Source organism: Anabrus simplex, chromosome 6 (genome assembly GCF_040414725.1).
Source record: "Anabrus simplex isolate iqAnaSimp1 chromosome 6, ASM4041472v1, whole genome shotgun sequence".
Lineage (NCBI taxonomy): Eukaryota > Metazoa > Arthropoda > Insecta > Orthoptera > Tettigoniidae > Anabrus > Anabrus simplex.
In genome coordinates this window covers 27,788,543-27,932,721 of record NC_090270.1, presented here as the reverse complement: position 1 = coordinate 27,932,721, position 144,179 = coordinate 27,788,543, and the positions used below count along the sequence as shown (strand labels likewise).

At 39.1% G+C, this 144,179-nt stretch overlaps 1 protein-coding gene across 1 annotated transcript; it reads left to right on the top strand.

Moving 5' to 3' along the window:
• The first annotated feature begins 42,657 nt into the window (after positions 1-42,657).
• Positions 42,658-108,526, top strand: LOC136875427 (cytokine receptor-like factor 3). The gene is made up of 8 exons (XM_067148982.2): positions 42,658-42,772; positions 42,963-43,098; positions 59,309-59,589; positions 71,776-71,956; positions 81,412-81,664; positions 82,219-82,349; positions 97,771-97,879; positions 106,055-108,526. Exons 2-8 carry the CDS (start codon positions 42,985-42,987, stop codon positions 106,279-106,281), a joined length of 1,296 nt encoding a protein of 431 aa, XP_067005083.1. The 5' UTR covers positions 42,658-42,772; positions 42,963-42,984; the 3' UTR covers positions 106,282-108,526.
• Positions 108,527-144,179: the final 35,653 nt, after the last annotated feature.

Here is a 144,179-nt window from a genome sequence, read left to right as displayed (position 1 = left end):
ACTTGAATCGATTGCGGGGTCCTAGCCAATAAAATAATTTTGGGCGGGTGTTTTCATTCCCCTAACGCCTAGAACCTTCCACGAGAGGTTATAAACTGCTGATTTTTGGGTCTCCGTGCCACTTCTGTTCCATCTTTCAGTGTATTAAGTACATCGCAGGAGGCGGGTAGCGCCTCTTTCTTCTGCAGCGGTCAACAATAAGGTAATGGCCGATTAATAAATTCTTTCTTTTCTTGCTCAGCAGTTTAACTCTCGGGGCGGGTGCGAAGCGTTCTACCATGTAACCTTTTCCTAAAATGTAACTACTCTTTTCTTCGATTCTCTTGTAAAGCTACATTCTGGGATAGAGAGTGCTAACCCTCTCGAGCTCCCACTCATATTGTTTTGAGGTGAACTTATTTTTCTCAACCTATTCTTCGATAATGTAAAACAAATTGTTCTTTTCTAAGTCACCTCTGTAGTATGGGATTAGCCCTTGCATCAGTGGCCTAAGAGCCAAAGTAGGTCTTAAAATCAAAGTGTATTAGGAGTGCAAGTTCGCCTCCTCTCAAATTGTTTTAGAGGTCATTTAATTAACCTGCTTTTCATTTAATAGACCTCAGTAGATTGGGTATTTTACCCCTGTGTTTATGTCCGTTGACGGACAACTTGAAGGTGGAGTTTGGTGTGGCCTGGGAAAGGCTTAAATGAAAGAGCGAGTGGCTCTTTTGGAAACGGAGTGTTGTGTGCCTCGAGGAGGCTTTACTGTGTAATTTGGAGCAAGTGCTCCAGGGTTTGATTGGGGTCTTCTGCCCCTTTGTTAAAATTTGTATATCGGAAAGTTGGGCTAGTTGCTCAAAAATTGTGAACTCAGGGCTCGAAGCCCAAACTCTGTAACCCCCTGCAATTGTACATTTCAAATTGTGTTTCGGCTACTAAGTACCTGTTCTTTGTTATTACTTAATATTGAAAAGAAAATATAACCTTGTTAAATTTTACGTTAACTTTGATTCCGTAGTTTGAGACCCATTCACGCCCGCACCTTCTTACACCTCTACCTACCATCAAAACGCGGTAACAAGTGGTAGCAGAGCGTGGTTGAATGGGTCTCAATTTAGCCCCTTTTGACGGCTAAACACTGTTTTGATCCGAACTCTAACCATTTTCTCAGTTGCTGGAAATTTTTTATTGAGGTTGTTCAAAATTTTTCCGTCATCATGCCCGGCCCTCGCGATGTTCTCCTCCTTAACTATTTGCGCAAAGAGGAGTTGATCTACGAATTAACTATTAGAAACGTGCAATCTGGAGGCACGGTTGCTATCGACACTAACAAACTTAGAGAGTCCCTTGATTTGCCCATTTCCATCCCCAATTTGGGAGAGAAAGAAATTGATGACTCTCTTTCCACGATCGTCGAGAATATTTCTGGGCTAGCATCTGTGGTTAGTTTTTTTGATGAAAATGATCCGTCTCCTAATCAAATTAAGCGTGTGCAAGGCAGACTATATCACTTTTCAAATAGAGTTAATGATCTGTTGTCTCTAAAGGTGAATGACGTTCAGAGGAAGGAAGCTAATACGCTCCTTGAAACTATTTCTGAATTGTCTAGTAAAGTCACTCAATTGTTAACTGGGGAAGTCCCTCCCAAATCTGATCAGCCCACCATAGTGAATGCAGGTAGCGAGGAAGCGCCTCCCAAGGGAGAAGTCAATAGGATAACCGTTGCTGCTCAAACTATCCCGGCCCCATTGGACACCGAATCTGAACGCCGTGCATCGTTGAGTAACATCCGTTCTGAATTAACTTCCTTACCATTGAAACCTTTACCTACTATGTCACCCGGGTTTAGCAGCTTGCCTCATCCATTGGCAATGTTGCTCAGAGGTATTTCTAAGTTTTCTGTTAACACCACCAGTGATGTAATTTCATTTTTAAGATTTCTAGTTGAATTTCAGGATCACGCCCTTGTGTTTTCTCTTTCCCCTTGTCAAATTTTGCAAATTATCTATCCTTATGCTATTGGTGTTCTCTCAGATAAAATAGTAAGAGCTATTGCTGAACAGTCATCTATTGAAGATTTTCACGCACACTTGCTTGCAAATTTCATTCCTGCCCGCGCGAGGTCATCTCTGATTCAGAAATACTATTATCGGGTACAGCGCTTGGATGAAAACTTGGCTGATTTCATACAGGACATTAAGTTTTATACTAGGGTGTTTGCTCTCCACTTCCCTGAGGATCAGATCGTGCAAGCTATTGTTGAAGGGATCTCCCCACCCTACAGGTTATATTTGTGTTTCGCGGCATGCCCGCAAACTTTCTCGGAACTTGAAGCATTGGCCGTCTCAGCGGAAGGAGTTAGATACGCCGATTCCTTGCGTGTTGCGAAAGAACCCCCGCCTTCCTTTAGTAACACTCGGCCTCCACCTCGCCGATCAGTCACCCCTCGTAAATGTTATGCTTGCGGGTCGCCTGACCATCTGCGCAGTAAGTGTCCTCTGATCAAGTCTAGTAGGGCAAATAATGGAGCTGGTTCATCACAGGGCTGTTTTAAATGTGGGGCTTTCTCACATATCGCCAAGAATTGTCCCAATTCGAATAGCACCCCCTCCTGCTCAACTTCTGGGGTAACTTCCAACAACAGTCAAAAGTGACTAGTGGCTTCGGCTGAGTCAACTAATCCATCTTCCCAAGGCTCAGCCCCTGGCAAAAAGGTCGAGAATTCAGGGAACGATAAGTCTTCGAATACATCTTTTGAATGCCCCAAAGAGTGTCTTAGGATTGCGGCGGATATCCCCGCACCTGTTCCTTTTCTTAAGATTGAGATAAATAACGAACCTATAACAGCTCTATTAGATTCAGGCAGTGTTTGTTCCATTATTTCGGCTGAATGGTATTCTAAATTGAAAGCTGTTTGTAAACTACCTGTCTATGACTCTTCTCCTGTTAAATATGTTTCGGCTAATACATCTCCATTAGAAATTCTAGGTTCTTTACTGGTCAAAATTCGTATTTTTAAGTTTACATGGAAAATCAAACTGTTTGTGGCTAAGCACTTGTCTTGCCCCATCATACTGGGAGCGGACTTTATTTCTCACACTGGTCTTGTGCTCGATCTCCAGTCTAGGTCGTGCACATTCAAATTCGCTTCTAGTTGTAAAATCCCACTATTAACGTGTAATTCTGTGTCATGTTTCTCTATTTCGCCTACCCAGGATGAGATGTTGTTAGACCTTAGACATCTACCTGAGGAGCAGGCTAATAGTATTCGTAAATTATGTCAGTCATTTCCAGAGGTATTCACTGATACTCTTGGTGTTACTGATCTTATTGAATACAAAATTGAGGTCACGGATTCGATTCCTGTCCGTTTTCCACCTTATAGGCTATCTCCACCTAAAATGAAGGCTCTGAAAGAAATCATCGATCAGATGTTGAAGGATGGTATTATTAGGCCCTCTAAGTCGGCGTATTCATCGCCTATTTTTCTAGTCCCGAAACCCCAAGGAGGCTTCAGGCCTGTCATTGATTACAGGGCTCTCAATCGGAAGGTGGTGTTGCAATCTGTGCCCCTTCCTGACCTTCATTCTTGTTTTTCATGGTTTCGTAAGGCCAAGTTCTTCACTATCTTGGACTTGAATCAGGCCTATAATCAAATTCCCCTTGCCGAAGAGTCTAAACACCTTACAGCGTTTGCCACGGACTGCAATTTATACGAATACAACCGCGTGCCTTTCGGGCTCCCCACGGGGGCAGCTGTGCTCACTAGGCTACTAGATAGGGTCTTCTCCGACATCAAATTTGAATACTTATATCACTACTTGGATGATGTCGTCGTGTTTTCGGAGACCTTCGAAGAACATCTAGATCATCTGCGAGAAGTTCTGAATCGCCTTCGTAAGGCTGGGTTAACTGTTAAGTTGTCCAAGGTTGCCTTTGCTAAGCCCTCTATGTCTTTCCTAGGGCATATTGTGTCACCTGATGGTGTAGCAGTCGATCATTCTAGAACACAGGCCATCCGTGATTTTAAACCTCCCAAGGACATTAAAGGCATCGCCAGGTTTATTGGTATGGTGAATTTCTTCAGAAAGTTCATTCCTAACTTTGCTAATAGAGCGGCGCCCTTAAACCTTCTTCGTAGGAAAGGCATCAAATTCGAGTGGGGACCTTCTCAACAAGCCGCTTTTGAAGATCTGAAATTAGCTCTCTGTAATGCCCCTGTCCTTGCTATGCCTGATTTCTCAAAGAAATTCATCGTCCAAACGGACGCGTCGTCGTCAGCTGTAGCTGCAGTCCTTCTTCAAGAGACTGAACTAGGGAGGCGACCCATCGCCTATGCATCTAGGACTTTGTCGGCTCAAGAAGCCAAGTATTCCATCTATGAGCTCGAAGGTTTGGCAGTCTTATTCGCCTTAGAGAAGTTCCGTCTCTATCTGGAACATGTCAAATTCGACCTGGAAACAGATAATCAAGCCTTAAGCTGGGTCTTAGGTAGGCCGCGTCGTACTGGTCGTATAGCCCGTTGGGCCATTCGTATTTCTGCCTTCCAATTCGATGTCAGGCATATCAGAGGTACTGAAAATGTTGTTGCTGATGGACTCAGCCGTATGTTTTCAAACGAGGTCGAGACCCACGAACCGGTCGACAGTTCATCACCTTCCGAGTCCATACTATCCGAGGTTAATGCCATCCTAACAGATGCTCCCGTGCTTTTTAGAGATATTGAGAAATACCAACGTGAAGATCCGACGCTGGCTCCGATAATGGAAACCCTTTCTTCTGGGGAACAGGTTGTCCCTTATGTTCTGAGGAATGGTGTTCTATGTTGCCCATCGAGGCATGATAAGATGATGAAAGTTGTCGTTCCAGCCGTTCTGGTACCTATGATCTTCAAGTATTATCATGAGACCCCATTAGGAGGGCATCTTGGAATCTTTAAAACCCGTGAAAAGATTCGTGAAATGTTCATCTGGAAAGGTATGGACGGTGAAATCCGTGAACTTGTAAAAGCTTGTAAATCATGTTTGCTGAGTAAACCCACCATGTCCACCAAGGTAGGCCTTTTGTCTTCGCATCAAGCGTCGCGCCCCATGGAACGCCTGTATATTGATTATGTAGGACCCTTCCCCCAGTCAAAGGGTAATGCCAACAAGTTCATCTTTGTATGTGTAGATGGTTTTACCAGATTTTCTTGGTTATTTCCGACTAAGCTGGCTACCGCTCAGTCCACCATTACCTGTCTAAATTCCATTTTTGCTTCTTTTGGTCCGTGCCAATATATTGTATCTGATAATGCTAAGGCGTTCACATCAAATCTTTTTCGTAAATTCTGTTTTGACTTGTCCATCTCTCATGTAACTACTTCTGCTTATTACCCTCAACCATCTCTGGCTGAACGGGTTAACCGTAATCTCAGGTCGGCACTTATTGCCTATCATCATGAAAATCATTCCAGGTGGGACACGTCCCTTCATTGGATAGCTTTTGCTTTGAATTCGGCGGTTCATGAATCTCACAAGTTTACTCCAGCTTCTTTGATGTTCAAGTTTGTTCCCAACTCGCCGCTCTCTAACCTCTGGTCTCTGAATGACATTCTACCCGAGACAATAGATCCGGATAACATTAAAGATCTTTGGAAGAAGGCTAAAGCCAATCTTAAAGTGTCTCATGAAAAGGTTAGGGAAAGGTACGATCGTGGACGGAGATCCACCCCTTTGAAGGTAGGTGACCAGGTTATGGTCAAAAATTTTGTTCCCGCGGGCAAGCTTGCCCCCAGATTCCATGGGCCATGCATCATTCTCGATTTTCTCACACCGGTTACATTGTTAGTAAGCAATCCAGCCACCGAGAGGATATTTAGGGTTCACCTGTCCCAGGTGAAACCGGTGTAAATTTTGTGTCAACTTGCTTCATATAATTTGATAGGAATATGATGGTTATATTTTTTTTTTGAGTTCCACTTTTAAGGCATTCTGCTCCTTCTATTTTATTTTATATGTAAGCATTTCTTGTAAACCTCCCCCGATTGTTAAACTGCCATCCTGTCCTTGTCACGGCCATTACCATGCTCCCGTCTCCTGCTCCACTAAATACAGTGGCTGGCTTAGATGAAATGCCATGGATATCGCCACGCCGCTGGCCCCTCAATCTACATGCCTGTGCCCTCAAAAAAAGATGATGGTCCAACACAATTTTGCCGCCGAGCTTTTATGTTTCAGTGCCCCCGCAGCCGCGCAGCGCCGTGCAGCAACTGGGGAGGGGGATGGGCCCCCTCCTCTCCAGCGAGGACGACATGTGTACGGCGAGCCGGAGCTCTCCTCCCGGCCAAGGCTGATGTGCGGCGCACGACCTGCTACTGGCCCGCGGCCTGTATATGTTCACCGCGGGCGCGGCGTATTTCAACACCTCTGCTCCCCTCATAGTGCGGGCGAGCGGTATCTCAGGGTACTTGAGGGGTCCGAGCGGTCTCCTTTGGACGCAAGCTGCAACGGCCGGTCTGGCCATCCAACTTAATCTACATCAACTACATGGACAGTCACCATAAGCAATAATTACACGTGGGAATTCAACATCAATATTTGGTGGACATTGCAAAATTTTCTTCACTTTTAAGTAGTAAAAGTTTATCTTCAGAAATTCAAATTCTACAAACATAAAGACTTTCATTCACCTGCAACAACAACATTTTGAAACTGAATTAAGAAATCTTGTAAATGCTCCTGCTATCTATCTTCATATCAACATCATTACTTGGACTTTGTTTCAAACTGATCTCATGCGTCACCCCTGGAGGAACTTTTGGGGGGGGGAGGTCTGTACCGGGCGGTACACCTCTACACCGTTTATTTAAAAGTTGCGCCAGTTGAAACTCCTCTTCTGGAGGAAGGTTGAACTTTATCTACTCTATTAATTCTCTACTTTCTCAGAAGATGTCACCACGTGGAAAATTTTGAGTTTTTGAACTGTGTCACTTTTGATGTGTTTTTGTTTAGCTTGAAGTAAGAAGTGTGAACTTTCTCTTCTAGAGGACACTACTGAAGATCAACAATAGTGCAACCTAGTGCGGAGTCAAAGAACTATTTTGTTGAAGAAATTTTTATTTCAAATGTTTGTTCTTTGCTAAATTTCTTTCTGTTATTGTTTAAGTTGGCTGTATACCCCTCTCTTTCCCCTTGTTTTGCATGTAGCCAATCCCGAATTTCTGAAATTAATTTCTATCCAATCAGATGTATCTTCCCCCAACTTGAATCGATTGCGGGGTCCTAGCCAATAAAATAATTGTGGGCGGGTGTTTTCATTCCCCTAACGCCTAGAACCTTCCACGAGAGGTTATAAACTGCTGATTTTTGGGTCTCCGTGCCACTTCTGTTCCATCTTTCAGTGTATTAAGTACATCGCAGGAGGCGGGTAGCGCCTCTTTCTTCTGCAGCGGTCAACAATAAGGTAATGGCCGATTAATAAATTCTTTCTTTTCTTGCTCAGCAGTTTAACTCTCGGGGCGGGTGCGAAGCGTTCTACCATGTAACCTTTTCCTAAAATGTAACTACTCTTTTCTTCGATTCTCTTGTAAAGCTACATTCTGGGATAGAGAGTGCTAACCCTCTCGAGCTCCCACTCATATTGTTTTGAGGTGAACTTATTTTTCTCAACCTATTCTTCGATAATGTAAAACAAATTGTTCTTTTCTAAGTCACCTCTGTAGTATGGGATTAGCCCTTGCATCAGTGGCCTAAGAGCCAAAGTAGGTCTTAAAATCAAAGTGTATTAGGAGTGCAAGTTCGCCTCCTCTCAAATTGTTTTAGAGGTCATTTAATTAACCTGCTTTTCATTTAATAGACCTCAGTAGATTGGGTATTTTACCCCTGTGTTTATGTCCGTTGACGGACAACTTGAAGGTGGAGTTTGGTGTGGCCTGGGAAAGGCTTAAATGAAAGAGCGAGTGGCTCTTTTGGAAACGGAGTGTTGTGTGCCTCGAGGAGGCTTTACTGTGTAATTTGGAGCAAGTGCTCCAGGGTTTGATTGGGGTCTTCTGCCCTTTTGTTAAAATTTGTATATCGGAAAGTTGGGCTAGTTGCTCAAAAATTGTGAACTCAGGGCTCGAAGCCCAAACTCTGTAACCCCCTGCAATTGTACATTTCAAATTGTGTTTCGGCTACTAAGTACCTGTTCTTTGTTATTACTTAATATTGAAAAGAAAATATAACCTTGTTAAATTTTACGTTAACTTTGATTCCGTAGTTTGAGACCCATTCACGCCCGCACCTTCTTACACCTCTACCTACCATCAAAACGCGGTAACAATTATTATTATTATTATTATTATTATTATTATTATTATTATTATTATTATTATTATTATTATTATTATTATTATTATTATTATTATTATTATTATTATTATTGAACCGTGAGTTTTATCACCCCCTTAACGAACTTGATATATGTGCGGCGCTCCTAATGAGCTCATTGAAATTTACTGTAATTAATTGTGCGTGTTTTCTGTCTATCTTGGCTATTGATATGTTGTAATAAATGTGTTCTCTCCCTGTTCCTCACTTATGGCTCCATGGGTAAGGAATTCGTTCCGTCCTGGGGCGTCTCTCCGGTTCTTGCATTTCTTTTGGTATCTCGATCTTCTGTCATGCCCCTCGCGTGCGCTTATCCCCTCCCGGCTTCTCCGAGAGAAGGGGCGTGCTGACGTTGGTCTTGAGCCCTTCCCCCTCCCAGCGAGCCTGTGCTCCTCGCCGGGCGGTGGACAGACTCACTCGCCTGCTGCTCTTGGTGCAGAGCACTTCTCTTACATTGAATCAAGGACCGTGAGGGGGGCATGGGAGGTAAGATCTTCAGGTTTTCTAAATGTTGGTAGGATGATGGGAGGAACTAGGATACGAATATGTAAAGCCATGTATCTGGCGAGTTTAGGTTGTAAACTAATAACTGAAGGCTTGGTGCCGAGGTATTATTGAGAAATTAACTTGAAGTGTTATAGGCCTTAAATTCTATGTTTCTTGTATCATAAGCTATTGGTGGCTACTGGAACCTACGTTATCGATGTTTTGGTTTGTGATCAAAGTGGGAGCTAGAGAATGAGCTCACGGAAATGAGATGAAGGTGCCAGAATGTTCTGGACGTTTAGTTCGAGAAGCGATGTCTTATGTTTGCAATAGTACCCGAATGGGATGTTAATTTTATGTTCACTTTTAGAGGATTTTTCTTAACACGAGGTAGCTGGTGAACTGTATATACATAGCAGCCTAGTAGTGATATATTCGAAATTTATATGGTACAAAGTCGGATAGTTTATGTTCATGTTAGACCTCTTGTAAGAGGAGAGGATTACTTTTCTGTTTTAAAGATGGATGATGGAAACGGGTCAAAACCCTCCTTTTAACCATGTTAGTTCCCAAGTGCTTCCGAATATGTTTGATCTTAATTGTGTGTAAAATAAATGTTCTAGTCAAGCTGTCCGAAACTTGTCTTGACATTATTCCTCTGGGTTGGTCCTTACGTTTATTAATCCAGATCCCTAGCCTGCTCTCCTTTGGGTCGTCCTGCCGGTAGAGTCACGACACAGTGCTGGCAGCCAGGAGCGTGGTTCGATCTGGACTTTTCTTCATTTACTTGCGAAATTTGAGCCCTGGGAGCTCTCTCGTCTCGGTATTTCGGAACTCTGCTTTGTGCCTTGTATCATTTACACGATGGCTGCTCGAGACATTGTTTATCCGGGAGCTTTGCGGAAGGAGGAATTGCTGTATGAGCTAGCAATACGTAATTTAGAATCAAAAGGGACAGTTAACGCCGATGAACTCTTGTTGAGGAACAATTTACATAAGAATGTTTCAGCGCCCTGTTATACTGAAAGCGAGGTCGAGGCTAATCTCTCTGATATCTCTCAGTGATGGATTTTCTGGAGAGCGACGTAGCTTCGCCCCATCAACTTAAGAGAGTACAGGGTCGTGTGATGCATTACATTCATCGTGTGGGAGATCTGCTGTCATTAGAATTAAAGGAGGAGGTGTTAAATCAAGTCCAGGATTTAAAGGTAAAATCTTCTAAACTTTTAGAGAAAGTTGAGACTTGGCTAGCTGACCCATCTATCAAAACTAACCCGGTGTTACCTTCCACTGCGACGGTAGTAGGCGAGTTAAATCAACCTACTCCTGACCTTGCGTCTGACGGACAGCGATCTTCCCTCGAGCCGCATTTATCATCTTTACAGTGCTCTTCCAAACATCAGACTTCGAATCAACAGCCACCCTTGTCTTCGCAAGTTTCACCCTTTTTGAGTATTCCTCATCCATTGAATAACATGCTGAAAGACAGCCCTCGCTATTCGGTGAATTCGACGAGTGATGTTGTTGCATTTCTTCGTTTTCTTGTCGAATTCATGGATTACGCTCAAGTATTCGGTTTGATGCATGCACAGATTTTACAGGTGGTTTACCCGCATATCGTTGGCGTTCTTTCTGATAAGATTGTTAATGCAATATCGGAATAATTGTCGTTGCATCAGTTTCATGCACATATACTAACGCACTTTATCCCCGCAAGGGCTCTTAATTCTTTTGTGCAACAATTCTATTTTAGAGTGCAACGTTTAAATGAGACTTTATCAGAATTTATTTCTGACATTAAATTTTATGCCAGGGTTTTAGCACTTGATTATACGGAGAAACAGGTAGTTTCTACTATCGTGGAAGGGATTGCTCCATCGTATCGTTCTTGCTTGTGTTTTGTGTCTTAGCCTCGTAACTTTGCCGAGTTGGAAGCTATGGTCGTCTCTGCGGAGGGCATTCGTCATGCCGATTCGCTTCGAGTTCCCGATCCTCCTTCTTCTGGCCGGGGTGTTACTGAGCGTGCGGTTAGTCGTAAACCCGCCCCGTTAAAGATGTTTTGGCTGCGGCGCTTCTGATCATCTCCGTAATAAGTGCCCTTCTCGATCTCTTCAGGCACAAGGCCCTAGCCGTGGTTCGAGTACCGAGGTACCGCCTAGGGTTTCGAATGTTGTATGTTTTCGCTGTGGGACCCCGGGTCATATGGCGAGGGATTGCACGCAAGGGCCGAAAGGTAACTGACTAGGCCGATAAAAGGCCAGGGACAGGCTCATTCATTCGCTGTCGCCTAGTCAAAAGCATTGTAAGACTCCAGGTGAACGTTTGTCATCCTGTCCTGCCGAATGTTTGCAGATAACGGCCGAGAATAAGGGGGTGGCCCCATTTGTCAAGGCCGAGATTAATAATGAGCCAGTGACGGCACTCTAAGATACTGGAAGTGTTGCTTCCTTTGTAAGCGAGAAGTGGTTTGGTCTGCATAAATCTGTGTGTAAATTTCCCGTCGTCCACCCGGATTCCTTTTCCTGTGTGGCTGCTAATTCTCCTAGAGTTGAAGTTTTGGGAGTTGTGAAGTGTAAGATATGTGTTGCTAATTTTTCGTGGAAATTCCCTTTGTATGTGGCCAAGGATTTGCCGTGTCCTGTAATCCTTGGGTCAGATTTTTTGGCTTACTCAGGCATGGTTTTAGATATGCAGGAAGGGTCCTGCTGGTTCAAATATTGTCGTGATGTTAGAATTCCTGTATTGCGGTCTAACTCGGTTTCTTCTTTTGCCGTGGTACCCTCTGAGGACGAAAAGGACTCCGATCTTAGCCATTTGCCCGAGGATCAGGCCAAGCGCATTAGGGAGTTGTGTGATGCCTTTCCCGAGGTTCTTACGGAGAAATTGGAGATGACTAACTTGTTGGAGTACAAGATAGAGGTCTCTGATTCTATTGCTGCTAGGAGTCCGCCCTACCGTCTTTCTCCCCCAAAAAATGCGAGCATTGAAGGAGATCATCGATAAGATGTTGCATGAGGGAATAATTCGACCTTCTACGTCAGCTTACTCCTCAACCATATTTCTCGTGCCAAAGCCTCAGGGAGGTTACCGTCCGGTTTTGGATTATAGGGCATTGAATAAGAAGGTGATATTGCAATCTGTTCCGCTCCCAGACTTGCATTTCTGTTTTTCGTGGTTCAGAAAGGTTAGGTATTTTACCGTCTTGGACTTAAACCAGGCATATTATCAAATCCCTTTGGCAGAGGAGTCCCGTCATTTGACAGCCTTCGCAACCGATTGGAACCTCTACGAATTTCGTCGTCTGCCCTTTGTCATCTCCACTGGCGCTGCTGTGCTTAGTAGGCGTTTAGATCAATTGTTTTCGGATATTAAATTCAGTTATCTTTATCATTATCTTGACGACGTCGTAATTTATTCGGAAACTTTTGAGGAGCACCTTGACCACCTTCGCGAAGTGTTGTCTAGACTGCGTAACGCTGGGCTGACGGTTAAATTGTCCAAGGTGTCCTTTGCAAAGCCGCAGATGTCCTTTTTAGGACATATAGTGTCATCTAATGGAGTTCCAGTCGACCAGTCTCGCACCCGAGCCATTGATGAGTTCAGACCCCCGCAGGACGTTAAAGGCGTCGCCCGCTTCATCGGGATGGTAAACTTCTTCCGTAAGTTTATTCCTAACTTTACTAAGCGTGCTGGGCCTCTTAACACCCTCCGGCGTAAAGGGGTTAAGTTTGAATGGGGTACTTCACAACAAGCGGCCTTCGAGGATCTGAAGTTGGCTATAGCTAATGCTCCGATACTTGCGATGCCCGATTTCTCAAAAACCTTCATTGTTCAAACCGATGCTTCAGCCTCGGCGGTTGCAGCTGTCTTATTGCAGGAATCCGACCTGGGCAGACGACCTGTTGCTTACGCTTCCAGGGCCATGACTCCTCTTGAAAGTAAATACTCAGTCTATGAGTTAGAGGGTTTGGCTGTATTGTTTGCCTTAGAGAGGTTTCGAATGTATTTAGAACATGTAAAATTTGAGCTTGAAACCGATAACCAAGCGTTGAGCTGGGTCCTGGGCAAGCCTAGGAAAACGGGCCGTCTAGCTCGGTGGGCAATAAGAATCTCGGCGTTTCAGTTCGATCCACGGCACATTCGAGGTTCGGACAATGTTGTGGCCGATTCTCTTAGCCGCATGTTCACTGGTCAGACTGTTCAGGATGATGACTCTTCTGACCCTGAGTGCCTAACTTCATTACCCTTGCTGGCGCGATCCTGACTGATGCCCCGTTGTTATACAATGATCTTTCTAAATTCCAAGTGGAAGATCCTATCTTAGGCCGATTGTTCAGCAGTTGAAAGAAGGCGAGATTGTTAACCCATATGTGTTAAGGAACGGTGTCCTTTGCTGTCCCTCCCGCTCTGATCACAAAATGAAAGTAGTTGTTCCGTCGGTATTACAGTAGTACCAGTGATATTTAAATATTTCCATGAAACTCCTTTGGCTGGTCATCTGGGAGTGTTTAAGACCAGGGAGAAAATTCGAGAAAACTTTATTTGGAAGGGGCTTGATGCTGAAGTCCGTGAATTGGTCAAAGCGTGTAAGATTTGTAGGGTAAGTAAGCCTTCCTCAAATACTCGGGTCGGCCTGTTGTCTTCTACCCAGGCTACGCGACCCATGCAACGTCTTTTTATAGATTATGTAGGACCCTTCCCCAAGTCAAGGACGGACGGCAATAGATTTATATTTGTTTGTGTCGACGGCTTCACTCGTTTTTCTTGGTTTTTTGCCGACGAGGTTAGCCACCGCAGAATCCACCATAAGGTGTTTAAAAATCATATTTTCGTCTTTTGGTCCGAGCCAGTACTTGGTGTCCGATAATGCGAGGGCGTTCACGTCGAATTTATTCAGGAAGTGTTGCTTTAGCCTGTCCATTACCCATGTGACAAGGTCTCCGTATTACCCCCAACCCTCTTATGCGGAGAGAGTCAACCGTAATTTGCGGTCCGCTCTCATCGCCTTCCATCATGACGATGTTTTGAGATGGGACACTTCGTTGCCATGGCTCGCCTTCGCATTTAATTCTGCTGTACATGAAGCGCATCAGTTTTCTCCTGTGTCTCTTATGTTCTCCTTCGTTCCCAACTCTCCACTCAGTAATCTTTGGAACACTGATGAGCTGTTACCAGAAAGAATTGACCCCCTTAACATCAGGGCAATTTGGGAAAAGGCTAAGGAAAACCTTAAGGTGTCCTATGAGAAGAAGAGAGAACGTTACAATGAGGGGCGCCGACCGACCGATCTCGCTGTAGGAGATAATGTTTCTGTTAAGAATTTCGTGCCTTCCGGGAAGCTCGCTCCTCGATTCCGAGGACCGAATGAAATTATTGATTTCTTAACGCTGGTCACCTTGATGGTAAAGGATCCGGAGACGGAGAGAGTCTTCCGAGTTCATCTTTCGCAGGTAAAGCCTGCTTAGCGTTTTTCTTCGGTACTGCTGCGTGGCAGTCTGTCTCGGCTACGGGTTCCCTTGTTTCATGTGGTATGAGGCTTTAACCTGGTTATCTGGGGAGTTTTGACTCAATTTCATTCTCGGGGATGTGGTCCCCTCCTTAGTTAGCTTAAGATTGTTCCTTCTTATTAAAAAAATTGGATGTATTATTTAATGTGAGTCCTCCCGGAGTCCTATCGTACCCGTACTGCTCCCATGCCCTCTGGTCCGGTTACCTGCACTGCCTTGGCCCCCTATACCCTGTACCGGTGGATGGTTATCTTTCGACACCTTTGCTGGCCTTCTGATTTATTTTACAGTGGACTGGAGTATCCACCTACGCCCACTGCTCCATGAGAATGGCCCCTCGTGTCTGCGATTCTTGGCGATCATAGACTCCAGCCGCCGTGTCTTACGGCTACCTAGTTCAGAAGGATTGTGTTTTCCAGCGTCTGATTTGCCTAAGGAGGCTCCGAGACGGTCTGCTACTGTGGCCGTTGTCCAGCGGCTGAGTGCCATGCATGCCGCTCAATGTCTGGTTGGGTTGTACCCCAGCTATGTGTGTTGCCGGCCCTGGTGGCCCACCTTTCCCCTGGCGATTGCTGGGGACATCTTCATTGAACTTAATCTACGTGATTTTCTTGCCATATCCCGGGATAATCTTGGCAAGGACTCGCTCCTTCATTTTTGACATACAGCAAGAATGTTAATTTCATATATAATCTTGGCAAGGACTCACGCCTTCATTTTTATGTGCAGCAAGAATGTTAATTCATAGATAATCTTGGCAAGGACTCGCTCCTTCATTTTTATGTGCAGCAGGAATGTTAATTTCATATATAAAGACTCGCTTCTTCATTTTTATTTGCAGCAAGATGTTACTTTTATATGTAACTATTTATTGTAAAGCGAGAATACTATTTTATATCCAGCAAGTATCCAAGATAATGAACTTTACGAGGCCGGATTTTGTGTGGCAAAACCGTTTTCCAACCCTGGGTTGGTGTTTTTTTTTGGGGGGGGGAGGGCTGAACCGTGAGTTTTATCTTCCCCCCGCCTTAACGAACTTGATATATGTGCGGCGCTCCTAATGAGCTCATTGAAATTTACTGTAATTAATTGTGCGTGTTTTCTGTCTATCTTGGCTATTGATATGTTGTAATAAATGTGTTCTCTCCCTGTTCCTCACTTATGGCTCCATGGGTAAGGAATTCGTTCCGTCCTGGGGCGTCTCTCCGGTTCTTGCATTTCTTTTGGTATCTCGATCTTCTGTCATGCCCCTCGCGTGCGCTTATCCCCTCCCGGCTTCTCCGAGAGAAGGGGCGTGCTGACGTTGGTCTTGAGTCCTTCCCCCTCCCAGCGAGCCTGTGCGCCTCGCCGGGCGGTGGACAGACTCACTCGCCTGCTGCTCTTGGTGCAGAGCACTTCTCTTACGTTGAATCAAGGACCGTGAGGGGGGCATGGGAGGTAAGATCTTCAGGTTTTCTAAATGTTGGTAGGATGATGGGAGGAACTAGGATACGAATATGTAAAGCCATGTATCTGGCGAGTTTAGGTTGTAAACTAATAACTGAAGGCTTGGTGCCGAGGTATTATTGAGAAATTAACTTGAAGTGTTATAGGCCTTAAATTCTATGTTTCTTGTATCATAAGCTATTGGTGGCTACTGGAACCTACGTTATCGATGTTTTGGTTTGTGATCAAAGTGGGAGCTAGAGAATGAGCTCACGGAAATGAGATGAAGGTGCCAGAATGTTCTGGACGTTTAGTTCGAGAAGCGATGTCTTATGTTTGCAATAGTACCCGAATGGGATGTTAATTTTATGTTCACTTTTAGAGGATTTTTCTTAACACGAGGTAGCTGGTGAACCTGTATATACATAGCAGCCTAGTAGTGATATATTCGAAATTTATATGGTACAAAGTCGGATAGTTTATGTTCATGTTAGACCTCTTGTAAGAGGAGAGGATTACTTTCTGTTTTACTTAAGATAGATGATGGAAACGGGTCAAAAACCTTCTTTTAACCATGTTAGTTCCCAAGTGCTTCCGAATATGTTTGATCTTAATTGTGTGTAAAATAAATGTTCTAGTCAAGCTGTCCGAAACTTGTCTTGACATTATTCCTCTGGGTTGGTCCTTACGTTTATTAATCCAGATCCCTGGCCCTCTCTCCTTTGGGTCGTCCTGCCGGTAGAGTCACGGTACAATTATTATTATTATTATTATTATTATTATTATTATTATTATTATTATTATTATTATTATTATTATTATTATTATTATACGCATTAAAACATGCCACCTACAAGAGCTGCTGATGTAGGCCGATTCACCCTGGAAATGCACGAATTTCGCTCATGGTGATACATTATTTTACAGGTATGCCACAGACATTTAAAGTCGGTGATATTTTATAGGAAGTAACTGGACTGATCCTCAGGAAAAACTTTTAACTACTCCTCTTCCAAGACCATGACTGTCAGAGACTGCAGTGCCTTATATCTTTCCCAATTGCCCATCATATATATCGTCACATTCTGGCAGGTGAAGAGAAGAACCAGGCAAAAAAAGGTGAGTAGAAAGAGGAGCAATAAACAGAGCCATTGAAGATAGTACATATCTCATACACAGAATTTCAATCCACAATCTTACACAGCTGAAAAGTACAATATACATGTTGTTACCTGATGGTTGTTGTACTGTGATTAAGTGAACGTAAATAATTTCTTTGTACGTCGATTCATCATAGGAAACCATACTGCATAGCATATGTAATCATATAATAGGACATGGCCTTTATTCTAAACGGGTTTTATTAAAGTATAAAATATTTCTAATGTATATGTGGACAAAATTACTAATACAAATGCGGTATATTCTTCAGTTACAAAACATCACAGCTGCATTGCAAGGAATGAGTGTAACAATGTGTAGAAAGATTCAAGAAATAAGTTAATTCTAGTCCTAGTTGGTAAATTGAACACCGAGGATGATGTCCCCACAGTTAAATTAATAGTCATAGTTAAAACATTTCTTAGTTCATAAAGGAGTATGTGTATGATTTTCTTGTTATTTGTTCAACCTTCTGTCTGATATTTCCTCATGTTCACAAATTTATGGCCGACTCCGTGGTGAAGGGATATAATGCCTGCCTCTTACCTGGAGGCCCGGGTTCGATTCCCGGCCAAGTCAGGGTTTTTTACCTAGATCGAGGTCCACTGAGCCTACGTGATTACACTTGCGAGCTATTTGACGGTGAGATAGTGGCCCCGGTCTAAAAAGCCAAGAATAACGGCCGAGAGGATTCGTCCTGCCGAACACAAGACACCTCGTAATCTGCAGGTCTTCGGGCTGAGCAGAGCCAAGGCTAAGACCTGCAGGGCTGTTGCGCCGTGCGATTTTTACAAATTTATGAGACAGTAGCAATATAACGTTGCCACATGTCAGTACTTGTAAAAGAGTAGGCTCCAGTCTGAATGGTAGTCCAATATTAGGACAGAAACTTACATACTTTCTGGAATACGTAAAGTTCAAGGTTTCGAACAGAATGACAAATTGGTAACATCGATGGTAGGTGAAATTCTCATTATACCATACATGAACTTCAAGGGAGGAAACATTGTAGGCTCATGTGCAAATACTGCCAGTGATGCTACATCAGCTTAGATGTTAGGCCTATGCTAATATTATACGTGCTAGTTTTCTTTCAAGATCATGTAATGCCTATTTAAACTGAAATATGTTTGTAACATCCTGTTGTGCTGTTAGCAATTCGGCCTAAGTAAGTTAACATTACAAAATGCTGTCGTGTTTTACAGCTGTTTGCTGTTTATCTTTAATGGCAGAGTCACTAAAATACGGTAATAACGACAGTATTATTCAATATCATTTAAAATTTAAACGCTATTTATTAGTAAATAAACTATTCCATTGGCAAAAGATATTAAAATCATGTCTGTGTTTAACCATGTTCCGCGTTTCTCTGCATTGTCATCGCCTCCTTAGCGTGACGTCACCACGCTGTTGTTAGGCCTTATTATCTAGGAGGTGTTGGTTAAGACCATTCGTAAGGAGAACTTCGAACAAAATTACACACCTAATATTGTGTGTATTAATCATTTTAAACCAAATTTATTGTTAGGGAAGATATTATATGCCCATAGGAGGTGGTAATCTAATTCGTGTTCCGCACAAAGTTCCGAAGTTAAAACTAATGATGCCTATCCAAGTCAGCCAACGTACCTTACTACAAACAATATTAAATCAGCCACGGAAAGATCCGGAAAATCATGACCAAGATTTATGATTTAGAGACCAAAATATTCTTAAACGATGGTGCAAGAATGATGTAATTCATTTTCAACATTTTACATTGAACGTGCGTATACTAAACCTAACCCCAATTCCCGTGAGTGAAAATGAGGATTATGTTCGTTTTTTATAAAATGATATTGTGCCATCAATTCTGGTGAGTTTTAAGGTGACGAGTGCTTTAGATGGTCAAGTGTATCATAAAAATATCACTTGTACCTGCTCAACAATCCAGGTGGATTTTGCGGTGGTGTTCATTTCATGTAGCCTATGGTTAATAATGTTTTTTGTTGACATCTATATATCTTACTTGTTGGCCGGAGTTTCAAATGTGAAATATTTTTATACTGTGTGTCTGATTCAACCTGACGTTGATAAAATAATTCTCTCTTCGTTATTTTCCCACTGAAATTAAATTACAATTAGACTTACCATATGCGATAACGCTACTTTTGGTGTATAATTATTCATATTTTGAGTTAGTGAGTTGCTTTTCATGACGTTTGACTAGTGATCTTTTCTTTAGATGACTATGAATAAACATGCATAACCTTCCCCTCAACCTCTCATATCGCCCACCGATGTCCACCATGTTTTGTTCTGGATTACGGTCTGATATAATTGTAGTTGGTCTTGGCCCAGGTATCAATAAAAGTTTCGCGTACTGTAATTCTGGAAAAACCATGACTGTAAATTGCCAACGTGCCAGATTAAAAGTAACTGTAAGATGTCGTATCCGCAAGTAGGGTCCCTAAACTGTATGTTTAGCAACACTGAAATCCAACCCAACAGTTAGAAATATAGATAGGTAACTATAAATCACTACCTTCAGCATTAAAAGGGGAGGAAGAGTAAGGTTGCACCCTTAGTGTATGGGCTTACGTGCTCAGGAGTATACATCCGGCAGCCGACCAAGTGACGGTGGTGGTGTTTATTGTTTTAAGAGGGAGTACAGCTAGGCAACCATCCATATAACACTAATCAGAGAGAAAAGAATGGAAGGGATCGGACACTTCCAAAAATTGAAGATATCGACCGAAGAAAGACAAGGGCCACAAAGGGCGTGAAAATGAAAGACTCCCTAGCTCTCAAATGCTCTAAGAGCGTCGGGGTCAGTAAAGAACAAGAGTTGACCGAGGGTGATCATATAGGATAGATGAAAGTGAGGAGCCTGGCACAAGCAAGTGGAAGCTAATGGTCCCGTGGTCCCAGGCTCCCATGTCAAGAGCCCTTGCGGCCCCTTTTAGTCACCTCTTACGACAGGCAGCGGTTACCATGGGTATTATTCAACAGCCTCACCCACAGGGTAAAACCGAACAGACCATACATGACGATATTCTGTCGGTTCTGGAGACCTATGGTTGGGCCCACGAGAGCTGAAGTCTGACATGTAGCGATATCGGCGAGGAAAAGTTGACTAACGCTGCTCGAAAATGGTCTGTTGCTATGGCAACGATAACAGAGATGCCTCATTTAAGGATCCTATTGTCACTTGGGTTGGCTTGCTCTAAGTCACTTTTGTGATATTTTTCGGAGTAGTACTGTGTCAGCTGTGTTAGTTTACAGTTCTATTCTCTATTTTACATGTCCATTTGTTGAGGTTATTGGCAGTTTAGTGAATATGAAATCTCATATCAGTCAGTCAATCAATCAATCACTACTGATCTGCATTTAGGGCAGTCGCCCAGGTGGCAGATTCCCTATTTGTTGTTTTCCTAGCCTTTTCTTAAATGATTGCAAAGAAATTGGAAATTTATGGAAAATCTCCCTTGGTAAGTTATTCCAATCCCTAACTCCCCTTCCTATAAACGAATATTTGCCCCAATTTGTCCTCTTGAATTCCAACTTTATCTTCATATTGTGATCTTTCCTATTTTAAAGACACCATCCAAACTTATTCGTCTACTGATGTCCTCCCATGCCATCTCTCCACTGACAGCTCGGAACATACCACTTAGTCGAGCAGCTCGTCTCCCTTCTCCCAAATTTTCCCAGCCCAAACTTTGCAACATTTTTGTAACGCTACTCTTTTGTCGGAAATCGCCCAGAACAAATCGAGCTGCTTTTCTTTGGATTTTTTCCAGTTCCTGAATCAAGTAATCCTGGTAAGGATCCCATACACTGGAACCATACTCTAGGTGGGGTCTCACCAGAGAGAAATATGCTCTCGCCTTTACATCCTTACTACAACCCCTAAATACTCTCATAACCATGTACAGAGATCTGTAACCTTTATTTACAATCATATTTATGTGATTACCGCAATGAAGATCTTTCCTTATATTAATACCTAGGTACTTACAATGATTCCCAAAGGGAACGTTCACCCCATCAACGCAGTAATTAAAACTGAGAGGACTTTTCCTGTTTGTGAAACTCACAACCTGACTTTTATCCCCGTTTATCATCATACCATTGCTTACTGTCCATCTCATGACATTATCAAGGTCATTTTGCAGTTGCTCACAATCTTGTAACTTATTTATTACCTACTCTGTACAGAATAACATCATCTGCGAAAAGCCTTATCTCTGATTCCACTTCTTTACACTTATCATTGATATGTATAAGAAAACATAAAGGTCCAATAATACTGCCTTGAGGAATTCCCCTCTTAATTTTTACAGGGACAGATAAAGCTTCACCTACTCTAATTCTCTGAGTTCTATTTTCTAGAAACAGAGCCACCCATTCAGTCACTCTTTTGTCTAGTCCAATTGCACTCATTTTTGCCAGTAGTCTACCATGATCTACCCTATCAAATGCCTTAGATAAGTCAATTGCAATACAGTCCAATTGACCTCCTGAATTCAGGATATCTGCTATATCTTGCTGGAATCCTACAAGTTGACAACAATGAAAATAGATATTCTAGGAGTAAGCGAAATGCGATGGCCAGGATCTGGAACCATCAACATAGACGAGCACCGAGTTTGCTACTCGGGTACAGACAATGGTATGCATGAACATGGGGTAGGAATCATACTGAATAAAAGAATAGCCAAGTGTGTTGACAACGTTATTCCAATCTCATCACGTGTTATGTTAGTTCAAATCAAAGCAAGGCCAGTTGACTTGAATATTATTCAAGTCTACGCTCCTACTGCAGACAAACCAGATGAGGAAGTCGAAAATTTCTATAATAGCATAAACCATATCCTGAACAAGCTAAAAAGAGAAGACCTCAACATAGTCATGGGCGACTTTATTGCAAAACTTGGGGTGGGAAGAACATCAAACGCCGTCTGACCCTTTGGTCTAGGAGACAGGAATGCTCGAGGAGAAGAGTTGGAAGTATTTGCAGAAACAAATCAGCTAGTGGTTATGAATACATGGTTTAAACTACCACCACGCAAGTTATACACATGGAAATCGCCCATGGACACACCAGGACACATTGTGAGGAATCAGATTGATTTCATGATGGTGAACAAAAGATACAGAAATGGTTGTACATCAGTCAGAACATATCCAGGAGCAGACATACAATCAGACCATGTCCCAGTGGTTGGAAATTTTTAGATCAGAATGAAATATGTTGTCCCCAAAACAGCACGGAAATACGACTTGAGAAAATTGAAAGATGCTACCATACAGCAGACAGTCAAGACAGCTCTAAACAATAAATTGATTGACAATTGTGACGATGTTAATGAAAAACTCACACACCTACAAGAAGTGATAAAAGGAGTAAAAGAAGAGCATTTGAGACCGGACTTTAGAAAGAAGAAAACGTGGATGACAAATGAGATTCTGGACCTAATGGAAGAACGAAGGAAGATAAGAGGTAATTTGATGGAATACAGAGCGGTTCAAAATACAATCAGGAGGAAAATTAGAGAAGCTAAAGAGAAAGAGAAAACTGAATTATGTGCAGAAGTAGAGTTTTATCAGAGTAGACATGACGATTTTAATGTTCACCGGAAGGTCAGAGAGACAACAAAAAAATATCGCAAATCAAACTGCGCAAAGCTTGTAGGTAGTAGTGGTAACCTCATAATCGACAAGGAAGAAAAAAAGAGAAAATGGGAGACCAGATATCCTAGTAAGTGAAATGGAAGCGCGAATACAACAAATGAAGGAAGGGAAAGCAGCTGGGCCAGATGGCATACAAGCAGAATTTCTCAAACTGCTCAGTGAGGAAAAAATAAAAATGATCACAAAAATATTCAACGACATTTATTCATCAGGTAAAATCCCTCCAGAATGGTTAAAATCAGAATTTATTGCTTTACCTAAGAAATCAAATGCCAAAGAATGTGGGGACTACCGTACCATCAGTTTAATGAGCCATCTGCTAAAATTATTTCTTAAAGTGATACACAAGCGGATATACAGTATTTGTGAAGAACAGATAGCGCCCAACCAGTTTGGGTTTTTGAAGGCAGTTGGCACTAGAGAAGCAATATTTAGTGTACAGGTACTGTTCCAAAAATGTAGGGATATTAACTGTAATATATTTGCATGCCTCATTGATTATCAAAAGGCGTTTGATCGCGTGATTCATGAACACCTGATAGACGTACTCAAACAAACAGGAATTGATGGGAAAGATCTAAGAATAATAGCAAATTTATACTGGAACCAATCTGCAGTCATGAAAATAGATCAAGACCAGTCTGAGCAAGTGAGAATACGCCGAGGGGTCAGGCAAGGATGTATAATATCACCGATACTCTTCAACCTGTATTCTGAGCACGTATTCAAAGAAGCCCTATTTGATGTGGAGGAAGGAATTTCAGTGAATGGTGTCAAACTCAACAATTTGCGCTACGCAGATGACACAATTGTCTTTGAAGATACGATGGAAGGGCTACAGAAGTTGATGAACAAAATTTCTGAAACAAGCAAGAGATATGGTCTGGACATCAACACTAATAAAACAAAATTGATGATCATCAGTAAGAAGAACATCCGAGGCGTGAATCTGTTCCTCGATGGAGCAAGTATAGAGAGAGTTTCACAGTATTCGTACCTGGGTACCATCATTAACGAAGCATGGGACAATTCGCAAGAGATAAAGTGTCGCATTGGAAAAGCGAGAAGTGTTTTCAATTCAATGAGCTCAACCTTCAAGAATCACGACCTTACCATGGATACCAAAATGCGGCTCCTTAGGTGCTATGCGTTTTCAGTTCTCTTTTACGGTGTGGAAACATGGACGCTTACAAAAGCCACCACTGCTAGACTGGAAGCATTTGAACTCTGGCTATACAGAAGAATTTTGAGAATATCATGGACTCAGAAGATTACAAACATTGAGGTTCTACGCCGAGCTAACAAGAGACCAGAGCTGATCAACACCATCAAGTGCCGTAAACTACAATATTTTGGACACATCATGAGGAATCAGAAAAGTTATGAGCTGCTTCAACTTATCCTGCAAGGGAAAATAGAAGGAAAAAGGTCTCCTGGGCGAAGAAGAATTTCCTGGCTCGACAACCTTAAAACCTGGTTCAACAAAACATCTGCAGAACTGTTCCGAATTTCAATGGATAAAGCCCGAATAGCCATGTTGATCGCCAACGTCCGAGGCGGACAGGCACGCTAAGAAGAAGAAACCCAAAGTGCCTTCTATCAAACCAGTTATTAATTTTGTAAACATGTCTTATATAATCAGAAAGAATGTTTTCCCAAAGCTTACATACAACGCATGTCAAATTGACTGGCCTGTAATTTTCAGCTTTATGTCTATCACCCTTTCCTTTATATGCAGGGGCTACTATAGCAACTCTCCATTCATTTCGTAAAGTTCCTTCATGCAAACAATAATAAAACAAGTGCTTCAGATATGGTCCCTGGAGAAGTAGTAGTTTTGATAAAAATATTTGAGAAATTACTGTAGACAACCTCGTATTTTTCAGTAGGCCTAATTAAGGACACTTTTATTATCCGTCCCGTGGAGTAGGGAAAATAATAGTAATCCACCAGCTGTAATAATCACATAACCACATTTCAGTAGAATTGTAGTGAAGATAAGGTATAATATATTAGATAGTATCTTGCCAGTTATATTCGTGTTTTTCTTCGTGTACGGCAATCCTTTCGATACTTACGCATTTAACCAAACGCAGTGTAGTGTAGTGTAGATACATTGGAGTATAGATACAGTACATTTAGATAGTGCCGTATCCTGCCTGCTATATTCGTGTGTTATTTTTCGTGTGTATCTATTAGACCGTAATACTAATAATAATTTGTCTAAGCATTTAGCTTCGTTGGTAATCTTTGAGTACAGTAGTTCTTGCAAATTTCATTTCTGTTGTGCTTAGTTTAGTGACATACGGTTCGGTACCGGTATCGTAATTAGGATACGTCTGAAAGTAGTTTAAAATTACTGTAGTGTACTGTACAGTAGTATACGAGTAATATCCTATTAGAATTTAGTGTGATTATTTTATTATTGTAAAATATTTGTGTAGTACTGGTGTAGTAGAGGTATCCGTAGAAACTCTCACTAAAATACTGTTGTTGTAATTAGAATAGGCTTAATTGCAGTTTGGAATTGTGTAGTTCTTGTGTAGGCTATTACTTAGGCTATTACTTTCGATATTCAGTAATTAACAGCAGTTTTTATCCTGTCAGGGGTTGTAGGATAAAAAAATAGAGCACGACTAAGTAATATTGTAGTGTAGTCGTATATTAATTACCTTATTGTTGTGTACTATCCCAGACAATATATCCCTCCGTTCATTTATTTTTTGCAAATAAGTTATTTTATTTTTAATTTCATTTTCCCCGTAAAGAATGGCTAAGGAGCGCGAATGTACTTACTGTGGGTGTAGCGAGGCATTGAGGGGTATGAGGGAGGAGTTGGAAAGTTTGAGGGAGATAATTAGGATTCTCACAGAAGACAGGAAGGAACATAGGACTCCCTCAAACAATGTACAGGTTACAGTAGGTGTACAAGAGGGAGGGGAAGGAAAGGAAGGAGTTGTAGAAGACAGGTTGTCTAATGTTCTAAGGGGAAGGAGATTGCAGGCTAAGGGCTCTATTCAGGATCAGAATTCAGGACAGGTGTCTGTGCGAAATCGGTACGAGTCACTCCAGGTAGAACAACAGAGGGAAGATGAGGGACAGGGAACTGTTGGTGAGATGTGTGGAAGTAGGAGGAAGGGAAAAGGTAGGAAAGGAAAACGTAGAGTAGAGGATGGGAAAAGACAGGTGGAACAGGGTCATGGGAAGGAGAAAAGGGAGGAGGAAGTAGCTTCTGCAGCTATCAGGAAAGATAGGGCTGACCAGGAGGGGAGGGGATCAAATGAGGTGGGTAGGGTTGAGGCTCTGGTCATGGGGGATTCCATCGTTAGACACGTGGGGAAAGTGTGTGGAGGAAAGGGTACCAGGGTAGAGTGTTATCCAGGAATTAGGTTGAGGCAGATGTTGAGGAAAGTAGAAGAGAGGGAGGAGGGGAAGGAGAAGGTGGTAGTGTTTCACGTTGGTACCAACAACGTAAGGCAAGCTGATATAAGTACCAACATAGTTGGAGATGTGTGGGATCTGGTAAATGCAGCACGGGTGAAGTTTAAGAAAGCAGAGATTGTTATTAGTGGAATACTGTGTAGAAGGGATACTGACTGGAGGGTGATTGGGGATTTAAATGAGACTATGGAGTGGGTATGTGGGAAACTGGGAGTAAAATTTCTAGATCCTAATGGGTGGGTAGGAGATAGCGATCTGCGCTCAGATGGCCTTCATTTAAACCGCAGTGGTACGTATAAGTTAGGAAATTTGTTTGGAAGGGTAATAGGGAGGTACATTCAGGGAAACGGGATGGCCTAGGGAGCGGTGATAAGGGAACAGGGAACTGGAAATCAAGTAGGGATGACATAAAATTGTTAGTGTTGAACTGTAGAAGTATTGTAAGGAAAGAAATAGAATTAAGTAATTTAATAGATATATATTTACCAGATATTGTAATACGAGTTGAATCATGGCTGAGAAATGATATAATGGATGCAGACATTTTCTCACGGCACTGGAGTGTGTATCGTAGATATAGGATAGGAAGGGTGGGAGGGGGAGTGTTCATTCTGGTGAAAAAAGAATTTGTAAGCTACGAAAAAGTTAAAGATGAGACACATGAAATTCTAGGTGTAAGGCTCATTTCTAAAGATAATAGGCAACTTGATATATTTGGAGTGTACAGATCGGGAAAGGGTAGCACTGATCTCAGAGAATTAGGGTAGGTGAAGCTTTATCTGACCCTGTAATAATTAAGAGGGGAATTCCTCAAGGCAGTATTATCGGACCTTTATGTTTTCATATATATATAAATGATATGAGTAAAGGAGTGGAATCGGAGGTAAGGCTTTTTGCGGATGATGTTATTCTCTATAGAGTGATAAATAAGTTACAAGATTGTGAGCAACTGCAGCGTGACCTCGAAAATGTTGTGAGATGGACAGCAGGCAATGGTATGATGATAAACAGGGTTAAAAGTCAGGTTGTGAGTTTCACAAATAGGAAACGTCCTCTCAGTTTTAATTACTGCGTTGATGGGGTGAAAGTTCCTTTTGGGGATCATTGTAAGTATATTCATTGGGGTAATCACATAAATGGGATTGTAAATAAAGGGTACAGATCTCTGCACATGGTTATGAGGGTGTTTAGGGGTTGTAGTAAGGATGTAAAGGGGAGGGCATATAAGTCTCTGGTAAGACCCCAACTAGAGTATGGTTCCAGTGTATGGGACCCTCACCAGAATTACCTGATTCAAGAACTGAAAAAAAAACAAAGAAAAGCAGCTCGATTTGTTCTGGGTGATTTCCGACAAAAGAGTAGCGTTACAGAAATGTTGCAATGTTTGGGTTGGGAAGAATTGAGAGAAAGAAGAAGAGCTGCTCGACCAAGTGGTATGTTCCGAGCTGTCAGCGGAGAGTTGGCGTGGAATGACATTAGTAGACGAATAAGTTTGAATGGCGTTTATAAAAGTAGGAAAGATCACAGTATGAAGATAAAGTTGGAATTCAAGAGGTCAAACTGGGGCAAATATTCATTTACAGGAAGGGGAGTTAGGGATTGGAATAACTTACCAAGGGAGACATTCAATAAATTTCCAATTTCTTTGAAATCATTTAGGAAAAGGCTAGGAAAGCAACAGATAGGGAATCTGCCATCTGGGCGACTGCCCTAAACGCAGATCAGTATTGATTGATTGATTGATTGATTGATTGATTGATTGATTGATTGATTGATTGATTGATTGATTGATTGATTGATTGATTGATTGATTGATTGATTGATTGATTGTACTATATCCCAACCCATTGTCTTTAGTATTTTCCCCGAAACCTTATCAATTCCAGCTGCTTTTCTAGTTTTCAAATTTTGTATCTATCTTTCATTGCTGTCATAGGTAAATTTTAATACTTCTTTAGTATTAGACACCTCCTCATTATCCTTGTAACCAACAATCTTTACACACTGCTTACTGAATACTTCTGCCTTTTGAAGATCCTCGCATACACACTCCCCTTGTTCATTAATTATTCCTGGAATGTCCTTCTTGGAACCAGTTTCTGCCTTAAAGTACCTATACTCTTCCATTTTTCACTAAAATTAGTGTGGCCACCAATTATGCTTGCCATCATGTTATCCTTAGCTGACTTCTTTGCTAGATTCAATTTCCTAGTAAGTTCCTTCAATTTCTCCTTACTTCGACAGCCATTTCTAACTCTATTTCTTTCCAACCTGCACCTCCTTCTTAATCTCTTTACTTCCCTGTTATAATATAGAGGATCTTTACCATTCCTTACCACCTTTAAAGGTACAAACCTATGTTCTCATTCCTCAACAATTGTTTTAAACCCATCCCAGAGTCAGTTTACATTTTTATTTACCGTTTTCCACCGATCATAGTTACTTATTAAAAACTCCCTCATGCCTGTTTTATCAGCCATATGGTACTGCCTAACATTCCTAATTTTAATCTCTTCCTTTCTTTCACATTTATATTTAATTACCACAAAACAGCTTCGTGATCACTAATACCATCTATTACTTCGGTTTCTCTATAGAGTTCATCCGGTTTTACCAGCACCACATCCAGAATATTCTTCCCTCTAGTTGGTTCCATCACTTTCTGAATCAGGTGCCCTTCTCATATTAACTTATTTGCCATTTGTTGGTCGTGCTTCCTGTCGTTCGCATTGCCTTCCCAATTGACATTTGGTAAATTGAGATCACCTGCTACGATCACGTTCCTTTCCTTACCGTTTCCCACATAGCTGATTATCTTACCAAGTAATCCTGAATCAGCATCTGCGCTACCCTTTCCTGGTCTGTACACTCCAAAGACATCAAGTTGCCTATTATCCTTAGAAATGAGCCTTACCCCTAGAATTTCGTGCTTGTCATCTTTAACTTTTTCGCAGCTTACAAATTCTTCTTTCACGAGAATAAATACTCCCCCTCCTACCATTCCTATCCTATCTCTACGATACACCCTCCAGTTCCGTGAGAAAATTTCTGCATCCATTATATCATTTCTCGGCCATGATTCAACTATTACAATATCCGGTAAGTATATATCTATTAAATTACTTAATTCTACTCCTTTCTTTACAATACTTGTACAGTTGAGCACTAACAGTTTTATGTCATACCTACTTGATTTCCAGTTCCCTGTTCCCTTAACACCGCTCCCTGTTTTCCTGAATGTACCTCCCTATAACCCTTCTAAAGAAATTTCCTAACTTATATGTACCACTGCGGTTTAAGTGAAGGCCATCTGAGCGCAGATCCCTATCTCCTACCCACCCATTAGGATCTAGAAATTTCCCTCCCATTTTCCCACATACCCAGCCCATAGTCTCATTTAAATCCCCAATCACCTTCCAGTCAGTATCCCTCCTACACAGTATTCCACTGATAACAATCTCCGCTTCCTTAAACTACACCCGTGCTGCATTTATCGGCAATATCATGTTCTGTCTTAAATGCCGGAATTATTTGCACGAGCTTAGCAACGGCTCAAAGTTTCTTGAATTGCGTGAGGCCAATATAGTTGATTAAATATTCAGTCTGTATGAAAGGGTGATATGCCGCACGTTGAGGTAAGTATTACAACGCAGCGTACTTCGTAGTTATTGCTTTCTCCGCTCAAATGTCATACTCCAACTCTCGTGGGTAGCGATGGGTGGAACCAATTTATTCCTATGAACTACTTCACTCATTCACACTCTTTACTGTGAACCGTTCAGATCAAGTAGTTCGTTCATGAAGTAGTTCATGAAGTAATCAAGCCTGACGAAGCTGCTGAGAATGTCGTTCAACAGCGACTTCGTTCACAGTATCTCACTCACTCAATAAAGCTTCATAATACTTAATAATATTACCAGCAGATGGCAGAGCTATGTTATTATGGACCAAATAGCTTGCTTGCTTACAGCATCTACTTAGATGATGGTTGATAGGAACAGGAAAAAGATAAAGATATAAAGGTATACCGGTAACGAAGGAAATACATTTAATCTAGGGTCATCTTATGCGCATGATGCACTCAACAGTGTCTTTATCTGCCACGTGATACCTGTTTTAGCTGTACTCTGGCAGAAAACACCAGGGTTACCGGTACCAACGTTATTCATCATATCATAATATTTTTTCCTCTTAAAATTCAATCCGAAATATAATGAATATGACTACCACTGCCGTAAATATCTATTTATCTACCTTGATGAACTTTCATATTAGTATCCTCCTGTGGGCAGGGGCGGTAGAATAACACCCACGGTATCCCCTTGCCTGTCATAAGAGGTGACTAGAAGGGGCCCCAGCTGCTCTGAAATTTGTAGCGTAGGTTGGTGACTACGGGGCCCTTAGCCGAGTCCTGGCATTGCTTCCGCTTACTTGTGCCGGGCTCCTCACTTTCACGTACCCTATCCGACCTCCCTTGGTCAACTCGTGTTTTTTTCCGACCCCAACGTTATTAGAGCACTCGAGGCCTAGGGAGTCCTTCATTTTCACGCCCTTCGTGGCCTTTGTCTTCTTTTGGCCGATACCTTCATTTTTCGAAGTGTCGGATCCTTCAGTTTTTCGGTATACCTTTATATCTTTATATTTTTCCTGTCCCTATCAACCATCATCTAAAACAACCTCTTAAAACAATAATCATCACCACCACCACCACCTTTCATATAGTGTGCTGTCACTAACAAGTAGCTCTCATTTTTAATTGAAGTCCACCCATCCTTTGTCAATACAACCGCTTCTGCAGACGACATTGCAAGCATAACACAAGCCTGCGAAGTGTTGAAAGTTTTCAAAGATTGTACTGAGAAAATGAGCAGTGAAAGACTGGTCACTGCATCAAAAGTTATACTCCTCATTCGGTCATTGAAAAGATGGTGTTGCAGATTTGCCAATAACTCTGAAATTCATTTATTGTTGGCTGCCATATTGAATATAGTCGGAAGAATAACAAGCTCCTCACATAAATACCAAAACTAAGTAATCACGCAAACTAATCTTGTGAAAATAACTTTCCAACATCCTTAACATCTAGACACGGTTGTGCTGTGCTCGCTGTGTCGCTTTGCTTTCTAGATCTCACTATCACCTCGTGCCCGTTGAACTGTGTTTACAGAACTGTACTTTCAGTGTGACTGTATTGAATAATAGTATTATATAGACACGTGCACATAAGGGATTAGTGTTACCTGTGAGTGGGGACGAGGGTCCCCGGGACTTAGTGAGGATTGAGGAATCATCAGACGGTGACCTAGGTACTCTATCTAACCATAATTCACTTAGCTCAGCTCTAGGTACCGCATTAAACTTGTGCTATTCAGACGGACCGTTAAGTGATGTAGACCAAATACCGTCTCAAATATCTACACTACGTAAACGTGGTCTCCCGGACGAGCGTCCTGATTACTGGAATGAAGAGGGCCTAAGTGTGAAGAAGCTATCAGTGTCAGTAAGTGCCAGTGAAAGTTCTCATGAACATCGAACTAGCTGCCCAATTCCGCCAGCCCCATCTGTGCAGACTGTGCAGTTGAATACATCCCAGCATACAGCCAGCCAGCTTGCTCCAAGTCAACAGGTACGAAGCAGCGCTCAGCATGAGTCATACCTCTATAAGTTAGATGATGAAGGTCCGTTCATAGTGTATGCTGAACATAAACCCGATGAGGCAGGTGCGGCAACTAAACATATCGGCCGGTTACATCCAATGTCCGTGGGAAAGTGTATTAGGGCCTTAATTCCAGACATGCGTACTTCTATAATGAACATTACTACAAAGGGACGTAATAGGGTTCAAATAGAACTTTCTTCCGCTATCTGTGCAAACAGGCTTGCTCAGTTACAATCCTCCTCACTCAGTCTTTACATACCAAGGCATCTAACGGTGAAGACAGGTCTAATTCGTGCAGTAGATACTCCTTCTCGGAGGAAGAATTACTTTCAGAAATTCAGTCAGATAAGAAAATATTAGAAGTACATCGCTTTCACCGTAAACTTGTGCGGGATGGACAGACTGTACTAATGCCTCGGCAACTGTTGAGTGTTGTATTTGAAGGTCGCACTTTACCTCCTTACGTGTATATATTTAACACTCGGTGTGGTGTAGAACCTTACGTCCAGAATGTAACCCTTTGCTACCAATGTCTTAAATACGGCCACGTAAATAAACAGTGTTGTAGCAAAGCACGCTGTGCATGCTGCGGCGACAGTCACATCACTGCAGATTGCCTTACTCCAGATCCGCCTAAATGTATTTACTGCTCTGGCCCTCATCGTGCAGATGACCGATCCTGTCCAGAATACGAACGACAGCGTAGGATTAAATATAATATGGCCCATTTAAATATCACCATTAAGCAAGCACTCGAAATGGAATCTACAAGCACAAATGCTAATAATGTGATGCAAAATAACACTCCTCCAGCAAGTAAATCTTATCACAAGGAATTTCCATCCCTTCCTTTCCCTGCACGTGGGCCACTTCCCACCAATAACCTTTCCAACTCTTCTTTCCCTAGTACCTCTAAGGTGTCCTCTCGTTTTACACCCAAATGTCCTTCCACCCCAAAGTCTAGAGTTCCAGTTCACAACCAGTGGAAAACATACTACAATGGACAGCGTTCTCCTGCCAACTCCACTGGACCTATATACCCTACACAACAAGTTCAACCAAGTCAACAGCCTCAAACAACACCACAGGCTCTACCTACAACTCCACTGCTTGAAAACATTGTCCAGTTTATTTTGACGCTTAAAAACACGGCCTCCTGGGAAACTGATCCTTCTCATATACGTGACGTTATTTAATCACTTTTGAATCAGAATAACCATGGATACCGCACCTCAACTGAATAAAATAATACAGTGGAACTGTCACTCAATACGAGCGCATAAACTTAGCCTTCAGACTCTACTGAGAGATTACTCCGTTTCAATGTGTGTAGTTAGTGAGACCTGGCTGAAGGATACTACCCCCTTTCAGCTTCCAGGCTACAAATTTATAAGAAGTGATCGTGGTGATGGTTATGGAGGGGTTGGAATTCCCCTCCAGAAGAACATCATTTATGATCAAGTAACTCTTAATCTTCGAGGGTCTAAATTGGAAACATGTGCGATCAAGGTTAACTACAGGGGTTCACCGTTAACTATTGTTTCCGTATACCGATCACCTAACCAACTGGTATCTGTACACGAACTGCGTCGACTCTTTTCCCAACTTTCACAGCCTGTACCTATCTTCGGAGACTTCAACTCACACCACTTGAATTGGGGAAGTTCTTCTACTGACTCACATGGAATACAACTCATGGGTGTAGCTGAAGAAGAAAACTTAGTGCTACTGAATGATGGGTCCCATACCCGAATTTCCCGACCTAATCAAGCTCCTTCGGCAGTAGATGTTACTTTTGCATCTCCTTCAATAGCACTCGACTTCTCCTGGCAGGTTCTACAAGACACTCTAGGATCTGACCACTTTCCAATATTATTAACATCGACTAATACATCAACCATTCCTCATACCATCTACCCAACATATCGTTGGAAAATTCGACAAGCTGACTGGGCAAGTTACAAGGAGGCAATAGATCTCATCCTGGAAGAATACCACGAAACGAATGACATTGTCAGAGACTACGAAACATTCTGCGATTCCATTAATCGAGCAGCCTACCTTACAATTCCACAAAACAGACCATATGCATACAGCAAACGACCTCCAACTCCCTGGTGGGATAACGAATGTCAAGCTGCGCTGCATGACAGGCGTGTGGCACTCCATCATTATAAACAGGATGCTTCTGAAGCTAATTTCCTCACCGTACAACAAACTCAAGCGAAAGCAAAACGCTTATTCAAGCTTAAAAAGCGTCGGGGTTGGCGCCAATATTGTACTTCTCTCAACTCATCTATCTCTCCTGCTACGATGTGGCGGAATATTCGTCGTTTCTGAAACTCACAGAACTGCCTCAGTTTACATCTACATGTACGATACCAATAAAAGAGGACATCCTGAGAAAAATGGCCCCTCCTTCAGCTCATGTAGGTTATTTACCACGCAATAGCCATGAAGATAATTTCCATCCACTATTTCGTCCATTTAAATTTCAAGAACTTATTAAAGCCTTGAAAACGAATGATAATACATCCCCAGGCCCAGATAACATCCATTACCCAATGTTACTCAACATGTCTAGTGATGGACATAAGAAACTACTTAAGCTGATGCACAGGATGTGGTTTCAAAGAATGCATCCTCCGTCATTTAAACTTATTCGTCTGGTACCATTATTGAAGAATGGGAAAAAATCCACGACTGTCTTCATCCTATCTCTCACTGCCCTTGATATCCTGCTTGTACAAGACTATGGAAAGGATAATTAAGCATCGATTAGAATGGTGGGTAGAACATCACAAACTGCTACCACCTCAACAAATGGGTTTTCGACGTGGGAAAGGTACAATAGATACACTTGTACATCTAATTACAGACATCCAACTTGGTCTGAGCAATAACAATTACGTTGTGGCATTGTACACTGATCTGTCTTCTGCGCATGACAGCGTGCTTACTCCCATCTTAGAAGACAAATTACGCTTCCTACATCTCCCAGAGGACTTTATTGGGAACCTCAGTTGCCTTCTACAAGATAGACATCTCATCATGTTTCACAATAGCACGACAATTGGTCTTCGAATGACATCCCAAGGTCTTCCACAAGGCTCTATCTTGTCTCCGTTGCTTTTTAACATATACACAGCAGACCTCACATCTATATTTTCTCCTGAGATTCAAGTTCTTCAGTATGCTGATGATATTTGCATTTATACAGAAGCTGAATTCTTGGACAAGTGTCAAGAACAGATGACGGTTGCCATGGGGACTTTCACTCCTTGGCTTCATAACCATGGATTAACGATATCTGCAGGAAAATCAGCAGTCCCTATCTACACTCGACATTCGAGACCCCCACTGGACACGATTCATCTGGGTTCCTACTTATTTCTCTACAAGGTGGTGGTGCCTTATCTAGGACTTCTCATCGATCACAAATTGACATGGTCTCCACATATTCATCATGTGTTCCGTAAGTGTGATATTTCAGTCAATATCTTACGAGCCATTAGCGGCTCTTGGTGGGGCTGTGACCCGAAAATTGCGCTGCAACTGTACAGAACTTTGATTCGACCTCTCCTGGATTATGGAAGTGGATGCTTTGCTACGGCTTCCGAAACATTGTTAACTAAACTAGACAAATGTCAGTATAAGGCCCTTAGACTCTGCATAGGAGCAATGCAGACTACTCCTACAAATGCTCTGCTACTTGAAACACTCGAACCTCCTCTCCATCTACGAAGGCAGTATCTAGCGGGGAAACATATTTTCAAACTTTTTCAATACAGGAAGTCTCCAATACTTCACAAGATATCCAAGCTGACTACCCCAGTACTGACTTCACGCTACTGGAGAAAGAAACGTCAACCGATCCTAATGGATGAATTTACCAATCTCAGTGGTTGCAGACGTATTATAAGCACTACAGATACCCATCCCAGTTTTAACTGTTCTTTTGAAACTACTATTAAGAAACTGGATATTCGACTGGAAACATCATTTGAGATCACTGTGAACTGTAACGATGTCAGCCTGAAACGTTACCTGGCAGAATGGCCACACGCCCGACACATCTACACAGATGGATCAAAGGACTGTAATACAGTGGGTAGCGCCTATATCGATGTTCAATCCGGCAGTTGTGGTAAATTCGAGCTACCTCCGACAGCATCTATATTTACGGCTGAGCTTACAGCCATTTTGAGGGCCCTCGAATACGCTGCAAATCTTCCTGAGCGGTTGATTGTGGTGTTGTCTGATTCTAGATCAGCACTGAAGAGTCTACAAACCATTAACTCACGGACATCATCCTTGATTCTCGTACACGAGATTATTGCACAGGTACATCGACTTGAGACACAGGGGAAGAAAGTTTCATTTGTGTCGGTAAAAGCCCATGTAGGAATCCCAGGCAATGAGCTAGCAGACAAAGCAGCACTATCTGCTGCCACTGAAGGCCAACAGACCTACACGACAGTTCCAGCATCGGATTACACCTCCTTGCTTCGTCGATGGCAATTGACGGCGTGGAACAACGAGTGGCATGATACCTCCCAACAACGCGGAAAACACTATGCCACTATCCATCCAGATAAGCCAGACGTTCTTTGGCACCGTCAGCGTCCCTATTCGCGTCAATTCATCAGAGCAATCGCAAGAATGAATTTTCATCATGGTTGTTTCTCTCAGCATCTGCACAAAATCCAAGTACTACGATCTCCCTTCTGTTCATGTTCAGCTCATAAAGTTGCCGATCTTAATCATATATTCTTTGGATGTCCACACCACTTTGTACGCACTACTTGCCTACTTCAAAATTTATTGGCATTGGGATACCAATTACCCCCTATTCTTTCTTCAATTCTCCACAAAAGTGACCAATCTGCTCACTTTGAGTTATATGCATTTCTTTCTGACATTGGACTGCGAATCTAAGTTCTTCATCTAGCATAACTTACCCTATCAGAACTACAACACTCCTACCTTCTTCTGGTCCACGGCCTAGTCACGCGTACCACTGGATGTCCTCATAGGCCTTATGATGAGAAGACGAATCCATCTCTCCTGTCTCCAAGCAATAAATAAATTAAAACATAAGTTCCTATAAAAATCCCTTCCATTCATAATTCACTGGCTGAGTGCGCTTAAACCCGAATGCCAAAAAAAAAAAAGAAAAAAAAACCTCTGCAATTCGTGGTGATGTGAAACAGATAGCCGAGAAGCTAGTGGAAGAGCTAAATCGTCGTACTTAAAGCACTCTAGGAGAGACGATTCTTGCTTCAGGTCTTTAAAAATGATATAAAGTCTGTTCGTTTTGATTTATTATTTAATTAGTCTATTCCCCAAGTGCAGTTTTGTTTAATTAATTAAGTGTTGTGTATGAGATGAACACTCCTGCAAGGAAGATACTCTTTCGGCTGTGGATTCAGCGCATTTTTTACTTCCAAATTCACAAGGCAAGCATTTTGTTTGCATGTTTGCTGTGCTCACCCTGTCGGATTGTCAGTGTCTTCGTATACCTATCTTTAATGGTGTAATAACACAGTTGACAGGTAGGATGGGACTGGGAGTAAAGGACGAATGAATGACGTAGCTAGTCAGAGGAGGGAAGAAAGAGAGTGAGCGAGCGACAGACAAATCGAATGAGTTGTGAATAATATGAAGCGTTGTCTATGTTATAACACAAGGCCTGGAAATAGAACCCGTAAAACGCTATCGAAGTGGTCACACTGAAGTTCAGTGCCGGGCCGCCAGTGTCGCTCTCTTGCCCCCTGTCTACCAGGTTCGCGCCTTTAAACGTGTTTATTAACTGAGTTGGTTGCGAATGTATTCATTCGTCTAATGTTAAGCATTCGCAGGTCCAGTCATGGTTTATTAACGAGAAATTAAAGGTAGTGGAATTTCGTTTTACAAGTTTCCAGTGAATGTTCAATGTTCGAAACATTATACAGAGGAAGTATTACGCATGAGATACGACTTCCAGCTGATGAAATTAGGTTCCTAAGTTTTGATCCGAGTTACGTCATAAGAATCAGGCGATCCCAAAATTTGTCACTGGACTTCTTTGTAAACATTGCTAGCGCGACCGGCGATCATTTGAGAGGCCTCTTCAAACTCAGAAATTTTAAATTACGAAACCAACCAGAAAAATAATTTGCCCAACAAATTTGGAGAAAGTGAATGTAGCAAGAGCTAAAAATACCGTATTGTATTTCCCCCCGGAACAATCTTTGGTTTGAAAAGTATGGAGGTGGTTTGTCCCGAGAGCATTAAATACAGTTTAAAATAAATCATTTGTTTTATGGAGCATTTTATGAAATTGTTCGATGCGCATGATGTCTCCAACACCTCACATGGGACATATTCCAGGAATGAAAACAGACGAGCATCCGCTACACAGTACTTGCCCCGAAGAGAGTTACTAAAAAGTGTACGGGTTTTTCGAAAGATATTTTCAACAGTGAAATTAAGTGTAGAAACTGTAAACACGACAAACCAGCTGTTTTCCTACAATGAAAATTTCTGAGACCTCTATTAGACAACATTGATTCGAGCCACTCAAGTAGAAGAGGGAAAGTTTTGAAACTTGATAAGAAGCCCCTCAAAAGGAAAGTTTTGAAACTTCAATGACATATCCAAGCCAGTGCAGCACCGCTCTATAAATAAAGTACTGTCAATACTCGCAAAAACATTCAGCTCTTTTTATTTAGGATATCATTTACTTATTGACATATACGGCCATGCGAATACAAGGGGGGGGGGGGGGCAAGAACGTGATCCTAGCGGCTGAATGGTGAACTAGAATGCTACCCGTTTCCATGAGTGCATTTCAAGGCCTTGTATCAAGACCGACTCCAATCCTCAGACCTTAATGCTACTCTCGATCGTTCAAAGATGGCGAATCGAGTAGCCGAAATTGTTGGAAATGTGGGTTTGTTTTGGTTTGTTGTTATCGTATGTAGTCGGTGTAATTTTATTAAATTTGACGATAAATGTTAGTTTCTTTGTAGAATATAAGTGTGCGAGTGTATTTATATGAGTCGGTGGGTACATAGGATCTGTAATTATACGCAGTAATGTGAGAATGTGCTTGTTTTGATCGTATTTTTACTCATTAAAAAACATGAGTGCACTAGGTGAACCAGTTTTTAGTCTAACTATGGCAATGCCTCTCATACAACAATTCTTAAGTTTCCTACGAAATAGAACATTAGAAGAGAAATCGATTAGGAATATACATCGTGATTATTTTGAAGTCCATGGCAAAACCGTAGCGTGTATACATAATTTTGAGAATAAGTCTGAGGTTAGGAAATCTAGTCCTCTACTTCCAAACTATTCGTGTTCCTCGAAACATATTAACTTAGATAGAATATACTTGATATTGTGTTATTCCGTCAGTGTCTATCTGCTTCAAAGTGTCTAGTGATTTAGATGCAGGTGTATTTTACAATAATCTGTGCTTTGCCTGCGGAAATGTTTGGCTGGTACTTGGAGTATAACAAAACTTATAAGTGTGACGGATGGAGCAATCTGCATACTGTTACACAAAAGAAATAGTGACTTAGAGGGATTAACTGGGTTTGTAACGTAGGGTTTTACACTACCAACACCTTCCGATTCATGCTGTGGCTATCAGTTATTAAGCTGACTGTGCCGAACTGAAGCTCGTGCATGTGGTTAAATATCAATGTTTAGTCAATAGAGTTTTTCCACTCATGTTATTTAATGGGTAAAAACCTATTAGGCTATATATTTAGTGTCTGAACGTTTCCACCCCTGTGGGTGGGGGCGGTACAATAACACCCACGGTATCCCCTGCCTGTCGTAAGAGGCGACTAAAAGGGGCTTCAGGGGCTCTGAACTTTGGAGCGTGGGTTGGCGACCACGGGGCCCTCAGCTGAGTCCTGGCATTGCTTCCACTTACTTGTGCCAGGCTCCTTACTTTCAGCTATCCTATCCGACCTCCCTTGGTCAACTCTTGTTCTTTTCCGACCCCGACGCTATTAGGTTTGCGAGGGCTAGGGAGTCTTTCATTTTCATGCCCTTCGTGGCCCTTGTCTTCCTTTGGCCGATACCTTCATTTTTCGAAGTGTCGGATCCCTTCCATATTTCCCTCTGATTAGTGTTATATAGAGGATGGTTGCCTAGTTGTACTTCCTCTTAAAACAATAATCACCACCACCACCACCTCTGAACGTTTCATTACTAAGGTTACTATCCTTGCGTGAAGTGCTGTTATGCCATATGTCAACATTATATTAACATCATGTTAACATAATAATTTCGGGTGTACTTGATCTGAGTGACACCGAGCTCGAAAGCTGCAGTCGCTTAAGTGCGCCAGTGTCCAGTATTCGGGAGATAGTAGGTTTGAACCCCACTGTCGGCAGCCCTTAACATGGCTTTCCTTGGTTTCCCATTTTCACACCAGGCAAATGCTGGGGCTGTACCTTAATTAAGGCCACGGCCGCTTCCTTCCCACTCCTAGACCTTTCCTGTCCCATCGTCGCCATAAGACCTATCTGTGTCGGTGCGACGTAAAGCAATTATCAAAAAACTAGCAATGATCTGAGTGACTCAGACGGTTAAGGCGCTGGCCTTCTGATCCCAAGTTGCTGGATTCGATCCTGACTCAGTCCGGTGGTATTTGATGGTGCTCAAATACGTCAGCCTCGTGTCGGTAGATTTACTGGCACGTAAAGGAACTATTGCAGGACTAAATTTCGGCATTTCGACGTTTCCGAAACCCGTAAAAAATGTAGTTAGTCGGACGTAAAACGAATAACATTATGATTTCGGGTGTACTTCCCATTCATTGGGTGGTGAATTTAAGAAATTATCTACCACTTCAAAACTAAGGCAACAAGTTATGTTTGTGTTTCACAGTTCTCATGAGAGCGAATAAATCGAGGAATTTTGCACCTTAATTTATTTTGAAATATTCAAAATGATGCTAGAAATATCATTTTAACAGTTTTATAACATATTTTCATCTATCCAGCGAAGTGAAATCTAAGAGAAAACGTTATTTGACGAATTGAAATGTTTAAATAATCAGCTTGTTGGTCTCTTTTCTAGTAGAATATATGTGATTCTAGTTGATTATATGTGGTGCGTACTTGTTGGCGAAGCGATTTCATACGTGTAAAAGTGATTTTCCTTACGATGTTACATTTATCATATTAAATTACGGCCGTTTATATAAAATGCACGTGATATTTTCGTGTTAGCCAATACCAGCAATTCGGCTACTTCGGCCGCCATGTTTTTCTTATATTACGGTCTGAGGATTGGAGTCGGTCTTGCTTGTATTATAGCAAATACAGTAGAGACAATACGCGACACTGAGCGAGATATCGAGGGACAGCTATTGGAGCGCACTCTAGCGGATAGACCAGAACGGTACTGATTCTGTCATAAGAGTACGTGTAATTTTGTGTGAAGTTTTTGGTGTTATTTATGCGTTTTCAGTGAGTTGACATAATTAAATAGTAGCGTGTGTCATTCCTTGATATCTCCTCTCAACATGAGGGGAAAGGTATGTGCTGTGTTTGGCTGCAGTAATTACGAAGTAGAGAAAAATGCGCGGTCGTTCTTCAGGTTCCCTCGTGACAAGAACATGTAAGTAATTGTGTTTGCATATATATATTCTTCCAGTGACAAGGAGATTTTTATAGTACTTTATAATCTTCTGACCTGCTCGACCCATGTGTTAACGGGCTTAAAATATAATACGCATATTTTATTGTATAGTGCAGCAGTAACCTTCAATACCGATGTGTTGTTGTAGGTGTGATCTGTGGGTTTTGAAATGTCACAGAAGCGATTTGGATAAAGTGTACAAGAAAGAAGGGACGTTACGCTTGTATAAGAATTATAAGATCTGTTCAGATCATTTCCAGGCCAGCGACTTTAAAAATCCTCGACTATACAGCCAAGGGTATGTTACATTTTTACTCTAATTGTACGTAAATATTCCTCAAAGCATCACTATCGACAACATTTTCAAACTTTTCTTTCTTTTATCCCTCTTCTCAGATTAAAGCCGGGATTTTATAGATTTTCTTTCTGTTAGTAGGCTTCATGTTAAGAGGAAAATTGTCCAGCTATTAAATGTTAATTCATTGCATCATATGTGTAAGGAATGTGCCGATATTTTTAATGACAAATGTCTTAATGTGATGATACAATGTTTTTAAATGAGGAAAAAAGACAAATCAAACCGTAAGATTTCAGGCAGGTATGCTAAAGCTAAAAAAGTAATGCATAAATGAAAGATCAAGCCATTTCACAGCAGTCCATTTCACACCTTGTTTATATGTCTAATTTCAGTCTTTGAATAAAAACCTTTTAAATAATTCTTCATTCATTTATCCAGAATTGCTTTAGCAATTTCGAAGTTAATATCTCAATACCACTTTCTTTCTAGACGTAATTTATTTATCTATTTCCGTATATACATTTCCATTGATATTTGAATTTAGCGCGATTTGTTCAGGTCAAGTCACTAGGAGCGCCACAGTCGAATTGTCTCCCATTTTAGCAAGGCGAAATCCGTAAGTGTCGTGTATTGTCTCTACTGTATTTGATTATAGCGTAGGCAACGATATGAAGTGTGAGAACTGTGAAGTGTTTGAACTACCAGTTCATTGAAATTGAGTGGTTAGTTCACACTTCATAGGAGTGAAGCGTTCATTTTGAACGACTCATTCACAAGCTACCCATCACTACGTGGGCTCAAATTTATAGGTGTTTTAATGCATCATGAACCTTAGCCTACAAGTGATAAAAGTAGGTAAAGCCTTTGAGCATACAAATAGATGAATGCAAGGAACAACGACGGTATTAAAACCGTTAAGTATTTAAGTAATTTTTTTTTTCAAGAAATGAATGTACCACTAGCACTGTGGTAGGAGAATGTTTTTATCTTAATGTTGGTGAACATGAAGCGTCTTCATTTATAATATGGCGACAACAACATTTGTGTATCCGAAAGTGACGGACATGTAAATATAAATACAGCTGTAGGCATTAGTTCGCACGTGTTGTAAACCTATCTTTCAGACTTTTATTAATGTTCATGAGTAAGTCGAATGTTATGTGAACTTTGACAGCATAGAGTGGCATGCTTATTAAGACCCGTTGTTGGCATGAGGCGTGGCAGTACTGTTGTATCAACATTTCGTTTATTATTTATGTATATTAGAATGTATTTCTTTCGTTTTGAGTTATTTTTGTAGCTACATATCTAGATTAAATTGTAATTTTTCAAAGATCGCTACCGCATGTTAGAATTATGGAAGATACACATTTGTCCAAGAAACACATATCTGAAATCTTACACACTGCAAACGAGTACGCTGGTAAATTGGAGGATCTCATAAAATCCGTCCAGGTAGCAGAAGAGCAGGTAAGAAGCATAATGAGGCTGTAATGTTTACGTTATATAATTCTTTATATATATGTGTGTGTGCATGCCTCATCTACTTCATGAAGTCTTTGAGGTACAACATGCACATCATTTTCCCTGACCCATTCAAATATTGCATCGATAATCACTCGTGACAATGTCTGGCGTGTTCCCTACTATAAGTTTGACTGTTTCCCTTCTCATTCACAGAACCACTCTACTATAAGAATGAATGGAGGTTGACCTTGTGGTATTTAGGAAAGAACATATACCACAATTATATTATGTGCTGATACGTGATGAAATATGCCCAAGATCATGGGTTTGAGGTTGGTTATCATGCCATGTACAAGAACAGTGGTGAACCCATTATGGATCTGATAAAATTCTTTCTGTCATTGTTCTTACCTTTCTACTTGGAGTTGTTAACCCCGAAGCAGTCTCCCTGAAGATTATGATAACAGGCATTTCCTGGGCAATGGTACACACCGATGAATGTAGGAGAGTGATATTTTCGTTATGAATGTCAGGGATTTGCTAACCTGCCACAAAAAATGTATAGGCCTATACTTTTGTAAGCTAATAGGCCAATGAATTTATTTCTATAATTGGAAATAATGTATTTTTTTCATCTTTCAAAACCTTACAATTTTAACTTATAAAATTAATCACAGATAGTAGGATATGTTTTGGCCATTATTTGTGACCTCCTTCAGTTACAAATGTGTGGAATGTACATAAAAGAACACACACAATAAAACACATCTAAACATTATACAGTATGCACCAAAATATACAGTACTGGAAATTATGTTAGTCTTATTGTCATTACCTTACTTATCGAGATGATAGTGTAAATGTTCAAAATGTGCTCCATTGCGCTGTAGGCAGTGTTCATAACGATCACGCAGATTTTCCAACATACTCTGGAACATAGGTTGCTTCAGAGTCCCAAAGAACGAGATGATCTTCTGACATAATGCAGGCACAATTTTGTGTGGATCTGGACAATTGAAAACTTGCTCCTTTAACATTCTGCACACGTAAGCATCAGGTGGTGTGAGATCGGGGGAACGTGATGGGTAGGGGAACTCAGCCCTGCGGTAAATTACTCATCTTGGGAAGGTTTCTTGCAGCATAGCCATAGTCTGTCAAGCGGTGTAGCAGGTAGCCCTGTCTTGTTGGAACCACTGTCTATTCATCTGCATGATCCTGGCACGTCAAAACCTTCTTAGATCCTGAATAAATGGCCTGATCACCATGTTCCTATAGAGTTCCTGGTTAACAGAGGTGCACCATCATCATTTTCTATGAAATACGGACCTAGCACACCGTTTCCTGACACTGCACACCAAATCGTCACACGCACACTATGTGGTGGTTTCTGGACTATAGTGTCTGTCCTCTTGAAACCAAGAAAGCGAGTTGTTTGGCGATTGATAAAACCGTCCAAGTGAATGTGACTTTCTTCGGAGCATCACACGTTAAACAAGAAATCTGGATCCTCGTACACCATGGTCAAAAATTGTGCACAATATTCCACCCTGACATGCCTGTCGTGCTCCGTCAATATTGTTACCCAACCTGTATTCGGTACAGAAATCCACCTATGTCTTTAAACAATCGTTGAAGTGACATAGGGCTGATGTTTAATTTCAGGGCTGTTTGCTGAAGACTTCGCTTTGGAGAGTGCAACACCTGATTGAGAACAAGTCCATGATTTTCATTTGTGGACACAGTTACAGGCCTACCAGACCTTCCCTTCCATTGACACAATATACTACCCATACGACGAAAGTTTTTAACATAACTGTGTTGGTAGGTGCTGGCTTATTCAAGTGTTCACGATATTGTTCCGCCACTAACTTTAAACTCGGCCGACCTTGATAACCGTTTCCGTAGGACCGAAAATAATACTCCACTATAAACACTTTTTCCTCCGTCGCGAGACCCATTGTCACTTCCAACCACAGGTCACAACGTTCTTTACACAACTAACAATTCATCATGGCGATGTAACAACACGCAGATGCTCAGGCGTGCGCATACGCACTGCGCGAAAATGGGTACTGTATATTTTGGTGCATACTGTAGTTAAGAGAGTCATACTGTTACAGCAATAAAATGTTGTGTCATCATCTTGAAACACATACAAGATCTGAAAAATCATTTGGTAATATGAAAGAATGTATCTAACCTTTGAATGGGAAAAGAATTATATGATTAAATTGATATATAAAAACTTGTGTTACAAGTTATGGACGTAGACCATGAAAACATTGCAATGGCATTAAAAAAAATATTGAATTATGTGGCAATGTTTGTTTGGTATTTCACTTCTTCTTAGTGATGTTAAGACTATACTTTGATACTTGGAAACAACTTATTTACTCATATAAATTGTATAGAAATCAATTCGTCACATTAGAAATACAGTTTTTAAAACACAGGAGTGTTTTCAGTTTATTAAAATAAATTGTTAAACCTCACTGCTTCATACTGGTGAATGACGTGTGTAAAAATAAATCTATCTTGAATCAGCTTAATTAAAAAAACCAAAACCAAACAATAGTGCTATAAAAACATTTGAATTACGATTGATTCGCAAACAGCTCTAAATTACACAAGTTCCAGGTGGTAAAATGATAAACTATCAACATTAACGATGATTATTTATGGCAATAAATATGTACTGCACCTCCTATCTCCACATTAGAGAACTGTGATGTAGAGGAGCATGAGGCAAATGAAATTGAAGGGGTAGGAAGAAGAGAGTGCAGAATTAAATGTATTTGATTTCACCACCAGAAAATTTCATACAAAAAGATGGTTGTTGTTGTTGTTATTATATTTTAATTAAATGTGCAAAAATTGTACAAGTAATTATTACAGTTTTAATCTTTAATAAATTTGATAACTGGTTTATCTCTCTTTTGACATTTGAGAATGTGGTGTGTCTGACAGAAAAGGCTGCATAGTTCACAGATACATCCTGGGTTATGTTGGTGGTGCCCTTTCATCTTGCAGATTTTATAGTGACGCACCACCAGAAAGTTTACAAAATGTCGGAGCTCCTGCCTGTCCAAGGTTGCTTCAACATGGCCTCCGTTTAATATAATTTCAGCCAATCCTTATGTTTTTCATCTCTTTTCTGCAGTAGTTTCGTCCAGGAAAATGTAGTTGGCTGGTTAAATTTCAGTTGTAAATCTTAATTACGAATGTCTCCACAAAAATGAAGGTTAGATATTTTTATTTTGTTGGCAATGTTGAAGATGTTATCATTGATGCTTTCACGGCCCCTTACTTGTAGACACGATATGGGCCTCGGGGGTTATTCCTTGTCAAGAAAACAAAGTGAAACTCTTTATGTTTTGCCGAAAACTTTGCTCCGTGTCTTCAGAAGAAAATCTTGACGGTTCACGAGGAAGACTGAAAGTTTGGATGTGTAGATGTAAGAGATTTTCTTCTGAAGACGTGGAGGGAAGTTCCCTGTGAAACATAGAGTTTCACCTTGTCTTCTTGATACGGCATAAGCCCAAAAGCCCATATCAGGATTGCAGATGGTTTTTTTCTTCTCCAGAATGCTATTTGTTCGGGGCGTCGACTTAAAAAGATCTTTTGCCCCTACTTGCACCATATGTTTTGAGCCTGCATTTGTTTGGAAATTGCACAAGTGTAAAGTGTTGAATGTGAGGAAAGTAACATTAAGGATGACACAAACACCCAGTCCCCAGGCCAGGGATATTAATCATTTACAAAACCCCTGACCAGGCTAGGAATCGAACCTGGGGCCGCCAGGTGACAGGCGGATGCGTTGCCCCTACATTGTGGGGCCGGATAACGAAGATGATGCATATGAAATGACATTTTAGAGAAAGGAAGTTGTTTATAGTAGAAATGTTTACTTTTTCTTCCTAGAAAATAAAATTTCACCTGAGGCAGAAAAAGCACAAATTGTTCAAAAAGTTGTGCTAGGATATTTATTTTCAAACTTGTCCCAGAATCTTCTGATTAACTCGCTTGATCAGATTCACCCTGCAAAATTGCAAAATTATAATCAAATACGGATAGTGTCAAAACAGTGCTAACTATGGGCATGAAAATTAAGAGTAGTATTTAAGATGTTCGTATGAGAGTAAAAATATCATACCGTAGGTAAATCATTCTTCAAGGGAGGTACTTGTTGACAAAATCTGACTGATGTCTTTACTTCACGAATGTGGCACAGTGGAGAAGCCCCTGCTGACAATGACAATTGTTGTACTGTACGTTACAACTTCTTTTATTACAATATACGCACAATCAGTTGGAGCTACAAACTTTCTCAATCAGGCGTCTATAAACTACGATGTCTGGACTGCCATACCTCATCCGAGTAGGACAAACAGATGATATAGATGTTGATTCCCATAGGGAATCTGAAATATTTATCCCGAATGAGTAAATTTATAATACCAATATGAATGGTCCCTTATTGGACATAATAAATTTTCCAGCTAGGTACCAACTGACGAGCCCAACCTAGCTGGCAACCAGAAATGAGTTAGCTGGAAAATGTATAATGTCCAATAAGGGACAATTTATATTGGTATAAGGACAAACAGGTTGCAGTTTCTCAATAAGATATATGGAACGTATTAGTGTTGTTAGGTACAATCGGTTTTTGGCAATAGGACAACATATGGCAGACTACAAGAATAATTTTACATCTATCAACCAAGATCCAACCATTCTAAAAATAGGAAAGAAAGGTCCAATACCTAACATTTTGGAAAAACATTCATCGTGAACAGTACCTCAATCCTATTTAGGCTACAGTATAGCTTGCATCCAGGAGATAGTGGGTTCAGACCCCACTGTCGGCAGTCCTTGGTTTCCCATTTTCACACCAGGCAAATGCTGGGGCTGTACCAGAATTAAGGCCGCGGCTGTTTCCTTCCCACTCCTAGCCTTTTCCTATCCCATCATCGCCATAAGACCTATCTGTGTCGGTGCAACGTAAAGCAAGTTCTAAAAAAAAAATTGCAATATCAAAGAAATTAATGAGAAACCTAACATTCTTTCTTGAGTTATAATTCTTCCTATTTATGTCAAAAGAAAACGGAAAGGAAGTGCAACATTAAACCCTCCAGTTCATATACTCTTACCCAACTGCCCCCCACCTGACCCTCCCCTCTCACTCACTCCACTCCCCACCTTCATAAACCACTTCTTTATACCTTACTGGGCGGTCAGTCTTGTGTTGGCTTTGTGTGTCTACACAATGGTACACAAGGCACCTGGGGGTGAGTATCATACAGTTTTGTATTCATCTTCTCTAAGCCCCTGTTTTAACTGGGCAATGTTTCCAATTTAACAGTCCTTTTTATTTTCCATACATTCACTTTATACGGAATAATTTGACGGATCACTCCTCCAAATCAGAAGGCCACATATTTGTACTATGAATGTCTCCATAAGTATTACAAAATGGTAGACGGTTGAGGCGCTGGCCTTCTGACCCTAGCTTGGCAGGTTCGACCCTGGTTCAGTCTAGTGGTATTTGAATGGGCTCAAATACGTCAGCCTCGTGTCGGTAGATTTACTAGCACATAAAAGAACTCCTGCGGGACTAATTCTAGCACATCAGCGTCTCCGAAAACCATAAAAGTAGTTAGTGGGACGTAAAGCCAATGACATTAAAATGGTAGTTTGTATGTTCTTATCAATAGTTACAACTTGAAGACCAAAGATATCCATCACATATAGACAAGCTTTTTAACTGAAACACTAACGCAAGGTTAGAGCTACACCAAAGAACATCATAACAAATATGTGTATCAGAGGAACATTTAAATGTGTTATTTTAAGCCCTTCTTTTAACTGGGCAATGTTTATATCATAATGTACTGTTTTACGTCAAGACCACATTTTTTCTTACAAGAACAAGTGACTTACGAATATTAGATGTATGTGTGAGCAACATCAATTTGAATAGACTCACTTTTATTTTTTTTATTTTTTTTTTAGAATTGGCTTTACGTCACCCCGACACAGATGGGTCTTACGGTGATGATGGGATAGGAAAGACCTAGGAAGAGGAAGGAAGTGGCTGTGGCCTTAATTAAGATACAGCCCTAGCATTTGCCTGGTGTGAAAATGGGAAACAACAGAAAACCATGTTCAAGACTGCCGACAGTGGGGCTCGGACCCACTGTCTTCTGGATGCAAGCTCTCAGCTGCGCGACCCTGACCGCACGGCCAACTTGCTCGGTGAATAGAATATGTTGTCATCAAATGAACTCACATGTAATGATAACATATTATATCAATAAGTCAAGACATACCAATTGTACTCTATTAGATTGTTGGTGATTTTAATTTGTATTTAATGTCTTTTCTGTTTATGAATTAAGGCCGAGGATGACCCAATACAAGGATCGAAACTACTGTAGTCCTGATATCTAATAAATAATAATATCAAAATATACGGTATTGGATAGGTGGACCTTCCCATCGTTGTTGATAAGACCTATCTGTGTCTGTGTAACGTAAAGCAAATTGTGAAACTCATAATTCTCGTGCATCATCCTTTGTTCCTTTGAAAATTCCAGGAATTCTTTTTCGCTGCACCACTTACAAATCTTATTTCTTATTACATCTTGTGTGATGGCACGATTCCTTCCTTGTGTTTTTAACAAGTTTTACAGATTGGCAGGAGAAGGAAAATAGTGTGCTTGCTGTGGTAGTTGCCCAGCGGTGTTCATTACATGTAGGTCGCTATTGCAATACGACCCTTGAAGTTTCACTAGAAATTCTGAAAGAAAAACATCTTGAATTTGGAGAAATACGGAAGTTCCTCCTTGTAAGCTTTGTACGTGTTGGAGAGCAAGACTGGAATCATTCCTTTTTAGTAATCTGTGATGTGACTGAAGACTCTGAGAAGCAGATTGGTATCCATAAAGCTAGTGACAAACATTGTCGTGCTGATTTTTTCTTTATACATTGGCTGCCACACTTTTCCAAATGTGATATGCCTAACAGTGGATAGAGTTTGCTTATATGAGTTGGTCATAGATGTCCAGTTGGTATTCTAGCTTTTTCATTGAGGGCAGTATCTACTTGTTTGGCATGACAAGATGAATTCACACAGGCACTGCATGTTCTCCCTCTGAAAAAAAAAGTCCTAGAGTACTGTAAATGCCCTGTCAACTTTTGAATGATGTTATTACGAGGATGCATCTTTTGCTTGACCTTGAAACAGTGGTGCTGGAAGGATAGGATTGCTGTGATACAGTTCCTGACAATGATCTAGAACTAGTATCTGGCTCTGTGGCTAAATGGTTAGCGTGCTGGCCTTTGGTCACAGGGATCCCAAGTTCGATTCCCAGCAGGGTCGGGAATTTCAACCATGGCACGGGGACTGGGTGTATGTGTCCTCTTCATCATCGTTTCATCCTCATCACAACGCGCAGGTTGTCTACTGGTGTCAAATCAAAAGACCTGCACCTGGCAAGCCGAAGTACTCGGGACATCCCAGTACTAAAAGCCATACGCCATTTCATTTTCATCTAGAACTAGTTTATTATCTGCTGTCAGATCAGGGATATAATTCACTCTGCATCGCCTTGGAATGACAAGATGCATTCACACAGGCACTGCATGTTCTCCTGCTGAAAACAGAAAAGTCATAGAGTAAATGCCCTGTCAAGTTTCGAATGATGTTACGAGGGCGCATCTTTTGCTTTACTTTTAAACAGTGGTGTTTGAAGGATAGGATCGCTGTGATACAGTTTCTGACAATGATCTAGAACTGGTTTATTATCTGCTATCAAACCAGGGATATAATTCATTCTGCATCCCCTTGGAATGTTTTCTAGAGATCTCTTATACCAGGTTTGCAAAGTAATCATGTTTTGAATCATGAATCATCAATGATCTGCATTTAGGACTGTCACCCAAGTGGCAGATTCCCTATCAATTGTTTATCTCATATTTACATTTAACTTACCGTTATTTACAATTATTTACCTAGCTTTTTCTTAAATATTTTCAACAAACGGAAATTTATCGAACATTTCCCTTGATAATTTATTCCAATCCCTTACTTGTCATCTTGTAAATGAATATTTGCCCCAATCTGTCCTCTTGAATTCCAACTTTATCTTCATATTATGAGATCTTTCCTACTTTTAAAAGCTCCATTCAAGCTTTCCTTCTATTTATGGCTTTCCACGTTATCTTACCATTGACAGCTCAAAACATACCATACAGTTGTGTATTTTGTCTCCTTACTCCCAAGTTTTTCTGATCTAGGAGGAATTATGGGAACTTCATTATCAAGCTCCTAGTTAAAATTTTCCCAATTAGCTTTCCTGAAATTAAACCTTATGACATTGGTCATCATTTTGGCATATTCTCCTAATAAGTCACTTTATTTTCTTGCACAAGGGGGAACTTCGTGTGTGAATTACTGCTGAATTACATACATTAAAAAAAGTGTTGCAATCACCTCGGTTTCAAGAACGCCGGAACACTGATGCTGAATGTTTATATTGCATCATAAACACAGTCCCTTTGACTGTTCTTAGATGTCACTAAACCTGCCCAAAGGTGTAAACAACCGTGCATGATCAGGGCCTATTAGACGGAGTGCGTTTCGACAGCCGATCAGTTCCGGTCTTTGAACCAGGAAGGAGGTACACTGCTCATGTTGTCTGTATTTCTGCCATGCTTAGAAGGTCAATACCGCAATTTGATCATATCCGCATTGTTACGTTGTGTCAGAAGGGGCTGTCATCAGGTGAAGTTTCCAGACGTTTCCGAGTGAACCAAAGTGATGTTGTTCGGACATGGAGGAGGTATAGAGATACAGTAACTATCGATGACATGCCTCGCTCAGGCCGCTCAAGGGCCACGGCTGTATTGGATGACAGTAAGATAAGGTAAATTTAAGGTTTCCACCTTTTGAATACAATACAATTATATTGTGCAATGTATCACAGCATGTTTAATATGGTACAGGTTTCGACACTATGTGTGTGTCATCATCAGCCGATCATTAAAAAGAACAAAATATACGAGACAATGTTCACACATGACACATAAATGACAAGTCCTTGATGAAAAATCCATATTAAAATTTATAAACATGATTCTTCTTGCTATAACGTATTTAAGACATGATAGTCTTGATTAATCTTGATGTGGAGAGGAGAGCCAAGCTTTAATGCTGAGTCTTAATTGGGTATGTGTTTAAAATCTTGAATATACACATTAAAATCTTGAATTTGTTGTTTTGTTGTGACAGAGTAAAATGGATCTCTAAATAGAGAAAGAACTTTATGTACAATTGATGTATAACAGCGGCTTTAAAGTTTTAAGTGTTGCGGTATGTTGAGCAATGGAAAGCTACAGAGGTGAAGGGCCTTTTTTCTGTATAAGACCTAGGCTTCTCAGTTCAATGCAGAGCGTAAACAACCTTGCTCAGCATGCCATGGAGCCTGATGTGTGGAGAAGAACTGAGCTACGTACGGATTTCAGCTCGGAGGAACCCTGAACACAACTCCACCATGTTGAATATTGCGTTTTGTGCAGTCACAGGATGTTGTGTTTCAACTCAAACTGTACGCAATAGGCTGCATGATGTGCACCTTCACTTCTGACGTCCATGGCGAGGTCCACCTTTGCAACCTAGACACCCTGCAGCGCGGTACAGAAGGGCCCAACAACATGCTGAATGGACCCGTCAGAATTGGCATCAAGTTCTCTTCATGGATGAGTGTCGCATATGCATTCAACGAGCCAGTCGTCGGAGGCGTGTTTGGAGGCAGTCTGGTCAGGTTGAACATCTTAGACGCACTGTCCAGCGAGTTCAGCAAGGTGGTTTCTTGTTGTTTAGGGGTGGTATCATGTGGGGCCGATGTACACCACTGGTGGTCGTAGGAAGGTGCTGAAACAACTGTACGATACAGAAATGACATCCTCCGACCTATAGTGCAACCATATCGACAGCATTTCGGAGAGGCATTCGTCTTCATGGACGACAGTACTCGCCCTCATCCTGCACATCTTGTGAATAGGTTACTTCATGATAAGGACATCGTTCGACAAGAGTGGCCATTTAAAGTTAAAAATTTCATGATTGTTCCGTATTGAATGGAGAAATATACAATATTAAATAGAAGGAAGGATCCACCTTTCAATACTCCGTTGTTAAGTTGAACCAAATAGAAGTTACAACCTGTTCATTTGGGACCAGTTTCAACACATTTGAAGTGTCATCATCAGCCAATTAACAAAGCAGTGCAAAAATTAAGTCATAAAGATCTAAAAACAACTAACACAATGATCACAGGCAAAAAATTAACACTATTTCATGCCGAAGCAATTCCAGTTGATGTTCATAACACAATGGGTGGCCATGTTCTCCAGACATGAACCTTGTCGAACATGCCTGGGATACATTAAAAAGGGCTGGTTTTGGACGAGATGATCCACCAACCAATCTGAGAGATTACGCTGAATCGACGTTGAGGAGTGGGTCAGTCTGGATCAACAATGCTTTGATGAACCTGGATAGTATACCACACCGAATGGGGCATGCATCAGTGCAAGAGGATGTGCTACTGGGTATTATAGGTACTGGTGTATGCTGCCATCTGGACCACAACTTCAGAAAGGCTAGCTGTATGATTGTACAACTTTCAATGTGTGGTTTTCATGAGCAATAGAGCCGAAATGTTGTTTGTTTATACCGGTATCTCTATTCCATTTGTTTTTTAAACGTTCAGGACATCTTAGCACCAAGGTTATGCAAAACTTTTCTTGATGTGTGTATGATTATTACACATAATAAACTTCATCCTTTAGCCCGTATTGTCATGAGTATTAACTTGTTAAATCCTTATGTTAAATGAAAATGAAAATCCACAGCCTGTTTCCAGTCATTTGACCGGGTCAGGAATGGAATGAATGAAGCCCCATCTAGCGGCGAGGATTGGAATTGTACCGGCTGCCGAAGCCTGTTGCACTCCTCTGGGGCAATGATTAATGAATGACAGATTGAATGAAATAATATTGGAGAGAGTTGCTGAAATGAAAGATGGCAGGGAAAACCGGAGTACCCGGAGAAAAACCTGTCCCGCCTCTGCTTTGTCCAGCACAAATCTCATATGGAATGACCGAGATTTGAACCACGGAACCCAGCGGTGAGAGGCCGGCGCATTGCTGCCTGAGCCAGGAGGCTCTTATGTCAAATATTCCACGTTTATAATAGTGTGAATTATTACACTTAAAGCCATATGAAATAACTGTGGTATATGCTTTTCAACCAGGTGACCCTGTAGATAGGCGCACATATTATGAGTGGAGTCTCTTTTAGACAAGGCTTGGTTCCACCACCATGGTTACGTGTGTGTGCACAAACAGTAGTTTCTGGAGTGTAAACCTGACTTACTTCGTGAATTGCTTCTCCATGACACAAATATCAGTTGTGGAAGAATCATAGAACCAATTTTTTTTTTAGAATATGGTTGATTATGCTACTTATGTGAATACATACTAGCTTACTTTTTAAAGAGAATGAACCGACGGTGAGCATAATTTTGCATTTTTTAAACAGGACTGTCGCTGCTCACACTGCAAATAATTCCATGAGAGGAATTCACAAAGTGTTTCCACAGAGCAGAGTTATGAGTAGAGATTTGTGGCCCCTTCGTCTCCTGATTTATCCACATGCGATTATTATCTCTGGGGCTAAATAAAAAAGTGACCTGTACAAGATAAACCCACACACCATACAAGAACTGAAACATAATATTTGTCAGGAGATTGCCAGGATTCCTTAACTTGAACTACAGCGAGTGTTGAATAATTTCCTAATTAAATGCCAAAAATGTGTGGAGAACGAAGGTGATCAGTTTGGTAAGTAACAAACTTCTTAAAATTGTTTGTGCTACTGTTGTATGGTTTACCTTCCCGCTGCTGACCTTGACTGGTACGTTACAAACGAGCTTGCACTCGCCCATAGAAAAACACTGCGCGCTGGTAAAAAGCACGTCTCATCATCCTGTGTATTGTTGCCCAGGGAATACTCAAATGCCAGCAAGCAATCTTTTGAGTTCCCTGGTGATAAATTCCCTCCATCTCTCTCGTGAGTGTATCTTCTTATGTACCCTGCCTTCTTTCACCATTTCTGTCACCACGTACAGCATAAAATAAAGAATTGAGCGAGTTGGTCGTGTGGATAGGGTCATGCAGCTGAGAGCTTGCATTCAGGACATAGTGGGTTTGAACACCACTTTTGGCAGCCCTGAAGATGGTTTTTCTGTGGTTTCTCATTTTCACACCAGGCAAATGCTGAGTCTGTACCTTAATTAAGGTCATGGCCGCTTCCTTCCCTATCCCATCTTCACCGTTAAACTTATCTGCATCAGTGTGACACAAAGCAACTTGCACAAAGCTGTGTCACATCACATATGTGGATTTGGCCCTGTTTTACAGCTGGATGCCCTTCCTTACTCAACCCTATGTGGACAGATGTATTCACAATAATTGTGTGTTCCTGTGGGGGTTGGTCATCTGATGTGTTATGTGTGTATGAAGAGGAGTGTATTGAGACAAACACAAACACCCAGTCCTTGAGCAATTAACCACAGTTCAAATCCTCAGTCTGGCTGGAAATCGAACTGGGGTCCCTCTGAACAGAAGGCCTTGATATGGACCTTTAAACCAAGGAGCTAGAGTCAGAGCAAATACAAAGCATAAACACTATGACAGGCTTGTTTGGGCTGAGCAACAGAAAGGACAGACAAGGACCAGCATGAAAACACTAAAGGACTTGGACAAAATTTACATATTCACACACTGCCATATGCAATCTTCCTTCTGCACCAAACTTGGTTCTTCTCAGCCTCTGATGAGTTTATTTATGCATCGTAACTGTCCTCCACACTCTTTGGGGTAGATTCCTTTTCTACCATGTTTGTTGAATTCTACCATCTGTATGAACACCTTTCCTTCCTGTTTCTCTATTGTGTGTTTTTTCTAAGCCTGCTACATCAAGAAGGAAGTTTTCATTAGAATGGTTTTGTCATTGAGAATTAACTCCAGTTCCTTATGATTATTAAGATGAAATATTTCATTGGGGGCTGAGGAAGAGGGCTGGAAGAGACCCGGAATCTGTGAGGTACAGTTGTTGGGAGTGGACGGAGCCTGACAACGCTTGCTTCCTTTACTTTTTCCAGCTAGTTTCTAGAAGGAACCGAGCGAGTTAAGATCGCTCTGAGGGTTCCATATGCATATTCATCCATAATGCAGATATATAGAACACATACCAGAACTCATTGTATGATGCAACGGACTTCTCTTGGGTTACTGTTATTTAAAAATATTAGTATTAGTATGACATGTCTGCTTCAAGATCAACAGCCAAATGTGTGGCATCAATATGTTATGTTTCCTTTACCGGGCAAGTTGGCCGTGCGGTTAGGGCCGCGCGGGTGTGAGCTTGCGTCTGGGAGATAGTGGTTTGAGTCCCACTGTCGGCAGCTCAGAATATGGTTTTCCGTGGTTTCCCATTTTCACACCAGGCAAATGCTGAGGCTGTACCCTAATTAAGGCTACGGCCACTTCCTTCCCACTCCTAGGCCTTTCCTATCATGTTGTTGCCATAAGACCTATCTGTATCGGTGCAACGTTAAAAAAACAAATTGTATGTTCCCTTTACCACTCTATTTCTTTTACACTGACTACTCTTGGACCAGCCGTTTCTATGATGCTGCCTGCACAGAAGGCTTCTCTCCTCACTACCACTTCACAGATTCTGTGAAGTCTATGAATATGTCTGGTATGAAGATTTTGTTTGTCCTTCTCTCTGTCTTTTTTTTTTTCTCACACTGCCCACTCTAATCTGTCGTTGAATTTAGCCTTTGTGCTTATTCCTGTCCTCCACCCTAACTTCCTGCCTGTGATGTACTGTAGGTAAACACAATATGAGGTTTATAAATGTAGTACTGTAGTTTAATGTAAAATGGTTTAGCAGTCATTTACCCACTGTCTGGAAAGGAGTTTTTCTTGTCGATATGTAATTTGTTGTGTACATTATAAGTAGAACTATGCATGTGTCGTACAATATGCCATGTTCACTATCTGCTTTGTAATATCTTGTAGCTGATATTCCAATACTTGGGTCATGTTGGTGTTCACTGAAGTGAATTGGCAGAACACAGTGGGTTCTATTAAATATGGTTCATGTACCGGTAGTTGAGTTTGTGTTTTATGTATATGTGTATCTATGTATTTATTTGCATTATTGCTCCATTATAAAAGAACTGAATCCACATCCTAGACAAAGTATAACACCAATACTTCCATGGAATATTATTAATTAATATTTGCTGATTATTCCGTTAGTTTATTTAATCACATTTTGACTGGAACTCATTATTTTCTTAAACATTTACAAAATAACTTTTTAACTTTCATTGTCATCATGAAGTATTCAGTCTTCCATTTAACTCAGTCTTGAGCAGCACATTTCACCTTTTTATAGCTTTGGAATTCAGTATTCTCGAGAAATATCTTCATGGTCTTCCTCGGGGGCACTTGCCTGATATTTTTCCTTCAGTAACCTCAGTCATCAAACTGCCGTGCCGCCCGCCTGGTGGACATGATCGTTAAGACAAGTCCGTAGGGTCTGACACCATGGTAAGCTGGTTTGAGTTCTGTTGGTGGTTTAAAAAAAAAGTCTTCATCAGAATGTTGGCTGGCAGGGGAGGAAAGGTGTTGGTATACAAGTTCTAATCACTAGATTGCATGCCAAATCCTGGATTCAATTCCCAACCTCTCCAGAGAGTTCTTGTGGAGTGAGGACATATGTGATTTGCCTGTCAGATGGAGATGTTAAGCTTTGAGCAGACCTTTTAATGTTATTCAACAGGAATAGGCTATGAGCTAACCTGGGCTCCACTCTTTTTCTACATCATCATCATCATCATCATCTCACACCTGGACACACAGGTCATGTAAATGGAGTTGAGATGGACGAAAAATAGCGGCTGGTTATTGCTCCCGCAAAACCAGATGACGAAAGCATTGTCCATGTAGTGGAGAAAGCATTTTGGTTTCAGAGTTGAAGTGGCTAAGGCTTTCTGTTTGAAATATTCCATGTACCTGTTTACATTTACAGTATTGGAGAGAGTGGTGAAACCTTCTGTCTGTTCGTAGAACTCTTCATCGAAATATATGGCATTGAGGTATTCTTTGGCTGGTGTTGACAGGTCTTCTGGCAGTTCCTGGTCTAGTAGCGGATATACTTCTGTTAGCAGCACCTTAGTGAAAAGTGATGTGACATAAAAACTTACTAATGAGTCCTTGCTTCCAATGGATTTATCTTTGAGGAGCTGGATGAAATATAAGGAGTCCTTAACATAGGTTTCAGTGTGTCCTTTATGTGGTTGAAGTAGTTTGGCTAATATACACATTAAGAACCATTAATATCAGTTAAGAAGAGTTACTGTAGTCAACTGCTATGTTAAAATATCGTAGGTTTCATATTTACATCAAAACAAATACTTTGTATTACATAAGATCAATAGTACAACCACAGAGAATGCCTCTTCCAGTACCCTTTGACTGTTATTCAGCATAACACCATTTCATTACAAGTGTCGTCTCTCCAACAAATAATAATTTTCAACAAAGTTCAATCCAAGAACACTTACTGAACAAATAAGCTTTTCGCACAATTTTTATAGAACAATGTGCTTGCCCATTTTAACTCATACTGATAGTTTTTAACGTGTATATTCATTCTACTTATAATGTGTCACCACTGTGTGATTAAAGAATTTTTGAATCTAGCTGAAGATGGCCCTAAAGAGGGCAAAATGTGTACTAGTTTAAACATGACTATTATATTAATCATGAGTGGTAGATATTAGGTATTGAATGGACGGAACCTCACAATAAATTCTTTTAAGAATTAAGTTTAATATTGTCAGTGTCAATACGAAACCGAACAATGAAATTCATAAGTTGTAATCTCTTGTTGGTGCAGGAATGTGATTCACAAAGCTCCCATTTAGCATTATCTTTGTTTTAAGGTGCAGAATGGCTAGTAACTTTACTGATGTCATAATAAATCAAATATTCACAGTTACCATGTCTGAATATTTCTTTTTTGAGTGAATTTCTTAATATGTACTGTTGCTTTTTTCTTTTTTTCTAGGTGTACAACAGTGCTGAGAAAACAATCCAAGATATTGATTCTTCGTTTGATCTGTTGATTGCTGCAGTTGTAGATTCTTTCACAAAAAGGAAAAAAGCATTAAAAGCTGAGGCGATTAAAATCAAAGAAGATGGCCTTATACCATTGCTCGCATGTAGAGAACTTATATGTAAAAAGTTGAAAGCTACTAGATCATACATAGAAGAGGGTGAAAATATTTTGAAAGATTTAAACTTAGAAAAGGCACTTGAATTTTGTGATCAAGCCTCCTTTATTGGAAGGTAATTTAATTTCATCTCTACTGAGTTATATACTGTGGTAGTAGTGTACAGCTAATTTGTCCACATAAAGGCCAAGTTCAATTCAGCTAAATTTATATTATTTCTGTTTGCACTTCATTCAAAAATAAAATTGTAATACCGATATGCATGTTTCAATGTTTCTCTTTCAAATTTAATTCAAGAGTCCATCTTATGGAGGGAATGACCGTATCTTGTAGTTCACATATATAATTCCTTTTATTTAAGAAAGGCAGATCTATGTGTAAAAGAATTAAGTATTCGTGCTTGTTCTTCTTTTTCGTTCCCTAGCTGGTGACAGGTTGGGTGCTGCTGGTATTAGGACTTCATTAATCGTTCCTCCAGTTTTTTGTCCTCTAGCTTTGACTGAGCGTGGGTTATGTTCAGTCTGTTTAGCCCAAATCTCCTTGGATGCTGCTGTCTGAACCGTTCACTCTGATGGTTGCTACCATCAAAGAAGTTTCTTTTTTTGCTAGTTGTTTTACATCGCACCGACACAGATAGGTCTTACGGCGACGATGGGTCAGGAAAGGGCTAGGAGTGGGAAGGAAGCGGCCGTGGCCTTAATTAAGGTACAGCCCCAGCATTTGCCTGGTGTGAAAAAGGGAAACCATGGAAAACCGTGCTGCCGGCAGTGGGGTTCGAACCTACTATCTCCCGAATACTGGATACTGGCCTCACTTAAGCGACTGCAGCTATCAAGCTCGGTTCAAAGAAGTCTGTATGGTACTCTGTTCTCATTCATACAGTAGAGGATTGTCGCCCACTTGTATGTCCCCTTGAAATAACCACCACCAGTATGGCAGACATGGTTAAATTACTTTGGTCTCCTCTGTCTGGATCACTTCTCTAATTGTTGACTAGTCATCACATTGTTTTTGTGTGGTTTTATTGTGTATGTGGTCATGGAGAGTAAGTATCAAAAATTTGATGGAGGCATATCATCTGTAAGACTTCCAGCTCCTGAGGGTCTCTTTTTTTTTTTTTTTTTGCTAGGGGCTTTACGTCGCACCGACACAGATAGGCCTTATGGCGACGATGGGATAGGAAAGGCCTAGGAGTTGGAAGGAAGCGGCCGTGGCCTTAATTAAGGTACAGCCCCAGCATTTGCCTGGTGTGAAAATGGGAAACCACGGAAAACCATCTTCAGGGCTGCCGATAGTGGGATTCGAACCTACTATCTCCCGGATGCAAGCTCACAGCCGCGCGCCTCTACGCGCACGGCCAACTCGCCCGGTGAGGGTCTCTTTTTGAAGGGTCCATATTTCAGAACCGTACACAGGTCTGGTAGAATTAGTGTTTGTTTGAGGTCTTTAGCTTGATGTTCTTCTTCCAGAGAGATGCGAATACTGCCACTACCTGTCTGATCCTTTTTCATATTTCCACACTTTATGCCACTTCTTCTCTCGTATTCTACGGGTATAGTATTTAAACTACATGACTTGTTAAATTGGCACACCATCAAGGTGAAACAGCCTATGACCCATTTGTTGTTATGGTCTTGTCTGAGTTTATTTTCTGGCCATATGTTGAGGCAATGCTAACTGTGATATATGGTCAGGTACGCATGTAGCTGTGGCATCAGTATAAGTGAAGATGGGGCTGTTGCCATCAAATGTTATTTGGCCAGAAAGAAATGTTCATCATACTGCACTCTTATTAGTTGGTAAGGATTGTTATTCTAAGGAATAAAATAACGTGGCTATCAGCCCCAGTCTTCAAGTTCCTACAGTAGTTTACAACTTGTGAGTTATAGGGTGGTTCCCACAGGATCTGAACTGCGCTAGGCAGTGCTCCCTTTTGCATGTGTGAGATTTCTTTCAATCAAGTTTCTCAAGTTTCCTAGCTAACCTGTATGGATCTGCTCTTTCTCCTTTTACTGAAGATATGAAGTTTGCAGTCATCCTGGGACTGTCAACTTTTGAGTATGGAGTTGTGACAGTGGTGGCCCATCTGTGCCTGACATTGCTGTAACTCTTATTCCTTAACAGAATATAAATTTTACTGGTCCACCTGTTCAATACCTCATTAGTCCATTTACATTTTAAACAGTTATGATATACACTAGAACATGTTTTGACACATTTAAACAATCTTCAGCTAGAAAGTACAATTAAATTTGAAATGGTTACAAAAATTTTGCCATTGAATTGGCAGGTTAAAATAATTATGACACATTAAAAATGACAAAAAATTAAAAATGTCTGTGAATGAGTAAAGTGATGTAAAAATTCTTTGGGAAGTTTTTCTGTTATTGGATGGATACTGAATATTGACACACTTCATTAGACTGTACTCGTCTGTACTTGTCTGTGTTTATTAATTCAGCTGTTAGATGTAACCATTTATTTAAAAGCAAAATAAGAAAACATTATTATTAGCGTAGGCTACATAATTTTTACATAAATAGTATGAATGAAATTAATTTATTTTTAATTATATTGTTTCTTTCAATGCTTTAAGATACCAGGTTGGTGGATGGTACTAATATTATTAAAACAATATAAATAACCATGTTATATAAAAAACGAACTAAGTTTTCCTTATAGAGCTTCCAGATAAACTATATTAAGTGTCTCTACCGTTGGAGCTAAGATGTGAAGTGTGTTTGCCTTTCCAACTTTTGAACAACTCACGTATAATACCAATATAAATGGCAGGCATCAATTTTTATTAATGAGTTAGAGTTGGTGGCTCCAAGTAGCCTACGCAGTGGCTTCCACGGTGTGCACTAGCCAAGCGTCTTGGTGGGTGTGCTATTTACCAGCTGATGATCCCAACTTAGCATGCTGGGGTGAAACGCTGGCAAGCAGGAAGGAGTTATGTGGAAAATTTATAATGTCCAGTAATGAACCATTCATATTGGTATTATAAATTGACTCATTCGGGACAAGTATTTTCAGGTTCCCTATGGGAATCAACATCTATATCATCTGATGGTCAGGCAGGCATCAATTTTTGGTAATGAGATAAAGTCTCTCATAGTGCATTGGCTCTGCCGGTGGCTCCAAGTAGCCTACATAGTGGCCTCCACGGAATGCACTAGCCATGCGTCTTGGTGGGTGTGCGCTATTTACCAACTGATGAGCCCAACTTAGCACACTGGGGCGAAACTCTGGCAACCAGGAATGAGTTAGCTGGAAAATTTATAATGTTCAATAACGGAAATTTATATTGGTATTATAAATTCACTCATTCGAGACACATATTTTCAGATTCACTATGGGAATCAACGTCTATATCAACCCACGTATAGTTAACCGTAGGATAAGCACGGTTTCCGAAGAGCTAGTCCTAAAACTTTGTGCCTTGTTGATGCTCTTAATGAAACTCAAAGGAATGAGGAACTGCAGATGTATAACTTGAAATGGTTTATCCAAATGATTTGAATCAGAGAAATGAAAACTACTTTGCCCGCCTCATGCTCAGTCATGATATGGCTTCATTAATATTAGGCATCAGTTTCTTAAATGAGAGTCGTGGTCCATTGCAGATGGAAGGAGGATTCATGTTCCTGATAAGGATAATCAATGCTACAGTTGTCCGCTACAAGTTGTTCGAAAGCTCTGTTATGTAGATGACAGCCTCATCTATATTACATGTTGTGTTGATAGACATGTATTGCTTGATGATGACATTGACAGCTTCATTTCTTGAAGCAAGAATTACTTTCTGACACCGCCGTGTGTGATTGGTGAAATGCTGTGCCCACCTGTGACAAAAATTTCAGATCTCTGCATGCTGCAGATTTGGCTGGTCATCGCACACATACATACAAACACTTCTGGATATCTCAGACTGAAAGAAAGTGGCTTCCTATGCCATGGACTTGAAAGGGCACCTTGACTGATATATGTACAGTATTGCTATTACTATCTATCTTATGTACTCTATGTTTCCTCTAAATTAAATAATAAAAAATAGGGTTGAAAGAAAATATGGTTCACGTTTTATTGCTGGTATGGTGAAATCCTTGTATTGCTTAAAATGTTAAGTGAGTGAAATGAATATTGGGTAAATATGAAATAGTCTAATTAATTCAAATGTTCAAAAGTAATAATGAAAGCCTCACACACACATACATCTAGACAAACAGTTCCGGATATTACAGACTGAATGTGGCTCCTTCTGTTGGGAACCGAAAATGATTTCCTGCACTATGGACTTAAAATGGCTTCTTGACTGTATTACATATCTTATGTACGTTACCTAGCGGCGGTGAATCTTTGCATTTAATCCTGGTGACAACACATTGGATTGTCATATCTTAACACTCGTCTTCAATTGATTTTTTGTTCATAACTCACCAACGAAAGCGAAAATTAAAAATCTGGCTTTAAGGTGCATCTGACTATGTTAAAAATTTCAGATCTCTGCATGCTGTAGATTTGGCTGGGCATCACGGAAACATGCACAGACGAACACTTCCTTTTATTAATATAGATATTTAACAGTGTTGCCTTATAAATAATACTTGATGATAATATGGGTAAAGACACAAATTGTAGAATGATCATCTGTGTTGATGTTAGAATTGGAATCTTTCTTTAGTATGGAAGCTAGTGAAGTTTACCTCGTCGATACAGAAATAAAGAAGGTTTTCTAAAGATTATGTCTGTCTGTTAGGTCATCAGCCCAGAGGCTGGTTGGATCCTCAAATAGCACCACCAAAGGTTATGCGGTTATAAGGAAACCGCAAAAACCAATGGCAGCACCAAAATGAGGCGTACTAGGCAAGACGAGGAGTGAGGTAATTTGCCATTGCTTTCCTCACTGGGTCAGAAAGTGCTATTGCAGCACGACTGACCCTATGAGCAACACCTTTCATAACACTCAGATGCACTAGTCGTGCTCGGAATGCCATTACTCAGTACCACCCATACCCTAGCAGCTTCCATATTGTCATAGCCATGGATGAGACTGGGACTTCGGTGAAAGCTACACTTTACTCTGGCCTGTGCCAAAAGATGAATACAAAAGTACTGTATCCATCAAGAAATGGCAGCAGGCCATCTAAAGATTATAAGAATCTGGAATGAAAAATGAAACAATGAGAGATGTTCATTGAGGGAATTAAAAGAAAAGTAGAAATGAAAATGTTTGAAACTTGCAATCGTCTTCCAGTCCCCGTTATAGTAGTGATCGAGTGAAGTGGTCATCTGACTGAGTGCGTATTGTCTGTTCGGGTTTGTTGGTGAGGGAAAAGTGGAGTTGGAGGGGCGTTTGAGTTGGCTGGCAAAGAACTTGTCACTTGTTTTGCGCATGCTACGGGAAATTTGATGTTAAAAATTTTGTCTTAAAATACAGTGCACTCCTGATAATTCGCGTGCGAATAATTCACAGGTCTCGGAGATTTATTTTTTAAAGTATTAATTCTTACACCCACTAATAATGATGAGCAAAATTATCTCTGCCTAGTTTAAAAGAATTTTTATGCGATGCAGAAGACAAAATCATTGATATTTGAGGAGACTGGACTTTGTTTCTCTACGATGTAGCAGTAGGCCTATATGCACACTGCTGCCAGAATGCTGCAAACTTGGAACCATTCGAGCATGTTGCTGTGCATGGCACAGCGCAGATTACTGTAACATACCTGCCAACTTTCCCGATTTAGGCGGGAGACTCCCGATTTTCGACAGTTTTTCCCGCCTCCCGATTATTCTATTATTTCTCCCGATTTTAGCTTATTTTTTGGTGAACATCAGACATTTGTTTTCAAATCCTGCTGTTTCAGCTTTTTTTTTACGCCAGTGGCCGGAAGTCTTTCGCTCATTGGCCGCTTTCAAACGAAATATCGACGTTTATTAATGCGCGAAATGTGCGCGAATGTGCGATGTTTTTCGACGCGTATATCGATTGTCAATCTCTCGTTCTCGCGTGCTATTTTCGTGTTCGTTCACATCAGTCTAGACGATTCTAGAGACTAGTCGTCATATACGGAGTCTTTTTTAGTAATTTAGTGACAGGATTTCAATGATAACGACTAGTGACTTTTCTAGAGATTTTAGGAGCCATTTGGAGAAAATTCTGACTAATTTTATCTCAATATAAATAGAGAGTTTTGTCTGCACATTGCTCAGAATTAAAAAAGAATATCTCCGTACCGGCCGTGACCGCAGTAACAAGTTTAATTTTCCGTAATTTCTGTCTGTATGCATATATGTCTGTATGTACATATGTACGCCCATCACGAGAAAACGGCCGAAGAGAATTTAATGAAAATCGGTATATAAAGTCCGGGAATAGGTTGCTACAATCTAGGCCATAAATAATTTTATTCACGCCGAGTGAAATGGTAGTTTAGGGGAAGGTCTAAGATGTAATTCTCAAATATTTATATTTTTTTATTGGCCCTGTTGATAAATACTATATAACTAAAGTTATATATTATTAAATTTCGTATCGTTTGTCTTACACATTTTTATCGTACCGGATATGATAAGTGATATTCATGAATTTGGATTTTTGTTGCTAAGCCCATATAAGCGCCGAGGTACGAGAAAATGGGAGAACAGAATTTATTGAAAATCGGTATGTTATGTCGGGGAATAAAGAACTATAGTCTATGCTATACATAATTTTATTCACCCTTTTCAAAATGGTAGTTTAGGGGAAGGTGCCAGAAATTTAATTTTTGATTACCTATCTTAGTCTATCGAAAATTACTGCATAACTAAGTAATAGAGAATACAATTTCCGATTATTTATGTCTTATTCAGTTTTAGTGTACCGACTAAAATGAAATTAAATTGTGAAAATTTTTATAAAAATGAGAAAAAAGTCTTGAAGGAACGATCGCTGGAATAATAACACAAGAGGGAGTCATGAAAGAAAGGAGGACTCACTTTACATTAGATGCTCCAATATCACAGAGTCAGAAGAAAACTAAATGTGAAGGCCTGCAGTATAGAAAGCTCATAAAATTGATCAACAATAACATTACATTGGCCATTGTTTGATGTGATGTGCTTTGTGTATTCTTCTGCCATTTATCTCCGATAGATGGGATTACTGCTGCGTACTGTTATTGAGTATAACAGCCTGCCTGAATATTTGCGGAAAGTAACAGGGAAGTTAGATCTCGCTCTTCTTTAGCATGCTATTCCTCTGGTTCATAAATTTTCTGATACTACTGGTACGTAGCACACTGGATCAGCATAGTATTCAGCTATTCAATCCCTACTCTGGGGCAGTGATTGGAATGAGCAGTGTGCACACATAAATGGAATAATTACACAGGAGTGTTCACGGCTGTCTGCGTCCTGGTCATTGTAGCTCTAGAACTTTGAACTGTTAGATTGACACCGTGTTATTTTTGTTAAAAGTAAGAAAATGTGCTGTTTTTCATTTTTTTGAATATTTCATATGACAGTGTTGCTTTTAATCGCAACATTCGTATTGACGTCATTGTAATGACCTATGTTGACACTTCAGTTGGGAAAACTGTAAGGACAGTCTTTCTGAGAATTCCGTAGCAAAGCACAAGTACATCAGCTAGTTATTTGATACAGATAGTATTGCGCTTCGCATAATCGCACGGAAGCTTGATGCAATATATTAATCTATGCATTTGCTAATTAATGGCATCTAAGTGCATGACTGATTCACACGTGTGGATCATGCATTCATGCTATTTTTTGGAAATATTATCAGAGACCGATCATCTCACTCACATACTTCCTGTGAGGGAATAGAGATGTGTAATTTTTAGCATTGTAGCTTCGTATAGCAACAGTCGGGCTTTGAGACAATAAGTGTTATAAATATATCATAGTGCTGTACTGTGCTAGACGTAGAATAAGCAGTTTTGACCAATAATGTATCTCCTGATTTCTCCTGATTTTTCCTGATTTTCATATCAAAATCTCCTGATTTTTGGTTTTGTAAAGTTGGCAGGTATGCTGTAATCTTGGAAGCAGAGACAATGAAAGAGGAATGCACTCGGAATTTACCCTCCCTTTTCCTGCAGCCCAAGGTCGCTGAACTGTAAGCCAAGTGAAGGGTAGGTGCGCCGGCAGTGAGTGTATTGTAGGCTACTGTACTTGAGAAGTGTGAACGGAGTGCAGAAGTCTTTTCGAAGTTTCGAATAACTTAGTAGTAAGAGTTTTCAGTATGAGTGGTCGAAAAATGAAATATAAAAGGTTAACCGTCAGTGAAAAACTGAAAATTATAGAAAGATTGGAGAAAGGCGAGGCGTCATCGAAGTTAGCTTGCGAGTTTAGTGTGGGTGAAACAACAGTGAGAGACATGAAGAAGCAAAAGGAAACCTACATCAAATTTTCTGCTAATTGTGATCGTTCATCGTCCCGGAAATCAATGAGAACATCGGACTATGCAAATCTAGATGAAGCCATGATACGGTGGTTTAATAAAAAAAACGAGCGGAAGATATTCCTATATCCGGCCCAGTGTGCGCTGAGCAAGCAAACCATTTTCACGATGCTCTTGGCTTAGAAGGCGATTTTAAAGCATCTTCTGGCTGGCTTACGCGGTTTAAGAAATGCTACGGAATGCGAGAAATTGCTATTCACGGAGAGCGTCTCAGCGCAGACATAGGTGCTGCTGAAAAGTTCGCACAAGAATTTCAATCATTCATTGGAGAAGAACAGCTTGACCTTAGACAACTTTACAATGCAGATGAAACAAGGTTGTATTGGAAATGTTTACTGTCTCGAACATTAGTGATGCAACAAGTACAGCAAACCCCTGGCCGCAAAACATCCAAGGAAAGAATAACCATTATGGCGTGTACTAACGTAAGTGGTAATCATAAATTAAAATTATTAGCGATAGGGAAATCCAGAAAACCCCGTTGTTTTAAATGAGAGAGTGTACCTTGATGGTTATGAATTTCATGTTTTTGGTCCGTATTGAACTGAGAATGGGTCGTAACTAGTACCGTATAATTTTGTAATTTTGTGAATATATTGTAGTATTGAAAAGGTGGAAACATTTACGTTATTATTATTATTACTTATATATTAGAGTGTACCTTTTCAGTACTACCATCAAAAGGCAGCATGGATGGACACACAGATTCATTTTGTGAAACAAGTGACGGCCTACCTAATTAAGCAGTCACTGCCAATCAAAGCAGTGTTCTTGATTGACAATGCGCCTTCTCTTCCACACGAAAGTGAACTTAAAGAAGGTGATATTTACGTGAAATAGCTTCCCCCTAATGTAACTTCTATTCTCCAACCTATTGACCAAGGCGTTATTGCTGCTTTAAAGAAGAACTACAGGTCACCCCTGTTACAGCAGTTGCTTGAGGAAGGCATCAATATTCCAACATTTTGGAAGGACTTCAGTTTGTTGGATGCTCTTCATGCAGTCAATAAGTCATGGGAAAAAATTACCGCTACTACGCTCGCATGATCATGGAAATCTGTTCTAGGTGGAGAGCAAGCATTTGCCGGCTTCAGTGACGATATTTTGAACAGCAACGTAGTCTCGCTACGATGATATAATTACTGAAAAACCTGGATAAATGCCAAGATGCAGAAGAAAGTGACATTATTGAGTGGTTAGACGTTGATACATGAAAGTGAGGAGGATATTGTATGGAAGTTGACGGTTGGTGAGGAAGACAGAGATTCAGATGATATTGAGTGCGGGAGTGATGCAACAGAAACTCCGAAAGTTTCCCACAGCCAAGCTAGTGTATCTATAGACACACTTATCTCTTACATAGAAAATAGAGATGAATTTTTATTTTCAGATATTGTTTTCTTGAGAAATGTACAGTCCAAAATTAGAAAAAATGAACAATCGTCTAAGAAACAAAAAGTGATGACCAATTTTTTTCGTTAGATACGAATGTTGGCATAATCCAAATGGCATTTTGTAATTTTTCTCTAGTGTGTGTTACAATACAATATCCGTCGCCGAAAACTTTCAGTGTGTTAGTGCAACGTTAAACAACATCATACATACATACATACATACATACATACATACATACATACATACATACATACATTATTATAGACTGTTATGCCTTTCAGCATTCAGTCTGCAAGCCTCTGAGAATTTCCAGAAGGGTACACAATCTATCGTAGAGACCAAGGAGATAAAAAGGGAGGGGGTTGTTTATTCTGATGAAGGAAACTTATTGTTCACATGAATGGTTTACTGATGAAAGGGATTAAATATTAGGGATAAAATTAGTTTGTGATACTATGAAGGAGGTAGGAATTATAGGAACATACAGGCCTGGAAGAGAGAAGAAAGAGACATGGAAATATTTGAGGAAATAATAGATTATACTCATAAAAACAATAATAATGATATGGTAATAATTGGGGGAGATCTAAATTTGCCTGAAGTTGAATGGAATGGAGCTGCAAGTGAAGTGAAGCCCATGAACAGAAACCAACTCGTCTCAATAACTTACTAGATGTATTCTTGGTTAAACCATGGGAAATTGTTGATTAAAACTGAGGTAATTGAAGGAATAGGAGACCATAAGGCTGTAATAAAGGATGTAGGACTCGTACCAAAAAGGCTTAATAAGAGGGTTACACAAGACAAGAAATTGTTTTTTTCTGAGAAGTCACTGCGATTTGGAATAATTTTATGTTATTTATTTTAATGAAAAGTGTACAACAGAGAACAAGTCTCCAAATACAATATACTTTAAAATTTTTAAATATAGCAGTACATGTACTAAATAATTGGATTAATGATGACGATGATAATGAGATTGGGTTAAAGATAGTAAGAAATAAAGAAAGAATTGAAGAATGGAAACAACGTCGTATAATAATCTTTAATCAAATTTGTAACCTTTTTTTAGTGCCTGAGCTGTTGGAGCTGAAATCTACCTCCATATTTTTCATAGCATATTCTGTGAAGTGGTGAGTTATTGTGACTGGCTGTTTTCACATTTTCATAGTAAATGAAACTCGTGTTTTCTCCTGCGGGACATTGAATTTTAATAATGAAAGAAAATACGAATTATCAAAGATGCTATTTACAACTTTTGTACATAAATATATCATATCGCATTAATCTCTATGTGATTTAAGAGATTTGAAGTGGGCATCTATGAGGAGACACTCGTAGCTTACATTCAAAGGAAATTCACCATATTTTCTCATGTATAGAAATTTTAGGAAATATTTCTAGACTTTTCTATTATTTCGATACCTTTATTGTTTCATGGGTTCCATATAATAGTAGCGTATTCAAGTCTAGAGTGTACTAATGTACTGTAGAGAGTAATAATTGTTATTACATTAACTGGTTTTACATTACGCATGACAAATCTTAGCATTTTATAAGCTCTGTTAGCTGTTCTTTCAATATGACTTCGGAATGTTAACTTGGCATTGAATAATATACCAAGGTCATTGTACTCTACGTCCGCCTCCGTAGCGTAACAGTTAGTGTTATTAGCTGCTGTCCTCGGGGGCTCGGGTTCGATTCCCGGTACTGCCAGAAATTTAAGAATGGCAGGAGGGCTGATATGTGGTTGAAATGGTACATGCAGCTGACCTCCAATGGGGATGTGCCTGAAAAGAGCTGCACCACCTCAGGATGAGGACATGAGGATTGTACTTTACGACTTTCTTAAAGTTCTCTCCTAACATCGAGTAAGTGAAATTTACAAGTATGCCTAAGTTAAATTTACCGGCACTTTGGCTCTTGAGAAAGAAAGTGTTACACACTTAGAAATATTAAATTTTAGTTTGTTTTTAATGCTACATTTGCAGATATTTTCTATATCACGCTGCAGGAGATGACAATCCTGTATTGTTGAAATATGTCTGTATAATTTCAGATCACCTGCATAAAGTAAGCATTTGGAATGTGTTACACAGTTTGGGAGATCATCAATAAACATAAAAACAGAATTGGCCCCAGATTCAAACCTTGTGGAATTCCTGAGAAGGAAAACAAATTCTTTAGATGTATTTCTTCTAAAAGTTATGTACTGTACTCTGTTTTTTAAGTGTGAACTGAAAAAGTGAAGAAGTGGCTTAGAAAAACGTTTCATATTTAATTTACTTAGAAGTTGGTCATAATCTGAAACAAAAAATGCCGTCATGGCCAAGCGAGGTGTAAAGGGACTAGTATTACAGATATTTGGTCAGACACATATATTCTTTTATTTGATTTGTTATCTCTCCTTTCTGATATGTATGGTGATATTTGTTCCAGTCTTCCTGCAGTTCCTAATCTGGAAGAAGTGCCCGACCTGTCATTTCATTGTCCAGTGGAATCTCTACTGGAAGAATTACATAGTCAGGCAGCAAGTGCAGGTCGTGTGTCGAAGATGGGACTGGTTCAAGTTACAGTGGTGGAAGAAAAACCTGGTGCCCTCTTAGTGCACTGGGAAGAGGTGATTAAGCCATTTCTAGAGAGTTGTACATGTCATTACCTTTTGAATTTTAGTGGGTAATTCTAGAGCATTGGAAAGGATATTCAGGTTGAAATGTGTTGCTTCACACTCACTTATAATCATTATAAAATATCAAAGCCGTTTCTTATTAACAGTGCTGATGTAGTTATTTTATTATTATTATTATTATTATTATTATTATTATTATTATTATTATTATTATTAATCATATACACTCTTTTTTAAAACATAACCGGTTTTTGGACACTAAGGTCCATCATCAGTGTTAGAATTTAAATTTAATTTCACATGAGTGTCTCGTCAAAATTAATTAAAGTTAGGTTAAAATATAGCCCTCTTGACGTTAACTGTAAAATAAGAAAAAGAAAGAACAAGTGTAAAAGTATGCAAGTGATACATATAAACTTAACCCTTTGCAGTCCAATATTCTGTCGCATGTTCCAACAGTCTGGTCCACATTAATTTTGCACATTTTTACCCAGTCAGATTAAACTCAGAAATTTTATTAGTAACTATAATTATATTATTATGATTATTACCGTATATTCTATTGCATAGGAATTAGTTTCCAGAATGATTTTTGTCATCAGTGCAGAAGTGAAAAATAACATAAAAACTGAAGTGGAGTGATGCAGCTAGGAGGAACCTGTTGTCTTCTAGTTTAGTCTATGAGGCTATCATGAAATGTTACATTCCGGTAAACACTATTGTCGTTTTCATTCCCATTTGTATGTGCGGAAGTATTTTCAGCGCCACTGTTACCCAAATTATCAACACTGACGTGAGAAGCGTCGTCATTGCCGTGTGCCGTATCCCCTCCTCCACCCCAGCCCATTACCTTCGCTCGTCTTCTTGCTTTTGTAGCAGTCACTGGAAGTTCCTCTTTTGAATCTTCAGGAACATCATATGATGGCCCGGGATCGTTCCGTTCTTTTTTTTTTTTTTTTACGCACATGTCCAGTCATGGAAATTTCACTTGGAATGCTGGAGTTCACTACACCTTCATCTTCACTTGACAGTTCTCTAAACTCTTTGTCTAATTCAAATAAATAATTATCGTCACTGCTGTCTAAATAAACGTTCATATGTATTTCTTCTTCATTCATATTTGCCGCTTTTATATCATAAATTCAACTGAGACAATGCGCATTCACAGATAAACACACCTAGTACAACACGTGTGCATCACTACTCAATATAAACACAGCTGACAGGCCACAGGTAACCATGACGATACACGGCCACATATATCTCGTATTATTTCCATGGAGATAACAGAACGGCTTCCTTTGTGCACAAGAATTTGCTCAAGAAACTCCAGGGATATCGATCGACCTTACTCAGGTCAAGGAATTTCAATAAATAACCTCTCAAGTAGAACAAAACATAATGTCGAGGTCACCTCGACTTTGGACCGGAAAAGGTTGAAATGATGTTGTAAAAGGTATGAACATACCATAGGAAGGGCTGGCTTTTCCTCATGCTCAGGTTGTTGGTCGAGTACTAACAAATGTTCAGCTTTAAGTACGTAAACGAGCTGCAGGCACATGATGTTACGTCACCTCAAGGTTGCAGTGGAAGCACTTGATGTTACGTCAACTCAAGATTGTAAACAAAATGTTGCTTGCAACTATTTCATTAAATTTTTTATCTGAATCCCTTGTCTGCGCCAAAAAATTTCTCAATGTTTTTACAGGTATTTAAATCAAATCCCTAATTACCCTTAAAAATTAATTTCATGTCCTTTTCGATCCCTAAAAAGCTGCGGTTATTGTTATAAATGTGTTCCGCAAAAGCTGAATATCTGTTGTACTTTATTGTCTTGAAATGTTCTTGATATCTTTGATTTAAGGTTCGCCCAGTTCTTCCTATATAAAACATTTTACAGTCGTCACAAGTGAGCCTGTATACTCCCGAATTTATATATATATATCTTTTTTATTGATACTATGTGCATTATGTTCTGATATTTTATTTCTAGTTCTAAATGCTGTTTTGAGATGAAATTTCTTAAATATATTTGCGATTTTAAAAACTTGATTTCCAAAATACGTAAATGTTATGAATTGACTACATTCAGAGATTTTCTTTCTTTACTCATGGTTTTTCTTTTTCTTTCTTACGTATATTATCATCTATCATTTCTGGGTTGTAGCCATTTGCTTTAGCAATTTTTTTAAAATTCTCATTTCTTTCAGTTTGTTTTCATTACTCAGGGGAAGTTTTAATAATGTATTGATATAGCTGTTGTATGCTGCTTGTTTATGAGTTCCTGGGAGGTTTTATTGATGGTGGTGATGGACTGTGTGGGTTTCCTAAAAATATCAAAATCTATCCTATTGTTGGTTTTTATTAATGCGAGGTCAAAAAATTTAACTTTTTATTGTTTTCTTTCTCCATATTTAATTTAATGTTGCTGTCAAGCAAATTTAAACAACACAGAAGTGTTTCGGGAGTAATGAGGTCTCCATTTAAAAATACTACCGTGTCGTCAACAAAACGGACCCATAATTTAATTCTTTCTGATATATGTCCAAGATGGTTTCTCAAGGTTATTTAAATAAATATTGCCAAGAAACCTGATAGTGGACCCCCCCATTGGTAAACCTGTGTAATTATTTTCTAATATTAGAGTTAGTAAATTTATCGTTCCATTAATTTCTATGTGACTTAGTCTGTCTTGATTCTTTAAGTTTTCTTCTATTAAGTCTCTTTGATAGGAATGTTAGAATACATGTTGGTCTGTACAATATTCTGACTTTTATTCTCATTTTAAGAAGTTAGTACTCATTACGGTGGGTGGCTATTGAATTAGGAATTTTTATGAAATAATTCTTTCTTTAGTAAAAGAGTACTCGACCAACAGCCTGAGCACGAGGGAAAGCCAGCCCTTCCTATTGTATGTTCATACGTTTTACAACATCATTTTTACAGTTAATGTCAAGAGGGCTACATTTTAAACTCATTTTAACTAATTTTGACGACTCAACTCATGTGGAATTAAATTTAAATTCTAACACTGATGATGGACCTTAGTGTCCAAAAACCGGTTATGTTTTAAAAAAGAGTGTGCTGATATGACTGTATATGATTAACCCAATCGCATCATTTGACGACCCTAGCTCGTCATAGTTACTCGTGGCATATGAATCAAATGACGAGCTCTGCTCGCGGCGATGCACAGCTGTACATCAATCCATATAGTTCAGTCACTAACCCACAGACGCCACTTGTATGCATTCTGAGCTGAAGTTTACACATGTGGCTTCGGTTTTTTCCCTTTCACCAGGTTCTCGCACACTTCCGGAAGAAGAGATAAGAGAATCTTTATTCACATAATTTCGCCATCATGGCGTCAAGCAGATATGCTGGTGTTGATGAAGAAGGAATACGGAAGCTAATAGATAGTGTTCTGGAGAGTGATATTGAAGGTAGTGATGTTTGTGACGACGAAATAGACCCTGAAGTCCTTAGTTCGAGTACTAGCGATGCGTATAATAGTTCTGATGACACGGAAAGTGAAGCAAATAACGACGGTGTGCCGAGTCTTTCGAAATGAGCTCGTACCTCGGCACAGACTAACTTGACTGACTGGAACTGGACAAAAAGTGACAATAAACCTGTTGTACATAAGTTTAGTGAATACAGTGGGGTTAGCGAAAATTTATTGAAAACGTTTGATACACAGCCACTATCTGAACTCTCAGTTTTTTGTGAATACATGAACCCTTTGTTTGACAAAATATCTGTCGAGACAAATTCATATGCAGCAAAACAGTTGAGCAATCCTGACAGAAAAAAGTTGAAAGACGATGACAAATGGTTTGAGACTACACCCGACGAAATTAGGGCATATTTTGCGTTAGTTATACTAATGTCACAAGTGCGAAAGTCAAGAGTACAGTTATACTGGAGTAAAAACAGGTGTATAAACACTCCTATTTTTCGTGAAACCATGTGCAGGGGAAGATTTATTATAATTTCACGATTTTTACATTTTGTTGACGATGAACAAGTCGATAGTAGTGACAAACTAAGAAAGATTAGGCCTATAATACAACATTTCTGCTCCAAATTTTCAGAATTATATTTACCTTCACAAGACATTGCTCTAGATGAAAGTCTAATGAAATTCAGAGGCCGCCTTTCATATGTCCAGTGTAATAGGTCTAAACGTTCTAGGTTTGGAATAAAAATTTACAAAATTTGTGGATCAAGTTCTGGCTACTGTCTGTCTTTCAAAATTTATGTAGGTGATGATGTAACGGATCCAAGTCTGCCAGCAAGTACAAACGTTGTTCTCAACATGTGTGAACCCTTGTTAGGCCGAGGACATACATTGTTTTTAGATAACTGGTATTCTTCCCCAGATTTATTCAAAAGGCTACATGACAAGCAGATGAATGTAATTGGAACTGTTAGACAGAATCGAAAAGACATGCCTCGCGATATCAGTAAGACGAAACTAAAACGTGGAGAGTATGAGACGTGGGCTGCCAACAGTATCTTGTGTGTGAAGTGGAAAGATAACAAGGATGTTTGCTTTCTCACCACTAAACACAAATCAGCTGACATGACAGGGACAGGCAAACTCAGACGAAAGAGAGGACAAACCCCGAGGGAAGAAGTGATAAAGCCCAAGTGTGGCCTTGAATATCAGAAGGGGATGGGTGGTGTTGACCTTCAGGATCAGGTTACAGCTCTGTTCCCCGTCATGCGACGCACAGTGAAAGGATATAGGAAAATATTCTTTTACCTCCTGGATATGTGTATTTTCAATTCCTTCACTGTGTATCACAAGATCGCTGCTAACAGAAAGACGAGCTACACGGACTTCCAAACTAGCATTCCGCAGCAGCTACTAGAGACTGTTCAGTTGCCGGAGTACTCGGTTCGAGGTCGACCTTCAGCGAGCACCACCCCAACCAGATTACAAGCTAAATCATGGGCCCACTTTCCCATGCGTATTCCCCCTACAGAGAAGAAATCAAAAGTCACAAGAAGGCGTGTGACAGCGAAAGTTGCTGGCAGTGCAAAAAGTGTGGTGTAGCTCTTCACTTAGAAGAATGTTTTGAGGTGTACCACACCAAGCAGATGTACTAAAATAGCGGCATTGGTAAGTTTATTACTTCTTTATTATGCATGCAAATTTTCAGAAAGGAATATTTACTGGTTGGTTTTGTATGATTTTCTAAATAATAGTGTGATGACGCCGGCCGTAGAGCGGTATTTAAATGTGATTTCTTAGTGAACTCCTATGGTATTTAAATGTGAGGTGAATGGGTTAATAATAATAATAATAATAAAGAATATGAAATTTTATTCAATCTAAGGCAACAAGGCCAAGATGGTTCCAGGAATGCGAAAAAGATCTGAGGCAGATTGGTATTTCAGACCAAGAAATTCATGACAGGAACGCATTCAGAAGATTGGTGAACAACTATCAAGGTTTCCAAATGGCATCAACTTCCGGAAGACGGAAAGGGCCTTTGTATGAAGAGCATAAACAGGCACTCGTCGCTGGGCTCAGAAGATACTGGCAGGAAGTCAAAGCCGGAACAAGAACAAGACCTAGACACTGAAATGAAGTTGGTTGTTACCACGCAGTCCATAGAGGCTCAACTCGATGTATTAAAAAAAAATAATAATAAAGTCACACTCACGTCATTTGAAATCTGTATTTGCCATGAAGTCATAACAGTTCATCCTTGTCTTAATAAGCATCTTATGCATACAGAACAACTCACAAATTTCAGTGACCATGGCTATCTATACAATATTCTGACTTTTATTCTCATTTTAAGAAGTTGGTACTCATTACGGTGGGTGGCCATTGAATTAGGAATTTTCATGAAATAATTCTTTCTTTAATAAAGAAGTACTTGGTGTTGTATTATAAGCTTTCATTTTTATTACGATTAATTCTGCTATTGATAGCTGCCTAGATATTATATCTCACTAGATTATTCTTCCGCTCTGACTTATAATGATGTAAGATTGATATACTTATAAGCATGTCACATTTCTGTCGTAATTTTTATTCCTGGTTTAATTATGCATTCTGATCATAATGTTTTAGAAAGGATTAATTTGCAATAACATGTCTGAAAAGGAGATTAGTCTGCTAAATTTTGAAATTGCCTTCTGAGTTATCTTCCTTTGCTTTTAAATGTCTGAACATATGTAAGAACCTCATTTAACAGCTTTTCTTTACTAGTTTTCATGACTTTGTAAGGTTTTTAATTGGTGACAGAGGCATTTTTATAGTAGTTGTAATACAGGGACAGTTATTTGCTTGTTTGATATGGGGTAAAATATGGTAACACTTAACTCAGCTGTTGTAATTTGATGTATTCTAGGCAACTAATTTTAACCTTAGTCAAGCGTTACACATGTTCATCTGGAACTCATCTGCTCGCCTGAGAGCAAAAGACGTCTTTATCCGGAATTTTAAATTACGTGCTTTTGTGACCTATATTTTAGATTATATTTGTAATATTAGCCAATAGAGGTCAGAAGCATATACATAGGGCCATTAGTTAGGCTTAACACAGGGATTTGAAATGAAAAAGAATAAAGTTTTTGCTACTAAGTGCGATTTCCATGGGAAGGATCTTCTCAGAATGTTGTTGACGTTTTGCTTTTGTAGACATTAAATCCGGGGAAAACGTCAAAATGAGTGTAAAATAGTCATCATTACTAAATAGTGTTGATGAATATTCAGAAATGTGTGGTAATGGGTGAAAAAGTGAATTTAAAAAAAATTAAATTGATGAAAGTGAGTGTGAGAACATCAGTGACAGTGCTAATTCAGATGATGAGTACCTAAGTATTATCAGTGGGATTAATTATCAGAACTTGAAAGAAAGTCAGTGATAGTGATGGGGAAAGGCATGGAATGGTATGAGTTCATAAATCAGGACCCAGGACTGTAAACGACTCCCATTTTGACATATTTTGTACTGTGCATATTATTTCTTAATGAGTTTGTCAGTTTCAGTAATTTTACTGTAGTAAATGAAATGAAAAGGCATATGGCTTTTAGTGCCGGGAGTGTCCGAGGATAAGTTTGGCTCGCCAGATGCAGGTCTTTTGATTTGACTCCCGTAGGCGACTTGCGTGTCGCAATGAGGATGAAATTATGATGAAGACAACACATACAGCCAGCCACCGTGCCGGTGAAATTAACCCATTATTAAGTTATAATGAATTTCGAAACAGGCAGGAAAGTGAATTTCAGTACAACCAAGTTTTGTAGTGTTTTGTGACTTTTGTCAAAATTACTCTGTGGTGTGCCTTGTGCTACTTTTGCGTGAAAACAGGTAGTTGAGTATTTATTTCTTCAAGAATAAATGTATAAATGCAATCAATTCTGATGAAATTAGGTTTGAATGAATTATTTATGCTTAACTACTAATATTTTCGTTATGTTCATGGGTGTCAATAATAAAAAAAATCACAAAAATTAATTATGCTCATAAACAGAAACATAATCCGCTTGACAAGGGTTAATAATGAAAGACTAAAATTCATAATAGTGACTTTTCCTTGCGAAATTCTAGACAATTTTGCTGTGTTTGTACATTATTTGTTGATGATTGTGATATCTTATGATTGACATATTGACATACACGTGATAAACTTCATGATTTGGTCCACCGGGTGACTTGGCCACGTGGTTAGGACCGTGCAACTGTGAGCTTGCATCCGGGAGATAGTTGGTTTGAACCCCACTGTCGTCAGCCCTGAAGATGGTTTTCTGTGGTTTCCCATTTTCACACCACGCAAATGCTGGGGCTGTACCTGAATTAAGGCTATGGCCATTTCCTTTCCACCCCTAGGCCTTTCTTATCCCAACTTAAAGCAAGTTATAAAAAAAAATTGTCATTTCTTCTGAAGAAATTTTACATAACTATATTGACATACAGCCAGCTTATCATGTAAGCCTGTCAGCTTGAGTCTATGCTGTTGGCCAGTTCTGTTCAGCTCAACCTCTTTTAGTGATGTGTGCACTTCAGGACAAGAACATGTCCTCCTTCACCATGATGGTAAAGCTGGAGCTTATCCCTGTCTCTGCTTGGTGCTCTCATACCTTAGATACACTATACAGGGGGTATATGCACATTACAGGGTTGGTCATACTGGTGAGTAATCTGAAAAAAATAATTTGTTGACTTGCACCGTTGTCATTTTATCAGCTGCCCAAGTTAGCCAATCAGATCGCTCCACAGACAAATTCAAATGGGCTTTGTGAGGCGGTGTTGCTAAATTTGGAAGTGGCTTAGACTGGCTTGAAAGCCTTGCCGGGAAATCAGCATCAAACAGAAACACACCATGGATTTCAGCCGGTTGTCACCTTAGCGTATTTGCAATGGCGTGATCCTATTAGCTGGGAGGTTCGTATTCAGATCACTCCCGCAGCAATGTTATTTTTCTTTGATGGGTGCTGTAAAACAGATCTTAAGCCACGTGCAGATTTAGCAGTACTGCCTTCCAAAGCACATTTAAATTCACCTGCGGAGCGATCTGATTGGCTAACATCAGCAGCTGATAAAATGACAGTGGTGTGAGACATCGAATGATTTTTTTTTCAAATTATTTATCAGTGTGACCAACCCTCTAACACTCATACACATGGTTCATGTTGTTTCCGACCACCCTCTATATTTTCTGCTTCTTGCTGGAAGAGTTTAGAAGGGATTTTCCTTTCACTGAATCCAACTTCTCAGATTCTCAAGTACTATTACAAACTACGAATCTCACTGTTGAATCCGTATTGATGGTTGAACTTCTTACAAAATTGTACAAAAAGTATTTTAATCTTCCTAGTCAATACTATATATTTTTTACGTACAATTAAGACAAAAGTTCACACATAAATAGACATGTTTTGACCCAGCATTTGGTCATCCTCAGTATGACATGTATGATGTATTAAAAACATAGGAGACACACAAAATGATATTTTAGGTAAAAAGGTTTTTAGAAAGCATGATGAAAGTTAAAAAACTATGAAATGTTGATCATTAAAACAGTATATAGATACCAGTTGATTTACACCAAAGGACAACAAAAGCATTGAAACAGAAAGACTTCCAGCTCAAAGCCTGTCACACTCCTCTGGAACAATGGTTATTGATTGACAAATTAAATGAAGTGATATTGTAGTGTGTTGCTGGAATGGAAGATGACTTGGAAAACTGGAGTACCCAGAGAAAAACCTGTCCCGCCTCTGTTTTGTCCAGCATTAATCTCACGTGGAGTGACCAGGATTTGAAGCACGGAACTCAGCAGTGAGAGGCCGGCGTGCTGCCGTTTGAGCCACACAGGCTCAATCAATAATAATATTAATAATGTCATGACTGTAAATCTTAATTGTCTCTACTTTTTTCCCAAGTGTTGTAAACAATTTACTATTGATGTCATATTCACAGGTGGATTTGGAACGTGTTGTTGACATAAGCAGTTTTCGGCTACAAATGGCATATGGAGATGTAAGAGGACAATGTCAGGCGATGGAACCAAACTTCCACGATGTGTATGTTGGCCCTGAAAACCAACATCTCATTAGGGACCTCCGACCAGGCGTTCCTTACACCTTTAGAGTCTGCTGTCGGATAGAAGGTGATACTGAGTGGAATGCTTGGTCTCTTCCAAAAGTTGCTACTACTCACCAGGAGCCGTTTTGTAAGTCTACATTCCTTTAATGAAATTTGTTGGCACCCTTTTTAGAAATATATGGTGATGATGAAAATTTAGTTATCAGAGGGTGAGGCCCCCTCTGGCCAACCAACTAGTTCCTGTTCTCTGTCTCTCTTTTATTTCATTTTTTAAGAAATTGATAATAATAACAATTTATTTCAAGTGAATTTTGTGTCAGGTTGAATGAATACCAGTAAAAGGCTAGTATTATTAGTTTTACCAAGCTTGATAGCTGCAGTCGCTTAAGTGCGGCCAGTATCCAGTATTTGGGGGTTCTGGGTTCGAACCCCACTGTCGGCAGCCCTGAAGATGGCTTTCTGTGGTTTCCCATTTTCATACTAGGCAATTTCTGGGGCTGTACCTTACTTAAGGCCACGGCCGCTTCCTTCCCACTCCTAGCCCTTTGCCGTGCCATCGTCGCCATAAGACCTATCCGTGTTGATGCAACATAAAGCAACCTGTAAAAAAAAAAACCTATTAGTTTTCTCTTTGACTTTGTTTGAAGGCTTCCTAAAAATATTTTTGAATTTTATTTTCAGGTTGGGATACTTCAAATCCCAATTTTGCTATCACAAATGAAAACAAGATTGCAAGCAAAATATCATCAGATCAGTCGGTCTTGTACTCCAGCACTGCTCAATTTGGCCCTGGCCATTCCATAGAGTTCACAGTAAGTAGTTACTTGTGATAGTGTTCTGATTGAATTTGTCTGTTTCTTCATACACTCAACTCTTGATTTACCATAATTGGATCAACGGCGTTGCAGCTTAACCATGATATCAAAAACACTAAAAATGCATGAGTGTTAGGAGTTACAGTAATACAGAATTACAAAGGGTTGGGATAATATTGCTAGGATAATGCTATCACCACCGAAAACCTTGTTTTGAGAAAATTGAACAAAATAAAGAAAAAGTGTTTCTCGGTACAAAAGCAGGAAACCATGACATTATTTTCAGAAACAGTAAAGTTAGGTAGTTTGAATATTTTTCTTTGCCTTATTAGTTTCAACGAAAAGTGCTGTTTGTTTTTCCATGTATTAATTACTAGCTGATATACCCATGTTTCGCTACAGAATTCCACATTGTATACAGAATTGTAGGTTTGGTAGTGTACACGTTGTGAGCAAGATTGTATTAAATTGCACAGCTCTTAATGTTACCCTAGAAATGCGACGGGGAATTCACCAAATCTTTTCTCATATGAAGACTGGGTAGGGAATTTCCATTGTAATGGTAGGCCAGCTTGCCTACCATCAGTCACAATCAGGTTGGGGAGTTTTCATTATAATGGCAGATACTCACTCTCCACCTGCCTTTTTACATCCTCAGAAAAACTGTCTTAGTGGTTTTCCCAACTGAAATGAACATAGGTCATTACAATGACGTCAGTAGGAATGGTACGATTAAAAGCAATGCTTTCATATGAAATACGTAATCAAATGAAAAACCACACATTTTCTCACTTGTAACAAACCGTAGGCTATTATGCTGCCAATCTAACAGTCCAAAGTTGCAGAGCTGGAATGACCAAGCCGCAGACGGCTGTGATCCATTAATACTCTTCGTCTTTTCTCGCCGGGGGGTGGCGGGGCGAAGAGTGGAAAGTCCCAGGGCAAAAACTATTCCCTTTTACTAATTTGTTTCCTAGGAGTACTTGATGATTTGGAAAATCTCAGTTCACAACACTGGCAGCAGAAAAAACAAATTTTTCCTCCAAGCCAGAGAATTTAATAAAAGTGAAAGGGAAGAAGCTTTACTAAAGAAACGGCTCTTTTCAGGGTTGAATTTTGAGTTATTTAGTGAATTGTGGTGCTATAATTTGGAAGAGGCCTAATTTGTAATTCTAGACCAGGTCATACTACTACTACTACTACTACTACTACTACTACTACTACTACTACTACTACTCATCGGCTGTAACTCGATCCGAGTATTTATAACTTCTTCCTGCATACAATGACTAGTTCAACTCAGTTTATGGATGACTAAACAGACCAATCCTGGCATAAAACATATGTTCTCACAAATCACACTGAATGGATGGACGAGGGCGGGGTTGTAATTGACAGAGTTTTCTTGCTTGTCGCTTGGCCTCTTGATGTTTGCGGTGTTCTCCTTCAAACAAGTTGACAGCGATGTATGTCGTGTTCCGCCACAGTGAGCGGTCCATGGCACATTCTTCTCATGTCTGTATATCTATACCAGTTGTCTTCATGATGTGTTTCAGCTGGTCCTTAAAACTCTTAAGAGGGGCTCCACGAGGTCTATTGCCGGAGCAAAGTTCACCGTCAAGAATTTGACGGGGAAGCCTGGTATCACCCATGTGGTGAACATGGCCTAACCATCTCAGTTGATGAGCGATGATTGTTGCCTCAATGCTATTTAGCTGCACTTTGTCGAGAACTGCCATGTTGGTCACATAGCCCTCCCACTTAATATTCAAGATGAATCTCATTTTCTGTTGGTGGAAGCGCTCAAGTTTTTTAATATCACGGCGATAGAGTGTCCAAGTTTCACAGCCATACAGCAGCATGGAAATGACAACAGCTTTGTACACCATGAGCTTGGTATGCAGTTTTAGGTCGTTATTCATGAAGACTCTGTGCATTAACCGTCTGAATGCTGCATGAGCAGCCCCAACTCTTTTATCAACATCTTGTTCACAGGTACACCGTTTAGATAAGATGCTTCCAAGATATGAAAAGTGATCAACCTGTTCCAGTGTTGTGTCTAAGATGGAAATACTGAAGTCAGGAAGTGTTAATCCTGGGGCAGGTTGTGCAAGTACCTTAGTTTTTTTAGCATTAATGCCAAGACCAAAGCAATCACATGCGGTTTTAAAGCAGTTGACTGACTGTTGTAGTTCTGCAGGGGTTAGAGCAGGAGATGCGGTGGCATCAGCATATTGAAGTTCTGTCACCCGGGTAACCAGAGTACGTCTTTGTGAGCAAAGTCTTGCCAGATTGAAAAGGCCTCCATCAAAACGAAATTTAATCTCCATGCCTAAGTTGTTTGCAGATGATTCATGCAGCATGGCAGACATGTACAGTGCAAAGAGTGTAGGAGCAAGCACACAGCCTTGTTTCAATCCATGAGTGATTGGGAACGAATCTGATACTGAGTTACCATGAAGAACCTGTCCAGACATGCAATTATGAAGAGCTTGAATCAATTCCACATAACGTTGTTCTGTGCATTTTTCCTGGAGTTGTCTAACACAGAGGATCATATCTGTTGTGCCTCTGGAGGTTCGGAAACCACATTGAGACTCGGATAAAATCCTCTGTAAGATAACTCAGAGCAGGTTTAATAGAATTTTACCTGTAATTGACAAAAGCAATATACCACGGTAGTTCTCACATACACTACGATCGCCTTTCTTGAAGATAGTGATGATGGTAGCATTCTTCAAGTCGTCAGGTACTTCTCGAGTTTCCCAAATCAAGAGGTTGAGTGTGTAAAGTCTAGTCTTCAAGGGTATACCTCCATTTTGTATCAGTTTCAGAGTGATGTTATCAGGACCAGGAGCCGTTCTTGGTTTTAGTTGATTGAGTGCTTTGGTGAAGTCTCTGTATATAGGTGGAACTGCCATGTATGGTTGTTGGGGCTCCTGAGGGATATTACAAAGAAAGTCTTCAGTAACATTGGAGACACGATTTAGAAGTGAAGAGAAATGTTCCTTCCAATGCTCTAAAATTTCTCCATTATCAGTTAAAATGATGGAGTTGTCAGCATTCTTCAGTGACCCCGACGAAGATCGAATTGGACCATATATCTCCTTTATGCCAGCACAGAAGTTTTGCTGGTCACGGGCTTCAGATAGTCTTTGCAGTTCTTCAGCTTTTTGTTGCCACCAGTTATTTGTAATTTAAGTAATTTGTGCCTGACATTTTCCTTTTAAGTTCCAAGAAATGTGATTTCTTCACATTGGAAGACGGATCTTGAAGATAGGATAGGTGGGCTTCCTGTTGGGCATTGATCAGACATTTGATTTCTTCATTATTTTCATCATTTTTTTCCCTCACAAAACCAATTGTTTCCTCAGCTGACTCAGTGATGACCTTCTGAAGCGTGATCCATTCCTGATTTGTACTATCACTGCTGACTGAATGACTAGCCAGTTTGTTTGAGATTCCATTTCTGTAATCTGTAGCAGTGGATTCAATTTGAAGTTTAGAAGTATCGAAATTCTTTCTGGGCAGGTTGTGGATTTATCTTTTTGGTTTGTGACAGATTGAGATTCTCAACCGGCATAAAAGGAGCTTATGATCTGTCCAGCAGTCATCTACATTTCTTGCGGTCCTTGTAACAAGGACATCTTTTTTATCACATTGCCTGGTGATGATATAATCAATGATGTGCCAGTGCTTTGAGTGAGGATGCATCCAAGTGGTCTTATAACGATTAGGCAGGTGGAACTGAATATTAGTAATGAAGAATTCATGTTCAGTACATAAACCAAGGAGCAGTAGACCATTGGCAATACAATTGCTAAGTCCATGTTTTTCCATCACATTGCCCCATAATTGGTGATCTTTACCAACTCTGGCATTGAAATCACCAAGTAGAAAGAGTTTGTCTCTTGGTGGTACTTTGGTGATAGTAATGCTCAGCAGGTTGTAGAATTGGTCTTAAGCTTCTACATCAGCATCCAAGGTGGGAGCATGTGCAGAGATGAATGTCATAGATTTGGCACCAGTGAGTGGGATTCGGAGAGTCATAATTCTTTCACTGACTGCAGTTGGAGTTAGCTGATAATCATTCACCAATGTGGTCTTCACATGTGTTCATTCGTCCAAGCTCATGGGTGACAAGCGGTGTTCTTCTCTCAGGTCTGTTATTGTCTTTCAAATCAAGTAGGGTTCGAACATTCCAGGTTTCTATAATCAAACTTTTGGTAATCTTCATTTTTGACCGCATAAGGGGTGACCCGCTGGGTGCGGACTCCCAGGCGGCTGAGAGTGTGACTACCGATGTTTAGCCCACATTTTCTAGGGCCTTCCCACTACTACTACTACACACTGCTCATTCAAAACAGCGCATCAAAGTAGGGATCGAATAGGTACAATACTATGATGAACCAGTGTGTTACGTACCTGCAGTATCAGAAAATGTATGGACTAGAGGAATGAAATGCTAAAGAAGAAAGTTTTATAACTACCCAGCCATTTCGCACCAATATTCAGTCAGGCTGTTATACTCGGTACGCAGCAGTAATGCCATCTATCGGAGTTGAGTTGCAGCGTAGGAGACAAAGAACATCACAATGAACAATGGTCAATATAAAGTTATTGTTGGTCAATGGTATGAGCTTTTTGTATTGTAGGCCTTCACATTTAGTTTTCTTCCGACTCTGAAATACTACTCTTATCATAGTTGGTACGGTAAAACTGAAAAAAAAAACCCATAAATTATCGGAAATTGTATCCTCTATAACTTTTGTTATGTAGTACTGTTCGATAGGACCAATAACGTAGGTATTTAAAAATTAAATTTTTGCCGCCTTCCCGTAAACTACAATATCATGCAGGGTAAATAACATTGTTTATAGCTTACACTGTAGTTTCTTATTCCCCGACTTTATATACCAATTTTCATTCAATTCTGTTAACCCATTTTCTCATGGCTCGGCATTGATATGAACTGAGCAACAAAAATACGAATTCATGAATATTTGTGTTTTCATTGCCAGTACGGTAAAAATGTATAAGACATAAATGATCGGAAATTTTATTCTATATAACTTTAGTTATGTAGTATTTATTGCTAGGATGGAAGGAGCGGAGGGGGAAGGGGTGGTCCGGGCTGATGTGAGGAGGGGGGGGAGTGGTGGTTGCTCTGCATATTGATGTAAATATTGTATATTTGTGCTAATTTTGTTTCCGTCTAGGCTCTCTTTTGTTTGTTTTTTCATTTGCTCCATTATGTTTTTTTAGCATTCTTTCAACTTATATTATGTAAATTATTTCAAACTCCCCTCATTTTTACTGAAGATGGCTCAAACGAGCCGAAACATGTTTGAATTTGTTTACTCCGTCTAATGACGGAATATTTATTGTATTGAATTAGGAGGATACTCTCATTTTTCACCTTTGTAAAGTGAAAACCGTCAATACGGAATGATTCTAATATCTTGTAATGGAAATGCCATCCAGGCAAGCAAGAAAGCTAACCTTTATAGCAATCTCAAAATAAAGGTCGCCAAATTAGGGCAAGACTTACGTTTTTTGAAAAAACGCTTGATTAATAACGTAACCCCATTTTCTAAAATTTACCAAGAAAACTCATAGAAACACAGCAGAAACTCGCGCGACTCAGCTTAAAACCGATAAAATCTGGATTAAAGAGGAAATCAAATTTCTCCATAAAAAGAAATCTCTCCTGAACCACAAACTACAGTGAAACTCGGTTAAGAAGTTCCCGCATAAGAAGTTTTCCCGCCTAAGAAGTGTGATATTCTTGGTCCCTTGATCAGTTGCATTAAGACATATGTATATTTTTCCCGTTTAAAGTGTTCTGTTGTAAATATATTTCCCGCTTAAACGGTTCAGATTTTAGAGCCCCTTGAGATAGAAAACGTCCGCTCAAAGCAGCCCGTGGTTAGAACCCTCCAGTCTCCGCGCAAGTTGCACCCTGTGTTAGACTTAGACCGTGCGCGCGCTCGCGGTGTGTGTCTGGTGTCACGGAACATGTGCGGGCCTGCCACGGCCATATGACGTCACGCTATGACAACACGGACAGCAGATGATCACTCTCGACTTGTGGAATCGAATCGAACCAACAGTCAAAATCTCCACTCCACCGTTCCATCTAACGGAATAAAATCGAACGGGATTCTACGTAAGAAACAAAGTACGCAATGAATGATTTGATAAAACTTTAATGCAGTAATTTGCGGGCCGCGACAGGGTGAAGTCATTAATCGAGGTGGCCTAAACATTAATTAAAAACCGTAAAGTGCATTTGCCCACAACATTACTGTTAACCTACCACAAAACTGAATATTCTAACCTGTCTGATTTTTCATTCCCTTGCTTATTTTCTTCCAGGCATTCTGTTTTACGTTGTTGCAATAATACTTGTGGGCCTTGCCGTAGAGGAAATTACGTTTTTGAACTAAACTGATAAGATTTTCCGTGTCTATTACTAGTGAGGTGAATAAAAACAACTTCGCGACTCTATGCAGGAAACAGCCGATTTGCCAGCAGCCAGCTGATACACATGCCGCCAAACAGCCGACCGAAAGATCCCGACCCGATCGTTTACGAAGTTGAACGAATGTTGATAGCCAACTGGGTGTTGAGGGAGGCAAACATAGGCATTGCAATACCACGTGTTGGCATAAAATTGAAAGTTATTTTTAATTTTACCTTTATACGAGCTAAACATTGTATTATCGTGTCACTCATAATTATTACATCGCATTATTAGAACGTAGCACAAGGATGAGGAGACATCAAATAAAATTCTCGCGGGGAAAGAAACTTTACATTTAGATGTGCTAGCGTTGCTACTGCACCTTTATCTCTCCCACGTAATACCCCGGATACATTTCCATGCACTAATTTCTACCAACTTCGAACCTGTGTTTCTTTTCTTCATTACCTATAGCATGAAGAGGATTGAAGCGGGAAAATAAACTCAATACTGGCTTGGCCATGCGGTACTTGTGAAACAGCCAGAAACTACGCCCGTTGCCGTGACAACCAGTAGGAATGCAGGGGCGATTTAGGCCTAGGTTCTAAGAATCTCTTAAGAGTAAGTTGCTAGATTTCCCATTTGCTGCCGTTATCCTTGAAGCAGGTGTCAGGGATGTGAGGAAGATAGAAAGCACATGCTAACAAACTAGTACACGTCTTGTCTTTGCTTCTTGTAAGCCTAAGCTACGGATTGCCAAGCATAGTGTAGCGTCGTAATTAGTATGAATAGGAGTAGGTGAAGTTACTTGTACTTGTAATATCAACGTACAAGCTTTTTTAAAAAAGTGAAAATGAGCGCAACTCAGAGGAAAGAGATCAAGCGAAAGGCACTAACAATAAAAGACAAAGTGGAGATTATAAGGAAAGTGGCGTCATCTACACTTTCTCGTGTTGCTTTGGCAAAGGAGCTGGGGATGCCGCCGTCTACTTTGAACGATATTATAGCGAAGAAAGAAGAGATCTCTGCTTCTGCAGGGAATACTTCAGCAAATTGTAAGGAAGTTAAATCTGAAAAGTACGATGAAATAGAACAAGTTCTGCTAATATGGTTTAAACAGCAGCGAAGTTTAAACATACCTTTCAGTGGGACTATTGTGCAGGAGAAAGCCTCATGCAAATTAAGGGTACCTTTTACCGCGTCGAGCGGGTGGCTGGAACGCTTTAAAAATCGAGCCGGCATCGTTTACAAAGCCGGCCCCGTGGTGTAGGGGTAGCGTGCCTGCCTCTTACACGGAGCCCCCGGGTTCGATTCCCGGCCAGGTCAGGGACTTTTACCTGGACCTGAGGGCTGGTTCAAGGTCCACTCAGCCTACGTGATTAGAATTGAGAAACTATCTGACGGTGAGATATCGACCCCGGTCTAGAAAGCCAAGAATAACGGCCGAGAGGATTCGTCGTGCTGACCACACGGCACCCCGTAATCTGCAGGCCTTCGGGCTGAGCAGCGGTCGCTTGGTAGGCCAAGGCCCTTCAAGGGCTGTAGTGCCATGGGGTTTTTGGTTTTCGCTTACAAAACAATTTGTTGCGAAGCAGAGAGTGTAAGTTCGCAGGGAAGGGAAGTGTGGAAGGACATGGTTCTGCCTGCTAAAATAATCAAACCTTGCAACGTTTTTATATAATTTAATATGCTCCCTTCTCTTATCAAATATGTTTATAATATGGTATGTTCAATTATTTTACTTTATCTCTAAAAATATTGTCATGATAATCAAATTTTTATATTGTGGCTTTCTGTAAGCAGCTCTTATATATCAGCCTATTTCGGTATTGTTCACAAACAAGGAAATCTGTTGGCTGTGTGTTTCACATGTATTTCAAAGTACAGAATAAGTTTTTGGGCATTACCCCTTTTAAGAAGTTTCCTGCTTAAGAAGTTTTTTTTTTTTTGCAGTCCCTTGAAAAACTTCTTAACAGAGTTTCACTGTATATGAAACTCATTTAGAAGTTTCCACTCTTCTTTGCCCCCTCGAATGGACGTCCTTTCAACTACACGTCTCTAACAAACTTAACCTCGCTTTGTTAAAGAAACAAACCACTCTTGACAAGAAATAGAATGCTCTTTCAAAAACAAAAACAACGCTTAGCAAACAGAACACTCCAAATCACACAAGGCCTACTGATTTTCACCAACCTGTAGTAAACTTAAGTAAAATCAGTCTTGATGCCGATGATCTCGATGTGCTGAGCAAGGGACCTAAACATAATTGGGGTAATCCTTCTAACCGTGATAATTTAATATCCACCATAGCTGAATCTGAATTGGCCATTAATAAATTACCAATAAACATACAAGAAGAAGTCCGATATGAAGTCAAACGCAAGCTATCTTCCATCCTTAATCAACAACAAACCATTAAACCCAACACAGTGCACATACCTAAAGTAAACAAATTAAAGAAAAAAGTCAAACAAAACGACTTAATTATAACAAAAGCCAACAAAGGAAATGCTACCGTAATCATGGACAAAAGTGACTATGTTAATAAAGCACACACGTTTTTTGCAGACAACAACTTCATAACCTCTAAAAAAGATCCAACTAATAAAATACAAAGAGACCTAAAAACCATCATCAAGAATGTTTCATTTCTGTTTAATGACCTTGAAAAATCCAAAATGATCATCATGAATCCGAAGCTTCCCACAGCCAAAGAGCTACCCAAGATCCATAAAGCAGACGTCTCTATAAGACCCATTATCAATTTCAGAAACAGTCCGACCTATGAAGTATCTCGGTTCATTCACAAATTCCTCAAGTCACACTATCGTTTTCAAGCCAACACATCAGTAAAGAACTCCTTAGAATTCTGCAACAAGATTAAACACTTCAATTTATCCAAACACCACACTCTTCATTCTTTTGATATTACTAACATGTATGCTAATGTTCCCATTAACAGCACCGTACAATTGATCAAGAATGATCTCTCCAAATTCAGCAATTTAAGTATAGGCAAAATAGATGAATTTATTCAGATTCTGGAATTTACTTTGAACAACAATTTCTTCACTTTCAATAATGTCATTTACCAACAGATAGGTCTTCCCATGGGGTCACCAGCTTCAGGAATCGTTGCAGATATCTACATTGATCATTTAGAGCATTCTCACATCATTGGCAAGATCAGTGGCATTCAACACTGGACACACTTTGTAGATGACTCGTTTGTTATTTTAGACTCCCACGTTACTAACAGCAACACAGTACTTGGATTTCTCAACTCCATTGACCCACATATAAAATTCACCATAGAGTCAGAAAACAATAAAGCCCTTAATTACCTGGACTTAACCATTATGCGCAACAGCAACAACACTTTATCCTTCAATATATACAGGAAACCCACCCATACCCTCAATACCATCCATCAGACCTCTGTGCACCCAGACATACATAAAAAAGCAGCTTATAATAGCATGGTTCTCAGAGCATTAACTGTCCCTTTATCTCGCAAGAATTACAAAAAATAAATTAATACCATTTACAATATTGTAGAACACAATGGTTTCAGTAGAACCTTCGTCAGCAGAATCATCAACAGATATAAAAGCAGACCCAAGAATACCCTAGAAAAATATTCCGCTCCTAAAGAAAAGTTCTCCACATTCACTTTCAATAATGGTAACATTTACCAAATTTCTAATATTTTTAAGAAACACAACACAAAATAGCTTATAGAACCTCCCACACCAACTCAAAACTCATTTTCAATCCACACACTGTCAACAATAACTATAACAACATTAACAACAAATATTTGAACTCTGGAGTTTACAAATTAAAATGCCAATCCTGTAATTCCAGCTATATGGGACAAACAGGCCGCAATTTTGTCATAAGATACGCCGAACATCACAATGCTCTCAGATATAATCGTTTCTCAGCTATAAGTGAACATCATAAAGCATCCAGCCACGAATACACTTCAATAGATAAAGACCTCAAGATCTTGCATTATGAGCAAAAAGGCACCTTGCTCAACGTTCTCGAGAGCATTCACATCGATCAGTTTACGAACCCCTCTCACAATTTAAATGAAGTCAGCGAGAAAAAGAACATTCTACTTGAAACATTCATTCCATATATTTGTCAGAATTTCCATAACACAAACAAACCCCACCTCCATCTCTCCAACTCACCACCACTCCCCCCTCCTCACACCAGCCCTGGACCACCGCTTCCCCCTCCGCTCCTTCCATCCTAGCAAACACAGTCGAACCAACAATAGACTCGATCACGCGAACGAGACCGTTACTTTGAGAAGGCCAGCCCATTTGAGAGGACAACCACCTGCTAAACACCGTAAGTTTAAGCTTTCTTCACACCCATTCTACACTTTTTCTTTATCACCTCACCTTTCTCACACTACCTCATTTTTCCATTACAGATTAGAACTTCATTGATGGTTTCCACTAGATCACTTACAGTTTACTATGCGTCTGTCTTGTATCTAACACAGCTTCACAATTTTATATCGCGGCCCTTCCGACCCTTTATAATAAGGCAAGACACCAGCCAGCATATGAAACAATAATCAAGAAAGGGACCGCTAGATTGAGAAGATATTGAGAATGCTGCTGTTTCTAAAGCTTTAAATTTCATTGGTGTTTTTTCCTTGTCACAGGCTTTTCGCCTGCACGTTATATCAGGCTTGGTTTCTCAAAAATGTTTGCTCCCGCTCCCCTCCTGACCAATTTAATGTGTATGGGTTTCTACAAGGATGATTTTTGACAGTGATTTCAACATGTTTGTTATTGTTACTAAACAATATTTTGTAAACTATGAGGTCCACAACCTCACCATGTGCTACTATTGTTCATTTCCATCTGCATCATTTGTTTTTTCATTCCTTTGTTTTCTTAGGTTAACACAGTTTTTAGTTTCAGTTATTATTTTAAATTGACACCTTTTCACTGAATTTTGTCGCAGTGAGTTGTTTTTTGCTCTGCATATTGATGTAAATATTGTATATTTGTGCTAATTTTGTTTCCGTCTAGGCTCTCTTTTGTTTGTTTTTTCATTTGCTCCTTCATTATGTTTTTTAGCATTTTTTCAACTTATATTATGTAAATTATTTCAAACTCCCTTCCTTTTTTCACTGAAGATGGCTCAAACGAGCCGAAACATGTTTGAATTTGTTTACTCCGTCTAATGACGGAATATTTATTGTATTGAATTAGGAGGATACTCTCATTTTTCACCTTTGTAAAGATTTTCATTAAATTATCTTCAGCCATTTTCTCGTGATGCGTGTACATACAGACAGACAGAAATTACGGAAAAGTAAAAAGTATAAAACTTGACCTTCAACATCTGGGTCTTTATTATGCCTGTAGGCTACATCGCTAGCCACAGACTTAAACGGTTACGGACCCATCGTGGTTTGGCCATTCCACCCTTTAGGGAGCACTGTGTGTTGCAATTTCAGTCTATCACAAGCAAGTATAAAAGACAATGCACAGGTAAACAAAATGTGAAGTTTAAATAATTCTGTCAGATGCTGTTTATGAAGCACTATAACACTTTAGGGAGCAATGTGTGTTGAAATTTCAGTGTTATGAAGAAGTCTAGGATCCATAAAGTGTTTTAGTGCTTCACAAATAGCAACTGACGGAATTATTTAAACTTCATATTTTATTTACCTGTGCATTGTCTTTTATACTTATTTGTGATCGGCTGATGATGACCAAGAATAATGGTTGAAACCGGTACCAATTATAATTAAGTAGGAATGTAAAATTTACATTTCTCATTTTAATAGTAGTGAAAGGTTGAACTATCATATATCTTCTTTCAACATAATAGTGAACTCACTTCAATACGGAACATTATGAAATTCTTATCTCTTAATTGGTCCATTATGTTGGTGATCACTTTTAGTTACTAGTTTGCATGAGTGAGTTTATATTGTGTGTAGAGAAGTAGGTTAACTGCTTAGATTTGATTCTTGATTTTGTCTCATCCGTATACTTGGTACTGGGGTATTTCCGTGCCTCCGACTTCACGGGATCTTTTAAGTGGCAGCCCACCATATCTGAATGCTGCCTTCTCTGAACTCTTGGTTCAGCCGGTGGAGTATTCCTTAAAAGACCTTCGGTGGTTGACTGTTAAGGTGTCACCTGTGTGGGACTAGGTCCTGAATTACAACTCTAGATGTGATCCAGTGAGGTGATAATGAGGCCACTCCTCTGGAGTACAGACACCTTCTGCAGCTGCCCCTAACCTGCAGATGCTGCGTAATGGATTCCAGTGGCATTTTCTCCACTGTGGGGACCATCACCCCACCCCTAAAGGGGCCCAATCGCCCAAAGCCGTTGGCTCCCTTAGGGAGTCAGGTTATTTCGCGCTGCCCAACACTCACTGTTGGCAGTTTTACAGCTGGGTGCCAGACCAGCAAACCCTCCTTTCTCATTCCAAAGTTGGGACCGGCGAGTAGCGGAGGTACCCATCTCACTATTGCAGGAATTATCTGCAAAGCAATCAAAAGTCTGGGGAATTGTCTTTAATGGAATGCCCCCCCTCCCCAAATCTCTGAACTTAAATCCAATTGAGCTGCTGTGGGAGGAGTTGGATCGGCAAGTCCGAAAAGTGTGTCCATCCGAAAAGCTGTGGACATCCTGTAGAATGCGTGGCAAAGTATACCTGCATCAGTGTTAGAAAAACTTGTTCTGAGAATGCTGAGAATAGTTAAAAGTCTACTTGCAGCAAAAGGTGGGAGGGGTTGAGAGGAGAGTTTGATGTGTTCTGGTGATTGTGGGAGTAAATGTGTACATGTTGTCTATTTCTTGCTCATATGTTATGTAAAAGGTAGTTTTCTTGTAAAATATTAGTTTTAGAATATATACTTTCAATTCCTTGCATAGGGATGTTGTTTTCTTTTAATCTCAGGTTGTTATTTAACAGTTCAGTGCTTGTCCAGAAACTTTCGGCTGGCAGTGTATATGTGAGAAAATTGTGGAAAATTAAAAAAATCCTTAGTGGTTGGCATGCATGCATACACAATATGACTCGGCATTTTGTGTTAGTCCAGCGAGGTATTCTAGATTCACTTAATGAGTGTGGTGTAGAATATGATTTTGTAAGGTGTGTTACTGTCTGTTGTGTCCCAATGAAACCAATTTTCTGACTAGACAACATGTCTTAATTTATTAACAAAAAAGGCAAGCCTATCTGCGCTTGTGGATACAAAATATAGTCTCTGATGACTCCCAGAAAATTATTGCACATACATAACACTTGTGACAAAAGAAAAGACACTCAATAATTGCTTGATATTTGCAATATATACTTAGAAAAATGGGAATACTGTGTCGAAAGATTGTAAGTCCGTCTTGCAACTATCTTTACTGAGTGATTAGAGTTGGAGGTTGGTCCTACTAACTTCATAAAAGTAAAATTAAATCTTAAGAGGGAAAAATGAGTCTTTGCAAATGTCCCTAAATCGCACAGTGCCTGTATTTATCGTTGCATACTCAGACCTCAGAGTTCGCCGGCTGAGGCGGTCTAGTTTCTCTCGGTGAGTGGCTGCAGTGGTGTAGCTGCTGACCCACAAGCTGCGCTATCTCTAGCTGGATCAGACTGATGCATTTTTGAAGTAATCTGCATGGTGTTCAAGCAGGCACCATAACACCGACTCTGCCTGTTACACGATAAAGTATCCCCTGCCTGTCGTAAAAGGCGACTAAAAGGGGCTCCAAGGGCTCTGAACTTAGGAGCGTGGGTTGGCGACCACGGGCCCCTCAGCTGAGTCCTGGCATTGCTTCCACTTACTTGTGCCAGGCTCCTCACTTTCATCTATCCTATCCGACCTCCCTTGGTCAACTCTTGTTCTTTTCCGACCCCGACGCTATTAGGTTTGTGAGGGCTAGGGAATCTTTCATTTTCACACCCTTCGTGGCCCTTGTCTTCCTTTGGCCGATATCTTCATTTTTCGAAGTGTCGGACCCCTTCCATATTTTCCCTCTGATTAGTGTTATATAGAGGATGGTTGCCTAGTTGTACTTCCTCTTAAAACAATAATCACCACCACCACCACTAGGCTTGAAGCTGGTGTCTCTGAGACACTGGTTCAAGAAAGAAGCAAGTTCAAGACCTGGGTACGCAGGCTAAAGGATCTTCTGCCGGGCTGAGTGGCTCAGACGGTTAAGGCGCTGGCCTTCTAACCCCAACTTGGCAGGTTCAATCCTGGCTCAGTCCGGTGGTATTTGAAGGTGCTCAAATACGACAGCCCCGTGTCGGTAGATTTACTGGCACGTAAAAGAACTCCTGCGGGACTAAATTCCGGCACCTCGGCGTCTCCGAAGACCTTAAAAAGTAGTTAGTGGGACGTAAAGCAAATAACATTATTATTAAAGGATCTTCTGGAAAGAGTGAGCAGACGATATGGTGCAAAGTGGTCCAAATGCATTCTCCAACAAGATGAAGTACTGGAAATCTATAAAGGTTGACAATTGTTTACCATGGTCCTCAGAGGCTGAAACGATACAGAGAGGTTGATTAGCGTTGTATTTGGACTGTTCACTATTGTTGCAGCAGTGTTAAAATTTTATTTCTAATTCTGACTTCAGTGCAGGTGGAGCTGTGGGTTCTGCTATTGTACTCTGTAAAGAGATGCTAGGATAAACACAGCATTCAATATTAACTGCCTATAACAGCTGAACTACTTCAAGAGTTATTATTAAATTGTCACAGGTGATCGAAAATAGTCCAACTGGATGGAGCTTGGTATGAATACACCAGACCGTGAAACTTTCTGTTTGTATTTCACTGTGCTTGGACAGAAGAATTGGTAACCTTAACTGTCTATTGGTGGAGCTTGTACATATCTCTAATATGCTAGCCATGTAGAAAAATATGAATGAAATGTTATGAATGCAATATTTCTTGCAGATTTTAGAGTGTGGTGTGGGCTGCAGTGACGAGGGCCTCGCTTTAGTTGATGTGAGAGTTGAAGGCGAGAATCTTCTGCAGCCAGGAGCTTTGTTCATCAATACACAAGGTACAATTCAGTGTAGTTGTTGCCAGCTTATGTTTTGTTTTCACAAAATGCCACTTTGTCTTGGTCTTTGCCTTTGTTTTGTGTTTTGTCCAAGATATGAATCTCTCCCAGTCATTGTAGGTCTAATATCTCTCTCTGTTACTGTCCTGGACCCTGTTAGTTTGTTAGGTGTTTGCCTCCTGTGTTCAGGGTTGCAGGATTGAATCCTGGTAAAGTTGATTTTGGTGTGGGGGGGGGTGGGTGTGTGTGTGTGTGTGTGTGTGTGTGTGTGTGTGTGTGTGTGTGTGTGTGTGTGTGTGTGTGTGTGTGTGTGTGTGTGTGTGTGTGTGTGTGTGTGTGTGTGTGTGTGTGTGTGTGTGTCAAGAGACATGCATCAGTACACTCACTGGAACATTAAAAAACTTCTTTTCAGATGAGATTCCGGTTTTTCAGCACCTCTTATGATGCATAGCTGTTAAACACATGTATTCATTTTCATTAACATTTCTTAAGAATCTTTCCGTAATGTCTTCTTCCCTTGTATTATGTGAGGTCCAACTTTCTGCATCTTGGCCTCCACTTCATCTGATGTGCATTTCCATCTGCATGTTGCATGTTCTCCCACAGGTTTTCCCTGGGTTGCATCTATCAGGGCCGGCTGAGTGGCTCAGACGGTTAAGGCGCTGACCTTCTAACCCCAACTTGGCAGGTTCGATCCTGGCTCAGTCCGGTGGTATTTGAAGGTGCTCAAATACGACAGCCTCGTGTCGGTAGATTTACTGGCACGTAAAAGAACTCCTGCGGGACTAAATTCCGGCACCTCGGCGTCTCCGAAGACCGTAAAAGAGTAGTTAGTGGGACGTAAAACAAATAACATTATTATTATTATTACATCTATCAGGGTTAAGTTTAAGTTGCCATTTTATGATTCTCTATCAGCTCTGGTGTGTATTCATGCCAGCTGTAAACAATGAATGCCTGTAATGAAAGTTAATAGCCATCAGAATATGTATTCATTGGTTATGGCATTGTGCATGTGCAACATCTTCACTGGGGTGGTGGGATTATTCAGAATTACGATTCACCAGAACATCACAGCAGGCAAAGTGACATTTCTTTATATTACTGCCCAATTCCAGGCATTGCGTTTACATTTGTACATTTCTTTATAACATATACATGAAACTTATCATCTAAACAAATTGAGATTTAAGCATTATAACGTCTAGATAATAGAGTAGAAGTCCGCTATAGCGAGTACAGCATATGACGAGAACCCCCTTATACCGACAATGTTGTGCTGTCCCTTTAAAATTCCTACATTAAACTGTGTATTTTCCTTCGGTTACAGCGAGAGCCCTATCACTGACGCATACGTTATTACAAGCAATTAAGCACACGTGATTGTTTCTGTTACCAATATTTATATACCCCAGCGATTACGTTGCATGCTATCGATTATCTTCGGTATCGTTTCCTCGCTATGTATGCTAGGGAGTTCTCTCATCGACGTTTGAAGGCGATGTCAGAGTCTATTAGTAATACCTGTCAACTGCTGTTCCGTAAAGAAAATTTGAAATGAAAGAGAACATATTTTCATAATAAATGCGTAAATAACGTGTCCAATAACAGTTCTTATCTCGTTAAAAATAAAAGCTGAATAAGTATGTTAATATTAAATCTTAAAATCATATTTTAATTAAATCAGGTGCCTGATTTAACCTTGAGGAGGTACAATGACTGAAGATGTCTTCTATGAAAGGCGAAACATGTCTCACATTTCATAAGGTAATAAGGATCAAATCCTAATTGTAAAAAAATATAATGTATTGAATAGGTGGTTAAATAATAAATTAATTAGCATCTTACAGATATAGTAATCTTCAATACAGAACCATAATGATATTTATCAGTTGCAGCAGTTGTTAACTCATTAAAAATAACGGCAGAAGTAAACAATCTCTTAATTTTAATGTTATATACTGAAATTAAGTAAGAATGTGATGCACCTCAAGGTATGGCAGAGTATATCGCTGATTTCAGAGCATAGTTCATATTTTCTCGCGTCTAGTTAAATTTCGGAAAGGCTGTTCACATGTAAATTTTTAGCGAGGATAAATCATTTCTCTACATGCATTTCAAATATTTTTTTGTAACACATATACGGTTAGGTTAGGTGACGCTATTTGAAGAAGAAAACTCTGGAGTGATACCGTATTTCTCCGAATCCAAGGCGTTTCTTTCCTCAGAATCTTATGCGAAAAATCAAGAGTCGTCTTGCATTCACGGTCTAACAGTAATGAATACCACTGGCAACTCTCGCGGTAACCACGCTGCTTCTTTTCACCCCAGCATGTGTACGCACACACAAAATTTGTTGACAATAAGCGACTGCCTCTTTATTATGCATCGCTAGCAGTGACAACCGGTTGTACAGTGCCTGTGTGTAACGTACTGGATCTCGGGAAATAGTGAAGAGTGAATGATTTCTGTTAGCCTCTACAAAAACATTTCTCATATCTGCAGAATGGCATCAAAACATGCGAGCCTTCGAATTCTTAGAAAGGCCATGGCTACTCAGTGGCAGAGGTATAACACGTCTACTCTACCTGACTCTTAGTAAAATTAAGTTTTATAGACAGCAAGAATATTATCGTGATAGATAGTCGTAAAGATACATGGAACAGGTATTGCCGGCAAATTTTCAGTGGGTTCTCGTCGATATTTAGATGAAAATTTTAAGTTAATGTTTATTAAACACTCGGAAATATAGAATAATTGTGCAGCCACAAGAAAATGTGGCATAGGCCTAACTACAGCCAATATTTGGCGTCAGCATGAAGACAAAGATAGCTAAAAAAAAATGTGTACTGTACAAGCAATGCAATTAGTGGTCCACAACAAGGACGCTTTAAAGAATTCAAAAATGAAATTGTGAGGTATGTCACAAAAAACGCAAGGGCGGAATGGCCGTACCGTGGTGCAATATACTCTTTCCTTGACCTTCAACGTCCGCGATTAGGCCTGTACAACGCTAGCTGCTGAAATTGGCCGAACCCAGCAAGCGAGACGTGCGTGTAGTGGTAGCTGGTTATATCTGATGCTGAGTAAAAGTACTGTAACCGTTTCATAGACTGCAAGAAAATTTTCCTGATGGATCGCCGTATTGTAGAGACACATGGAATAGGTATTGCCAGCAATTTTTCAACGGATTCTCTTCGATATTATAATGCCAATTTTAAGTTAATGATCATTAAACCCACGGAAATAAAGAATAATTGTGCAGGCGCAAAAAAATGTGGCATAATGAAAGCCAATGTTTGGCGTCTAAAAGTAGTCTTAAAATGCGTACTGTACAACAAAGGCATTCATATGATTTTACAAAGCACTTTTTGAGCCTGATTTAAATTTTTTGAAGAATAAAATGGGGTTCATCTTGGATTTGGAGAAATACGGTACTGTAATTTTTTCAGAATGAAATTAAATATACACTTTCACGTAGTATCGGATTTCAAAAAAATAACAAAAAAGTAAGCTGTAGTGTGGATATCATCCATGGAAACGCAAGTTATGAACAAACTGATTGCCGTTTCATACCAATTTTGATGTGTATGGGGGTTTTCCAAGTTTTATAAAAAATCGAATATAACGACAATCCGCTATAGCAAGTAAATTTTCCGCCGTTGTGAATTCTCGCTATACTGGACCTCTACTGTACTTAACAACTTCCACAAATTTCATTGTTTTAAACCTAATGTATGCGATCTTTTAAAATTTGAAACGTAGTAATCGGTGGTTACGTGGAACGGACTTTTAACTTTACATACGTTTACATTTTTTCTAAATTCTGCGAATTGTGGTAACTTTAATTGGTAATGTTAAGACATTGTTTACAAGAAGGACAAAAGTACATTTTGTGAAAAAACATGTGTAAGTTGAGTAATATCTGCATAATATATTTAAAGGCGATTGTTGCATGTTTACTTGACAGCATTGCAGGATTACACGCATGAATCAGTGCTATGGCGACATGGCATGAGGGGCTAATCAATCTTAAACTCCACGTCAAATGTGATCTCTGAATGATAAAATATATCTTTAATATTGCAGTAAGTAAAAAAAAAAAAGGGGGCGTGATGGCTCAGTGGTCAAGCTGCTTGGAACCATCAAGACTGACTTGGTTCGAGTCCTGATTAATGCATGTGTGATTTTTGAGGTGAAAGTCACGTCAGTGGTTCGGATTTCACGTAAAAAATTAGGTCCCATGGCTTATGATAGTGAGATTATCAGTCACAAAAATACAAGCTTCATTCCTCCTAATCATAATAATATTAAGGTATATAACCACAGATACTGGTACTGACATGTGGCCTGTTTAATAAAGTGTTTTTATGAATTGTCACACAGTTATTTAACATTAATAACAGTGAATGTTAAATGAACTAAAGTATTTAAAAATAACATTAACATTCAATGCTTAAGTAGCCTACAGTTTGAATGAAAGCTTGATCAGAAAAAGAAAAGAAAAAAAAGAAGTTCTTTCTGCTTCCGGTATAGACTCATCAAAATACCATTTCCCACAAGTAAAACGAGTCACTGGTATTTTTCTTTCAATTTAACTTACATTTAAAAAGCATTCTTCTTTTGTCGGTGGTTCACAAAACAGCTTAGTTTCATCATTGCACTTGTGAAAATTGGTCACAAAATAAATATCACCATTACTTTTAGTTATGCTGCAAACATATTTTGAATGTTTCTTTCTGCTGTATTTTCCAAGTACAAATTCACATTCACCCGCTTCAAAAGCCGTATCACGGGGTGGATTTTTGTCATCTGCTTCGATCTTTTAGTCTGGATATAGAGAGTTTGTGGTAGTAGTTTCAGTATAATAATATTTTCTTGCCTGAACTATTTTTTTTAATGGCTCCACATGATGAACATCATGTGTTCCTGGTAGTGCTCAGAAACGTACTTTGGTCGAACCAACATGATGTGGGTATTCTTGTTTAAAAAGTTCGTATGCGTCTTGCATTGTGACGCACATGAATCGTTTCTGTTTTTTTTTTTTTTTTTTTAATTTTTGTCCTGAACTGTCCTTTACGGAGATAAAATCTCTTGCTCGAGGAGATGGCCAACAGATATCATCCGGATTGAGAAATTTAAAACTTCTTGATTTGGAAGTGAAGACTTCCTGCGCTTGCTGGAGGTAGATGAACTTAAACCAAATTTTACACTCAGTACAGAAACAACTTCCTGTTTCTTCCGCGGACTCACTTGTAAAGCCTGCTCCGAACGCTTTACAGCTTTCTCCAATCTTTGTCTGTGTTTATAAGCAGACGTGGGCGTACTTGGCTCTGCAATTGATGTTGATGGTTGTGTTGTTGGACTTGTAGAACAGGAAGTAACTGTTGATCAGCCCTGAAGTTTTTTCTGAGCTTTGTGTTTCTTCACCGATTCTCATACCTGTTGGTGGTGTACGCGTAACTGGGCAGGTGTCATCTTTCTTCTCACGATACCGTTTACAATGTTCCTTGTGAGTAAGCGGCATTATTAAATATCACCTCAGTGTGAACACTGATTGCTATTCTAAAATACGTCCTTTACAAGTGACTGTGACGCAGAAACTGAATGCTGTGGGCAGCGTGTGGCGTTTCAGGTTCATATGATCTAGAAGGCACACTCATGTCTTCCATTGTTTAATACAAGTATAACATTACGGCATCCTGTCATGGTGAGGAGGTTTTCAGGACGGAATGAATATTGTGGGTTGCATAAAACTACATTGGAAGGGGCGGCTGAATCATGCTATATAGTTCTTAATTTGTTTTCTCTTTTTCCATATGAGTTTTGGAAATATGTACAAGACCTGCTCACATAATAACTGAACTTTGAAAATAACACAGTTATGCTTACATGCAGCATAGTTAGTATTTTACTTCCGTCCTCCATTAATGCAATGCCTCCGACGCTCTTCCACTTACAGAAGCAGTGTTAGTTGGCAGTTTGGGGGACTGTCCACAGTTCTACTTGCTATTTCTGTTTGATGTGTTTAATTGACTGAAATTGTCATCCTTTCAGGGTGAATTTCAGTTTGGTGAATAGAGAAAGGTCTCCTGGGGTTAGGTCAGATGAGTAGGGTGGATGGGAAAGCGCAATTGTCTTAAAGTTTGTCAGAAATGAATGAATCAACATTTATGTTAGACCTGGCAGATTGTCATGGTAGAGGCTCCAGGAGTTGTTTTTCCACAAGTGCGATGTTTTCCTCCTTATATTTTCTTTCAAAGTCGCGGGAGTTTGAGATAAAACCAGTGGCTCACTGTTTGACCACCAGGTAGGAATTCGTGGTACACTACGCCATTGATGGCAAATAAAAAAAAAAAGACTGACAGTAACTCTTTCATGTTTGACTTCGCCTGTCAAGCTTTCTTCAGTCTCTGCAAACTTTTTCTGCACTACTGTGATAATTGCATTTTTGTTTCAATGTGTTATCTATAAACTCATGTTCCATCGCTGATTATGATCGTCTGTGTGAAGTTCTCATCTTCACTAGTGCGATCCAAAAGTTCCTGACAAGTAGAAACTCAAAGATCTATCTGGTTCTCGGTGAGGAATCATGGAACAAGCTTTGACCTTCTTTATCTGTCAAACGATGATCAGAACACATGACTTCATGAATCTGAGCAACATGAGTGTTATCACACGACATTGAGGGCTATCCTGAACATGAGTCATCATCTGTTGGCCTTCCTTGAAAGGTTGCAATCACTCGTAATGTTGCGCATGACTCGTGCACTGATTGTCGCAAACTTTCTTCATTATTTGCTATGTCTCGGTAAATACTTTTCCCAGTTTGAAGCAGATGCTGATATGCTGCTCATAATATTCCGACATTTTTGAGAATCGGAACACCTACACTATACACTCACAAACCAACAGCTTGTGAGTGATAACTGTTTCAGAAATGTGCAACAAATGGCTAGTTACCGAGGAAAGATACCACAGTACAGTGACACTTGGCAAAAACCAGTAAGAATTGAAACTTCGGTTAATTATTAAACAGGCTTTGTACATTGGTTTATAATAATAATTTATTTTGCATTTTATGGCTTACATTGGACCACTCTAGTCAATTATACAAAGGATTTTTTGATTTCCTATCAGCTCAATATTTCTTAAATCTGAGAGATGGTGCCTTCCCTTCTTCAACTGAAAATACCCTCACATTAGACCTTTTATTGATCTTGTTCTGTAGCCTAGTGTGTGTCTTGAAGTATCTTAATGTTGTCTGTTTTGATTTTGAGATAATCTATTGTTATTTGTAGTTCTTTAATATCATCCTTAATTTCCATAATCCATTTGATTTTGGTCTTGCTATTGCATAATTATTCACTTATTTTTCTGCTAATTCTGGTGTCAGGTGTTCTATAAGATGTCCAAAGAATGATATATGTTTTTTCTTAATTGTGCTCAGTACCAATTCCATTTCCTCATAAACTGTTTCATTTGTTGGTATTCTTCATTGCCCATTAACTTCATATTGTTTATTTATGCGTGTTCTAATTATTCTTCTTTCTGTCTTAAGTATTTTATCTATTTCAGCTGTATTAGTAGTTTCAAAAATGGTCTCACCAGCATGGCTGTGAGACTGTTCTGTAATATAATTTTGGTGCTTTCTTTTGTTGTACGTAGTCTTGGTAATATAATTTGTTTTGTTTATTTTTTCTGTTATACCAAGCTGGCTTCTCATTTAAGTTATAATTTATCGTAAATACTTAAATTTATCAACAATTTTGATTTCTTGTCCATCAGTTGTTATTTTATTTACCAGTGGTGGATCTGTAAATATGATTTCAGTTTATTCAAAAGATATTCTAAGATCTACTAAATTTGGTGTTGAGTTTCCTGAATATCATAGTGTGATCCAGAAGGTTGTGACAGATAGAAATTCAAAGATCTATCTGGTCTACAGTGATGAGTCGTGGAGCATGCTTTGAGGCTTTATTCGCCTGCTACTTCCTGAACTATAATTAATAATATGTCATCATCATCATCATCATCATCATCATCTGTAGTTGGATTATCAGAGACTCTATTGGTGGTAGTTCATCAAATCAGATCGTCTTTACTTTGCAATGTGAGGTTATAACATTTATTAGAGTTACTTATGAATTTATTATCATTTTGTTTTCTTTGTAGGTTGTGTATTTGTAGATGGCATGGAGAAAACTACCAAGCTTCCACCATTTGAGAAAGGCTCTAAAGTTTGCTTCACGTGCGAACATATCCGTGACAATAAGATCAGAGTGAACATCGACAGCAATAATAAGACGGTGACCTATGATTGGAAGATAAGTAGTCCACAATTAAAACTGTACTTTGCTGTTTGTTTCGGACAGAAAGGTTGGAAAGTTCTTGTAGAGTGAGCCTAATATCTAGCTAAAAGTTGAAGATGTTTTGTTGATGCATCGACTGGTTTTACAGCGGGTGTAATATCTGATCGTCTCAGGTGTTTAGTTCTAGCAGTCTGCATAGTCTGAAGTTCTTTTTTTAAAATTTTTATTATTTTTATGAAACAAAGACTGATATTACTTGCTCACGGACAAAAAATGTTGAAGTTCCTGCTTATTTCTACGTTTGTATTGTTATCAGTGATCTGAATAGATTTACAGGCTTCCATTTATATCGGCACAAAGAGATGTTTTAGAGTATAATGAAGCATGACCTTCTTTATCAGTATTTAGATTGAAGTTTTGGAAGAAAGATTTTCCCTTGAAATCTTCTTTGAGAGATCTTTATATAAAAGAAAGCATTGATATTTATATTGCCACTGTAACGAAATGTGCTAATGTTGTATTTACAATCAGTAGACTTTTGAAGACAATGTTGTAGTTAAATTTATTATTTATTGAGGAAGTTATTTAATGTGGCTTAAAAGTGTACAAATAACAATAGAGAGTAGCTATTTATGCAAAGTTTTACTGGAGAAAATCATCCTATTTTAAGAAAAATGGAAGTTTATTGTGTAAACTCACTTTAGTGATTTGATGTTTTCTCGTGTTTAATTCACATTTGTTGGGAAGATTGAGATGAAGAGAAGTTGCAGGCAGGTTCCAAAATCATACAAATTAAATTGAACACTAATTTCAAAATACGATCATGAGGTGCGACTGGATGAAATATGCTGTCATGCAATGCTTAACAAGCCCTTGTATTTTCTTTTTGACATACAACAAACAGATACAGACTTTACTATTGTCTTTAAAGGTAGCTAAATTACCTTTCAGTCAACTTTTAATGGTGCTGGGCTGAGTGGCTCAGATGGTTAAGGCGCTGGCCTTCTGACCCCAACTTGGCAGGTTCAATCCTGGCTCAGTCCAGTGGTATTTGAAAGTGCTCAAATACATCAGCTCTGTGTCTGTAAATTTGTTGGCACATAAAAGAACTCCAGTGGGACTAAATTCTGACAAGTTGGCATCTCCAAAAACTGTAAAAGTAGTTAGGGGGACCGAGCTCGATAGCTGCAGTCGTTTAAGTGCGGCCAGTATCCAGTAATCGGGAGATAGTGGGTTCGAATCCCACTGTCGACAACCCTGAATATGGTTTTCTGTGGTTTCCCATTTTCACACCAGGCAAATATATAACATTATTATACTTAGTCCTATAATGGTTTAATATTCTCAGTTCAGTGACCATTCAATATTTGAAAGCACTCCCATCATCATCATCATCATCATCATCATCTTCTTCTTCTTCTGGCATTGTTCCATTGGTGCAGGGTCTCCTTTGTTGGTCATTGCCTAGTCTTCTGCATCGTTAGACTTCTGATCAATGATCTTTAAGTCTGAATTTATTTATTGTATCTTGCTAGTGCTACTTTGGTTGTCCTCTAGGGCGTTCACCTTCGATGTTGAAATGGAGGACGGAGGTGGCAGCTGCACCATTTGCTGCATAACAGACTTGACTGTACTATCGGAGTTACTTCTCTCTATATTTTTTCCACAAATGATCTAATACCCATTTCTAGCCAAATTGTTTCGTTTTTGACGTGGTTAATAACGGAGATGCCGATTGCCTAGTGGAGCATTCTCATTTCTATGACATGTTGCTGGCTTTCAGTGCTTTTGTCATCTGGTTGGCGTTTAGCTCCATACAATACAACTTGACTTGCAACTATTCTATACAGAGTGTTCTCAAAAATGTGGGAAGTAGTTGGGACATGGATAGTACACCCTAAACCAACACAAAATATCCCCATGGATATAACATGTCCTATGGTTAATCATTTACAAGTTATGCCTCTTTATGTTATCAGCTGTAGTGGAGGGGGTATTTTGTATTCATTTTAGAATAAAATTCTGTCTCATCTAATTTACCATCTAATAATTATGAATTCAGTGTTGTTTGTTCTTCCTCCATGGGCAAAATAATGCAAGATTCTCTCATTGTTAATATCTTACACAATTCCCAAGAACACTAGAAAATACTCTGTTTGGTAGCCAAAATCTTAAACAACATTTTAAAGAGTATTGTAATAATAATAATAATAATAACAACAACAACAACGGTGTGTGGCCTACAAAGAGGCCTGGTGCAGATCTTTTGAGTTGATGCCGTGTAGGCGACTGCATGTCCGTGAAGATGGGGCCCTGCTAATGATGAATCCTAATGATGAAGACGGCACACATACCCAGCCCCCGAGCCATCGGAATTAGCCAATGAAAGTTAAAATCCCTTACCCACCGGGAATTGGAACTCAGGACCTTCTAAACCAAAGGTCAGCACGCTAATCATATAGCTATGGAGCCAGACAGAGTGGTCTATCACATCTGGTACACAAATTTGGCTACTGCCACTTGAAGTGGGATGTTGCCATTAATTCCAGCACATCTTTGGAATGTCTGTAAATAGATCTGGTGACTTTTTGTGTATAATGTAAAATGACAGAACAAAACTGAAAATTCATCATTAATCTAGAATAGGGACTGCCAATGTGCTGCATATTGAGTACCACTTTTGATGAGCATAATATTAAACATGCCACTCCACCTAAAACAGCCATACATACATTTGTATGTACAGTGGAACCTTGATTATCCGTTCCCGGAAACTATGTTTTCCCGGATTATTCGTTCAAATTACATGGTCCCGCGAACATTCTAATTACATCATGTTGTAAAAATCTTGCATTATCGATTCCTTGAAGAAATGATTTCCTGGATCAGTCGCCCAGAAATTTGGTCCTATCAATGTTAAATCGTCGATCAAGCGTTTTTCAAGAAAAAGTATCTCACAAAAGGATGGCTACGACATATCTATGGATTTTGATGTTTTTTTTTTTTGCTCTATGTCGCACCGACACAGATAGGTCTTACGGCAACGATGGTACAGGCAGGAAAGGCCTAGGAATGGGAAGGAAGCGGCCATGGCCTTAATTAAGGTACAGTCCCAGCATTTGCCTGGTGTGAAAATGGGAAACCATGGAAAACCATCTTCAGGGCTGCCGACAGGGGGATTCGAACCCACTATCTCTTGGATGCGAGCCCTCAGCTGTGTGCCCCTACCCGCACAGCCAACTCACGCGGTGATTTTAATGTTAAAGTCCCTCATTGCAATAATTTGAGCAAGTACTGTACTGGGAAAGTGATCAGCGGTGAACTTGCTTAACCTGTTGACGAGTGCACCTAAGGACAGTCAATAGAGTACACACGACTTTTGCCGTTTGATCCCACATGAGGGAGCACGGCATTTGTTGTTTTAGGCTAGGAAGTTTTTAAGTTATTTGAATAGTGTCGCTGTACATATCCTAGTTCTGTATCGTGGTGGTCTCTGACGGAAATGCCTATACTCCCTACAGTGTAAGAGTTCGGCGTGCTTTTAGCCTACATGTTACAGCAGTGTTACGATTACCGCCGATGTGGATAGTTGTTCATGCTCTTCGTAGCTGTAAATAGTTTTGGTTTTTGTAAATATAGCTGTGAATATATTTTCGACAACTGCTTGTGAAACACTTTACTCCAAAAAACAACGGAAAGAAACGAGCTACGAGCATTCTACTTGTGAAGTCGCTCTCTGTATACGTCCTTGCTTTGAACAGTATCATACATTAAAAGAAGTTTTGAAATGACCGTGCTTTCTCGATCTATAATGCATTTTCATGTCCCTCAAAGTTACAATAAATAAATTTACTGTAATTTAGAAAAAGAAATCTTGCTCCCCAGAGGTTGTTTACTGGTCAAATACGTACTCAGATGCGGCTGTCATTATTGCATGGAATATGCTGTGCGCACTCGTCAACAGGTTAAGAGACCATCTTAGCATCACATTCAGCTGGTATTATGTAGGGAATCCTCAGAAACGTAAAGCAGAGTGGCCACAACAATTGGAAGGAGACAGAGCAAATTTCGACAGCTCTACTTGAAAACTGAACGATTTTCATCCAATGTTCGTACTTATGAAACATCTACATTATGTTCTGGGTTAGATGTTTACTTTTTACTATTTTCTATCGTATTGCCGAACAGGTTTTTGGTACTTCCTACAGGGCACTATATAATGTAGTCACTGGGCTTTCAGACAGGAATCGAAATTGATCCTAACACGAATAGAGTATTTTAATATGATAGGATACGATTGCGTTCTCGAGACCAGAAGAAATGTTACACTGTACATATATAAGGCCATTACTGTTTTGGTCCAGATATAAGACAGAGACTTTTACATTTACGTATTTATGTTAAAAAGTCCTTATAAAAATAGCATTAGTAATATATGCGCAGCGTAACATTTAAGAAGTTTGTATCATTTCTTACTCGCACTGGCTTATGCAGCGAGCACACTTTCCAGCTCAGCTTTAGGTCATGAATAAACCAAAATTGCCGGGCTGAGTGGCTCAGACGGTTAAGGCGCTGGCCTTCTGACCCCAACTTGGCAGGTTCGATCCTGGCTCAGTCCGGTGGTATTTGAAGGTGCTCAAATACGTCAGCCTCGTGTCGGTAGATTTACTGGCACGTAAAAGAACTCCCGCGGGACTAAATTCCGGCACCTCGGCGTCTCCGAAAACCGTAAAAGAGCAGTTAGTGGGACGTAAAACAAATAACAGTATTGAAACCAAAATTTCTGGAGTTTTGATGGGTTTATTTTCTCTTTCCAATCTGCTTATGATTAGTGACGGGCAGAATTGAATACTTAATGCATTGGAGAATTTTTGAGAATCGATACTTACATGCGAAACCATATTCTCAAGTTCATCATAACCTTTAAAGTTGCTGTAGGCCTAATTTACGCGGTACAAGATTTCCAGAAACTTACTACAAACAGTATTCTGGTGACCAAACTACCATGGAAGATTAGAAAAAGGGATTTCACCATCATGTTGGGCGCTTTTGTATCTAATGTGCTTTATTTGATTAGATTCGAGAATTAAAAACTACTTGCGATCGATCGTTGTTCGGCTTGGTGTTAATTATTAGATATTTCGATGAGCTTGGCTGATCATAAAATTGCTGACATGAAAGAAGTTTTCAAGGGAAACTGACGAAGTTTCCCCAGTAAAAGTGAATGTCAAGTATCAAAATTTTTAACTCGTGTAATTAATGCTTGAAGCCAGCCGCGTGGTTTAGCTTGCCTGCCTCTCAGCCGTAGGCCCCGGGTTCGATACATCAACCATGTCAGGTATTTTTACATGAATGTGGAGGGCTGGTTCTAGGCCCACCAGCTTACGTGACTACTGTTAATTGAGGAGCCATTAATTGAGGAGTTATCTAACATTGAGATGGCGATCCCGGTCTAGAGAACCAGGAATAACGGCCGAGAGAATTCGTCACACTGACCATGCATCACGTCGTCATGTGCAGAACTTTGGGCTGAGCAACGGTCGCTTGGTAGGCCAAGGCCCATTAGGGCTGTAGTTTGGTTTGTTTTAGGGGTGTTTGTTAGATTATAATTATACGCATTTAATTATTTTGATGTTTAGCCAAATTATTGATTGTTTTAATTCATTCCCGGATTTTCCGTTTTCCCGTATCTTACATTTTTTTTTCCTGGGGTTCCCCCCAAAATGGAGAATCTAGGTTCCACTGTACATCACATTGTTTGCTGATTGAACACACACACACACACACGCAAATTTGAGCAATGAAATTTATATCACAACTGTAGTCTAAAACAAAGGAAAAGTGTGTGTTCTAATGCCCAGGCACTTGGATACGAGTCCTTTGACCGGGGTGTTGGGACTCAGCTGTAATTATTGGTTTTCTTAACTGGATCTGAATACTGTGAATGTGGATGTAGATAATAATAATAATAATAATAATAATAATAATAATAATAATAATAATAATAATGGCATGTGGCCTCTGGAGAGGCCTCGTGCAAGTCTTTTGATTTGACTCCCGTGGGCGACCTGCGCGTCGTGATGAGGATGAAATGATGATGAAGACGACACATACATCCAGTCCCTGTGCCAGGGGAGGTAACCAATTGTGGTTAAAATTCCCGACCCTGCCGCGAATCGAACCCGGGATCCCTGTGACCAAAAGCCAGCACCCTAACCATTTAGCCATGGAGCTGGATTGGATGTAGATGATGTATGAAATGTCATTCTAAATGCACACTCTCCTAAAATTCCTGAAGAAGAGCTTCTTTTTTTTCATACGTCCTTTTGTAAGTACAGTGTTTTTTCACAACCATTATGAATCATTAATGTTGCACAACACAATTCTTGGCACCTTATTTCTTATTACAAAGGAAGAAGGAAAGCACAAAAGAAAGATGATGACTGAATCAAGTTCCAAGCATATACGTAGTGTTGTACTCTTATGCTACGAATTATTTTTGGACTTGTTGACAAAAGAATGCAAAAGGTTATGTTATCAAATCCTCTATTTTATGTGCTCTATTTGTTCCATCGGGTAATATGAATTAACTTGAGTTAATACCGACTATTGATTGACTTCAACAAGGCATTATTGTGAATTACATTTTATTACCTAAGGAACAATTCTAATAAGACAGGGACTTTAAACTTTGTTACTTGATAAAAATAGAGTAAACTACTACAGATAATTGTACGTAATGTCCAAGTTCGCAAAACTATGACAGCAAAAGAGCGTTCTCTTCTGTTGAAGGAGTAATGGAGAGCAACACAGTAAAGTGCATTATCGTTTCTCATACTAAAGTCGAATATTGCAGCAAATGGAAAAAAAAATTGCATTTGACTCTAGTTAAATGTTACAGGTATGGGTTTTTTATTTCTTTTTTACAAGCTGCTTTACGTTGCACCGTCTTATGGTGATGGTATAGAAAAGGGTTAGGGAATGGAAAGGAAGCGGCCGTGGCCTTAATTAAGGTACAGTCCCAGCATTTGTCTGGTGTGAAAATGGGAAACCATGGAAAACCATCTACAGGGCTGCCGACAGTTGGGTTCGAACCCACTATCTCCCGGAGCTGTGGGTTAAGGAATAAAGAAAATTCAACTATAAGTTTCTCTTATTTCCAATGGCATAATGCAACAGACAATGGGGATTTTAATTGTATGGTGAGAGTTCAACTTGAAGGCTGGTTGTCCTCAACAACTTCACCCTCAGTTGTTGTAGATGACTTAGGCCAAGGGTGGCAAACCTATGACATGCGTGCCACTAGGTGACACGCGAACATGATTTCTGTGGCATGTCGCACAACATACTACCATAATTTAATGTTTATTACATGTAATAAATAGGTCAAAAATCTAGCAACATAGCAGATTTTAACATTGGGCTTTAATAAAGAAGTATGTCACAATTCTATGGCCATATATTTTACAGATTTTATTAGCTTAAAGAAAAATTATATCATATTTTTAAAATTTACCTGTTTCTGAAGTGTAATTCTCAGTGATGTTCGCAAAATAAAATCATGAAATACTCGGTCAAATCTAATCCTAAATGAAGTCAAATGAGGGGTTTCATGATGATGTTAAAGGAAAATAACCGATGGCACACTAGAAAGTAAAACGTTATAAACATGACCATAATTGACACGCTAGTCAGAAAAAGGTTTTCCATCCCTGGCTTAGGCATTGCTGAAGAAGTGTGCAAGGAAAATAAAGAATGAGGTAGTTTCCCTAATGTTTTCCTCACTGAGTCAGAAGTTGCTATTACATGTCAGTCCATCAAGAAATGGCATTCCTGGTATTCAGTCGCCTTTATACTGCCAAAGCTAAAGATAAGAGTGAAACAGGTCACTGGAAGTAACAAATTTGCTCTAGCCTGTATCATATGACATAGTGCACTGTAAACACTAGATCTTGCCACTAAAGAGGGATTTTAATGACGAGACAGTTGATTGTTTACAGATTAACAAACACTTCTCAACTTAGGAACTTTTTATGCTTAACCTTATTCCTTGTAAACTCTGTGGCAGCAAATTAAACATTATTTAATGTTTGCTGAACCAGTTTGTTGGTTCAGGAAACTATTTAAGCTTAATGTAGCAATTTGGCAAGTGTTGCAGGTTGGCCATTCTGGTTGTAGAAAAATATAATTGACATTTTTGTAGACATTTTTAAAATTTTGTATGCCATGGTAGTTCTTGATGACTTAATTTATTATTATTGTTTTAAAGAGTCTACCTAATTATTTCCTCTGTAATTTATAATGAATTTATGTTATCTTAAGTTTATTTGTGTTTGAATGAGTTTAGCTTGTGTGTGAGGAGATTTTCAAAACAATCATTTCCGTGTAGTCAGGTCCATGTAAAACTGTAGGTGCTATTTCTAATGGTCATAGGATATAAAGTGTAAAACTCCTATCTTGTATTCTTTGCCTATGGTCAGGTGGTCAGTGTTGACAATAGAAGTACTGCCGTAATTTATCTGCCCTCTGCTTGGGGGTGAGGGAGCAGATAAGTATTATGAAAGGAAATTCAGCCATCTTCTTCTTCTCCTTCTGCTTCTCACACCTCCCTAAAGGCACAGGAGATGCGCGTCACTTCTGGGGTACTCCTCAGGTCTTTGTTCGTATCCTCTTCGATGCTCTGTATAGGCTATTTTTGTGATGGGCTTGGCATACCTTACTGCCAGGTTCCAATGGAAAAAGTGGAAGAGTGTGATACTTTGAATAATGATGGTATCAGAAAAAAAAGGATGTGAAAATGAATGATTCCCTAGGAATTGCAAACCTAATACCGTTGGGGTTGGAAAAGAACAAGAGCTAACCAAGGAAGGTTGGATAGGAATGGTGGAAGTAAAGAGCCTGATTCAAGTAAGTGGGAGCAATGTCAGATTCAGCTAGGGAAACTGTGGTCACCAATCCACGCTCTAAAGTTGAGAGACCTTGTTTCACCTTTCAGTTACCTCTTAAAACATTCAAGGGATGGCACAGATGTATTCACAGGGGAGAGCCAACTTCATCTTAACCAAAGTTATAAAAATCTGCTTTGGCCATTGTGTTGTACATTTTAACTGTTATGTACCCATCATCAATACAATACAATGTCTAGTTTATTTACTAATACATCAAATACATAAAGATATATAAGTACATGTTTTGAGAATCTATTAATATTCTCTTCTTCAGCTTACAAGTTAAAATCACTTAAATGTGTTAGACCTTTTAAAAAAATTGTGCTGTAATGTAAAACTGGTCACAAACAATACAATAAAACATACTAAAAGTTCAAACATGAATGAACATTCATGTTATATCCAATCTTGTCTTGTGAATATCGTGTGAGAGTTCATGTGTACTATTAATATTAAGGTGATTTGCAACAGTGCCATAAGAGCATTTGAAAATTGTATAGGCAAGGCGAATACTTAAATAAATGTCAAAATTATACATTTCTCTATCAGAGCAAAGTCATGATCTGAAACGGGGAAAAAAAAAAAAAGTTATGTACGCATTTCTATTTTTCTAGCTTCACTTCCCACTATTCCTCAAAATTTAGTGTGATTTTAATTTTCACTACTTTGGAAAGCTTTTCCATCTATTTTCATGCCTAACAAACACAGTGTAGGACTGTAACTGCGAGTTGCAATAATGGCGTGTGTAGCATATAGATCACCCATAGGTGCAGGGGGTTGTGAACATAACACCAATGCCATTCACTTGATGTGTTTTAAAAATAGGGGGAGACATAGGAGAGAACATCTGGACGTAGATCATTCAGCAAAACTCTGACGTTGGAATGTAGATCAGCTTGGAAGAAAAAGCTGGATTTGACTCATTTTATCACTTACAGTAGATCACTTTACCCTGCCATTCTTAATTTCTTTAAAATTGATATATTCATTTAAAAACCTGTTTAGTTCAAATTAATGTATTTACTAGGTGATTCAGGTCTCACAGGTCTGCTATACAATGCTATCAGCTGACAGTGCATATTTAAGCATTGTACAAGCAAACAGGAGCTCAGTTGAACATATGCTTTCATTGCTGAAATATTGGGGGTTGCCTACCAGAAGTACAAATGAAGTTTTAGTATTAAATAATGAAATAAGTGAATGTACAGATGGAACACATTTCAAATAACTGGACTATATAATATTTGCAGATGACAAAAAATAATAAATACTGATCATAGAGCAGGGCATCAGTAAAGGAAGTCTCGATGTTTAACAGTGTGTCAGACAAGAAACTGGTTTGGAATCATTGTAGGTAATCAATTTAGTTGTGCTTTACTACTTTCCTGAAGATTTAATCAAATTAAATGAAGTTTATCAAGAAACATGGAATATGTAAATGCCCTGGATTTGTATGTAAGAAAATTTGGTTGCTGTACTCAAGACCAGTCCTTCATGTACAGATGTTCAGCAGAATCAGACTTCTGTCACCCATCTTACTACCGATAATAATACTGGTATACATCAACAGGTTACTATGTGCATAACTATAATTTATTAATTTTTAATTTAAATTTGTGTTGCACTGTGAGTGTTACATAAAACTGTATGTAGTAATGTCAACGTTTGGTCATGCTATGTTAAAATGGATAGCTTTTGGGAGTGAAAGCAATGTTATGCAGAGGAGTAAAATTCTCTTTTAAAGATATTACTTAAACATTAATCTAGAAGATATTAACAATGTGTAGCTTCCTAAAACATGAATATCTCATTCGAGGTGGTATTATTGTTGTTGTTCCAGATTTCTCTCCTCAACATTATTTCAGTAAAATGTCATCTGCCAACGCATTCCAACAAGATGCTGTTTTGTTGGCAGGAAACTCGTGGTACAATATTTTCTTTTTGTGTACAGTGTCTTAGACGTTATCGTTCCTAAGCCATGTATACCTGTCAATCAGTTAGCATTATGGCTTTGTTATCCATGAATTTTTGTAAGCAGCTTCATGAGCAGCCCCTTCCTGTTTTCACCCAGCTTCTCTTTGAAGCACCAGCATTTAATTCATGTTCTACTTGTTGCCTTGTTGGTGGTTTGATGTGCAGCTTGCAGATCAGCAGTCAGTGCTGCATCACAGCTGTCTCATATGGCACTGCTTTTGCATTGAGCACATCTTTGAATTCTGAACGTTTGAGAAGCATATAGTCAATCTGGGTTGCATGTGTGCTACTGTAGTACATCATTAGAGGTGAGTCATGTTCCTTGAACCAGGTACTTGTGATGACCAGTTCATGAGCTTGTGCAAAATTGAGGATTTGCTGCCCATCATCATTTTCTCCATACCCATACCTGCCGTGGGCAGCAGAAATGTGGGCTGCTCTTAACACAGAGAACAGATGCCTTTTGGAGCTACTTTGTTTGAGTATAGACTACAATTAATGCGATTTAAGTAGCATTTCCTCCATTGAGGGTCCATTACCCTTCCGCCAGAAGCTGTTGAACACCTGACACTCGCGGTTGAGTCGCTTGCTGTGCAGTGTACTCTATATCGTAGCAGGATGAAGCTGGTCGGGCACTGAAAACTGTTATTGTGAAGTACTTGTAACATATTGAAAAATACATCCCTAAAGATGAAATCGAACCATAGGAGTTGGTTAGCAACCTTTGAAGGTAGATACATCCCAGTACTTATACAACTCATTGATATTTCTACTGACTGAACATTGAAACCAAGGCTTGAGTCACAGTTATTGCTCGAGCTGTGGAGACTGTATCTTTTACAACACAAGAATGTTATAGCCTTAAATTTCAAAGAATGTGCCTGGTGATTTCATTTATCTTATTCCAAGTCTTTACAAGATAAGAATGTTTCATAAATACATATCAGTACCTGATCTCTTAAAAGGGGTCAGGCTTAGAAAGTAGATGGTCACTGGGTGGAGAGAGATACAATGATCTTATGTGTTTTAAAATTAGTTCTTAGAAAAATTGTATCTTAAGAGAGGTGGGTTGCATGACAAGAATATTTTCTTTTGACAGAGTTCACTCTATTTTTTTACCTATGTATGGATGCTTATACTTTAACTTTCAGACTGTGATCCTGATTGATGTACTGATGTAAGCTTTCTCAAGCAGCCTTGTATAAAGGTTGTTCAGTTGAATCAGACAGAGCTAACATTACTGGAAATAATTGACAGGATAGCCACCATGTGGCAGCAGTACATGGTTTGGTGTAGTAACTGCTTAGAATGCGGTCAGTTTGAGACAAATGTCTGCCCGGTGGCAGAAAAGTTGAAGTAACCCATGAGGTTTATGGTTACGTCTTAATGAGTACAGTGATTCCGTTCTTTTTAAAGAGAAGGTTGCCTGGGAAGCCTGTCACAAAGTGTGCTTGTGCTCTACAATAATGCACGTCAACTCGCTACCAACACAGCAACGGACAGTCACCGCTATTTTCTCTGGGGTCTTATGGATCAGTCACCTTACAGTAATCATCTCTCCCATTGCAGCAGTTACATCGTTGGTCTGCTGAAGCGTAAGTGTTTCAACCGCAAATCAAGCAATTTTTGATGCTGTGAATGAATAGTTCAATCAGCTTCCTCCTTTCCTTCTTTGCTGGAGGTAAACTTATTCAGAATTGGGACAGGTGACTTAAATGTTGATGATCATCTGTAGAATCTTTTGAACTATTATCAGTATTGTTTTGTTATGATGTAGTGTATGTTGTCCATTCGTACAGGTTTGTAGACACCAGTCTATGTTTCAATTGATCAATCCTTATAATTTATAGAGTGACTTTTGAGGCTATTAGGCTGTGTCGAACTTTTAACATTCACCAAATTTTCTCTGGCAAGTACTCCTCTAAGTGAGAATATGCCAGCCATATTTGCTCTGAAAACGTTGATAAACATGGAAAGTCTCCCCTGGCGTAACAACCGCAAAACCTACTGTAAAGATGTAAACTTGTCTCTGAGAGCCCCTGTTGCTGTTGCTCCAAACCCTGTAACTCCAATAACCATCAAAATCAATGTTACAAGTGAACTGAATGAAAAATATTATGTCCATGGAATTCATGATGAAGATAATATTGATTTTAGTGTTAATAGCAAAAAAAAAAAAAAAATATATTCCATGTATATTGCAATGCACATATTTCTTGTAAATTCATGACTTAGAAAACATGTCAGTGAATGAATGCTGATACCTCATATATCGTGGGCTTGGTGGAGAAAATCACTAAGTCAAAATTTGGCTGTTTTGACTTAATGGCATTTTTGTCAAACTGAAGGTCAATTCCACAAACTGGAATAACTCATTAATTGATTGCATTGCATGGAAACCAGTGAATCCCATTTTTATGAATCTCACCAAAACAATAGCACCATTTAATGTGAGAAGAAGAACTCACTAAGTCATTGGGAATGACTTAGTGAGTTTTTGTTGCTAGTCTTCAGTCTGATACTTAAAAGGTTTTATAAAGAACTCACTAAGTCACCTGAAATGAGTATTTTCTTCTATTTCATGGTTTAACATATAATTTATGTAAGACTTAAACAGTTAGAAAAGTTTATATTATTCCATCAACAGCTAATAATGCTGGAATTGTTTTGATTATTATGGCGGGAAGACTTTCTAAAGTTGGTAGTATGCAGGAGTTCAGCATTCATTGTTTATAGTTAAACCCGGGAAGAATGTGGAAAGAGTGGAAGGAAAAGGACGTGGTGGATGAAACAGAATCAAGAAAAATTGAGCTACAGAGTCAACAAGAAGAAGGAAAACTACAGAGTGCTAAATGTCCTCAACTTGTAGATTGCCTTCAGTGTAGGTTTAAAAGTACAATTCATTTCAGCCAACAAGAACGAGAAACCATTTGCAAATTGTATTGGGGGTTATCAACCTATGAACGAAAGATGGACTTCATTCCTAGAAATGTTGATGTTTCTAAACCAAAGACCCACCGACCAAGGAAAGGCACTGATAGCAAGTAAAGGAACTGTGCTAATTCATACCATTTTACAAGGATGGCTCCAAAATTAGAGTCTGCCAATCTTTTTTCATGAAGACCTTGAATATATAAAATGGACCAATCAACACAGCATTTAAAAACAGAAATGGACATGGTTCATTTTCTGGAAGTGACAAGAGGGGAAAAAATTAACCAGCAAATAAAACTCCAAAAGAGCAAGTTGTTGCAGTAAAGGCTTACATAGAAAGTTCTCCTAAGATGGCAAGTCATTATATGAGGAACTCTATCAGAAGGGAATATTTGGATGTTAAGTTATCCATTGCCAAGATGCATGAATTATATGTTATTCACTGTCAAGAAACTAATATCACGCCTGGCCAGTCAGCAGAGTTACAGAAGAATATTTTGTAATGAATACAATCTTTCTTTTGTTTTGATCCAAAAAAAGACCAGCAACAATTACAAGAATGCTAAAGGAGAGGCCAAAATAGCACTAGATGACGAATTTAGCAATCGCACGAGAAGGGTGAACCATTCCTTAGCTAAGCAAAACAGTTGGACAAACAACGTGCATCACAAAATGATGCTGGATTTGTCTCTGCAACATTTGATTTACTGTCAGTTTTTCAGATTCCGTCATCTGATGTGTCTCTTATGTATTACATGAGATAACTGAACATGTTTAACCTAACGATCTATGAGTCAGCTCCTTCTAACAATGCTTATTGTTATGCTTGGACAGAATTAGAAGGCAAAAGAGAAAGTTCAGAAATTGGTTCGTGCCTGTTACATTGGGTAAATCAATTGCCTCCCCATATAAAAGAGTTGTCTGTCTTCTCTGATATATGTGGAAGACAGAACCAGAATAACTACATCTGTGCCTTGATGCTATACTTAATGCAGAAATCCAAGCTGGGTAAAATAGAACACGAATTTATGGAGAGTGGCTGCTCATACATGGAAGTAGTTTCTATTCATAATGCAATAGAAAAAGCCAAAAAGCATGTACCAGTATATTGTATTCAGGACTGGTTGACTACATTTAGGACTTTATTGGCCTCAATGATTTGGCAAAATATTATTCCAAAAAATTTTCATGCTTGGTACAGTTCGCTCCCAGACTAGAAGATCATTGATAGAACTTCAAAACCTGCAACTTTTGATTCTGAAAGTGAAGATTATGATCACTAAACAGAACATCAAGAGTATGCAATTAATGTTATAAATATTAAGTTCTAATAGACACTCACTATTTAGCTGTAATCCCTTTATAATATTATATCAGTATATCGGTAATTCTTTAAAAATAATGCGTATGGTAGTATTTTTGCTTTGATCGACAACTGTGATTATGTACCTAAAATGTGTTGTCTTCAATATAAAAAAGTAACGCCTTATTTGGTAAGTTAAGTATTTGTTCTCTTTACGGTCAGTGATCTGTTACCTTTTATACCATTTGTTTTGAGCAATTGTGGTCTTACTATGGCATTAAAAAGTCATCCATCTAGATAATTACCATCGGTGAATCTCATTAAGTCAGAATTCCATAACTGTGTTGCTATATCATCCACCAGTGAAAATTCACTAAGTCAGAACAACTCGAAAATTAACAAAATAAAAATTATACTGACGTAAATAAAAGTAAATATAAATTAAATGAGGCATTCCAAAGAGTCTTAAACAATTTACAATTACTCTGGTCAAGATCAGACCATTACTTTATAATTAAAATGCCAAAAACTGAACTCTTACATTGTCCCCAAACTAGAACTCCATTTTCCCACAATAAGCAAATCATGACTTAGTGAGTTTCTCCACCAAGCCCACGATATATCCAATTTTATGATATTGTTTTCAATTTTTTAAAATTTGCCTTCACAGAAAAATTTTCTACTGTTATACAATAACATGGTAATTTTTACTTTCTAATTCTTATTGAAAAGTTATGTTGTATTTTTGTCCTTTGTAACAAATTTAGATTTCTGGAGATATGGGATTTTAGATTAACAACAGCAATATGTAGATGATAGTGGATTGAAGCATTACAGAATAAACTTTACAGTGTTGAAGTTCTTGTCTTGAAAATTTGGATATCTGAAGATTCATTGGGGAAGTCAAGGAATTACCTCATGCAGTATTAGAATTCTTTGTTGAAAATGAAAATATCGTACTGTTAATATCTGGAGATATATTGCAAGATATAAATTAAGAAAGAACAAATTTAGATATAATGTCACCCTTCAAGAGTACTTCATTGAAGGGTTTTATGATTGATCTGCACATCAATTACTTCCATGTAAAATCATATGTAACAATTTAGGCTCTGTCATAACCTTTTTTAAAATCAATCATTCCCCTCTCAGATATGTGAACTACGTACTTTAATGGTCCGTTAAAACTTTTCTAGAAGCATTCATTATGTTAAATAAATAAATAACTTTCCAGTATAAGGGAAGTTCAATAAAAGACAACTAGAACTTCATTGGAAACCAGCACCCTCCAAGAGGGAATGTTGTATAAGCTTATCTTTTTATTGTTCCTACGCTAGTAAAATTTAAAAATATTCACTCTTGGTTTTATCCTACATGTTCATGTAAGCTTGCAATTTACTATCAGAAAGGAGGGCTAGCATAAAGATCCCAATCATTATTCATATGTTGCAGTCATTTCAGTGGTATACTCAGGATTTCCAAAGTGTTCTACTTTAATCTGTGTTTTATCTGTGTTCTGTAACATCATATTGTAAATTTTCTCTAAGGTTGTTATTGATGTGATATCAGAAATTTGTAATGGCATAATATACAATACATAATCAGTCCTCATAATCTTTATAAACAAATTTTAGAATCTTTTGAGATGACTATGAAATTTAAAAGAATTGGATGTAACATATAGTCATAACAGATAGTTTTGCTTATCTGTGCTGGTTTAAATAAATTTGCTATTCTTATGTTATATATATATATATATATATTGTGTGATTTATTTATACAATAAGCTGTTATAATACTTTTGTGCCACCTTGCTCTCCCACTGAAGTCCTTAATAATTCACCCCCATTCTCTCATTGAAGGACTCTCTGTGGTCTGAAATTAAAATCTTCAAGATACAAAGGGGTGTGCATTGTTATCGGTACTCTTCAATACTTATGACACATTTATTTTGAGAGCTGAACTGGTAGATTTCCTGTTGATGACATAAAGATATTGAATCTTAGATATATGGACGACCCTGTGTTATTACTGAGCCAATTCCCGAGCCTAAGTCTCTTGGCGTCAAAGAAAAATCCACGGTTAGGGTCGGTAAGTATCTCAGGGTCTGCACTGAATAATATGTATTTTTAACGTGAATTCAGATAGAAATGCGCAACGCTTTCGTTCGTTCAAGATAAATCTGACAGACGTCTCTTATCACTTGACAATTATAGTGATGGTTTTATATATTAATGCTGCCCTAATCATAACTTACTGTACTATGCCGATAATCTGTAAATGATAATAAATTATATCTTACTATCATTTATTCAAGTAAATAAATATGAGGAATAAAATATAAGGTTTACTTAAAGTTTGAAATTAATGATGGAATTGAAATATCTTCAAAATTATTTGTTCAACAATATTTTTTCATTGTAGGAATATTCAATGAAAGGGTAGTTAACTCAACTCTGCTTTAATGCCTCATGATAAAATAGAATGGATCACATTTTAACAAATCTGCATGGATTGGAATCGTTTGAATTAATTAACCTTCTTAACAGAAATGTCTCTCATTTGATCATGAACTCACTTCTTGATGTTAAGAACAAATGCTTTTAGATGTTTTCTTTAAATTAGACGCATACAGAATAAGAGTAGTTTCATCCCTATGTAGCATGCATTGGCTACATATCAATTACTATCTACTAAATTACTAATAATCACCAACACATTCAATATCTACTTTGGAAATGAGTGAACTTGTCCTAAATAATTATGGTAGCTTCATGATTGAATTGCAATTCTAGTATATCATTTCATAAAATCCAGTCAATCTTGTGTAGGTTTATAGGGAATAGGCCTACCATGGATGAAAATTCTAAGTCATTATCAGTCATAAAATATTATTAAGAAGAGATTATAGACTATTCATGTCACTAATAGCTTGTTATATTAGCTTTAATAACCTTATTCCACTTCGGTAGTATGAATTGATCATTGAAATCACCATTTGAGTGAAAATCATGGGTATCAGGATTTATTTTGATGATCAATCCCTATCAATAGCTCGCAATTACCATATTGTGTTGCCATTTGTTACGCGATATGGATTATTCATTGTATAAACATCATTACCACCACAATATTTATCCTTGATCCGCATCTCCGCTACTAAACTACTCTTTATTTATGAATATATAAATCCTTCCTCTTATTTCTTTGCATCATTATCACAATTCATCAATTCTTTCATATATCATCTGCCATCTCACACTTCCTTTCTTACATTTCTCTTTATATTAGTACCACACCACATGTCTATATTTCTTATTTACTTCACAGTAAATGCATAATTCAATTCACTTCCAAAAAAAATTATTCCCCGGATCAATATCTATCTCTAATTTCTGCCAGTATGTTGCTTATTTATACATATGCATCGATATCTAACCTTCTCTGATTTATTAATGGCAATAAATTATTTATTTTTACCAACCTGATGTCCTACATCTCAATATTGCTACCTATCACACACTATTCTCATCATATACTCTTTCATTAATGGCGTGGTTTATTATGATTGACTGATATCGTTGACATAAGATTATACTATTATATGGTCACTTCCCTAGCTTGTGATAAACTTTATTCATGCTGAAGACTACCTATCACCTTCCTAAACATGTCACATTTTAGATCACTCGCGAGAAAATACTCGATATTGAATTATATTATGAAGATATAACGACCTATTATACTCCAAAAAAATATAAACAGTCTACATTATACAAAGAAAACATAAAACTCACTTGATTATTTTCTGACAACTTATTCTGTATTCGTCTGCCGAGATTGGTGTTGGTCCAGCTACACCATCAGCTGCATTGGTCCTCCTTTGATGTTATGGGCTCGGTCATCTGGCATCTGTCCGGCTCCATGGCTAAATGGTTAGCGTGCTGGCCTTTGGCCACAGGGGTCCTGGGTTCGATTCCCGGCAGGGTCGGGAATTTTAACCTTAATTGGTTAATTTCGCTGGCACGGGGGCTGGGTATATGTGTCGTCTTCATCATCATTTCATCCTCATCACGACGCGCAGGTCGCCTACAGGTGTCAAATCAAAAGACCTGCATCTGGCGAGCCGAACTTGTCCTCGGACACTCCCGGCACTAAAAGCCATACACCATTTCATTTCTTCTGGCATCTCTTCTGCGGGAATTGAGCTCTCATCAGCCCGTCAAGGCGGCTGGTCTCCTGGTTGTCAGCCCCATTCTCGATTTACAGGTCCATCGTGTCGGTCTTTTGGGCATTTAGGAAATACAGATTCAATGCAAACATTTTGTCAAATGCAAAGCCATCTTGTATTGCAGTGTTGTTTAATGTTGCCTTGGATAAAGTCTATACAGACTGCCGAAATGTCTGTGACATGACTTGACGTAATTTAATTCAATGGTATCTTCTACAATATTGTACAGTTCCCATACATCAATATCGCATATGCCAGGCTAAGTCGGTTAGAGCTTCGTGGTCCGTTCGGTCTATGGGCGAAAATTAAATCTAACATCTATAAAATAAACACCAATGGTATATATGAATGGGAAACAGTTGCATTTGTTGAGAAAAAGAGGCAGATAAAGGGGGTAAAATGGATTTATTCAATAGAGCACATAATTAATATTCATACCAACGAAATTCCACGAAATTACAATAAAACATGACGCAAACTGTCATAAACAAATACAATGTGCCGTGCACATTAGAAACAACTACAAATTACATCACTGAACTAGGTCGGTCCAAATGAACAAATGCGAGAAACAATTTATTAAAAAAAACAAAATATTAAATCTTGGCCGAATCTACATCTTTAATATTATAGGCAACGCCGCCGAGTGAAGATGCCGATTTCCCCGAGGGGAATTTCGATTACGACCGTCAATAAGCTATGCTTCGACAAGAGAAAGTCACGCCAGTTTCAATCCATATATACACCTATTTACATATGCAACATTCATCACGATAAGGGAAAATCCAGGATTCTTAACTTACATACTACACAGATTCTACTGACAGGTCCCGTCTGTCGCCAACAACCAGCCTGAAGCTGTATACCACAGGAGAAATTAGCTCCGGGCTAAATTTAAGAAACAAAGATAAATTTATCAAGACAACACACTGACAACAAACACGACAAGGCACTCCGATACAAGGTACATAAATTAACAAACACAACTCCTGTAAAATAACAGCACAATCACAATATAAAGAAAATATATACGTGCAGTCAGAGCACTTCTTCATCACCAGGTCATTAGTGGCACGCCCCTCTCCATGTCGGGCTGTCAGGACATCCCCCTTGGACAAGTGGAAACTTTCACTTTTCATAGGACCGGAACACAGCTGGAACGTCATGTTTACTACATCGCAAAGGACTCCAGGCAATCGGGGTATATCTTACACAGGCGGGGTCCAAGTAATTGCTTCCTTCACGGTTATCCCAGCCAGACTTGCTCACACAACAAAAGAAGGTTTCTCTCTTAAATACTGCTGCCTCATTACGTAAACTAATTATTTCTCCCGTTTATAAAATCTGTGACAACAGAAACATCTCTTCTTCACCTTTCAACACATATACCGCACAAATCGCTCTCAAGTCACACATGGCCTTCCGTCTTAGCGGCTCGGGAGTTCGATTCTCGACTCTGTCTCTTTACTCTGCAGGCATATCCAAGCCCATCCTTGTATAAAGCAGCTTTCCCTACTAACATCCCTTCCTTGCCATGTTCACAGGCATTGAAATCCATATCTGACTTCCGCATCATGTATATCAGGCGATCTCAGCCTTTCTCAACCCTCGCATTATTTTCCACCCCGATCTCATGTCGTCTCTGCTCATTAAAAGAATTTAACTACCCAACGACGACGTCGTGGCGTTCCTGTGGCAGCGAGTATATACCTGAAATCGCGCACAAATAAAACTAGAAGAGGCCTACACTGGTCTTTACTGATAATTATTCCACAAGGAGAAGGCGGCCTGGCCTCGTTAATGATGAAACTACCCTCCTGCCTAGCACTTAACACATGCACCTCGGAATACTCTGAAAGGAAAAAAATCATGCACACACACTCCTAACTTTACCTATTTACAACCCTTTTTCCCATAACTAAACTAACCATGAATCAATGCAACAAATAAGGGCACTAGCATGCATGCTGCCCTGGATCTCCCACTACTTTATTGACAATATAATGACTCAGCTCTAGCAAGATGATATATACCGTTAATATTACGCTAGAACTGGATGAAACTGAGCTGACCTCGAATGTTACCCACATGCTTAAACATCTGACATATCCACTTAACTTTGTTGTCTTCAGCTCTCACACCATCTGCACAACTGCAGCGTCAGGAGATTTACTCAGCCATCATACAACCTTTGATGGCGTCACAACATAGATGAATAACACTTGTGGCTTCCATAATCGTCCTTGCAGATAACACTCCTGCAATGAATGGAAAATAGGCTAACACTGCACTTGCTCAATTGCATACGCGCACACTATTTAAGCTATTTAGACTCAATGTAATAAGAACGGGAGAACTAGGGAAAGTATGGAATGACTTGGGGAAACAGCTTGAAGAAAAAGAAAAGGAAGAAAGAGAAGGAGCAGAAGAAGAAGAAAGGGGAAAGGAAAACAAAATATCATATGTTCAGGCAATAAGAAAAAATACATCATCAGCGATGAAAAAGGTTACAATTGGGTCGAAAGAAACGCCTGACGAAGGAGCCGAGCTGCAGGCTGCCGTGAAACGAGCATGGCTATACATAGGTAGGTTAGACAATTCTACAACTCTAGTAAAAGTGAAAGAGTTCTTGCAAAAAAATGGAATAGATGGTGAAATAGAAGCCGAAGAACTAAGTATTATGGGAAGAAACAAAGCCTTCAAGGTTGGAATAGACTTTAAACATCACAACATTCTGGCCGAAAGGAGTCGTCGTTAGGCCTTTTCGTTTCTCAAGACAAAGAACAGGCATTCAGTTATAAACATATAGGAGGAAGAGGCACAATAAAGACACTATTGTGGAATATAGAAGGTTTGAAAAACGTAGTAAACATGATACCAGAAAACACATTTGAAGAATACGACTTAGTATCACTCACAGAAACGTTCCTGACAACTCAATGGAGTATAGAAAATTTCTTCTGTATTCACTCATATGCCAGTCAAGGAGAAAGAGGAAGACCTACAGGAGGCATAACTATGTTGATAAAACCAAAACTGTCCCCTTTTCAGAGATTGCTCAACTCAAAGAATATTCTGTTAGTAAAAACCAAATTATGTACAGTTATGAATGTATATTTCCAACCAGAATACAAAGCAGATAATAATAATAATCGTATGGCCTCAGCTACCGTGTGCAGACATTTCAATTTGACGCCATCTGGCTGTCTGCTCGTCAATTTCGACGTTCCGTTTTTCTCTAGGCCCCCACTAGGTGGCAGACCGAGTAAACCGAAACTCTCTTGGGCGTCTATGGCTGAGATTTAATTAATTTTGTCGGGTAAACACCAAATGTGTCACCAGAGATCTTTTACATGCCGACATCGTACGACATGGAGTGTCGAATGGACTTTTTCCGCCCTTCAAAAATCCGACTACCTCTGCCGGGTTTGAACCCGCTATCTTGGGATCCGGAGGCCGACACTCTACCGCTGATCCACAGAGGCAGCTATACAAAGCAGATGAAATACTAGAAGAGATTACTTACGCCCTTAGCTTGACAAAAGAAACAGATACCATGATTATTATGGGAGACTTAAACTGCAGGATAAATACACCAACACAAAAGACGAATATCGTGATTAGCCACTTAGAAATGGAAGGTCTAACGTTGCTGAACGACAGAAAAGAAAAAACTTACCTCAGTCCAAATGGAACCAGCACTATTGACTTAGTATTCACGAATAGCGACAAGACCTATCAGGAGATCCGAAGAGACATTCCAGCAAGAAAACATCTACCAGTACATACCGTCATAAATGTGGGAAACACGCTCCAAGGGAAAACGTGCAAGAAAACAAACATTCTATCGCGAGAAATCGATAAAGACAAACTAAACATGGAAATGATGATCCTGGCATCGAGAGAAATCAAGGAAGGAAAATTAAACGAAGCATTAAACATAATTGAAGAATAGTTAATGCATTCTGTAGTAAAGAAAGATAGAAAACAAAGGAGGGCAAAACCTTGGTTCAACCAAGAGTGCTACAAGGCAAGAAAAGACGCGTTAAAAGCACTTCATAAAGCAAGAACCTCACAAACACAAGAGGACTTAGAGGAATATAATAAGGCCAGAAGATGCTACAAACGAACACTAAACGAGCATAAAAACAACTATCAGGCAGAAGAAGAAAAGAAACTAATCCAACAAGCCGAACAAAAATGGTACAAGGTCTTAATGCTGAAGCAACCCCATTTTCCTAGGGACCTCCCACTCGAAATTTGGGAAGAACACTTCAGGAAAGTCCTTCAGGACAGAGAAACACGTCCAGCAAAAGAAGACCAAGAAGAAGTAGAGTCAGTGGTTCCATTTTCAATAGACGAAGTACGGAAACAAATCACCGACTCAAAGAATGGTAAAGCATGCGGACCAGATGATATTTTTTACGAGCATCTAAAAGAAACAGCACCAGAACTCACGAAAACATGGACAGAGCTCTTCAATGAATGTCTGCGACAAGGAAAAATCCCGGATGAATGGAGGATATCTACATTGAAGGTATTATACAAAGGAAAAGGGGATTCCAGGGACCCGAACTCCTACAGAGGGATAGCTCTGGAATGCTCTTCACTGAAAATTCTGACAGGCCTCCTGGCCAAAAGAGTTAGCAAAATGACATCTCACGCAATCCCTGAACAACAATTTGGTTTCACCAAACAGAAATCCACAATCCAAGCAGTAAGTTGCTTGCAGAAAGACATAGAAACAGCGTTGGAACTGCCAAGAGGGAAACTTCATGCAATATTTATAGACTTCACAAAAACCTTTGACTTGTTAAATAGAAAACTTATAATAGAGAAATTAGAAAGAATAGTTGGAAAGAACCAAGTAACAAGATTGATACAAAATATCCTATCAAACAATCAAATAATAATAGACAATAGAGTATCCACAACAGACCCTATGAATCAAACAAATGGAGTTCTACAAGGCGATCCCTTGAGTCCTCTACTTTTCATAATTGCCACCGCAGAAGTACCTAGAGAAATAGACACAGAAAATGTGAAAATCTACGTTTACGCAGACGACATGGTCATTGTATCACAAAACTTGGAAAATATTCGAACAGCCTTCAGCAAACTTACCACATGGGCAGAAAAGAATGAGCTTACTATAAATATTAACAAAACGGTAAAAATGACATTCAGAAGAGGAGGCAGACTATCAGCAAATGACGTCATCATGTATATGAATATTCCGATGAAGAACGTACCGCATTTCAAATACTTAGGAATCACACTTCAGACGAGTGGAGATGTCTATGACCTTCACATAAAAGAACGAACCATCGCAGCAAAGACGGCAATTAATAGCATAAAGAACCTAAGACAACTATCCTTGCCCACAGCTACCACACTGTTTCGCTTAAAAATTGCTCCCATCATAACATATGGACTGGAAACCATCTGGACACACCTAAAGAAGAAAAACTTCGAAGACATAGAAAAGGTCAAAGCCAACTTCCTCAAAAGAGCACTGTGTCTGTCAAAGTACACATTATCCCGACTTACATATGTACTAGCAAGAGAGCAATTTTTCATCGAAGACCTCCGCCTCGACCTGCTTCTACCAGCTACCAAAGCCTACTTGGATGTACTGCAGGAACTCAATAAGAAGAGACAAGAGATATGGCCAGAGTTTTATTCAACGGATGCGATGATATGTAGGGAATAGACACAAGCCAGTTATGATCTACGTCATGTATTGACAAGATATGCCGTACACGGTTTCCATCATCGGATATGCCTTACAGATAAATTCCATGACCCGGACGATAACTGCAAGTGTAAATTATGCGGAGCCTACTGTGACCGATATCATCTGATGTTGTGCAACAAAAGACAAAACTCTTTGACAAGTTTCTGTAACAACTAAATGCACATTGTGCGAAATTTATCATATTATTATAATTTTTTGATCAGAATCGAAGTATCATGGAATACGCCGCGGATCAGTCCGTATGCAAGAGCAATTACGATACGGGCGCACACGTTTTCTCCGCGGTCGCGGAACCGACCCGAAATGTTGGCGTGTAGCACAGCTAATCAGTTCACGCATCATACCGGTATGCACAGCTATCGTCCCTTTTGTCTATCGCGCTCACACATACGTGGTATCTACCGCACTCGGCGTAAGAGCGAAGCGTCACACGTGTAGCGGTAAATACACATATACGGACTTATAACTCCCGTAATTATTAAATGTAAATCACACCAGGGCGATGCATTTTAATGTAGTCGGTACGCTTCTATGTACATAATATTCATATTACAGTCATAAAAAATAACGTCACTGTTGCACTTTGATATCGGACAAAGAAAAATGGCGATCTCGACTGGCGTGGAGGCTACCTTCTGTACCACGGACAACTCCCGAAAGAAAGATCAGCTTACTCAAGCCACTGCTGGTTTTATGGATCCACCCGTGTCATTCAAAAGAGGGGGTGGCCCTGTCGATTGTCGCTCGAAGTCTCAACCGCTTTCTCAAGACAAAGCCCACGACCGTTGTAACCTTGTCACTGAAATATATAGGTTGAAGTTAGGCGATAAATGAACCGATAAAGAGGTCTACATTCAATTACTACTCATAAGACGTATCGAAACCGTGGAGCACGGGTTATTTATCATTTCTCCCATATTTCTAGCAGGTCGGCACTGTGATCGAAGTTAACAATCCCGCGCAATTGTCTTGGAACAACACCATGACCGTAGGACTCGCTTTCACAGCTCGCGATTGGCTCCCTTTAAACTCGCCGTACGTTAGGTGACGCCGCAACACACCCGCAGCCTCGTTCAAACTTTCAAACCACAGGCCGATTCAAAGCTGGCTACCGGCCGTTCTTCCAGGGTGCGGCCCATAACAAAGCCGTTAGTTTACCGCCTCGCAAACAAAGTCTTTCAAATATAACGCCTCCACATTGTTGCGCAATATGCAAATAAAAGTCCCTGGGGCAATATGATATGTTTCAATATGATTGTGTTATCTTAATATATGCTTTCTAACGAAACCTTTTTCATACAAGTCAGGTCTGTACAATAGCTTCTTCCTTTCCTTTCTTCTACCTTTCTGGATGAATTCAATTACTCTGTTGAATATGTTCTTGGTTTTATATAATAAATTATATATGTATCATACGTGTGGACGTATATTATTACTATTCTTTCAATTTCTTCTGGTTAAATTGACGTTTAACCTCTGATATCTCTTCTTTTCTTGAAATCGCATCCGCTGATTTTCCAGCCTTCTAAAATCAATTCTCTCTTGTTCCAAGTGCTGGTGCTAACAATTTAAAAGATACATTTTGTCTCACAGACAGCCACTATGATTTGATTGGCACCTGTATCGTATAACTTTGTATTTCTCTGACGTTTTAATGCGTACTATTCAATTTCATCATTCTTGACTCCGTGCATTAGGAATCAGGACAATGGAACGGCACATTATCATGGATGAAGCAAAGATGATAATACTTCTCAACCGTGTCAGAAATTAGAGTATGGTTTTATTTTAGTTTTGCAGATCAACATGCAAAAGATAAAAGTGATGGTTATTGATAGGTCCATAACACTGAATGTATCCAGTGTCTTCTGATGAATGAAAACGGTGTTTGATATGTCGTGCCTTGGTGCTATTATAAGCGGCAACGTTAGCTGCGAAATGGAGATCAGAAGGATAGCTTGGTGAGACACAATTATTTCATACTAGCCTGTTTTTAAACCATTTATTTGAAAGCAAAATAAACAATATTTATTAACACGGTTTTTACATAAATTGCAGGTTTTTTATATAGAGCTTTGATGTGCCCAGAAATGACCACTCACTTGGACGCTAATTTTGATTATTAAAATACAAGTTTTATGTAACACGGTATCCGTGGTTTCCCTGTCTGAATTTGCTTGAGCACATCTTTCTAGTGAGAATGGATGCTAGTCCAGAGCAGAAGATACTGAGACAAAATTTATAAATAGAAAGACAGACTCTAGGATTTCTCAGGGGTGGGGTGATGGGATACTAATCATTAAGTACTTTCTTGGGAGGAAAGCAGGACAATTAACGTGATCTGACTAAATTTAAAAGCAAAAAATTACATTTTATTGAATTAAACATGGAATAATTGAGCTGTACCATGAACTGAAATTTTACGCTTAGTAGAGATTGAACATTAACCATTACTAATGAAGTAAGTCACGCAGTGACTTGCATCAATTTACTCAAAGGCTCACCAATTGTAGATTCTTTCTTCAGGGCTCTTTTTGTGGTCCTATTTTCCTCATGGTCATCTGTACATATCGTGCTGGTAAACTTGCATATTTGTAGAACACCAGGTAATTCTTGTAAAAGTTGCTTGTTGATGACGTTGACAGCTTCATTTCTTGGAGCAAGAATTGCTCTTTGATGCAGCCATGCATAATCTGTGAAATGCTGTGCCCATGTGAAATGAAAAATCCACAGCCTGTTTCCAGTCATTTGACCGGGTCAGGAGTGGAATGAATGAAGCCCATTCTAGCGGCGAGGATGGGAATTGTGCCGGCTGCCGAAACCTGTGGAATTAATAAGATTGAGAGGATAATCACAATAGAAGAAGAAGAAGAAGAAGAAGAAAATCCCATTGCAGAAACAGCGATTTCACCAGTAGAATGAAAGGAAATTATATGAAATCTTGAAGAAACATGCAGATATATTTGAAAATAAATCAGGGCAAATACCTAATTTTAGATATAAATTAATGGTGAATGATTGGACCCCGTTATAGAGGAAAGATTTACGACATACCAGAAATGTTAGAGATGTTAGCTGATGGAATAATCGCTAGAACTACTACTCTCTATTTAAACCCGTTGGTTATAGTAAAGATAAACAATGTTAGCTTAAGGGTATATCTCGATGGCAGAAAATTAAATGAGAAGCTAATACCAGAATACGATCAGATCCCGAGGAGGAAAGACATCGTGAAGAAATTCATAAATAAGCAATATTTTTCTGATATGGAGTATACGTCCTCTTTCCAACATATAGTATTAGAAGAAAAGTCAAGGCTGTAAACAGGATTCATGCTTATTAACCAGACATAAGCGTATTGTCGTTTGCTTTTCGGTCTAAAAATAGCTGTGCAGTTTTAATCAGAGCCTTAGATAAGAACCTGACAGCAGAGGTCAAAGAATATGTCAATTGTTATGTAGATGACCTGGTTTTTGGAAGCCAAACATTTGAAGAACAGTGCGAGAAACTAGCAAAACTGTTGGAAAATTTAGAGAGAACCGGATTTAAAATGTAGCAAAATCCAAATTTTGTCAAGCGCAAATACTCTTCGTAGGTCATGTAAGAGATGGAGAGCGAATAAAACCGATCGCGGTAAGAATTAAAGCCTTATGTGAATTTCCACGTCCTACGAAAGTAAAACAAGTCAGACAATTTTTAGGGATGACAGTTCTTCTCAGATCACTGTGAGGGATATACAGAGATAGCTGGAACGTTACAAGGGCTATTAAGTGGAAATGGAACGAAAAAACAGAACAGGCATTTCTACAGATGAAGGAACTAATGCAGCGAAGTATAAAACTGGGATACCCGAATTGTGAGAAGGAATTCGTAATTCAATCTGATGCATTGAACATTGGTATAAGAGCATGTTTATATCAGGAAGAAGAAATTAACAAGAAGCGAACGTATTTAGCGTTTACGAGTAGGAAGTTGCGAAAACACGAGCAACATCATACGACTACCGATTTGGAGTTATTAGCGATCGTTCATGACTCACAACAATGGAGGAAAATTATATATGGGTATCATGTTATCATTAGAACAGATCATAAAGCCCTGACGTTTGGACTGAAGGCAGTCATGATAAGTGAAAGGATAACAAGGTGGATACTTTTCACTAGCAATTTCAATTAAAATTGAGCATTGTAAGGGCAGAGAGAACATATTAGCAGAAGCTTTGAGTAGGAATCCAGCAGATCAAGAAGAGAATATATTACAAATAGAGCTTGATGAGCAAGATGAAGATTTCTTAAGTAAATTACGAAATTCAGACGAAATACAGAGGTCAGATGATAATTTGAAATTAATTGTTAAGAAATTTGTAGAGGGTGTAGCCGGAACACCGTTAGTGCAGAAATATGAAATGGTAGAATGATTCTTATCTAAATACAATGACAACACCAGAGATAAAAATCGAATTGTGGTACCAAAAGAACTACAGAGGATTCTTATATGGCATACCCATAAAATCACTGGTCATGCAGGCGTTGACAAGGTGGTACATACTATTTTAAAAAAGTTTACGGGGAAAGGATTAAGAAAATTAGTCAGGAACACAATTAAAACATGCGACATTTGTCAGAGAGAGAAACATAATACTTGTCTTACTAACCATCAGCCTATCGCGATATTACCATCGAAATCCTGAGAAATATTCGCAAGCTATATATTCGGTAAGCTTCCGAGTGCAAAAAGAGGACGAAAATACATAGAAGTTATAATAGATGTATTTTCAAAGTACAGCGGGCGAACGCGAAGCAAGTTCTACGATGCTTAATAAATAAAGTACTACCTGAGATGGGAAAGCCTGACAAGATATTAACAGAGGACCACAGTTCACATCCAGTCAGTTTCGGGAGCAAATGAAGGATCTAAATATTAAACATGTGTTATGCTCAATGAGACACTCAGCGGCAAACCCAGTGGAAAGATATATGAGGGAGATAGAAAAATTTTGTAGAATATATTGTGGCGAATGTCATTGGAAATGGATTGGTGTAATTGGAATAATTGAGGAGAGTATTAATAATACGGTACATGAGTCAACAGGACAGATCCCAAACGTTGTGCATAATAATATATATCCTCAGAGACCATGGGGTACAGTTGTTAATCAGACGTTGAGAGTCAAACCGTTTGCTGAAGAGATCATTAAAATGGTAAGGGAAATATTGGAAAGACAGTCAAAAAAGATTGAGAAGAGTAAAGAACAAAAGATTTCACCCGCCACTTAAAGAAAATGACTTAGTATTAATACGAAAAGCACTGATTTCTAATGTGTCAGCAAAGGTATACGCGAAATTTACACATTTATATGATCGGCCGTATATAATCAAAAAGGTATATGGAAATAAGTGGTACCTATAGAAATGTTCATAATGCGGTGAATCTGAATTTGTATTTTAAGGAAGGTAAAAACCAAAGAGCGAATATTAAGCTTGAAACGGCTGAAGAAGAGATTCATTCTAACCACAGTCATCAATCAGACAGCAGTCAAAAGAGAATAAATTGCATTAGAATATTAAGAATTAAAGACAAGCCTATGATGTTATTTAAAGAAGTTACTACATACCAAAGAATTAAATAGAATAATGGAGCAGACCAATAGAAGTCAGAAAACGCAAAGGCACATTTGATGAAAATAAGAACTAGAATGAATAAATATATTGCAAGCAAGGGAAGAAAATGTGACATTGCATTTTCTGCCGCGTTATAAAATGGCGTCAAAATGGATGTATAGTACGCGCACTTTATCTTGAGCCCTAGTTCCCATTCGTTACTATGGAGATCCGGGCTCAAGATAAAGTGCGCGTATAGTATGGACCACGCGAAACGGAGTTTATGCAAAGCAAACTGTGATTCAGAAGTTCACAGTCGGCCGAACTCGGAGAAGTAGAGCATAATCACGAAGGCGATGGAAGAAAAGAACATTGAAATGCTAAATGGATTGTTGGAAAAACAAGATTATCACAACTAACTGCAAAGATTGAATGCTGTCCCGTTACGTAGACAAACACACAACCACTACGATAACGGCAGTAAAATTAATGAAATAAATTAGTTGGAACACAAAAGAGCTAGTTTCAAAAGGCAAAACAGGAAGCGTAAACAGACACCCTCAAACAACATCAGCAAAATAAAACTAGAAAGAAACTTACCTGAACTGATGGAAGTGTGTCTCACCAAAACCCGTGGAAATTAATGAAAGTACCTGGCATCAAATTGCCAACTATTTAAAAGAAGAACCACATATTCTTTAGAAAGGAAATAAATAGGTTTTATTTAGTAAATAAAATTGTTTTAAATATTATCAGGGAAAACGGCAACGCAGGAAAATTTAAAAAAATTAAAATTAAAAGTTAACATACCAAGGAAAAGTTTAATATGATATAATCGTGGTCGACCACCGCAAAAGAAATATGAACTGTTCATAACATAAATTAGGCCTCAACATACCAGTGAAAATGGGAAATAAATAATAATATTAAATTATTATTATCCTTTGAAATTAATTTCGTAACCACGGAGTTCTCGCCAAGGGGAAGGGTTACCAGCCATGTATCAAGCATAAACAAAGGTTACCACGGAAACAGTAGCCCGAAGATGGAAGAAGAAAGTATAATACTACTCCAAAAGAACAAGAATGAACCAAGAAAATTAAAATAAGGACGTAGAAAAATTGAATTAAACTTCCGTCCTCTTGATTAGAACTCAAATGGTTTAAAACTCGACCTAGTTGTGGTGATTTGATAAAGATAAATAATTTAATCATTACAAGGTTTAATTACATGTTTAATTTGAGGATTTAGCTTCACCCCAGTTCAGTATAGAAAAAAAATCATTAACCCGAAATGTTATATTGCCAGTAGTAAATCAGTTTTTTTAAAAAATTTTGAAAGCCGAGATCATTACGAGTCCCATACACCACATAATAGTTTCTCAAATTGATGAAAGCCGAAAGGAGACCAAGTTCTTTAAGGTGCCGAAAAATTCCACTGAATTGAGGTGACGCCGTAGCGCCATTTTAATATTCACATCGTTGGTAATGAAACCATATGGTAAATTAAAGTACACATACAGTCTGGTGACGCTCCCTCGATGATAGAAAAAACATTAAAACATATTGAGGGCGAGAGGAGAAGCCCTCTCACAATTTCCTTCACTCGAAGTCCATAATGTACGCCGAAAACCACTCACACCTTAGAGACACCGAACGCAGGTCCATCTCCAACTACACTCAACTCAATAATGGCCGCTCCCACCCACAGCGAGAATCGGTAAGGAAAAGCCTGCTCCGCAGAGAGCTCTAATTGGTTAGGGGGCGGAGTATCGTAGTATAAACGCTCCGTATAGAGTTCAGCACGTACAAGGTGCTTTTCTTCCCGTAGGTTCAATGAAGATGATGAGCCCTCTGCTCAGAATACATGTGTATTAAATTAAACAGGAGTGAGAAAGAAAAGAAATGAAGATAGTTTGATACAAATTTCAGCGGCGATTAGCCCACAACCAAAACGTTTGGAGGAGGTTGTCAATGCTAGACGTAGACATCATCTGTGGAGGACCGCAACGAAGTTGACTAAATACGGATAAGATAGTCTGCAAGTAATCGTTGAAACAGGAAAATATGGCAGAATATTATATATTTATTACAAAAGAACTGTGGTATATTTTAAAATAAGAAGAGAAAGACTTCGCAGGCAAGGCAAGTGGTCAGACAAGGACCAGAATACTGATTGCTGACGAAGCAAAAAAATGTCGAGTAAATACAAGAAGAGAGAAGATTAACACAGAGAAAGAACGTCAGAAAAACGAAATATAATCTGAATTCTCCATCGATTTAAAGCAGAACTGATATTTGAGCAGCAGTGAACTTCGTATAACGTAACTGAAAGCAGTCATATTTACTATCAGACATATAGGTAAAACACGAATAGACTGTTGAATTATTGAAGACGTCGATATGAACTTATACATATCATATTTATATTCTATACAGCTTAGGGCACGAATGAAGTTCGTCATTATGTGCTACTAGATCTGCAGTGGACCGACTTGGGGATGAGTGTGCAACGGACCATCCAACCAACCTGATGTAGAACGGGAGACCAGCCCGTCTATGGAATCCAGCCGGCCAAGTGCAGCAGCTGTAGCGTGGATGGCTACAGATTCGTCATAAGCCCGAGAATGACAAGCTATGTTTTCTATAATATATTTCTTAATTAAATTAATGTAGGATTTTGTGAGGTGAATATTACATAAAATTGTGTACATACGATATAAATGAGATTAGTGAAGTGTAATGTCAAAATGGAATTAGGATCGACATAACTCGATTGAGAAAAGTGATAGTGTGTATTGGATGCAATGTGTTAGCAATGGAGAATTTATTACTGATAGCAGAAATGAGTAGGGTGTACTACAGCAAATTGACAGTAAATGTTGAGAAATGGATATTGTAGAAAGGTCAAGTAATCGAACGTGCCGTTGGTCTTCATGATAACATGATATAGACGCGATTTGCAGCAAATATAAGTTATTCTTAGTCGATGCAGAAACGGAAAGGAGTAACACAGTATACTTGGAGGTTAGATGTCATCATGAGAAATGGGATGTAATCCAGTGAAGTGAAGATGTTTTCAATTGAAGAAAATACGCCGTGGGAAATGTGTTTACGAGTAAAAGTTATGAGATATAAGTTAAATGGATATGTTATGAATGAAATAAATGTTATGCAGGTTATAATGAAGAAAATAATGAATCGTCGAGAAGAGTTTATATTAATAAGGTACAGAAGTGATAAGATAAATATGAAGAATACGTTTAATTAAATCTGGATCGTACACAAGAAGCATTGACACGGAAAGACATCTCATCGTGGGAGTAGAGTACTGTAATGAAGGCATCGTCAACCGACACAGGTAAACGTCAAGTCATTTAGTTCTCACTATATCCATATGTTGGAAATAAATACATAAGGTTAGGAATACTCTCAATAATTACCCCATGCTGATATTGGACAATGTAATAGATTGAGAATAATGCTGTAATGATAAATTCTGACATGCAGAGTTATAACTGAGCTATCCAATCGATTGAAAGAAGTGAATCATTTTAAGAAGCGAATAGCATTTCATTGAAGGGAAAACTTAGAATCTTGAATAAAATTGTGTTTAATTAAGAACTAGAATAATTAGAATTCATTCTTAGATAATGATTCCATAAGGTCATGTGATGTTGTTTAAATGCTTAAATACAGAATGGTTAGGCCAGTATGTGCCAGGATTATGTATGGCAGTAGAAATAGCAAGCTTAGCGAGTCATTCAACTGTAATTAAATTATTTGACAGTGACAGAAGAACAATTTAGTTGGTCATAATTTATATTTTAAAGCTTAAATGATTTTAATAATTTTCAGTATACATACACATGGATATGTAAGTATGTAAAAGAAGAGTTTAATTAACAGTTTAATGAAAGAAAGTGAGAAAGTTAGCTCATGTCAAGACTACAAGTGATCATAATTAGAATTGATATGTACATAAAGACAATATTGTGATAATTATTTGGAATTTTGAAGAATCAAATAATTCAACAATACTATTTTCTCCTTCCTAAGCTTAATATTGAGTTAATAAACTAGTTGATTAAGATCAGATATGTGTGATATAATTATTTACAGGATGAAATGGTAGAATAAGTCATTGATTAGTATGTATGTCGATTGTAATCTTTATAAAGCGTTGAATTAGGTGCAAATGGATGCAGACGTCCATCGCAAATGTTGAGATTACGAATTTTAGGCAAATGCATCACTCTTCGGGATTCACGTAAAGCGAATTTTATAGTAAACATAGGTACCCTGAGATCATCTCAGTAGTCGGAGAATTTTATTTACGCCATTATTGGACGCAATAAGGGCGCAGGAGTAAAAGTAAATTGACACCATATCCAGTGCATTTGATTCTCAGATGATGTAGCAATTGTAGTAGACTCCGAGAAAGAGATGTCCACAATGTTGAATGTATTGTCATCAGCATTGTCAGATTCACGCTTGAACATTCATCTTAAGAAGACCAAGGTATTAATTGTGAGTAAACATCCTGATTTAATTCACACCAACATCAAACTCATTGACCAAATAGTGGAACAAGTCACCAGTTTCCCTTATCTAGGAAGCTTCATCACCAAGACAACAGGCGCAGCAAAGAGATGAAAAATGGCGAATAGCGCTTCCCAAACAGGCGTTTAGTAATAAGAGAAATCTTTTAATCAGTCACATAGACCTTGGTCACCACAGAAACTGCGGCTGTGGGCCTTGGTCTCCAAAGATACTCTGTGAAATTATGCAAATAAATCCTTCTTTATCAATATTCGAATTTGTGTAACGCGACAAAATATGTGACGGAAATGACGTCACATAAGTCCTTTGCAAAAAGCTAATGATCATGAATATGTCTTTCAATAAGTGAATCTCCTATGCCTGGGGCTAATGGGGCCAATTTTACCTACTAATTGTTTAAGGTAAAAAATGTGGCGAATTCAAAACATTTGTCTGTCTTATGGACTGATATCCACCAGGAAATGAGAAGCACATTGTCGCAGCCCAAATCAGGAATTCTTGGGAATATCTGACACATGTCAACTTAGTGAGTAAATACCCTATCATCCCTACTACGGCCATTAAATTCATTTTAGAATATTTCTGGAATGTTTAATTATTTTAGTAAAATATTTTGGGAACATTCGTGTCCAAATCCTTGCCTGAATGGTCAGCGTTGAGGCCTTCAGTTCAAATGGTCCCGGGTTCCATTCCTGGCCGCGTCGGGAATTTTAATCACGTCGAATTAATTCTTCTAGTTCGGAGACTGAGTATTTCTATTCGTCCCAACATCTCTTCATATTTACACAGAACACCATAGAAACACGCAATAGTGATTACATCCCTCCACATAAAGTTGGCGTTAGGAAGGGCATCCGGCCGTTAAACCAATCCAATTCCACATGTGCGACGCAGTTCGCACCCGCGACCCCACAGGTGTGTGGGAAAATCCGTAGAAGAAAAGGAAGATTCTGGGAACATTCCCGGAACATTTTGTGCTACTAGGATAGGAAAGGACAGGTTGAAAGGTGGTTGGTCCCGACATTGGGCAGGGATTGAAGTTGAGTGTAATTCTGTATCCCCTGCAGAACTCACCGACTTGACACATAGAAACGGTGTGAAGCTGCTCATCAATTAGAGTTGGCTAGAGTGTGTATGCTTCGAAACAATCAGCTGTCTCGATGCCTCGACACAACAACGCTTCGTTGTTTCGAAGCAGTGAGATTTCTTCGTAGGTCATATCGCGTGAACAGAAACTCCAATCGTTCCGTACAAGTCACATACATCGATGCTTCGAAACAGCAAAGCTTTGAGACAGCGACGGTGCTTTTTTACCCTTTCGCCTCAATAGAAACACTCCGCGTTGTTAACTATCATACTATGCTTTCGTAACCAGTTTAGGTTGCTCGTTAATGTACGTAAAATTCCAATTTTGAACTCTTCTTAGATTTCATTGCTCATTTCATAATAATTCAAGTTACCGGTAGTTCATGTATTTAGACTACTTACTATGCTTTTGTAACTGGATTAGGTTAAGTTTGTTACTGTACATAGAATACATATTTTGAAATTCTCTTAAATCTCATTATGATCATGTTGAAATATTCAGATTAGTTACTGTTTTAGTGTGCATTTTACTGTAAAACTCACTTTTTTTAGTATCATTGTAAGCGCGTAGTGAATAAGCAAAACGCATCTTATTACTATGACCCCCTATTTCCCGGGCAGGCTCAGCCAGTGAACGAAAGTCCCAGAAATGGCGTCGCTTATTTTTAGGGGCAGTTAATAGGACAAGGACTGATGACAGTGAAAAACAACAATATTAAAACAAGGTTTAACATTTATTTCTAATAGCACTCCTTTAAACAACATTTTACAAACAAACCCTTGATGTCGTTTTGCATTTCTTCTCATAAGACTGTTTTATGAAATTCTGATTCTCTGGTCCTTCCACATCGAAGCCTGAATTACACTGAAATGAAAATAAAAATCATAATTAGCCTTCACCTAGCTTGACGAAAATCAAAATTGTTGAGGGTGAACCTCATCTTAACTTCTTTGAACCATGAACTTAACAGGAATTGGCTACCGCTATAGCACGTTTAAACTCAGGAAACATGGAGATTTTATCTTAATTATAAACTTTTTAAAATGATAATAGCATCGTGAAAATATCACAAATAATACTGAAAGTACTTACATTGTTATTTCATCTTAATCGCGGATAAATTTCGCTGATATTGAAATAATTTCTGACCAAAACTTGAATAAATTACATTCTCGATAATATTTTAATTTAATTTCAAACAATTATGTCAATTTAAGACTTCACAAGTATAACTATGACCTTAAAGAAGTATTCCTTCCATGAAAATCCTTCAAAATGTGATTGAGAATAATTTATGACTTTATGAATTAGCGCTACACAACGCCTTGGAAATTTTACAATATCCGAATGTGTTTACAATACATGGTTCGTGCGAGGTTGAAATAGTATGGGCCTATTCATTTTTAATAGCACGTCAATGTAGAACTTTACTTAAATACACTATAAAATTCACTAGGCATAATTATTTCCACAGGATAAATTAGCACGAACAACGCAGAAATAACCTGAGCTTCTCATTTCCTGGTGGATATCAGTCCATAAGACAGACAAATGTTTTTAATTTGCCACATCATTTTTTACCTTAAACAAT

Coding starts and splice junctions, on each gene's coding strand:
- LOC136875427 (XM_067148982.2), top strand. CDS start 42,985: ATGGAAGATACACATTTGTCCAAGAAACACATATCTGAAATCTTACAC. Junction 82,350..97,770: donor GCCATTCCATAGAGTTCACA/GTAAGTAGTTAC, acceptor TATTTCTTGCAG/ATTTTAGAGTGTGGTGTGGG. Junction 97,880..106,054: donor TTTGTTCATCAATACACAAG/GTACAATTCAGT, acceptor TTTTCTTTGTAG/GTTGTGTATTTGTAGATGGC.